The sequence below is a fragment of the Amphibalanus amphitrite genome, unplaced genomic scaffold, assembly GCF_019059575.1.
Source record: "Amphibalanus amphitrite isolate SeventyFive unplaced genomic scaffold, NRLGWU_Aamphi_draft 000328F_arrow, whole genome shotgun sequence".
Taxonomy (NCBI): Eukaryota; Metazoa; Arthropoda; class Thecostraca; order Balanomorpha; family Balanidae; genus Amphibalanus; species Amphibalanus amphitrite.
In genome coordinates, this window is record NW_024881823.1 from 231,755 (window position 1) to 344,260 (window position 112,506).

At 49.8% G+C, this 112,506-nt stretch overlaps 6 protein-coding genes and 1 long non-coding RNA gene across 8 annotated transcripts; 3 read left to right on the plus strand and 4 right to left on the minus strand.

Annotated features, from left to right (window-relative positions):
- Positions 1-3,282: 3,282 nt before the first annotated feature.
- On the minus strand, positions 3,283-22,454 carry LOC122388608. Its single transcript, XM_043379809.1, has 3 exons — positions 21,838-22,454; positions 4,122-4,500; positions 3,283-3,795 (listed from the first exon to the last, which is right to left on the minus strand). Exons 2-3 carry the CDS (start codon positions 4,496-4,498, stop codon positions 3,615-3,617), a joined length of 558 nt encoding a protein of 185 aa, XP_043235744.1. The 5' UTR covers positions 4,499-4,500; positions 21,838-22,454; the 3' UTR covers positions 3,283-3,614.
- On the plus strand, positions 16,298-20,424 carry LOC122388609. The gene is made up of 2 exons (XR_006257839.1): positions 16,298-17,484; positions 19,893-20,424. It is a non-coding gene; the product is annotated as an uncharacterized LOC122388609 (long non-coding RNA).
- A 7,451-nt stretch (positions 22,455-29,905) lies between the features above and the next one.
- On the minus strand, positions 29,906-34,429 carry LOC122388610 (skin secretory protein xP2-like). Its single transcript, XM_043379810.1, has 3 exons — positions 34,375-34,429; positions 32,204-32,650; positions 29,906-31,990 (listed from the first exon to the last, which is right to left on the minus strand). Exons 1-3 carry the CDS (start codon positions 34,381-34,383, stop codon positions 30,572-30,574), a joined length of 1,875 nt encoding a protein of 624 aa, XP_043235745.1. The 5' UTR covers positions 34,384-34,429; the 3' UTR covers positions 29,906-30,571.
- A 5,314-nt stretch (positions 34,430-39,743) lies between these two features.
- LOC122388597 lies at positions 39,744-43,507 on the minus strand. Its single transcript, XM_043379788.1, has 3 exons — positions 43,114-43,507; positions 40,671-42,898; positions 39,744-40,049 (listed from the first exon to the last, which is right to left on the minus strand). Exons 1-3 carry the CDS (start codon positions 43,505-43,507, stop codon positions 39,744-39,746), a joined length of 2,928 nt encoding a protein of 975 aa, XP_043235723.1.
- Positions 43,508-53,569: 10,062 nt separating this feature from the next.
- LOC122388612 (vegetative cell wall protein gp1-like) lies at positions 53,570-76,185 on the plus strand. Its single transcript, XM_043379811.1, has 3 exons — positions 53,570-53,818; positions 74,390-74,494; positions 74,878-76,185. Exons 1-3 carry the CDS (start codon positions 53,807-53,809, stop codon positions 75,802-75,804), a joined length of 1,044 nt encoding a protein of 347 aa, XP_043235746.1. The 5' UTR covers positions 53,570-53,806; the 3' UTR covers positions 75,805-76,185.
- An 831-nt stretch (positions 76,186-77,016) lies between these two features.
- On the plus strand, positions 77,017-80,357 carry LOC122388613 (adhesive plaque matrix protein-like). The gene is made up of 3 exons (XM_043379812.1): positions 77,017-77,038; positions 77,548-78,612; positions 78,816-80,357. Exons 1-3 carry the CDS (start codon positions 77,030-77,032, stop codon positions 79,989-79,991), a joined length of 2,250 nt encoding a protein of 749 aa, XP_043235747.1. The 5' UTR covers positions 77,017-77,029; the 3' UTR covers positions 79,992-80,357.
- A 17,161-nt stretch (positions 80,358-97,518) lies between these two features.
- LOC122388614 (uncharacterized protein K02A2.6-like) lies at positions 97,519-102,094 on the minus strand. 2 transcript variants are annotated; one of them, XM_043379814.1, is made up of 4 exons: positions 100,324-102,094; positions 99,827-99,987; positions 98,995-99,092; positions 97,519-98,532 (listed from the first exon to the last, which is right to left on the minus strand). In XM_043379814.1, the coding sequence occupies exons 2-4, from the start codon at positions 99,850-99,852 to the stop codon at positions 97,664-97,666; spliced, it is 993 nt and encodes a 330-aa protein (XP_043235749.1). In that variant the 5' UTR covers positions 99,853-99,987; positions 100,324-102,094; the 3' UTR covers positions 97,519-97,663. The 2 variants fall into 2 exon arrangements, with proteins under 2 accessions (XP_043235749.1, XP_043235748.1); XM_043379813.1 differs by having other exon boundaries at positions 97,881-98,158.
- Between the last annotated feature and the right edge of the window lie 10,412 nt (positions 102,095-112,506).

The window sequence follows — 112,506 nt, forward strand, 5'->3', positions numbered from 1 at the left end:
GGAAAGTTTCAGTGCAGCATCGGTGCGTCTGCCACGGTGGTCTGTGTCGATGGTATAGAAAATAACTCAAGCAGAGCTCAGAAAAGAATGAATGATTCCGGGTAGTTGCCTCGAAACAATCCGTTTCAAGAATACAGCTGCCTTCTTTACGTACCGTATCACTTGTTAATTCTTCAAAAAGCAAACTCTGAGCAATAACACACCTCTTTGCGTTGCTGTTGACAATTTACGTTAGTTTTTGACGGTGGCTCGCACCCCCAATATGCTGCCGCGCAACTTTATTCCAACGGCGAAACGGCAACTTCGCGAGAATCGAAAATTCACGATATACGTACAGCAGGGGCTGGCAATGCAGTATGCACAAGGACAGAATATGGAGGAGACCCGACAGTCATCGGCCCAAGTTTGGGGGTGGCTTTGACGAGCATATGCGTCACCAATGTCATTATTCAGATACGTTAATGTCAGATGCTGGGGCAACAGAATCGACGCCAGGTGTAACTTAGATTAGCGGGTCGAAAGAAAACATAACATGTCTGGGAATGACAGAGTGGCCACCCTGACAGTGTGACGAAGTGAGACATGAGTAGAGACATTAGCCGGAGTACCTACTCATATAAATCAAGCGCCGTTTATCCAATCCTTCGAGCATAAGCGACGCCGGCAGTCCGGCCAGGGCGGCCGTGCCCACCGATGCCGATCAAGACCCGAATCCAGACCCGGCATAGAACACAGCTCTGCCCTGACGTGACACATTACCCCGGTGTGTCACTCATGACGGATAGACCAATGCAGGAGCCTTGCCAGCTCCTGTTGTACCTACTTCGTTAAATTTTCGATTCTCGCTAAGTTGCCGTTTCGTCGTTGGAATAGAGTTACGCGGCAGCATACTGGGGCTGCGAGCCACCGTCCAAAAGCAACTTAAATTGTCAACAGCAATGCAAAGAAGTCTGTTATTGCTCAGAGCTTGCTTTTTGAAGAATTAACAAGTGATACAGTACGTTAAGAAGGCAGCTGTATTCTTGAAACGGATTATTTCGAGGCAACTACCCGGAATCATTCATTCTTTTCTGAGCTCTGCTTGAGTTATTTTCTAAACCATCGACACAGACCACCGTGGCAGACGCACCGATGCTGCACTGAAACTTTCCGCCCCGAAAACATGGGATAGCTCACCCCGATCGTGTGCAATAAGACCACGCACTTATAACTTCCCACCGCCCAGCCGGCCGCCCGGCAGATGTCGTGGCGCGCGGTGCCGATAAGGCGCTGCCGCCACCGTGCGGCGTCGAATTCTCGCCCTTATTGACACCGGCCGGTCGGCGGGCGTAACATGGTCCTCTTTAAGCCGTTTGAGCAGCGCCTAGCAGTAATACTTTTCGAAAAAAGGGTATCATCGGACTCAGAAAAGAATACCGCACCACATGCGCCATGAGCCCATATACTTTTCCAAAATTCGGTTTTTTTGAACAACCCTAATGTCCAATGTCCATGTACCGGTCTCTGAGGGATTTAAGCCAGCGCATTCATAGCTCCACACCAGCAATTGTAAGGGCTTCACACTGAAGTATCTGAGGGTTCCACACCGGTGTCTCTAAGGGCCACATACCGGCATCTCTGAGGGCCCCATACCGGCGTCTCCGAGGGTCCACATCTGGCGGGCACCCATCAGCGACTGAAGGTCCCACACTGTCGACTCCGACAGCCCCATCTGCGTCTGGGAGCAACATGCCGTCTCTAAGAACCACAGCGGCTCCTCCGTACGAAAGATGGGCGTCTGCATGCCAAAGGGGAGCGGTTCTGAGACAGTAGGGCACCTACGTGCAATATCTAGAGGGGCGCCTATGAAGCCCATAGGGGCACCTCAATGCGCAAGAGGGGCGCCTCTGAGGCCTACATAATATATGGGCGTCCACATGCAATAGAGGTCTGCATTGATCAATGCCATGGGGGTGCATTCATAAGAAACATGGGCGCCGGCATGGCAAAGAGAGGCGCCTTCAAGTGTCCATAAAAGAGAGACGCCTATGATAAGCGCACATTGTATGCGACAACGGGGCGACTGTGGGACATATAGGATGTCTCTGATGACTATACATAGGGCGCTTATATGCCAAAGAGGGCGCCTATGAAGCTAATGGGGGCACCTGGGAAACGAGGAAGACATTTGTGTAAGGGTTTTCAGGGGTCATGCGCCGTTTGCGGCAAATAGATTCTAAAAAAAAAAAAAATCGGAGGGGGAATAAGTTTTAAAAATGGTGCGGACTTCCCGCACTGTTCGCTTAAGCGGTTACGCCCCTGGGTACATCTGCCCGAGCCCCGATCTCAGAAACTAGATTTGGAGGTCATACTTGAAAGCAGCCAGCAGGACGAGGCAAAAGTTGGAGGCCCCTGAAAATAGGAGGCCCCTGAAAAAGGAGGCCCCTTGACAGGGTGGCCCACCCACTTTTCATGACGTTCCTACGCCCGTGCGGTCCGGCATGTGGCACTTCAGGGTACCGTATCCTTGTCCGATGTCGATTTCTGCTCAGTTTGTCATGTAGGTAGGTGTAGTTATATTAACTATCTACGGGCGTCACCACTACCAGGGCCGCGGAGTCGGAGTCGGCCGGAGTCGACAGTTTTGACCGGATTCGGAGTCGGAGTCGATTTCGGAAACTGGAGTCGGAGTCGGAGTCACCGGAGCTGGGCTGCGGAGTCGGAGTCAAAGTTGGAGTCGGTCGGAGTCGATAGTTCTGCCTGAAGTCAGATTCTGAGTCTAAGTTGGTTTTTGGAAGCCGGAGTCGGAGTCGGAGTCGGAGTCGCCGAAAATCTAGGGACTCCGCAGCCCTGGGAGTCACCATTAAACGTTCTCGGAAGGTAGCTCGTTGCTACGTTCCGAGTCGTAGCAACGAGCCGAAACGGCGAAGTCGGAGTCGGAGTTCATCTGCCCGATTTAGATCGAGTAAATGGCGAGGTCACTAGAGGTTATCAATATGCATCACCCAGAATTTTCCTATTTTGGCATTCTTTACAATCGGATCCAGGCTGGTTAATTGTTGAGCACCATTTCGATATACCTATTCAATCAAAAGTTTTTTAACCATGGCCGCCTTTTGTCCTTTGACTGTCACATCCGTCCGTATTGAATTTTCGGATTTCAGTTGTTGATCTCGCGCTCAATTCAATTAGGCAGCAAAATCCAGAGGCTCCGAAGCATTGCTTCCTTTCAGGACGGCAGAATGAATACCTACCAACCTTAGAAGCTGTATGGACCGTTCTGCTTTCCAAATAACACATAAATTACATATCGTACATCTGTATTATTTGTACACAAAAAGGTATGAACGCTCCTCGGGCTCGGCTCAATCGCTGCAAGACGCGTCTATTCCAGCGTCCGGCGAATCTAGCTCTGTCACAGGAGTTCAAAACGGGTGACATGGGACCGATATACTATGAGACAATGACTTGAAATGACTCGCGAACGGGGGTGAGTGTTCCTCTAGGCCGCTGAGCCTAGGCAAGCACTCTAATGTGAGACAACACACGCTGCTTGACTGGGCTGCTCTCAACACCCCGACCACCAGCGTCGACCCGCGACCTGCGCGGGTCAACACAGCTCGATCGGAGTCCGTTTACTGCGCGCCCGGGGCCGCGCGAAGCGCCGCCATCAGCTGCTCGCTGCTGAACGGGCACTTGGCGAACAGGCGCGCGCACCGCTTGGCATCCTTCTTCTGGGCGCCAACAAACGCGGCCAGCTGGTACTTGCCAGAGGCGGACTCGAGGCCGTTGCTGGTCGGCGGCAGCGGACGGGAGCTGGGGGCAAAGGGCAGGTCAGGTCAGATTCGTGCCGGTAATCGTGGTCATTTAGTTTAATCAGATAGATAAAAACAAAGATACTATACGTTGCAAACCGACAGAGCCGTGGCGCTTCTAAACAATACCCAAATTAAACATAAAAACTTAACGACCATTTGGTTGTGTGTCTGTCTTGAAAAGAGCCCTAAGAAGCGAGTGCGTAGCTATAACGTTTACTTTTCCGCAGGTTTGACCTATAGAGAGCCAAATCAGACTCGCTCAAACTACCTCTCATACCCTCGGTCCGCCCTTGCCCTCCCGCATCAGCCCTCTCTTCGACTCACCCGAACAGCGACAGGATGATCCTCTCGTCGGCCTGCAGCTGGCTGTACTCGCGGGCCTCCAGTTCGCAGACGACGCGCAGGCCGCAGCCCAGAGAGTCCACCTGCTCCACCAGCTGGAAGTAGGCCTCCTCCTGGTCCACATCCAGGGCCACCACGGCGTCACGACGACCGCGGTAGCGGCGGCCGCGGCCCCGACCGCCGCGCCGGCCTCCGAACGAGCGGGCGATGGCGAAGCCGGCGACACCGGCCAGCTTGAGGCCGATGACGGCGGCGACGCCGATGGCCAGCGCGGTGCCGGCCGAGATGCCCTCGGTGGCAGAGCTCTCGTAGGCCATGGAGGCCAGCAGGGCGGTCAGCAGAAGCAGGTGGGCGTTCATGGCTGCGAAACGAGAGAGGAGAGGTCAGCTTCAGTCGGAGACCGGGCGTGAGTGTCGAAGCCCCAACCGTCCTCAAGGGCAATATCTATCATGTGACTGATTTATAATTTAGGCTGCGTTCGACGGCATCCAGATGCCGAGGATTCTTTGACGTACGGCCTCAGAATGCCGATCGTAGTAAGACTATCTCAGATCTCTATGCTGTGAACGTCACTTTGAGGCCAGACAGCGAAGAATTTCGTCGGGTTGTCGGCGAGCACCCACATCTGACACGTTTCTTTTAGAAGCCTCGACTCGTAGACTTCAGCGTATATAATATCATATCCACCAGCACCATTCGAAAGCTCCCAAAAGGGATTAATGATCTTGTACCATTCATCTCATAACTCCAGGTGGAAACAGCCGGACTGGGAAAACTGTATCCGATAGAGGGCAAACATAAAGATGAAGTTCAGGATGCTTTTGAAACTCATGATGCTTTGGAGCGACTAGTCATAAGACAAACTTTTTCAAATGCTTTTGGCTTTTGTGAAACGGGTTTAGGCTAACTTTTCGTTAGCCTAAACCCGATTTTCAATTTATTTTAATTTACCCTAACTTTTTGGATAGCAAAAATTAAAACTAGTGTATTTTGATAGGAACAGCCCAGATCCGAGTTTATACTAACTTTGGAGCACGTTAGCCTAAACCAGATTTACCCTAACCCGGCCAATTAAACGATTCTGTTAGTTCATATTTTATCCACCAGGGTTTGCTTCATACTCAAAGGCCTTCCTCGTCCAGTAAAAGATCTGGCAGCGATGTGCCACGTCGATTTGGAAGCACGACTGAGATACAATTTCGGCGCAGCTGTTTGCACGCCGGAATATCTTTGAGCGTTATTGTTGTTGTTGCACATGCAGTTTCAAGGATGGTGGTCGTTGTGTGTCTACAACAGGTAAGCTAAATATTGTTCTCCCTAATATATGATAGATCAGGTTAAGTAAACAGCCAGAAGAACTCCACCCACCCATATTGTTGTCACTTGTCTCCTTGTTTTGTTTTGTTTTTCCACCTACCTTCTTGCAAAAATTGCCTGTAGGTAGCTTGTGCCTGCCATGACATGACTAGAGTCCATACCGGTATCCCTTTTTGCTTTATCTTGGCGGCTATATAGTTGTGTGAAGATGGTGGATACTAGGCTGATGTGTTGTTAATGGTTACATCACTTTTCATTTTGAAATGAAGGAGCAGGGCATCCTTACAATTGTAAAACTATCCATACCAGTAGGCGGAACTATGGTCAAGCGTACCCATTTTCGGGAACGCATTTTCGTTCCCATGTTTGGGAACGATAAACCCAAATATGGGAACGCCATGTAGGCATTATTTAAAACAAGAAAAAGAACTGTTAAATGACGTCCAAAAAATATAAAACGATCGTGAACCGCCTGATAGTTGTCTCAATATTGTTGGGAAAGAGTTTGATATTGTAAGGCCCATCGTAGTTTCAAATCGTTCCCCTATTTCTAAAGCAGTCCATCACCCGGGCCGCGAGCCCAAATTTGGGAACGCTCTCGTACACTGGCGCTGCAAGCGTTCCTTATTATGGGAACGGCGTACCCAAAATTGGGAACGATTTCACCGACGCCTTTCAGGGGCTCTTTTCATTAACAAGCATCACGTCCAACGCCGCAAATTATTGTTAACGCAACAATCATCAGATGACCTTTCCGGCAAGACCGTTGCATGTTTCGCCCGGTCTTCTGCGCTTTTATTCCCGTCGATCTCGCAGCGGGCACGCCCCCCTCTGCAGGATTACGTAATCCACAACGCTCAGCGATGTTCAACAAGGTCTTCCATACCTATATCCACCGTCCGCGCCGAGGGTGGAGACATGTCAAGCACCTGTCTGCTAATCACCGAGAGTTGACGAGCACAAGAAGTATCCAAAAATGGGAACGCTGAATATGTTACACCCTCAAAACACCTAGTCCCAATGAAAATCTAGTTTTTTCCTTTCTTAATGAGTGTAAGTGGCAAAAGGCCTGGTAGGATGGGCACGAGGTATGATCGAAATCAGCATAAAAATTATAAATAAGCCACACAGAGCGACCTATATCAGAGAAATTCCCCCCAAACGATCATGCTTAGAAACGCCGAAGACAAAAACCACGCTCATGACGCTGCTTATAAAACAACGCTAAACAGCTAGCATCCAAATAAAATATGTCTTTCAGGGCTGATAAAATACAGCTGAATGATTTTAAACCACTGAAACTGAGTTTACAACAGTAGTTCGGTAAAATCACTGACGTTCCACGCGGTCGATCGCCCCGACACCAAAAGTCAACAATATTACCTCGGGACTGCCCGCGTGTTCGCTTGCATATGTCAGCATCTGGTGTCGCTAGAATGAAACTTCATAACCAGGCGAAAATTATTATACTTGACCTCAAAATGTAAAAAATGCTTCATTTTCCTTAAAATTGCATGTTAAATGTCGTATAACCCATATTTCCACCATTCTGTCATTTTTAAAAAATCATTAAAAATATCATTCCACGGTCAATTTCCTTGTTCCACGGTCAGATTAAAGATAACTTTATGGAGATTTAGTAGATACTTAAATCAGCGTGCACTTTTTTGAGACGTGATGCACTTTTGAGTTTTAGTGGGCGAACGGCCGAAAAATTGCCTTCCGTTCTCATAAATGGGAACGCCCGTTCCCATATTTGGGAACTCCGTTCCCAAAAATGGGAACGTTCCTATATTTGGGTACTCATGACCATAGCTCCGCCTACTGATACTTTGTTGGAAGCTGTTCTGTTAGGTTGTGCATCAGTTGGGTAAAGGACGAGGCTCAAATCCAAATATTGATTGACCAATGAAAGGTTAAAGTGGGCAGGGCCATGACCATGTAACGAAAAAATGGACGTGATTTTGTGCATCCTAGCTTTCAAATGAAAAAATAAGACATAAGCAAGTTGTGATTCACACAAGGCCTGTACTCACTCAGCGCACAATTAACTGGCGGTCCTAATGAAGTTAGTTGTGACTCAAAGGCCAACCGACGTTTGACGGCAATTGCTGATCGAAAGAAACGTGCCAGAAAAAGTGAGTAATTAAGAGATGGTGAATAGTTTTTATTTGTATTAATTTGTTTACAATATTGTCAATTATAGCAAAATTAATTATTATTCAATATTACTATTTTGTGTTTATTGTTTTAAAAATAAATTTCTAAACTTTTTTCATAGTGCCGATCCATTTATGGAATGGCCAGCTGATTGTCTGCCAAAGTGGACGCCCAGAACCTGCAAAAAATATCATCATTTTCGGGTGAATGTGCGTACTTTTGTCAAGTATTACTCGTTAACTATCATTCCTTTGGTAAATGGAAGCTTTTTCTCTTCAGTGGGTGTACTCAATACCGCAAGTATTGTCCCGTTACACTGAATGCACCCCGTCATAGCGGGGGCTGCATTTATGCCCATATATTGTCATAGGTACGAGATCCATTTATTGATTGATCAATGTTTTTATTTCTGCCTCATAGTTTCCCCAATTGGCATGCTTCTTGTAAAACACTGATTGGCAGTGCTGCTAGCTGGTGGCAAAGAAAAATGATGAAGCTAACCACACACAAAAAAATACAGCCAAAATAATGACTGTTTTTTATGCAAAGCATGCTAAAAGACAATCAGGAAATTGATTTTTTATGGAGGCGATCTGGTGTCACAATCAAACTGTTGATTCCACAAACATTAGTTTGTGTTTTGTTTTTGATAGTTTGGCTATTAACAAAATTGCATAGGCGTAGGAACAGGAGGGGCCAGGTGGGCAAGTGCCCACCTACTTTTTGAGGTGGGGGGCCGGGGGCTACAGGGCCTCCTGTAAGGGATTTTCAATGGAGGGGGGGGGCAGAGGCTCAAGGAGCCAAACCTAGGGTTCCCTCAAATCCTGTTTTCTCATCGGATTTAGGCCACTTATTTTTAGTCATAGCCCTGACATTATGATCTTTTCTTAGCTAATAAAAATAAAATAGTAGCCTATCTTATCCATGCTTTGATATTTATTTGTCACCCTTTCACATTGCCCGATCAGGTGGTTACAAAAATGAAATACAAAGGAAATACAAACCTCCCAATTTTAATGCTATCTTGCTCAAAATTTTGTGCTGAACCTGAATCCTCTTTCAGCATTTGGGGCCTGGGGGTAGGTCTGGTCAGGTAAGCTCAGGTCAACCAGTGTCCAGCCTATGCTAGCCTAGGTGTCATGCCAGGTAGCCAAAGTAGGTGTCAATCACCACTGAAAGGGAGCTTCGTAACATTGGAAGCTTCGTAACATATTTTTTGGCACCAAAACCTCTCCTGAAAATGGATCCTAAATTCGACATCTGCAAAAAGGACACTTATACATGTTGAAACTTGAAAAGGTGAAGCAAGGTCATCTAAGCTCAGTAACCTTGACCACCTGACCCTAATGCGACCCTGACACCTACCATAAGGCATGATATTACAATCATCCCACAAGTTGGCGTTTTTTTTTTTTTTTAAAGACACAAATAGTTTGAAAACGCGTCGATAATGTGCGCTAACACGCAGAATCGCGATTCTGCCATGCCATGGTCTCTAGAAACACGCCATAGGTCAAGGGTCATGGGGTTCGGGGTCTTATAATTGTCATGATGTGTGTAATTTTGATTAGCTCGTGAATGCGAAAAGTTTCGCCGCGATCGGCCACCTTTTACGAGTTTTTTTTTAACTGAGGGTCATGGATGGGTCTATCCGACCTCCCAATAAGCGCGACGTTTAATTTCTTTTACTGTGTAACAGATGCTGCCTTTCGATTGCTTTGTGCCCTGATTTACTATGTACCTAAGCACAAACATGCCCTCTCCATTCCTTGTGCCCATGGGTGTTGTTTTGTATAGGCATGGTAGGGCCCGAGCCCTACCAATAATTTTGGAAATTTAACATTATGCCTATGGCGTTGCGTGGAAAGAATCGCTTTGAATTGGCAAAAATTTACATTAGAGCCCTACCAATATTTTTCGGAAAGTGTCGCCCCTGCTTGTGCCTTGCCCTATCCTGAAGTCGTACACCTTGTTATCCTCCCCTACTATACCTAGGGTATGTGCCCTGCCCAGTGTCCTGTCCTTACGTCAATTGTACCTTGCCCTGCCCTTCCTTTAGGCCCTGTGCCCCGCCCTGTCCTGCCCTCAAATCCGATACCTTATGTACTCTGCCTTGAAGTTGTATGCGCTGTCTTCCCATCTTTACGCCCGTGCCCTGCCCTAGGGTAACTAGGGTATAGTTTGAGGCCCTGTGCCCTTCTCTGCCCTCAAGCCTTGTACACTTGTCCTGCCATCAGACCCCGTGCCCTGCCTTGCCCTCAGGTGCTGTGCCCTGTCCTGCCATCAGGTCTTGTGCCTTCCCATGCCCTCATGCCCCGGCCCAGCGTCCTTCCTCAAGCCTGATGCCTTGCCCTGTCTCAGGCCCTGTCCTGTCATGTTTTGCTACCAGGCCCCATGTGCATGCCCTGCCCTCAGACCCTGTCCTATTCTGTCATTAAGCCTTGTGCATTGTCTTGCCCTCAGACCCCGCCCTCGCACTAAGCTGCTGTGCTCTGCCCTGTCATCAGGCCTTGTGCTGTCCCATGCCATCAGCCCTGTGTCCTACTCTGCCCTCAAGCCTTGCACACTGCATTTCCTGGTCTCGTGTCCTACTGCTCTCAGTTTTGGGTCACCGTTGGACATCGAGTGCGCTGCTCATCATATACCGATGACGATGCCGTATTGTGGTGTCAAGCCAGCTAGAACCTCTATGTCACACTATCCGACCAGGTTTTTGCTGGTGAGGTCATCTCAGGTCAAGTTAGGTCAAGGTAAATGATATGTGTTTGTATGTCTGTGTGTGTCTGTGTGTATACTGATGTGTGCACCGATTGTTTATGTGTCCATATTACATGAGATCAAGAAATGAGAAACTTTTACTAAAAATACAGTCAAAGAAACTTCACAAAAAGTAAATTCCGCTTGCCTAAAGCGCAATGTTTCCAGATGACCTAGGTTGACCTTGACCCTAACCTTGACATCTGTATATCGTCAAACAACATGTTCACTGATAGGGGAGGTAAGACTGGGAAAAAAGGCCGAAATCAAGGTGTCAAAAGCTCACAAGACCCATGGCCAACGCAAGCTATTGGGTATTTGTCATTAGGGCCATGACATGACCTGATGAACAAGGTCATATCTCCGAAACCCAAAACCACAGACTTGACATTTTCAGTGGACATCGAGAAAGGATAGAGGAGCAGCTATACGAAAAATCAGGCATCTAGCTCTAAAAATGTTGAGTGCAGAGCAGAAAAAAACTACCTGGGGGTGGCAACCACCCCCATGTGCGGGCGAGGGTTAATGATCTGAGAGGCCCTTCTATCTGTACTTGCCAAAGGAGGCCCCTGAGACTGATGGTGGCCAGAAGAGGCCTTCGAGACTGATGGTCTGAGAGGACCTTCTATTCAAACTATGCAGAGGAGGTCCCTGAGAATAAAAGTCCTAAGACCCCTGCGGCGGCAACTGGCCGTTAAAAAAGAAAAGAAAAAATATGGCCATATTTCGGCTCGGTAGGGCCCCACAGAGCTCGTGAGAGCACCTCGAGGGCTCCTAAGTAGACACGCTTATCCCCGTAAGGGTGCCACACCAGCTTCTGAAGGCTCCTTGTAGGCACCTAAGGGCCCCTTCCGGCCTCTAACGGCTCCACCCGCCTGTAATGGCTCCACACCAGTGTTTATGAGCGCCACACACCGGCGCCTTTGAAGGTCATACCTACCAGTGTCTCTTAAAGGAAATAGTTCACTTTTAACATGTTTTTTTTTAACTGGAATAGCAGTTTTGTACTTTGTAGCTTGAGCTGAGACTAGCACAAAGATGATTGGCTCTTTTTGGCTTTTACGGCTCAACAATCACCCTAGACGAAGATATTCCATTTCTCATTCCAAAAAGAGTGCCTTTCAGAGGAATGCGCGCCTTGCAGAGGAATGCAGTCACCTCATCGTCAGCCAATCAGCATGGGTAGGTTTGAACTACACAATATGATTGGTCAACGCGTTGTAAGGTTCCGCGATAAACATAATTTTATATAGAATATAGTTCTTCCTAGATTAAAATATGGAAAATAATCCTTCATACAAAAAAGGTTTTATTTTATTTTCTGATAATTATGATCATGAAAATCACTAATCTGTAGTAAAATACAAACTTCAGGAAAATGAACCATTTCCTTCAAGGCCCTATATCGGTGGCTCTGAGGGCCCCACACCGGCGCCTCTGGGGCCCACACACGTGTGCATTTCAACTCTCAAGGCTCTATAGGTTCATCTGAAGGACCCACACCGACACCTCTGAGGGCCCCACACCAGTATCTCTGAGCTCTAAATGCCCCACACCGGTGACTGAGGAGTGAGGACACACCGGCGCCAGAGAACACTAACGGCTCCACAAGGCCACTGAAGGCACCACACAAGCTCTCACTGAGCTCTAATATCCCATACCGGCCTCTGAGGGATACCGGCCTCTGAGGGTCTGAGAGGCCCGTCTATCCACAGTCCACACTAGTCAGAGGAGGTATCTGAGACTTCGGACTATTATTCTCAGGGGCCTCCCATGCCTAGTTTGAATAGAAGGGCCTCTCAGACCATCAGTCTCAAAGGCCATTTCTGGCCACCGTCAGTCTCAGGGGCCTCCTTTGGCAACTATAGATAGAAGGGCCTCTTAGATCATCAATCCTAGGGGCTTTCTCTGGCTGGTATGAATAGAAGAGCCTCGCAGATTATTAATTTCAGGGTCGTCTCTTGGTTAGTATGAATAGGAGGGGCTCTCAGACCCTTAAGTTCATGGGCCTCCTCTGCCTTTTATGAATAGTAGGTCCTCTCAAACCACCAGTCTCAATTGCCTCCTCTGGCCAGTGTGAATAGAAGGGCCTCTCAGACCATCAGTCTCATTGGCCTTCTTCCAGCCAGTATAAATATAAGGGCCTGTTAGACCATCAATCCCAGGGGCGCCTTAGGTTAGTATAAATAGAAGAGTCTCTCAGACCATTTATCTCAGGGGGCTCCTATGCAGCTGTGGCTAGTATAAATAAAAGGGTCTCTCAGACCATCAGTCTCGGGGCCTCCCTAGGACAGTGTGGATAGAGGGGCCTCCTCAGATTCACTAGGACCTCTCTGACCATCAGTCTCAGAGGCCTCTTCTGACTATTGAGGATAGAGGGGCCTCTTCTGACTAGTGAGGGTAGGGGGATCCCAGACCACCAATGTCCAGGGGCCAATTCTGACTAGTGTGGATTGAGGGGCCTCCCAGTCTCAGGGACCTCCTCTGACTAGTGTGGATAGACGCCAGACGGGCCTCTCAGACCGCCAGTGTCAGGGGCCTCCCCAGACCAGTGTGGATATTGGGGCCTCCTCAGATCCACTAGCGCCTCTCAGGGCATCAGTTCCAGGGGCCTCCGCTGACGAGTATGGATAGATGCCGCTGGCCCCCTCAGTGAAGCTGAATAGAAAAATAGGTCCTCTCGGCATCACTTATCATTCTGCTAGGGACTTCATGGTGGTGCGCCGCCCCGCATGAAAACTGCGCGGCTTGAATCAGGCATCAGTACACGTTCAGAAACTGAGCCCACCTGTGCAGCCTGGTTGAGTGACTCTAACCAATCGCTAGCCAGGATGTTGCGCCGGTAATACTTATCACTGATAGTGGGTTTCTGTGGCGTCATGAACAGCTTGAATATTACACAGCAGCTGCACATGCTTCAGGTCTAGATTTTGGCCGGATGTTTGACGCCGGGCGACGCCGTTCGAGCTGCTGGCAGCCATAGTCAATTTGACGGCTCAACGGATATCGCAGCTCGAACGGCTTCCCATCCGACCAGGCCACCTCATTCATCTCTTCCTTCGACCAGTGGACACGCCCTGGCCTGAGTCCAAAGGTGGTGGACTGGTTGTTTTCCAGTCAATTTCATTGTCTTTTTCAGTTTGAAGGGCAGTAAAACCAAGCTAAAGGGCGGGTAATGGTGAATCATGATGTGGGACCTCTTATTATCTGCCTTGGTAAGAATTCGAGTCTGTTTGCGTTTCCCTGTCGCTATCTTGACAACTCTTCTCACCACTTGGCAAAGGGCGCCTTTTGCGATCGAGGCCGGACTGAGTCTGCCACCAAGTCCCAGTCTGTTACGCCTCAGGCAGATGTGCTACTGGCTGCTGCTGATGTCCAGCTGCTGACAGACCAGCTCCTGGCTCATGCCACCATGCCACCAACACTTAGCCTTACTACGAAACGAGAGACTGTAGGGGAGAGTGGGGCACATTCGTGCAAAAAATGGATAAATCCATATATCTGTACTTTGGTTAGTGCAACGGCAAAATTGTTGATTGTGGTATGGAAAGGAACTATTGCAGATATTTTTCCTCTTTAAAAGTTATCCTCTAAAATTATTGCTTCTATTAGAAAAAATGACTTTTAACCCTATTAGTGGCAGGGGGGGGGGTTGTTTTTATCCACCCCTCAGGTTTTTCGGGAATATCTCCGAAACCGCTGAAGCTACGATGCTGAAATCTTCTGACTTTTCCTAAAACTAAATTGGGCACATTCCCTGAAAATTTCAAGTTCATAACTTTACCAGGGGCGGCTCCAGAGCACTGGGAATTGGGGGGTCCTATTCGTGAAGCGAGTCATTTGGGCGAAGATCACGATGCTGCACCAGTTTTACGAACAGTGAATGAAAGGTATCATGTGATAACATATACAAAGTTATTGTGCATCCTCTTTTGACACGTTTTTGCTATAATAGGCGGATCCAGGCGTCCAAAAAGGGGGGTTATTTTTTACCTCCCAACATAGGTGCCCTGACACCGCCTATGCATGACCAATACTATTTTAGTCGTTCTCTCATAAGAAAATTGTAACATAACAAGACCATTGCAACCCTTTTTAGAAACAGTACCAACAAAAAACTTATTTACTATACTTTTTGTGTACCCCCAATCTCAATGATCTGTATCCGCCTATGATTTTTGAAAATGCATATTTTTAGGATCCATGTGAATTCCTGGTTCATTCTCTATCGATCGGCAAAAGTTGCGTTAAGATTGGTTCAGAAACCTGGCCGTGATAAACAGTCTAAAATGTATCTGCAATTTGCCCGTTTTACCCCCCTCTACCCCCCTATTGACATTTTTTAATTTTATTTTTTAAGAAATGTAGATCTCGTTGAGCCAAATCGAATGCCGTTTGAATTTTGAAAATCGGCCGGTTAGATCTCGAGATATCAAGGGGGGGTCGTAAACAGCCCCCCCCCCCCCCTGCCACTAATATGGGGTAGCCAGGAGCCTGCCACTAATAGGGTTAATAACTCAGAACGTTTGCACGAAACTGCCCCACCTATGGGGCACATTCGTGCAAGGGGTGGGGCACTTCCGTGCACCCTGCAAAGTTCTAGAAATTACCGGGCATTACCAGAAATTTACCAAAGGAAATTGGCAGGGGGTCATTTCACTTGATTCCTTTCGACAAGAATGCATTGCACAACATATGTAGAAAGAATGGGCTGGCCAACAAGAATGTGCCAACTGCCGGCCTCCGTGACCTCGCCAAGTTCGCGTGAATTACTCGTCACGACGTCGCAAGCAGCCGAGACTGAGTCAGGCGAGCGTCATTAGTGAAACCTACTATAGATAAAGTCATAAATAGCAAAAACTAAAAAAAATATGCACGAATGTGCCCCCAGGCAGTGCGTACACGAACCTGCCCCACAACGTTATTTGTAATATATTTCAAAATTTCTTGTTGAAAAAATGACACTTTGTCAACAAACAAGTTTGCAGCAGTTCCGTGAATAGAGTGAGCACCTTCGCCCCCAATTTTGAAATGCTGAACCACATTTCCGAGTCAGGATCACGAAAATGGATGATATGAGAAAAGTTTGGAAAGCTCACGAATATTACAAATTTGCGTTTTTATCAAGCATAGCAGCAGGTACAGTGTTGTCTTCTACGGTGAACGAAGGGCGGCAATGATAGACACATTTCCATAATTTACCTTGAGCTCGTGCAGTCACTCGTATTCCAATAAACTGCTGAAAACGAATGTGCCCCATGCACGAATGTGCCCCACTCTCCCCTACTCCCTTCTCTCCACTTCCTTGAACGAAAACTATCAAATGAAACCGTTGGCGACTCGACTCTTACTCAGAGCAAGAGTCATTTCGCAAGGTCAGGTCACTGCTGAGTTGAGAGCAGATACCAGAGATATGTCTCATGGAGCTTAGCTGGCGGCCGCCGCGCCGGTGCACGCGTACTTGCGTTCGTGACATCCGTGCTGGGGGCACTCGTATGTGAACCGTGGTGGCGTTGCCGAGCTGTGACCCGGGGGCTACCTGGCCGGCTCGAATACGCGGCGATGGCGGGCAGGGCGCCCGAGTTCGATGCGGACGTTGAGTGCTTCGGTGCTTATACGCGGCGGTTAAATCAGTACTTTGTGGCGCAAGATATCGGGAGTGATCAAGAAGCAAAGAAGCGGGCCGTGCTGCTTTGTGCGATCGGCGCAAAAACGTTCGGTCTGCTGGAAGATCTTATTGCTCCAGCCACTGTAAGTGAGAAAACATACGTTCAGCTGGTCAGCGTTTTGCAAAGTCACTTCGAGCCGGATAAATCTGAAATAGTGGCCAGATTCCGGTTTCATTCGTGCTTCAGGAATGGCGGTGAGACAGTTGCTAATTTTCTAGCGCGGCTTCGTAAGCTGGCTAAAGACTGTTCGTTCGCATCTAATGTCCTTAATGAAATGCTGCGTGACCGTTTGGTCTGTGGCATACGGAACGAGTTGCTGCAACCTTGCTTCTCAGTGAGCCGGGGCTGACGCTCCAGTCGGCGGAGCAGCTGGCCCAGGCACACGAGTCGGCGGCAGCGAGTGCGGCTGAGCTCAGCGGCGGTGCTGAGCAGCGAGCAGATGGAGCCTCCGTTCATCGGCTGACTGGTGCCCGGGGTCCGCTGCGGCTGCGTAGCAGTTCCAGGGGTGCCGGTGCTGCCCGCGCTCCTGCCGGCTACAGGGACGGCGGTGGCGGCGCAGCAGACTCCAGAGCTGGTGGTCGGCTGCGCTCTCAGCGTGACAGGACGACGCCCGGGCCAGGTGACAGCACGGCGGCGAGCTGTTTCAGGTGCCTGAGGTATCATCAGCCGGACACGTGCTCGTTCATCGATAAGGTGTGCTACAGCTGTGGCCTCAGGGGTCACGTCCGAGCTGCCTGCAGGAAGAACCAGCAGCACCTCCGCCATGTCTCGGCTGATGGCGACGCGTTACAAGGGTCGGACGCGCAGGAGGGTAGCAGAGAGGACGGCACTACGCAACCGAGGAGTTCTAGTCCCGGGACCGGTGAGGAGGTGTACAGCATTTTCACCGTCCGGACCGGCCTCAGTGTCAGGCGACCGCCGCTGATGGTGCCGGTAGCGCTCGACGGTCAGAAGGTCGAGATGGAGCTGGACCGACTCTGTCGGTCTGCTCTGACGCCGGGTTTCGGCAGCTCTGGCCCTGTGGAGGGCCGAAGCTGGAACCGTGTTCGGTGAAGCTGAAGACCTACAGCGGTGAGCAGCTGCCAGTCATGGGGCAGGCTGCAGTGAACGTTCAGTACGGCGGACAGGCTCAGCGACTCCCTCTCATCGTAGTCGAAGGTGGCGGGCCCTGGCTGTTCGGCAGGAACTGGCTGGGACACATCAGGCTCGACTGGCCCTCCATCTGTTGAGTGACTGCGGAGACCCGTGTGCAGCCCATCCTGGACGAGTTCGCTGACGTCTTCAAGGAGGAGCTGGGCTGCTATCGAGGCGGGGAAGTCGGCATCGACGTAGACCCGGACGTCCAGCCTCGTTCCTTCAAGCCTCGCACCGTACCGCTGGCCTTTAGGGAAGCTGTGGACGCCGAGCTGGAGGACCAGATCCGTGGCGGACTCTGGGAACAGGTACGGCACAGCAAATGGGTGGCTCCCTTGGTGGTTGTCCCCAAGGCTGGGGGTCAGTCAATACGGGTGTGTGGGGACTACCGCTTGACCGTCAACAGGGCTGCTAAGGCAGAGCAGTATGCCTTGCCGCGTGTGGAGGAACTGTGCTCAAAACTCTCGGGATGTACCATATTTTCAAAGATCGACTTGAAAAACGCGTATAATCAGCTTCCGCTAAATGAAAAGGCCCGCGAGTATCTCACGGTAAACACCCCGAGGGGTCTTCTTCGGCCCCTTCGGTTGACCTTCGCCTATTCGAGTGCAGTGTCGCTGTTCCAGCGGACGCTGGAAACTGTCCCGGCTGGTATATCTGGCGTTGGGGTCTTCTTGGACGACATTGTAGTTGCGGGTGTCGATGCCGCTGCGCATGACGAGGCCCTCCGGCAGGTTCTTAGACGGCTGGAGGAAGCGGGTTTTAGGGTCAACAAGGCCAAGTGTAGCTTCGGCGTCAGCAGCGTGACCTATCTGGGGCTTAAGATAAGCAGCCGTGGTGTGGAGACCACCGACGAGAAAACGGCCACGATTGTCCGTGCCCCGGAACCGCGGGATGCTAAGGAACTGCGTAAGTGGCTAGTAATCAACTACTATGGGAAATTCCTTGAGAACCTGGCGAGTGTCTTGGCTCCGCTCTATCGTCTTCTAAAGGCAGATCAGCCCTGGCAGTGTGCTGAGGCAGAGAAGTCTGCTTTTCGGAAAGCCAAAGAGATGCTAGTTAGCCCTCCTGTACTAGCCCATTTTGATCCCGCCCTTCCGGTGGTTCTCGCCTGTGACGCGGGACCGGTCGGCATTGGCTGTGTGTTGAGCCAGCGGACGTCACAGGGCAAGCGACCTGTGGCTTAGTTACTATTCGCGCACGTTGAATGACACCGAAACTAGATACTCACAGACTGATAAAGAGGCATTAGCTGTAGTGACCGGCGTTAAGAAATTTCACTATTACCTAGCGGGGCGAACTTTCACTATACAGTCAGATCATAAGCCTCTCATAGGCCTCATAGGAGAGCAGAAACCTTTGCCCGTGATTGCGTCACCTAGGATGGTCCGCTGGGCTCTGATGCTTGGGGCCTACGATTACCACCTTGAGTACCGGCGAGGATCTAAGCAAGGCCACTGTGACGCGCTTAGCAGGCTGCCTTCGTGCGAGAAGGCTTGTTCGAGCGTTCCAATTCCGGCTGAGACTGTCCATTTACTTGAGTTCATCGACTCATCCCCAGTGAATGTGCCTCCCAGATACAGCGGTGGACCGCTCTGGATCCCGTGTTGTCAGCGGTACATCGATATGTCAGAGATGGCTGGCCGGATGTCAATAGTGTTTCCCTCAGCCCTGATTTTCAGCCGTACAGGTCCCGTATAGGTGAACTGAGTGTGCAGGATGGCTGTGTTTTGTGGGGGTCACGAGTGGTGGTCCCGCCGCAGGGACGGGGTGCCATGTTAAAGTTATTACATGAAGGTCATGCTGGCGATTGTAGAACCAAAATGTTGGCTAAAATGTATGTTTGGTGGCCAAAAATCGATGACGACATTCGTGATATCGTGAAGTGTTGTGTGAAGTGTCAGGAACTGAAGGGCAGGGCCCCTGCGCTCCACTGCATCCTTGGCAGTGGCCGACTCGACCTGGCAGCGAGTCCATGTATAGACTATTGCTCGGCTAACGGATAGATGTTTCTGGTGATAGTCGACGCCCACTCCAAATGGATGGACGTCTACCCAACTCGTTCCTCCGACTCACTGATCACGATTGAGAAATTACGAGCGTCGTTTGCGTGCTGGGAAGTGCCAACAGTGCTAGTGACAGACTACGCCCAGTGTTTTGTATCACAGCAATTCAAAACGTTTTGCAGTGTAAATGGGATCAGGCACTTAACGACACCCAGCCTATCACCCAAATCAAACGGCTTAGCCTAAAGAAGCGTGCAAAGCTTCAAAAACGGGCTGTACAAACAGATCTCGGGGTCCATTGAGACCAAGGTCTCTCGATTTCTGTTTAGGTACCGCACAACACCGCATACTACGACCTCATGTACGCCCGCCGAATTATTTCTGGGTCGTGTGCCACGCACTCATTTAGATGGTGTGCTACCAGATAGGCAGGAGCGTATACGGAGACAGCAGGAGGCTCAAAAGACGTACCGTGATCGAAATGCCCGTGAACGATGTCTGAACCCGAGTGACCCTGTGTATGTGCCTGCTGTCGATAGATTGCAGGGATTGGAGCGTTATCGGTGGGCGCCCGGTCGTGTAGTGTTCGTAGAGGGAGTTAAGGTCACTGTGGAGCTAAATGACGGAAGGGTGATTGTGCGGCACGCCGACCAGGTTCGTGAGCGATATTCAGCTGTTCCGCATGTCGCTAACGATCCTCTCCGTTCCAGAGTGACACCGATACCTGCTCCTGATCCGGTCACGGAGAGCGCCGCTGCATCTACACGGCATGCTCCCGTTCCCGGACAATTACTGGCCTCCACTCCCGACCGGCTGCCGGCTCCTGATCGAGCGCCTGCTCCTGGCCGGCCGCCTGTTCCGGCGCCGCCAGGGCTGACCGGAGCGGTGCCCGCGCCGGGTGTGACCACCGTCCCGCCGTCCGCACCCTCTCCCAGCGCGCCGCGGTACCGGCTGAGAGACCGGTCCACCCTGCGGCCCCCAGACCGATGCGTGGCGAGCTATGAGTAGGCGTTTTGTTTCAGTTGTTATTTGTTCTGTGAGGTGCATATTTATTTGTTTGTCCATGCTGTGCAAGTATTCTTGGTGGAGGAGTGTCATGGAGCTGAGCTGGCGGCCGCCGCGCCGGTGCACGCGTACTTGCGCTCGTGACATGCGCTCATGACACTCGTATGTGAACCGTGGTGGCGTTGCCTCTGTGACCCGGGGGCTACCTGGCCGGCTCGAATACAGTTTGGACCGAGACACCGTCTGTGATAATATGCATTCATCCAATTTTCCAGCTTCCACATTAAGCAAGAAACTGTGCGAGCAGATATGGCGAAAAAATAGATGTCCGGATAATTTCGTTACACCCTGTATGTTCTACTGCAAACTAATGCTATGATGCTAGGGGAGCGGCTGCAGGCTGGCGTAGCGCGTGCGGCCTTACGGTGGTTGGGTGAACGTGCCACCTTCTGCTGTGGGGTGGGTGGGGTGGGGGAGGTCCTCCTTGACCCCGTGCCGGCCCCGCCACCTGTGCTGCGCCATCTTTGGGCTGGCGACGGTGTGGAAGCGCGTACCTTCCGTCAGTTTTCCAGGCATCTGAAGTCTGAACTCGGCGCTGACCCTGTCGTCGATGTCTGCGCGTGAGCCGTGACGGGTGCCACAGCCTGCTGGCACTGGCGGGTACGTGCCGTGTACATGTGGTGCGGACTGCGGGACCGACTTGAACCACTCGAAGCCAACGGAGACCAGCCACCCTCATTCGCTCAGATTTATGTGAACGACCCACGTGCCGAAATACTGATGCCGAGGACCACGCACGCATTGTGGCATCACATAGAGAACACCTATTACATCCAGGAACGACTCCGAACGGCCATTTTCGGGAAATTTACCGTCCGCGGTGAATATTCCTGGGAATATGCTCGGAACGTATCAACCGAATTTGATGTTAGTGCCGGACCCGTGGACTCAGAACTGCGTCACCAATGCCTGTTCATAAATGTAGCGCGGCGTGAGCCATCCATGGACTGCGTGTTTCTTTTTTTTTCCAACCAAAGGTAGGCACTGTACCTGAAGATGCTTCTTTGTAACCAAACCAAACAAAAACTAACAACCTAACCTAACCTAACTTGACCTAACCTACAGCCTACAAACCTACAACGCGCCAAAAATTTCAGCCGCCGGCGGGATTCGAACCTTCGGTCCTCTGAACACGGGGCGAGTGCGCTAACCAACCACTACACCTCGCAAACAGCTGGCCGGATAAAGGTGTTGTAAGTCACTTGACAATGACGCACTGGGATATACTCCGTATAGCGCCTTCCTTTAATTGGAAAAAAGAATTACGCCCGTGGACTAGCCTCTTCAACTCCGTGGCAGTGTCTCCCAATCTGCGGAAAGTTCAGCTGGTCGCATGATAACCGTGGCGAAGTTTTCTGGCTCTGTTTCAACGGCTCCTTCATATTCCCTTCATATCAGCATAAGCCAGATTTAGGCTAACTTGCAATTAAACGATCAAAAATGTTAGCTTAAGTTTCGTTAGGGTAAATTAAACGGTGTTTTATTTGGTTAGGCTAAGCCCGAAAAACGCGTATATATGAAATCGTTCGTTCGTTTTTTTACGACAAGCAGAAGTAGGAACCCGTTTCTTCACGAAGTCCAAATTCTCACCTGAGCGAACTGGAGTACTGAGTCGAGAGAGCAGAGCAGACGAGAGGACGACACTGACGATGGACTGCCGGGCTGCGCTATAAATACGGGGCGCCGATGACCCGCGGGACAATACCACTCCTCCCAAGGCCAAGGTCGGGCCGCGGTCGCCCGCGGCTGGTCGCCCAGCCGAGGTGCGCCGGCTGGGTGCCCTCTGAGGTGTATCACAGCCACCCCCGGGCCGGGGTGTTGAGGTAGGACCGGCTGACGGCCGCCAGCCCAGCCGTCCGTGACGGGCTGGGAGCGTCAAACCCGCCCGAGGACGAGCACCTCAGGATGACGCGGCAGCTTGGAAATGGATACTTGGAACTGATGTGATGCTCCATTCCGGCCGATTGGTCTGAATACTGGGGGTGGTCGACGTGACTCGACAGTAAATACTGGTAATTTCTGGATATCACAGTTGAGGAACTATTGTATCCGCCCTGAAACGTATTGATTTCGAACTATTGTAACTAAGCATCGAACGTGTTTGTGTTGTATCTGAAATGGCAATTAATCTGATTACGCTCCACCGACACGAGGAGAGCGATTTCTTGAGAGTATGCGCTTGTTTCGATCTTGTATGTGCTTTCATCCTAGAATAATCCTGATTTTCATGATTTCTGCTTTTTTCATTCGTTTCTTATTTTATTTTATTTTATTTTATTTTATTTTATTTTATTTTATTTTATTTTATTTACAAAGTATTTACATATATTGGGTTCAACATTTCACGTTTTGGTCGGCAATGAATATAAAGAGATTTGAGGAGAGGCTGAGTGGATAAAAAGATCAGGCATATTCCGGGAATTACGGCAACTGGGGTCTCTGCAAGGACCCTTGTTCCTTTGTTTTGTTGGGTTAGGCCCTTTCGGTCTGACCAGACCATCTCTGAGCCGGAAGGATGATAGGAATTAGGGGAGACATTGGTCTGGGCAGGCACCCAAGTGAGTAGTGAGTCACCGGGGCTGAACCTGTCCCAAAGGACAGGCCGACCAGCCCCCCAAGTACTCACTGCACCCGGCTACGGGTGTGCTCTTGGGAGCAGCGGAGCCGCTCCAAGGGAGCAGCCCGCATAGGATAAGGTTGCCTGTCCAGCCCGGACCGAGGGTTGCGGCGTGAAGGAGAAGGATTTGATTGTCCTGAGGATGGAAACGACGGACAGATTCGACCCTTGTTCCTTATTGGGACAATATTTGAGCGTGGAAACAGTGGATAAAAGCTTGTTCGACTGACCAGAGCCTAGGCTCTAGTCAGTCGAACAAGCACCGTTTCTTGCTTCTGGCACGCGTCTTACTCCGTGTTACCCAATTTTTCTCGAGGTGGAGTCACAGCAGAATTGCCATCAACTCAGAAGTGTCGATCAAATTGTAACTACTAAAGACGACGGTTAAAGTGACCTGATGATATGACCTCAAGTGACCTAGACTAAATTTGCACATGTGCGACAAATATGTATGGAAAGGTGTACTAAAATGGCGGCGCTATTCGCCGCCATTTTAAAGGGAGATAATGAGCTTTCTTGTTTCTTAAGTAAAAATTACTCGACATCTATACTATTTCTACTGTAGTTTCTATAAAATATGAAAATTTCCTAGCACATTTTCGTATGTGAAAAAGGTTTTTATTTTTGCAAAAAAGAAGCAGTACTTGCAGTACTTGTAACACCCACCGAAATGCGTTGTCCTTCTCTATAAAAAAGTCGCAGTATATGGCGCTTTTGTTTCAAACAGCGACGCTTGGGTTTTTGTTTATGTTATCGCCTTGTCGTTGCTTGGTTGTAAGGATTCTAATTTGAATTAGAGTTAATTCGGTTTAGAATTAATTAGATTCTAATTCGGGGGTACATAGTGCCTACTCTTCTCTGTTTCCAAGTATTATTTTGCGCCACAAATGAACGGCATGCGCCAGAAACGCAGCCAAATCTTGCGATTGCGACTACGAAATTCATTATTTTGGCCTCAGAGCCTGAAGCGAAAAATACAATCATATTTATTTCAAAAAGACTTCAGGTTTGTCGAACGGTGTTATGAGAATTTTGATAACAGTACTGCATAAGTTTTTCAGTGATGCCGCAAAAGTGTTGTATCTATCTTCTTTTATTGTGCAGTCGGGTCGGCGGGACCGATTCAAAATTGAGTCGTTGCTACTAAAATAGCAGCATATGGCGACAGATGATGAACAGGAAAAATAGTTGCGTAAATTTAGACATAAACCACCCCCAAACCATGAATATCTTTTGAAGGCACTATAGACGACCATTAACTAACTATTTGTGATGAAGATCAAATGTAATGAATACGCTCATTTTACAAAATTACATGCAAGTACCAAAAAGTGATGTAAGTACTTATTCAACGGTCATTTTCAGCGCTCCCCGCTAACGTGACTTCAAGTTGAGATATTTGCGGCAAGGTACCGAATTGAGCAAAATGGTTTTAATTTACATTATAACTTGTTGTGTTTTGTCAGAAAATGGTCCTAACTCAGATTTTGTGGAAAAAGGTCATAATCTCCCTTTAAATGTGTCGGCAAAAACCTAAGAAGGGGAAAAGGCTTAAAAACGCTTCCATTGACATGCCGTGGTTTAATGTATTTTTGATAACCGGGATAACCCCTCATTGCTATAATCATCTCGCTGTGGCTATCAATTAGTTTATAAATATGCATTACTTTTCGCCGGCAGTGACCCTGAGCATCTCATGGCCAGGTGGGAATTGGAAACCTGGCTCTGTGATGGATGGGTGTTGTGTCAGTGCCCGTTCGATACAGATACTCGACCCTAATCGGTTGCCGTGGGCGCCGAGCGACTGGCTGGCCGGCTAGGTTGGGCACTTGTGCACCGTTAAAGTCACCAGCTGGTCCAATCGCAGTCACCAAACGCACTTGGGCGATGGATGAGGCCGTCTATGGGCGGGTATATAATGTACTTTGCAATTTGCGCATGAATATATTGTTGTATAACCGTTTATCTATGCCGAACTTATTCTTGAAGAATCGTGTTATTCATATTTTAGTTGCATATTTATTTGGTTATATAATTTAACCCTCGCCCGTGTGGGGGGGGGGGGGATCGAACGGAACCCCCTTTGGTTTTTCGCGAATAACTCACGTAAAAAGCCGCCGAGCGCAACGAAACTTTCAGAACCCTCGAGTTGACCAATTTTACACCTACCCTTAAAAATTCATGACCCTGGCTCAAATGACCTTTGACCTGTGACCTACTTTTCGAGACCATGTTTGGCCGGAATCGTGATTCGGCGCATGTCGGCTCGCATTAGCCGCGCGTTTGCAGTTTTTTCGTGGTTTCAAGCGTTCAAACATGTGACATGATGTTGGTCCCATGCATAAGGGTGAGTGTCAAGGTCAACCGAAGGTCAGGTCAGGTCATTGACCTTTGATGACCTCAGTTCACTTCTTCGAGTTATACATGTTTATAGGCTAGTTTTTGGAGCTGAATTCGAATATAGCAGCCATTTGAACATTTATTCAGTAGTTTTGGTGCCTTCGTAACATGTTACGAAGCTGCCAGAGGCGGTTGACACCGTCTACGAATTCCCGTCAGGACCCCTTCTGGTTGATCTGACCTGACCTGACCCGACCTGGCCTAAATGCATGAAGACATCATCTGTGATCAAAACTACTATGCTATTCGTGATCAGCACCCTGAATTACCACATTGCAGTCACACTTTACGACGTTCCAACAGGTCCCGATTTTCCCGACTTTTGGGTCATTGACCTGACCTGAAAGGTGAACTAATAACCTAGGACCTTAAAATTGGGTATCATCGGCTTTCTCTCGTCACGGGCAGCACGCTCGTTATTCCACGAAGCTCTAGTTCGATCAGGGGCGAAACGCCAAGGGGGTCCCAACGGACTCCCCCCCCCCCCTTATACGTTCGCGGCTGGCAAAAAAAAAAACTAATACGGGCGCCTCGCCCGGGGCGAGACTTAACGTAAAAACTAAATCGTTCATATTTGTTTATTATCTAATAAATAAGAGACACGCTTTAGACTTGATTCCCGCCAGCCAGCCCCCTACCACTGCTGTGCTGCTCCATTTTGGCCCGGTCAGTCTCGCTGTTGGCTCCTTTTGCTTCCTCGGTGCTACTTCTAAGTTCTATGTAGGGGAACCGGGGGGAGCACCGCCACCTTAAGCATTTCTGCTCACCGAGCTGATATGCGTAGTAAAAACGAAGCTGTTTTGCATTCATGTGAAAGTAGGAATGTTTTCCTACATGTTGGCATAGTTTCCAGCGCTCCATTATAAAATTTCGCTACTTTACAGACGTCGAAAACAAGTCATGCGTTTTTCGTCCTCCAAAAAATGTGCGGGTAGCACCGCCACTGATGGCGATGTTATCCACAAATCGGCCTTACGGTGACAGCCACCCTTGGAAGCGTTACTGCTGTCTGAAATAGTAACTCAAACTCATATAAGACACACAAGAATTGGTTGTTAGTTTGTCACAGATCAGACTGTTTGTTGCGGACAATATGCATACAAAGCATGACAAATTCACGTTTATTTCGAAACATCCAGTGAAGTCAAACGTGAGGTTAAAAAACAGACGACGTTTGCGGCCTAACTAAAGCTCTTCTCCGAGCTGAGTGAATCATCATTGCGGCTTTATCCATTTTGCCACCCCTTGGGGTAGCACCGCCGAGCATGGCGGTGTTACCCCACTCACAGTCATGGACCGACAACGCCCCGACAGCAAAACAAGCCGGGACGCGATTCTTCTGTAATTCCTTTCTCAACAAAGAGCACTTCATGCCCTCAAATTTAACGTAAAAATCAAGGCATTTTGACTTGAAATGACCACTTACTTGCTGCTCAAACATGCCAAATGATTACAACGATGGTTTGAAATTCACAAAATGGGCAATTGCGATCTCAAAATCAAATAAATCTTAGCGAAACTTACCTCACGCGGCGTCCCGTTTTCGTTCGGACACCGAAATGGCGGGTGTTTACATTTACAATTCAGAGTTTTGCCGATAGAGAGGATGGCGGTGTTTCCCACATGGCGGTGCTACCCCCGCTTCCCCTACCTACTACCTATCGGGCTACACCAGTACTTTCAAACGCCCTCATGTCCAAAAGGTTTCGGTGAGGTGCCAAAGCACAGATCCTCTGGCCTCACCTCTGGTCGAATACTGCTTTGGTCACAGTGCTCGTAGCGGCCCGGCGAGCGCTGGCCGCAGCGCTGCCCACCCGCCGGGGTCCATTTCGCCGGCAGCGGCCCCTCCCCGTAACGATTAGCGCTCTTAGAGAGCGTGGGGAGCGGCCCGCCAGCCGCCCCCGGGCCAAACCATAGACGCTTCCGCGTCCAGTGATTTATGTTCAAGGCCCAAAGGCCAGACTTTGAGAGGGACGGTGCGAACAGACGTCCTTGTGAACACGAGAGATGAGAGGAGGATGACTTGCTGTTACCGCTTACGTACTACGTCACCTGCATACCTAATATAGAAAATGTCAACTTGAATGATGTAAAATGACCGAGGCATGCGGTGCTCTATGATAGAATCTAGATACCTCAAGAGAATAAATAATGTACTCGCATTTGGGAACAAAATGTTTTAAAAGCGCTTATTTCTACCTACGCGTATTCATATCATGTCGGGAGGTACCCCTTTTTAATCCCGTGACTCAGTTGATAGAGGATCAATTTTCATGGGATTCACAGATGGATACCTACCGCTCCCGGCAATTGTAGGGAGATTAAGGTGAAAGCACCCACAGCCATTTCATACAAATAAAAAAAGAAGGGTCACTCCTGATTTGCAGACTCGACATGCTATGCGGTAAGCGCCGATTTATAGAAAAGGCTTTAAGATGAACAGAAAAAACACTCATTAGGAACTGAAGCGACCTGGTACGATAATAAATTCCCATTAACTTTAAACATGTAGTTTTTATTGCAACAACGCTAAATATTTCAAAGCTCTATCGAAAATTCTCGGCATATAGAAAGTGTGCACGAAACGCTTGCTCCTGTAGGTAGTCGTATCAGCAGCTGAGCCAACCAGAGAGCAAGTTGAGCGCCCATCAGCTAGTCCCGCGGCTGCCGGTCGCTCCAACCAGCACTGCGCACTGTGCGCAGGCCAGCATTCTCAGAGGACTCAGAGCTACCTGGCCAGACTCCTCAGACCACGGATGAGTCCCACCGAATTCCTCAGATTACGCAGAGTCCCACTGAACTTCTATAAGACCGCGACATATGTAGACTGTCAGACTCCTCAGACAATAGCCAGTTCCCTCGAACTTCCTAGACCGTGGATGAGTCCGCGGACGCCTCAGACTATATCAGAGTCCCTCCAGATTCCTCAGACCGTGTCAGAGTCCATCGGACGCCGCGGTGGCCGCCCAAGGACAGGGTAATTGGTGGGTGCGTGGACGTCACAAGGTTGGCTGTGAGGCTATTATGTCTTCACAACGCCTAAGGTGGTGGTTAGAGGACTGACGCGCATCCAAGACAACGGCCACAAGTGAACTGGGCGATAACGCCTCACGGAGCGAGCTATAGAGCAGTGATTAGGTACCGCTTCTCATACGAATGCTGAAGGTAGTCCCTTCATACCGGCGCATTACCTAGACCTCATCTTGAATGGGTCGTAGGGGACTTTTATTTTAAATTGGTTGGGCCCTCTGAAAATGAATGTGAGCTATACTATGGGAGAATATGGACAGTAGAAAAAGCAGTCGGTAAACACTTTTGGAGTATTAGCCCGCCTCCTTTAGGAGTTAGGCATCATGCAGGGAGCAGTTCAGTTACATTTATTGGCTCGGAAAAAGCGGTCGATATTGTTTTTGGGAAAGTTAGGGTGAACTGTTTGTGATGTTCAAGTTTAAGTGCACTGGAAGGCATTAAAACTTGAAATCCATAAGGCTCTGGAAAGTCATTGAGGTATAGGTAGGCAAACCTCTAAGAGCCCAATATTCACGATGATATCATTATCAGTGCACTGATCATTGATCAATCGACCCCCAGAGCCGTCTTTGCAGGTTGATATCCGTTTATCACATTTTTCGACTGCTAAATTTGACGACTTAACCCGGCGGCCGCTGGTCCTCCGCGCCACCCGCCGGCCGCTGGGGGGGGGGGGGGGGCATATAGTTGCCCCCCTTTACTTCTGCGACGATATCGTCGCAACGCGTAGAGATAGAGAAGCGAAACTTCACACACATCTTCCTGAAGACCTAGCCAAGGTTGTGTCCAAATTTGGTGTCGATCCCATTTGAAATGACGTCACAGTGACGTCATAAGTGTAATTATAGATTTGCGACTCTCACATTCCTCACGATACATCAGATATATGGGACCGAATATAAAGGGTCGATTATTGGTCAGAAACTAGATGGAAGTGTAGTTAGATGTTTTAGGATGACAGCAGGTGCTGTCTAGTTCATTTACAGTTGTGTTTCATGCTCAGCGTCATCAGAAACGGTCCATATCGGAAAGTGACAAAACTTTATGACGTCACTGTGACGTCATCTTAGGTGCTACAACCACCAAACTTTCCTCAAACATTGCCTAGGTATTCATTTGAAGCTATGCCAAGTTTCACGTTCGTAGCTCATCAGGTTTCGGAGATATTTCACAAAACGTAAAGGGGTGCAACTTTATGCCCCCCCCCCCCCCAGCGGCTCGTGGGTTAAATCCGTGTCAAAGCTAAACAATAAGTGCTGTAGGATTAGTGGGAATTACCGGAATTACAATTCGACATGGTCTGGTCCGTACCGGTGCCGTGCCGGCAGCGCCATCTGAGTTCGCCTGAGCTCGACCTCACGGTGTTCTCTGCCGAGACGATGTACGGCCCTGCAGCGGCTCCGACGGTGGCGCCCTCTGGTACGACAGAGCAGTACCCACTGCTCGCCCGGCACTACTGAGCTATAAAATATCGGCAGCGAGTTACGAATGTCTAAAGAATGTTTATGTTTTTGTTTTTATTTGATACCGTACCGAGAGTTTTGGCTTTAAAACGGTATTATAATTGCTGCCGCTTAGCCCAACTTTCTTTTAAATAGCTGAAAGATTCCGTTTCGGCAAAGTGTGTATCACTTGGTCTCGACAAAAAGTCGATTGTATAAAAAAAACATGTATTAACATGACACTGATAGAAACCACAATATACAACAACTCGATGAAAGACGGTACAGGTTATATGCAAAGCAAACAGGTACACAGATTGAACTGAACTGATCGAAATGCATGCAAGTTGCCGGTCACATAAAGTTCGATAGCCGTTTACACGGCTTAGGAATATTGTTTGTTCTTGACAAATATAACTCACTTTCAATATGAAGGTAACGCCATGTGTCGCGCCCTTAAACTTTTGCAAGTTTCACTGAGCAGAAATAAAGATCCAACAAGTGGATACTAGAGTAAGGCACATATAACAATAACCTTCATAAAGCAATACACGATCGACAAAACGTGGTACCCGATGGTGTGAAAAACCAATACAATGTTGGAACTACAGCACACCCGCAAACAAAAGCGCTGCAAAAGGTGTTATATACTGTCCAGCCCACACTAAAATAGTCCACAGTCTTCATCCTGCAGCTCTGCAAAGCCTTCAATACAGTTCGGCATTTCATCATTCCTAGCCCAGCAGTGGAGAGCATCATCCGATATTTGTATGGCATCAGTTGTTATTCAATTGCTAAGAGTTCCTGTTAATACATCTTGAGTTTTGTAGGCCACTCACAAAAGAGAGGAAGCTTTGGGAGATGAGTAGCCCCCTGAAGAAGAACTAAGTGGCTGGAATCCCGTTTCGGCTTCAGGGAAGTTGTAGCTCTGCTGGGGCTGAGGGGCTGGCTGGTAGCTCTGCTGGGGTTGAGGGGCAGGTTCATAGCTCTGCTGCTGGGGCTGAGGGGCCGGTTCATAGCTCTGCTGCTGGGGCTGAGGAGCTGGCTGGTAGCTCTGCTGCTGGGGCTGAGGGGCAGGCTGGTAGCTCTGCTGGGGCTGAGGGGCAGGTTCATAGTTCTGCTGCTGGGGCTGAGGGGCCGGTTCATAGCTCTGCTGCTGGGGCTGAGGGGCAGGCTGGTAGCTCTGCTGGGGCTGAGGGGCAGGTTCATAGCTTTGCTGCTGGGGCTGAGGGGCAGGCTGGTAGCTCTGCTGGGGCTGAGGGGCAGGTTCATAGCTTTGCTGCTCGGGTTGCGGGGCAGGTTCATAGCTCTGCTGCTGGGGCTGAGGGGCAGGCTGGTAGCTCTGCTGGGGCTGAGGGGCAGGTTCATACTTCTGCTGCTGGGGCTGAGGGGCCGGCTGGTAGCTCTGCTGCTGGGGCTGAGGGGCCGGCTGGTAGCTCTGCTGGGGCTGAGGGGCTGGCTCATAACGCTGCTGCTGGGGCTGAGGGGCAGGCTCATAACTCTGCTGCTGGGGCTGAGGGGCAGGCTGGTAGCTCTGCTGGGGCTGAGGGGCAGGCTGGTAGCTCTGCTGGGGCTGAGGGGCAGGTTCATAGCTTTGCTGCTCGGGTTGCGGGGCAGGTTCATAGCTCTGCTGCTGGGGCTGAGGGGCAGGCTGGTAGCTCTGCTGGGGCTGAGGGGCAGGTTCATAGCTTTGCTGCTCGGGTTGCGGGGCAGGTTCATAGCTCTGCTGCTGGGGCTGAGGGGCAGGCTGGTAGCTCTGCTGGGGCTGAGGGGCAGGCTGGTAGCTCTGCTGGGGCTGAGGGGCAGGTTCATAGCTCTGCTGCTGGGGCTGAGGGGCAGGTTCATAGCTCTGCTGCTGGGGCTGAGGGGCTGGCTGGTAGCTCGGTTGCTGGGGCTGGGGAGCAGGCTCATAGCTCTGCTGCTGGGGCTGAGGGGCGGGTTCATAGCTCTGCTGCTGGGGCTGCGGTGCCGGCTGGTAGCTGGCCTGCGCGCTGGAGGCCCCGGCGCTGGCTGGGCCCGCGCTGTAGCTCTGCGCCCCGGTGGTCTCCGGGTACTGCGCCTCGCCCTCATACTGGACGTCGGCGATGAAACCGCTCTGGCCGTCCACGCGGTAGTTGACCGTCTGTTTGCGCGAGTCCGGCAGCTGGACGTAGAAGGAGCCCTGGACCTTGTCTCCGTCCCTAGTCTCCTGGTGGCCGTAGTCGTTTCCGTAGTCGTCCTTCACCGCCCACTGGTAGTCGTACTTGGCGGGCTCCTGAAAGGAAAGAGAAATCGGTCAATCTCTTGCATAGTGTTTCTGGTAATACAGGAATTCTTACAGATAAAAATGAAGATGGAGAAGTAGTTTTAGCAGCAAATTGCTTAGAACGACAAACAAATGGTCATCGGTGTTGGGCAAATTTTCGCTTTTCATGCACACCATGGAAGCAGATCGACAAACAAGACAATGAATGTTATCTGTACTTACATCGCTGTAGGCGGCGGCATTGTACTCCACCGGCTGATCATATCCTTCAGGAGCCTCAGGAGCAACTGAGGCAGCTGAATCATAGCTGGGCTCAGCAGCAGGAGCGTAGCTAGGCTGAGGAGCAGGGGCAGGGGAGTAGCTAGGCTCAGGGGCAGGGGCAGGGGCGTAGCTAGGCTGAGGGGCTGGGGCAGGGGCGTAGCTAGGCTGAGGGGCAGGGGCAGGAGCGTAGCTGGGCTCAGGAGCGGGAGCGTAGCTTGGCTGAGGAGCAGGGGCAGGGGCATAACTAGGCTGAGGGGCAGGAGCTGGGGCTGGGGCAGGGGCGTAGCTTGGCTGAGGCTGAGGAGCAGGAGCCGAGTACTGCTGGCGCCTCCTGCGGAGCAGCTCCTGTCGTCTGCTTATGACGCCGTCGTCGGCTAGCGCGCCGATCGCCAAACAGAGAACGAATGCCTGAGAATGAAGGGGTGAATCAACATTTTCTGCTACTTAATCAGCATCGTGATGCGTTCAGCAAGCAGCTCTTATTTCCGTAAATTAGGGTAGTTCATCAAACATTTGAAATAATGCGTAAACAGCTTCAAGTATTATTACTTATACGTGAATATTTGTGAATAATTTACCAATACGTTAATCTTTTTGAATATTAAATACCAGAAAATAGAAATGGCTGAATGTTACCTTGAAAAATTCACAATAATGCACCACCATTCTGCAACTATTATTGCACCATGTGACTGTCTAACTAGCACCATTTGGACCGGCCTGCCGTGCCATCGACGCGGGCATGCGATAAAAGTGAATGGCGGCGCGTGCACGGCTGTGGCTGGCGCCGAGATGGGGCTGCTCTGTGAACCATTGCCGGTTCTCGCTTCGCTTACACCGCGGAGCGTGACGACTCGGTTTGTGGTCCCGGAACGCCTCGCTCTGCTCTCTGAGAGCTCGCTCACCGGCGACAGTTTCAGAGCGATAAAACGAGCCCAGGTGACTGTGGATGTCACTTTTATGGCACTTCGTTTCGGGAAAATGTGGCATTATGTCGCATTTCCTTGTAATCTTACTCAGTTACATAAATGCAAAGGCTCGGATAAAATTAATTTCACCAATAAGGTACCTGCCTCTCGCCAACTTTGATCATTTGTACTTGGAAAATAAACACTAGGGCTGAGAAGTTATGCAACTCTCTCGCATTCGGCGTCACATCTAGGTACGGCCCTCCGGCAAAAGAGTGGTTGGTTAGCCTATATGTACTTTTGGTGTAATAACTTTAAATGACAGGGACACTCCTGTAAAATGACTCAATAGAAATGAGAAGAGGGTTCGTGCACACATTTCGGCAGTGGTTTTTAACAGCCATTAGACGTATTCATCAATGCAGACCGATTATTGTGATGTTGGCAACCAACCACTCAATACCTGGAGGGCCGTACCTTAAAATTTGATATAAAGCGACCATGTTATGCGCATGTCAACATCAATGCGATAAATGCACTTTTGCATGTAGCACAGCCACGGAAATAATCATCGTAGCGAAAACAACCAATGACTACCATTTCAATATTCAGTGAATTTATCGGAGGAATCATGGGCTTCTTGGGCGAGTGATAAGCAGACAATTACTGCATCACTTACTTCAAAACATAATTTAGTAATCACTTTTATGCTTATTAAATGCTTACTGCTTATTCAATCAAAACATTTTTGCTTATTTGTAAGTATAATTCAATAAAAATAAATAGTTTTGAGCCGAAGATCTCAGTTAGAGCAGTGGAAATTTATGCTGTTTTAAATAACAATCAAAGATAAAAGAAGAAATATTACAAGCGATGTGATCAACAATTATGCTGCAGGTTAGATAAATTTGTTAGCATTATTTGTACTTTTAATTTTGAATCAGACCAGTATCTCATTAATTACGCAGCGTGTGATATGCATCATGATTTATGCAATTACTTTACAAAGATATGCAACACCAAATTCTTATTAATTCCTTGTTATCGCTCGACGATGTCTGAATCTCCGACAGCGTCCGCGGCCGTCCGTCCAAACCTGGCGGCCGGCGCCCGGCCGGAGCCCGCTCTCCCAGCACACACTGCCCACTGAGCTCGTCACCAACACCAGCACCATCACCAGCACCAGCACCAGCACCAGCAGCCCGTCCAGCACCACTCGCGTACCTTCCACATGTTGCCGGCTGGGTAGACTGTGCTCGACACCGTGCCTCACCGCTGCCGGCGCGCCGTTTTATACTTTTACTCGGCATGGTAGTGAGGCTACTTTCGACCCGCCGTGGCCGAGAGAAGTGCAGGATGACTGTGACCTTGCCTCCGGCTCGACCGCGGTCATCAACGAGCAATGGCTAACGCCTAACGAATCCACGCCCCATAAATGCACCAATCTTATGAACCACTATAGCGCAACCTATGTCATTGAAAGTTTTTGTATTTTCATCAGTGTAACTTTGATATTTGTCTTACATTTTGCTTCCTGTTTTCTGCGGGAGCTGTCTGCAAAAATGGTACCCCACGTATCCTGCGTGATCACAATAATTGTTTGCCAAAACTACTTTATAGATCCTTATCTTCTTCTACCAAACATGTCAAAATTACCTCTTTGCCCAACAGAGACTATCGTATCACTACATATCAAGTATTTCAGCACAACTTTAAAGGTCCTAATTGTGATTCGGAAAGACGACTTTCGTCCTTTGGTCACTGGCGTCGGGAGCTATCTGAAAAGCACTAACACTGCGAGTTACATGGATACACGAACCCTGTTAGTTCCTTTGGTTTGTCACCTCTGGCTGACTCTTAGGGGCCACATGGTCCAAAACCACATGAACTACTCAGCCTACTTATTTAACTGCATGTCAACTCTCCAAAGGTTTTATACCCGAATCTGCACCACGCTCATCCTTCCGGTATATTTTTTTCGCTGCTTTGCCTTGATGACATGTCAACTTACGTCGGTCAATTGATTACGTATTTGTATAAGTCAATGTTTGTGTAGGCATCCTCGGCCGCCGTTTTATCACCCTAGTATAATGTTCTTGTGTATAGGCAATGATACAGCTCGTCCGAGCGCCGGAACATTAATTATTGTTTCTAATGAAATCAACAGTGATAAAGCAGGCAATAAATAGTCAAATTTGCAAGGTTTAGGCGCTAGTAACGGCATTTAACCCAAGAGTGAGCATGACTAATGTAACAAAAATGGCGAAATTATCACCGCTAATGCTATTGTTTGTCACAGTTCGAAGCGTGTCGTCTACAGTTCGTCAATGGCAAGTGTTCGGCAACTGCTAAACGAAATGCCTAATGTGTCGTTTTCTACCAGCTTTTCACTGCAAGCCATGTGCAGTATCAATCCGTTATTAGACAATAGGTTTTCGCCAGATTGTAGATGCTGAGTGTAAGTGGAGGAAGCCGGCCCAAAAGGGAACCGCGGAGAGAGCAGTTGGCCCACCTGGGACATTCTGCAGGGAACCAACACTAAATGAAGACTACGAACTATAAATCGCGACTATTGTCAGACGTGTCGCTGCAAAGGACGAAACAATACAAGGTAGGTATGAACATCCCCGGTCACTGCATCGATAGCTGACTTACAATGTTCACAGATGTGCAGTGTGCGGGTCAACCAACCCGTGAAAGGGTGACTACGCCGCGCTGCTGAGTCGATTTTTTTATCTGTAAAACTATGGCTCTATTTCTTACTAACTTATAAGGGCATGTTATGAAAGTCATGCTAAAGTTTCACACTCCATTTACCACTTTTCAAGGGTCACGATCTCATTAATCATAGGAACTGCTGAGTTCTGGTTGACTTTGATTCATGGAGTTATGTTTTGCATCATCATTTAGTTGCATCTTCATCAAACTGCGGGAAATATTAGGTTCGGTTCTTAAAATCATCGACATTGCATCGTTCCAAGGACGCAGACCAATCGCTGCGCTTCACAAATTTCATCTAAATCACACCACCAAATCAAAGGTGACATTCCAGCTGGAACCAATAGGTTTTCAGCCAGTCATGGTGGAGCAGACGAGCTCTGCCCGGAGCCGTGATGTCCCTCCCTGTCATCATTGGGCCTTTGGTCAGCTGACCCGATTTCGTGCGCCGTGACGATAACCGAGCAGCAGCGGCGCTGGGTGGGCAGCGCCCAGCCGCCCATTCTGACCTTGCCCGCGGCGCCGGCGGACGGCTACTCCACTTCACTCAAGAGCTGGGCGCTACGCAACTCTGACCGCCGGCGGCGACGGTGGGGTGGTGGCCGTCCCTGTGCTCTGCCACGGAGTGGCGGTCAGTGCTGGGTGGTGGCCGTCCCTCCTCTGCCACTCGGAGCCATCAGCAACCTGCACGGCCGGCCGGCGCGGGCGTAGCGGTCAGTTTTATGTGGAGCGGCTGGGACTCGAGAGAAGAAAAACGGCAGTGGGTATCATCATTCAGAAGGGTCAAAGAGCTACTGAAGAAGTGGAAAACAGTCTAGAGCAGAATGCATCAGAAAATAAGGAATTGAAGGCCACTGGATTCGTGGCCTTCTCTATTTTCACTCATCCTCGACTTACGACGAGATTGCGAAGTTTTCTGCGCTCATTTCTTAGTGTATCCGGGAGTTTTCGATTCTTCTATGTAATCTTACACAATGTATGCTATTTGTAGGAGATCTCTTTCCAGACGCCTTGTTTCATTATGATCCATCTCGACTTCCGACAGGCGTTCCGCTCCCAGTCCGATGGTCGCTGTCTCGCCCGTTTGAAAGCGCGGCCCCCTTACCGGATGTGATAACGCGGCAGTGACGGAGTAGCAGCGCATTTACCGTGCAATTCTGTGGTTAGTCGTGAGCAGTGAGCACCTTCTGCTCTCCTCTACTCCTCACTCCCTCTCTCCATCTCTCACTCTCTTCCTCCCTCTGCCTCGGGAAGGCCCAGAGAACCCGCCCACTCCCTGCAGTGCCGACCCTCTCGGTTGCATGGGGCTGGCCACCTTTCATTGCAATGTGGCAGGCTGATGGATGCATGGACGCAAGGCTGTATAAGCTGGTGCAGGCGAGTGTTATGGAATCCAGGAGCACTGAGCAAAAGCCATTGGGTAATAGAGAAAATATTGCACTAAAATGTACGCAGTATACGAGTCTGGTGGGATCGGTGAGGAAATGCTGCGCTGTCATGGTTTATGCCCACTCCCGCTTTATCAATAAAATCGATAAGCAGTTCAGTTGGCTGCGCTTTTCTGATTTTCAAAGCATTGCAATAGGCTCTATAATTCTGTTTGTTTTTATAAGTATCTGAGATGAATGAAATGTTTGTTCCATTGGATCATTATCAGTCGTCGCGTACCGTAAAGTGGGGCTATTTGAAACGGATTTTACAGTTTTTGGCCTCTCCCTTTAACCCATTTATGCCCAGGAATATTGACCATCATGAAAATCGACGAAATCAAAATATGTTATGCTCCTACCAGGGCCTTGTATGGAATCGAAAATAATTTTTGCCTGCAGCAAAAGTTTCTCGAGAAAAACGTAAAAAACATGCGTTGCGAAATCGCAACGAAGGGCACACCGGGCGCCATCAGCGTTGCGAAAACGCAACGACGGGCACATCAGACGGACATAAAGTACACTGAACTGCCGTATATGCTAATATGTTTTGACAAAACATCAATCAACTGTTGACAACTATTGCTTGAAAATGCGGAACCCACATCCGTCATGCTCTATAACCCGCCTAAGAGCCTCAGTGAGGAAGCATAACTTCATGATTCGCGAACGGGGAGATGGCAACACGGTCATTATCAACCATTTACGTTGTCCATTGCTGTTCATTTAAAGTTGTGGTCGAAACGTATCCAGGGTGATGCTTTCTTTTTGGAAGCTAGACAGATCCATTACCTCCACCTATCAGACCCTGCACAGTGCACACTGAATACAATTAAACGGAGGATTGGGAGTAAACCAGTGCCTCTCGTATGCGCGTATATCCGCAATCATTTATAACCAACCTCCTAGGAGTAAAGTTAAATTCCATTGCAGGTTAGTCGTACCCACTCTCAGCAAAAAGAAAAAAGGACCAATCCGGCTCTAACAAATTACCCGCGTAAGGCGTAGCGCATCACAACAAATCGACTCCCAGGTCATGTTTACACCTAATCCAAAATTTTCATGGCCCCACTCCCAGCGACCTTCACGTGTAACCTCTTTCTCGAGACAATGCCTGGACAGAATGGTGATTCGACGTCAATCCGTCCTTTCCATCTTCAGGATAGTTGAATCCTCCTCCACGCCTCATCCCCCTGTTCCGGGCTGGACCGGCAACGTATATCGCAATCGGGCAGCTCACATAGGAGCGCGCCTGTAGCCGGGTGCAGTGAGTGGTTGGGAGGGGGGAAGGGGGTGGGTCATGGGTGGCGGCTGCCCACTGGCTGGGCTCAGTCTCCAGTCTACGATTGACCGTGTCCGGTCAGACAAATGTCTCCCCTAATTCCAATAATCCTGCTAGCTCTAAAAATGGTCTGATTAGATAAAAAGCCTATCAAAGTAAGAAAACAGGCGTATACTGCACATCAAGCAGCTTATGAATCTATGCGAGTTATGAATCCTAAAAATTATTATTTTCCCATGGGTCCGACCTCATTACCCCTGCCGAAGGGCTCAGCTACCCTCAGAGGGGGCCTATCCCACTATTTGCCGACCCTCAGTTATCTTTTCTAACGTAAATGCTGGTAGTCAGCAGATTCTATCCAGAGAATGGCGATGCCTATCTGTCGCCTGATACCAGAATACATCCCCGTTATTCATTATTTATGCACAATGTACATAGTAGATCCAATTTCCAAAGGACCTAATTATCTCTCAGCTCCGTTAGCATCGCCGACCGTTTGATGCATGGGTCCTTTTCCTACCATGCGATTTTCAGATGCATGGGAACACATTGCCTAGTGAACGAACAGCCCGAGGCCGAAAATCTGCGAGAGAAAAAGAAAGGAGTGTTTGTGGCTGTTTGAGCCAGCAAATATGAAATGTGTCGCAACATTTTACGTGCGAACGCACCTTGCCCTAAACATACCTATATACGTCCCTCATGGCATAGGCGGCGGAGCGGGGGGAGGGGGCACCGGGGCACCGTGCCCCCTTGATTTTGCCATTTTAACATTATCCCGATAGGCGTTGCATGGAAATGGAAATGGAAAAAATGAGACCAAAAGTCAGCAGTGCTCCTGTAGAAAGTAAAACGGGAACAACCACGTGTAGACTGTATATATGGACCGCGCGGCCGGCCAGCCAGAGCAGGACTGGCTGGCCGGCACACTCACCACACCAGCCCGTCGCGGCGGCGGCCATCACTCAGCGGCGGGTGTCAAGTGAAGAAGACGACCCGGCCCCATTGTTCGCCGACGCCGCGGCGGGCTCACAGGGCACGCTGCAATGCCTGACTCACATACTACAGTCACATTCGATACCACAGCAACCGCCGACACACTCCCACCTGATACTCAAGAATCATACTAGTACATTTTCAGTGGACCACACTGCAGTACGCACGCACCACTAACGGACCATCCGACTCTGCAGGCGGGCGCTCCGCCGCAGCAGCACCGGCTCGACCTGAGCCGGCTCGGCTGCAGGAGGCTCAGCCACAGCCGGCTCGGCTGCAGGGGGCTCAGTCCCCGTCTGCTCCGTGGTGTGCTGCAATGTCTCAGGCACAGCACGCACGGTGGTTCCATTGTCTACAGCCGCGTCAGCGCCGTCCTCGGTTGCCTCCCAGTGACAGTCCACGTACAATGGCGGCTCGTCATCGACACTGTCACTGTCCCCGTCGCCGTCATCGACACTGTCACTGTCCCCGTCGCTGTCCTGCCGGTCACATCGGTGACGAACGTTTCTGACGTGCCATGGGACCCCATCGACCTCGACTACCTGTCGCGACACCAAGCCCGTCACCGTCCCGCGCCGTGACATATCTGTGCAGCGTGTCCCACGTCGGCGCACCCACACCCTGTCCCCCACTCTGAGACGCGCCCCGTCAGATACAAGTGGGGGTGACCCCAGAGCCTCCGTGGCGTCAGATAGCGGCGGCCTAACACGACACCGGTCGTCAGACACGAGTGAGTGCCGCTCGCTAGCTTCAGCGGCGTCAGACGGCGCGGACCGAATACAATCCCGCACGGTGTACTGATACACCCCGGATGCCGGGGCGGACTCTGCCGTCACTCCATCGCGCGGGGTCACGTTGTAAATGTGAACCGCTTCGGCCACGGTACACTGGCGCCTCGCGGCGATGACTTTGATTGTCCGATGGCACCGCTCCACCACACCATTCCCGCCTGGCTCGTGGACAGCTCGGAATCTGAGAGCCACTCTCCACCGCGCCGCGAGCACAGCCATATGACGGCCACGGAACACCGTGTCATTGTCTGTCAGGATCTCCTCATGAGGGGCTCCGCGCTCGAGAAATAGCTGCTCTAGGTGGCCAACAATCTCGATGGCGTTGGCGCGACGCAGCGAGCGCCATACGCAGAAGCGCGATGGCCCACAGTCAATGACGGTGAGGTAGTTATGTCCGCGGTGATGGGTGACGTCGATGGATATGCGCTGCCACGGGACAGACACGCCGAGCGAGCCATGTCTCCACCGCACCGGTGCCGGGTCAATCGAGCGGCACGCGTCACAGTTCTCCACCACCGCACGAGCCATAGCCCGGGTGACGTCACGCGACACATCAGGGCGGGCAAAGTACAATGTCCGACGGACACCGGGGTGGCCGGCCCGATCGTGTGACTGGCACACGGCTGCACGGAGCTCGTCCGCCGTACCGCCGTCGGCACGCCCAGCGGCGGCACCGGCCAGAGGCGGCGGCTCGGAGACGACCGCCGCACTGACTCCGGGCGATGGAGACTCGCACTCTCGAGTCACACTCACGTTACGAAGCCAGTCTTTGGGGACTCGCGTCAGTGCGTCAGCTCGGTTCTCAGCCGACCGCACGAGCGTCACCGACAGTCGTAGCTGCAGCTCACCGACCAGCTGACAGATGATCCCCACACGTCGCCGAATCAACAGCTCACCGTGCGCCTTTGTTCTGAGGCGCGCGCGGCCGCTGATGGCGTCATCAAGCCAGCGATGAACAGTGGCCGAGTCGGTGCGGAGATCGATTGTCCGCGCTCCCCAGGCGACAGCCAGGTTGACGCCTCGGATGGCGGCGTCCAGCTCGGCCATGTTGATGTGCGTGGCCTCATTATGTCTTAGCCAGCACGCGTCCTCGATGACGTCACCGTCCGCTGACTCCAGCACGACTCCGGTGGCCAGGGAGCTGGCGTCCGTCCAAACAGCCATGGCGTCACCCTCAACGCACCACGTGCCGCGGGCTGGGTCGTCACCATTCAAGCGGCCTGCAACATAGTCCAGCTGAGCACGCAGCGCTGCGTCATCGGTGACGTCATCCCACGCCCGAGTCATCTGGTTCACACGCCGTTTGAGCCAGGCCACCGCAGGCCTGAGCCATCCACACACGGGCAGGTGTGCCACCAGCCGCCCACACCACGAGAACACGGCACGGCGCGTGACAGGTGCCGGCGGCGCTCCCACCGCGTTGTCCCGAGTCCACTGCAGTTTGCCGCCCTCTGCCTGGACGCGCAGGCCCAGCAGCCGAGCTCCGCTGGCTGCCCGCTCTGGGGGCTTACAGTTCAGCCCGAACTTCTCGAAGTGCGCCACCACACTGTCTGCGCTCAGCACGTCTTCGTTTACCAGAAGATCGTCCACATACGGAAGGACGGCACGCTGTACGTCCGGGTCCTGCTCCAGCACGGACCTCACAACGGCCTTCATTATCTGAGGGGCTGTATTAAGGCCAAAACCTAAGCGTGTCAGGCAAAACCTCTGGCCTCGAACCATCACAGTCTGGTACGGCCAGAGCCGCTCCTCTACATGCACTTGCAGGTAGGCGCGCTTTAGGTCTATCACCGCCACGTTTGCGCCATGACGGCGCCACTTCCGGAGCTGATCCGCACACACATCAGCATCGGCTGTGTGAGCCGATACAAAACCGTTCAGCTCGCGGTAATCCATTACCGGGCGCACTTTGGCCTTGTTGCTCTGCTGCACAGCCATCAGCGGCACCAGTCCCTTCGCCGCCCCATGGCGGTCCTCATCGTACGGCACTAGCCAGCCCTGTGCGATCCATGCGTCCAATTCCGCGTCATATTCACGGCGTGCGGCTGACGGCACTGTATACTGGGCGACAGTGTTCGTCAGGCACTCGGGACCTTCGCCGTCACGCCATTTCCAGGCCACGGTCCATCTCCGCTCCGCCGAGTCAAAGCACACACGGAAGTCCGGCGCATCCACGCCCAGTGGCTCACTGCACACCGCTCCACAAAAGCGGACCTCAGATGGAGAGAGCACGGTCACGCCACCCAGTGCAGAGACGCCTGCGATCCCGAGGACCATATCCACTCCCAGAGGCCGCTTCTCCACCACCACCGTCTCGAGTGTGCCGCGGTGGCCCGTCGGCGCTTCCACGACCACGGCGCCAACACCGCAGCACTCCAGCTGACCCCCACTGATGGTGGTCACGCGCACCTGCCGCGGTCTCCACTGCGTACAGAGGGGAGCGTAAATGATGTTCTCCGTGCTGCCGGTGTCAATCAGGACGCTGCACTCGCGGCCTTCCACCCTCAGCCGCGTGATGGGCAGCGCACCGCTCAGTGCTGCGCAGGAGAGGACGGCGGTGCTGACCCGTCCTCCCCGGTTCCGTTTCCCGATCGCTGCTGGCACCTCGCCGCGATGTGACCGAGCTCCCCGCAAGCCCAGCAGCGCATGCGGCGCGGAGGGCGCCGAGGCCGACTACGCGGCGAGGCAGGACGCTGGTCGGGGGACGGTGCCACGGCCCGTTGCTGCACTGCCGCCGCTGAGACTCGCTCACTGCTGAGAATGGCTCGTGCGCGAACCACGATGGTAGTCAGGTCCAGTCCCTCAGCCTTTGAGCCGGCGCGAATGGTCTGGCGGACGTCGTCCGGCAGCCCCGCGACGAACGCGCAGGTCAGCGCGCGCTCTGGCAGTCCGCCGAACAGGGCCGCCAACCGCCGCAGGTCGGCCAGAAACACGTCAGCTGACTCCCCCGGCCTCAGCCGCCGTGCTGAGAAGGCTTCGTACGCTGCGTGCTGGTCAAGGGCGAAGGCTGCATACAGTGCGCCGCGGACGGCCACCAGCGAGGACTGGCTGTGGGCGGGCAGCTGTGACCAAACAGCGAACGCACCGCCCGAGAGCCGCAGCGGCAGCACTGACTCCACCGGCACACCACGCAGCCGACACAGCATCTCAGTCCGGCCAAACCACTCCACGACGTCGGTGCTGCCGTCATACTCGGGGATTAGGCGGACGTCGAAGGGTAATGGCGGCAAAACGACTGGGGCCGCCGGCCGCTGACGGCCAGGCGACTGGCTGGGGGCGCCGCTACTGCTGAGGTGACTGGCAGCCGCCGCTGCTGCCGGCCAGGTGACTGACATCACCGGCCCTGTCACTGACGTCAGCACCGTCTCTGACGCGGAAGCTGTCGTCGTCATGACGTCTTCACTCTGGTGTAAGGCCGAAATAGCTTGTAGAAAGTAAAACGGGAACAACCACGTGTAGACTGTATATATGGACCGCGCGGCCGGCCAGCCAGAGCAGGACTGGCTGGCCGGCACACTCACCACACCAGCCCGTCGCGGCGGCGGCCATCACTCAGCGGCGGGTGTCAAGTGAAGAAGACGACCCGGCCCCATTGTTCGCCGACGCCGCGGCGGGCTCACAGGGCACGCTGCAATGCCTGACTCACATACTACAGTCACATTCGATACCACAGCAACCGCCGACACAGCTCCCCCCCTTAATTGAAGATGTTCCGCAGCTACAGCCTCATGGCTACAAAATGAGAGAGAGAAAGAAAGAGAGAGAGAGAGAGAAAGAGAGAGAGAGAGAGAGAGAGAGGGGACAGAGTTGGGGAACGAGGAGGAGAGGGAGGAAGATGGGGGAGAGAAAGAGAGAACCCACAGCGTATCACGAGTGAAGTCTACTGTTGATATTCATACTTCCGCTACCCTGCCAATGTGCCCATCGTTGCGTTTTCGCAACACCGCTGTCTTTCCGATGTGCCCTTCGTTGCGTTCCCGCAACGCGACCGTAGTCATATTTGAAAATAGTCACAAACCCTTTTTGTAGCATTATTTCTTAACAAAATGCATATCTACGCTACTGTAGGGACTCTGCAGAATATGTTTACACAATTTTCATTACGATATTATTAAGCACTTAGCCTACTTATCTTGGTTTTCGTGACGTCATCACTCACAAAACCTTCGACTTCCCTCTGGGAGCTCTAGGCGGTAACTTACCGGCCGCACAGACTTGTAACTGCGTAGTATCATGCGCACAACCATGCTACATACGCTGAAACTTGTCTCATCGGTTAGTCTCTTTTACACACTTCTCAAGCTTCGATCACGTCGACGCTTGCTTGCGTTGCGAAAACGCAACGAAGGGCGTAAATGGGTTAAGACGGCTCATATTTCTTATAGCATGTAAATTGCAAAAATGTAGTTCTCTGTGCGCTCTTTCATATAGGTGTATTTTGGTTCAGCTAGTAATAATGACTGAGGTTATTTTTTATGTTAAAGCCTGTCTCAAATAGCCCCATAGGGTGGGGCTATTTGAGACAGTTTTAGTTGCAAGGAATTTAAAGAAAATCGGTCACGCTAGAGATAATTTTGTAAACGCCATGCATTTGGAAATTGAATTTTGATCATTTTGGCAAAAATTGTTTTTTCAAAGACTGTTATATGACCTTTATATTCAATCTTTTCCTTTTTCGTAGGACACTTCATTTCGGTAGGGTATAAAATTGCATCACTATATGCTAAGGCTATCATAATATGATGTGACCCATAGCTTTCAAACTGACAGGATGATCATCAAGGACTATTTCAAAGTCATCGACAGTAAAATTTTGAAAGTAAGTTTTTGTATATAGCCCCGGTGACGTGAAAACAGATATACCGTAAGTCGGTGGGGCTATTTGAGACAGTCTCGCTACCTTATGAAGCACACTGTAATGAATCAAACACTAGGCAAAAGGTTTCCCAAAACATTTGAGTGAATGGTCTGCATGATTGTTTGTTCCATTGTACATCTCCATGCGAAGAAATAACAGAAAAATGTTAAACGGTTTTGATTTTATGCCGATTTTCCTCGATCGCTGCATGCCGTATCAATTGGCCGGTTACCCTACCACATCAAGTACTTGCATAGGCTCACCTAACAGTACGTTGATGTGTTAAGTAACATTCGATGGTGTTTTTTGGTCAACCAAGGTAGACATATGTTGATTGTCGAATGAGTCAGTGACTGATGAAGCACATTTTAAGCACATATTCATCAGAATAACTAGTTTGGTCACCAGCTAAAGGGTTATTATGTTACACTACGAACATGTAAATATTGCTTGCTGCTAAAAGTACCTACCATGAACCCACTGCACGTTTATGACCACGACCGATTCACCGGTGTTGCTTATGTCGAGCGTTCGATGCACTTCAGGTAGATGGCGGTAAGTCTTCTCGGGTGCATCGCATCACCGTTATCATCAGCTATTTGGCATATCCGTTGAGGTTTGACCAGGTGGGCATCATCGGGATTCTGAGACAATGGGTTACGCAATCGGCAGTACCGTTAACAATATATAATATTTTCATGAAAAATGTGCTTAACCTATAAGCAAAAACGTAGTAGCGATAGATACAGTGGCGAAGCTGTTAAAACTTCAACTTTTTTAAGCTGCAGGTAGGGGTCCTTTTCGAGCAACTTAAATTGTGCGTTTTTCTGTATTTCGTATTTTATTGCAAATTTCTTTCAGAACTTTTCAAAATTTTCAAAAAGGTTATTCAGAGCATTCATTGTTCAATTCCACATCAGCTTAAGCAAAAATGACGAAAAAAACATCAAACGGTTTTCATTTTACAGCGATTTTACTATACCATTACCTTACTGTCTCAAATAGCCCCACTGTCTCAAATAGCCCCACTTTACGGTATGTATGATGCGTACAATCATAAGCGCAATAGCATTAAACAACTACAGGGAGTGCTCTCTTTGTTTATTCAACCGGGACAAAAATGGCATTACGGCTTATTACAGTACAGCATACTCTGACTCGTCATCATCAAGCGTACCAGTGCAAGGTACCACGTCAACTAATTATTACACTTCAACTAATGGCATATTTGCAGCACCGAACACAAAAAAAAAAACGCTCCATGGCGGCACCACTCATCTGAGTTGCTTCAGCGCCCACTGGCCTCTCCACAGGGACGGTATTGTCATCTGTGTATGCAATCTGATCGCAGGTGAGGCGTGACACTTGGCGGCTGCTCCGACTGCCGTGAGAGCCCCGTCACTGGGTCGTGACACTCGCAAACGCTCGCAGAGCTACGCGACGCTCGCAGACGCTCGCAGAGTTACGTGACGCTCGCAGACGCTCGCAGAGTTACGTGCCGCTCGCAGACGCTCTCAGAGTTACGTGACGCTCGCAGACGCTCACGCGGTTACCTGAGGCGACGCTCGCAGACGCTTTGCATCGTTGGTGACACTCGCAAACGACTGCAGAGTTATTTGACATGACTCCTCCTCGTAGCATGCGATCACTCGATTCCGTAGTGACAACTTATTTCATGACCATCAATCAACCTGCCCATGGTAATCGAAGAACAATTAATCGTGCTTCCGTCTCAACTGAAATAAAAATAGGTATGAGGAATAGGATACAGCAAATCACGCTGACAAATGCCGAAGTACTACAATGATGATGCCTTACATTAGCATTACAATTATTCAGACACATTTATGACGTTTTCTATCTTCTTCAAAGCATAAGTGAATAACTTATCCACACAAATCGTTAAAATCTGGACCTATTTCACCGATTGAACGTCCCTGCGCCAATGAACCGATTCCTGCTAAAGCTAAATTAACCCGCGCCCGGCTGGGGGTCCTGGATTTCTACGCCCTGCTGGGGGGGGGGTGTTTGAACACCCCCTTGTAACTCGGCTCCTGGGCCACGTAGCGATACGCGGAAGGCGGCGTTCGAAAGAGCGTAAAAAATAATGACGAAATCACTTCGGTCAATTTTTTGGTCAGGTCAAAGGTCAGGTCACCAGAGGTCATTGAAGGCAAAATTTCGCCGATTTCCAGGTCGAATGTCGAAAATTTCCAAGAAGCCAACCAACGCATAACTCGGGAACCAATAGAGCTACAGCGCCGCGGAAAAGTGCATTCGATAGCCCTATTAACGCCCTTTCTGAGTAATTCTCTCAGATTTCACCTAACGTCAACGGTTTTGCCTGCAGGGGGCAAAAACTGCAAAAATAGCCGATTTTTTCGGAAACAGTTTTTCTGCAATAACTTTTGATCCAAGCCCTGTACGAGCTTACTTTCACCGGCATCGTGTTCCTCTCGTCAAGACGCATCGAATGAACTATAACTTGACCTTGAAAGGTCAACTTGAAAATTTGACCTCAGGTCAAGGTCATGACCTGACCGGAAAGGGTCATGTTGCATATCAGTCGATCCGTATCGTCGAGCTGAACACATCTAAGGCGTTTTCATCGCTCTAGCATGCCTCTATCAAAAGTTATTTGCGAAAAACTGTTAGATACCATTCGTGGCCTAAAATGACCTCAGGGCACAAACAAGGGTCACGGACACCATTTTCATGTTCAGTGTGTCTAAACCACTTGTAATTCGGCGTTTGGGAGTGTTTATAATGTCTTTCGTCCAAAAGAGGCGCATTTCAATTTTCTCCCATTGACTTATAATGGGGAGGTCGCAAAATTGACCTGACCTTAGGTCATCGATATCAAAATTCTGAGATATACATTTTGTACATGCTATTGCTCTTAGCAATCGCTGAAAGTTTCAAAGCGATCGGTCACTCGGTGTAGCTATGACAGACATTGAAACTTTTTATGAGGTGAGGTCACTTCAAGTGACCTGGTGACCTGACCTTGAATGACCTTGGTCTGAAATTTTCACAACATGTGTAGAATTGATGTATGATAAGGTGTACTAAAAATGGCGGCGCTCCGCCGTTTTTTTAGATATTCGCGAAAAATCACAAGGAGGGGTGTTCAAACACCCCCCCCCCCCCCCCAGCAGGGCGCGGGTTAAATGAGCGAATGTATGTGCGCCAAATATTTCGCATTTAGCTGCAGGGAGCCAAGCTTGAGCAAACGTGACCAGATCCTATCTACACCAGTTGATCAGATTGGACCCAGATTCGAGGCGCCGTGATACGTCATTTTCACAGCGGCGGGAGTGGTCGTGTTTGTAATGTGCTTCTATTGCGCCATATTCGTCATCAAATTGGTTCGGTTTCCAGGGCCGCACAAATTGAAGCTGTCTTTTGCTTCCAGACATTCGCTCGGTTCACGGGGCTCTGCTGGAATGTGGGAGTTTTCGCGGTTTGTGCGGCGCCCAAGGTCTTACATGTCAGTCTTCTGTCTTTATTTTGTAAGCAGACGACGTGACTTGCTGGTTGAAAACTGAGGCACTTCGAAACTATGTGAAGGTTGTGGGCTATTCATTTATAACTTCTGGACATCGCACCGGATCAACCTTGTTTACCGACGTGATCGTAAAAATCAAGTCTGTTATATTGTCTTTTGTTGGAGGAATTTAATAATAAAATAAGCTATTCCTGTTACTGCCGACCACAGAGAAGAGGCTATCGGTCGTTCTACAGCTCATAAAATTCATCGAACCGCCTCGCTCAGTGAACGACATAGTATTGTATATTGAATGATAGATCACTCGAACTCAGCCAGCATGATCTTCCTACTGCAAATCATTGTCTTTTTGCTCTTGAAACAAACAAAAATGTCGCCAAAAATAATCACCTTCCGAATTCTTTCTGGGAATTATTTAGCTGTATGTGACGGACATTGCATGTTTATTGTTTTTCATCGAAATGCGAGCAAAAGTGCAGATGAAAACAGCTGTCAGGTCAGTTCGTCTATTTCAGAATGCCACGCGGGACGACTAACCCGCGCGCACGAAACACATGCGGAGCAGTTAAATGGCCAGGTGCACGCATACTGCCCCGACACCGTGCGCCGCCGCCGAGCGGACCACGCCCATTAAAACCGTGCGAAATTCATGCCTATTTTTAAGTTTGCTGCAAATTGTTAAGATTCGCTCAGTTAACTTTGTTTTAAAATGAGCAACAAAAGCACCAGTCGACTTTTCATAACTGAATACGAAATACCCTTTATAAACGTCTCGACGCAATTCAATCTGGTGCAAACATTCACACACTTTACCATTCCAGCTTGTGCAACAATCGTCACACAGCGCGCCTCGGAGCTGCTTCAGATTCTCAGCTGGGCGATGTGAAATCACGCCGCTCCCTCGGACAGATCACACGGTGCGTGCGCCGTAACGGCGTCGTTAGGCCGTGCTGGTCAGCGCTCCGACCTTGGAGTGCGGGGTGTGGCGCAGCCGGCGCAGCACCCATGGAGGCAGTTCGAAGGCGCTCTGCCCGTGCTGGAGGCGGGTGGGAGGGCGCGGCGCAGCGTCGGCTAACGATGGGCAGAGGGGATACTAACAGACCGAGGCAGAGGCAGGGGAGTGTGAGTCGCATGTCCAAACAGACCACATCAAGCTAATATTTGTATGACGTCAGACTAATAATTAAATGATGCCATGATGATGATGATGATGACGATGGTGGTAGTGTTTTGATAGTGATGATGATTGTAGTCTACGTAAAGCCTATAGCAGAAGCGGCGTTAGGCATTGTGGTCATATCATGTCAAGAAGAAGGAATAGGGGAGAGTGGGGTAATTTGGCCGGTGGTGTAAATTGGCCGCCCCCACCTGTACGAAAGCTGATAAAAGTGAATGAAATAACTTTAGTCTCTATTCATTTGTCATCGGCAGAACTAACTCGAGAACAAATGTCAAAACTTTCCCCCTCTTAGTTTTATTCAAAATTAATAAAACGTGAATTTCGTTAGAAAATGGTAACTTTCACTTTCGTTCAAAAATTTGTATAACATGTAGTATTTGGGCTGTAAACGAATTCCAACATTATAGCGCCATTCTTGAGCGTGTTCAGCGGTTCCAAGAGCAATTTCATCTAGTTCTGTACAGCCATAACGACTTTATAGACAAAAATTTTCAGAATGGCAATGTGGGGTTATTTGGCCGGGACTAGCGGCGCAACTTGGCCGGTGCGCTCAGAGTCACTATGCTGGGACAGCCGAGTTGTCATGGTCAATTATACCATAAAGGACATAATTCATGACCAACTTTGACTACCTTGATGCCATATTTCCTATTGGACAACTGTAAGGGCATGTGACGTCATCAAAGTTTACCTAACGCTTTTTTGCTAATAAATACTTACAGAAAAAAGATACAGCCGTGCAAATGGTCTCATTGTGTTCAGCTCGTCAAGGCGCATCGAATGATATACATGATGACCTTGAACTCACGCAACCTTGAGGTCAAGCGACCTGAGGTAACGTGACCTGAAGCAAACCTTTGACCTTGACCTCTCGAGGTCAACACATACATGTTTCGATGCGGAATGACGAGAGAATTACGGTGGTACTTTTAATTTTGGCCTAGCTTGATTACTTCAAAAGCTATTCGTAAAAAACTGTCATCGCATCTGGAGCCGCTATTTTGACTATTTTCGACCCCTGTGACGGCTGAGCCAACCTCCAAAATGCCACCAAAATGCTTCAAATGCGTCGTAGGAGACGCGTCATTGCTGAACGTGAAGCTGACTCGCCTATAACAAAAATCATGGCCTCAAACTAACACCGGCCAAATTGCCCCACACCCCCGGCCAAATAACCCTGCTAGTGGGGCAATTTGGCCGCTTTGCAGACCTTTGTAATACGTCACAATTTCAATATAAGTAGTTATTCTATCATTTCAAGTTTACTGTCCACGAAAGTAAAATGTATGCCACACCTGTCAGCGTTGAGAAAATGCAGAAATGTGTTGTCGATTTTTAGTTACATCGTTTTCTAAAAAAAGCGGCCAAATTACCCCACTCTCCCCTATGCTTTTTAGTTTTTACCAGCACTTCGGCTAATTACAGCTGCTCGATACTGATTCACACGAAGGGCAGTCGGCTGGCCTAATTACGGCGCACTAATTACCGTGTTGCAGCCATTCCCTGGGCTGGGGTTCGCTGTACCGTCCACCGTCGGGCAGGTTTCAAAAGCGCTGCCCGTTCCAGTTCTCCCCTCGGTCTTTGTCGTCTCAGATAAGAGATGTGCCGAGAGCTCTTATATCTCCCGCCGGCTATGCGGCGTACTGTGATCCGGCCCATTGCTGAAGCGCTGACACAGAAAACAGTGTTACGCCACTGTTATTGGGCTATCTCGTCTTACTGATTGGGGCATCAGAAACATCAAACATGTACCGATTACCGGTCACCACACGATTCCTTGCACGGGCTGGTCTCAGGTAGCACCATTCGGACGTTGTGTGAACATCCAGGTAATTACGACCTATTAATTCGTCAAGCGATGCTATTAGCAAACCCCCATGAATAGCATTTCGTCTATAACGTCGAGCCATAGGTGTAAAAAACGACGGCGTCGGGATGCGACCACTATATATCTTGGTCTATGGCTGCATATAATATTGATCAGATTTTTAACTAAGCACATATATATTCCGGACCAGGCAAGCTCCCACCTTTCCGTGCTTCTCGCACCATTCAAAAGCCGGTAAGCCTACACGGAGAAAAATAATTACTCCCCCCGGGAATCACGATCCCCTATTTGGGAATCAACTGACACCCATGGTGTAATCCGATTCTGAAAAACAGTGTCCATACACCGTTTTTTAGTGTAAATTGATCTCGGTCAGAATCACATACCCAAGGGTCATTTGACTCCCAAAATTTTGACTCCCATTTTAGGTGTCGTGTCAAAAGACCCTGCACGGTGTCAGTGTAAAATAACACATCTAAGCGTTTTTTGACGCTATCATAAGGAGTTTTTATATCCTATAGGTGTCATTTCACACAGTTGAGCGTTTTCGCAATCAGTGACTCCCTTATTAGGTGTAATTTGATCGTCAGTGGTGTCATAATATTCCGTTCAAATGACTTATTGAGTGTAATTTGACCCACGGTAGTGTCATAATATTCCGGTGTCATTTGAGCCCCATTGGGTTCAAATGACACCGGAATATTATGGCACCACTGAGGGTCAAATTACACCTAATAAGCGAGTCACGGATTACGAAAACGCTCAACTGAGTGAAATTACACCAACTAGTATCAAAAAACACTAAATTATTACAGAAATTGTTTTGACGTCACTGGTGGTAGGAACCAACACTGCAGAGTCAAGAGATTTTCGGTGAATCAGACTCCGAATCCAGCTCCGGCTTCCAATATAGACTCCGACTCCGACTACGGCCAGAACTGTCGTTTCCAACCGACCGCGACTACGGCCAGAACTGTCGACTCCAACGGACTCCGACTCTGACTCCGTAACCCTGGTGTAGGTTCAGTGGTTTGAATCAATGCCCCGAAAGACGTCATGTGTGAGCTAGCCATGGCTGGTCCGCTACGAAGATGAAATAGGCAATAGCCCAATCAGCAGGCTGCACTGTCAATTTGTGGACGAAGATTTGCGAAAAAAAATGCGAGACGAAGAAATGCGGAGACGAAGAAATGTGCGGACGAAGAAATGCGAGACGAAAAAATACGGAGACGAAGAAATGCGAGACGAAGAAATGCGAGACGAAGACATGCAAGACGAAGACATGCAAGACGAAGACATGCGAGGCGAAGAAATGCGAGACGAAGAAATGCGAGACGAAGAAATGCGAAACGAAGAAATGCGAGACAAAGAAATGCGCGGACGAAGAAATGCGGGGACGAAGAAATGCTCGGACGAAGAAATGCGAGACGAAGAAATGCAAGACGAAGAAAGGCGGAGACGAAGAAATGCGCGGACGAAGTTTTGCGGACGAAGAATTGCGCGACGAAGAAATGCCATGCAAAGATTTGTCCGGATACGCTGCAGTATCAATTGATTTTCGATGACCCAGACTCCGACTCCAGCTCCGGCTTCCAAAGTCGCCGTCGACTCCGACTCTGACTCCGGCCACAACTGTCAACTCCACCCGACTCTGACTCTGACTCTGTAACCCTGGTGCGAACCACAGCTCAGGTCCAGTGGTTTGAGTCAATGCTCGGCCAATCAGCAAGCTGCATTGTCGTGTGACGTCATTTGTGTCCTAGCCATGGCGGTCCGCCACGAAGATGAAATAGCTCGACCTTGCAGGAAAACCGTTAGGAAAGCCGTTGACTTCAGTTGCCGGAAGTGTGCCCACGTGGGTGCGTGTGGTGTGAGCGGGCAGAGGAACTTATTTGAATTAACGCACTTTTCATGTCGCCAAACGTTGTTTAAAGTGTAGATTTACTTCAAGTAATAGTGCTTTAACGATAAACTTCAGATATTATTTGTACTTCGCTCAACATGCGTATTTAAACAACGAGGCGCCCTGCACTCGGCGAAATTTTGAAGTAGGACAAGATAGCAACGCACCATGGAGACTGAGGTAAGTTTTTATGTCATTAAGCTGCAGAATAACTCTACCTAAGTAAGTAGCAATAATCACCGGTTGATGGAACATTGTTGAAATGTGAGTAATTCCTTACGGTGAATTGAGTCACGGACCCATGAGTCTTACGATAAGTTTTCATTATATTTCGCCATACATTTCGTGCCCAAATGTTTTGGAATTTATTGTTGCATATAAAATAAAGAATGACATGCATGTATTGTTAATTTGCGTCACGTGGTTAACAACTGCAATTATGACTCTGTTGGAGAGTGTATTTTGATCCCATAAGGTGTATGATTCCGAGAATCATTTGACAATATCTGGTATAAAGACTGATTGAAAAGAAGACGTCATCGTCAATAGATAAAATTGTAGCTGCAAGGGTGAAGACAATTGTAAGCTACATTTAAAGTCTCGTTGCAGTCTGGCTAATCGTTCCTATAAGCTTCAGAAGCAGTACATACCCATGGAATCAGACACTTCCTAGAGTATTATGACTCTGATTTGGGGTGTATTTTATACCACATGTCGTCAAATGATTCCCGGAATCATACACCGTGTGGGATCAAAATACACCCTCAAGATCCGATTACTCCCTGAAGTGACACCTAAAAGGGGTGTTTTTTTAAGCGTACCAAAAACGCGCAGTTTCCAGGAGTCAGATTACACCCGGAATCAGACACTTCAGACACTTCCTAGAGTATTATGACTCTGATTTGGGGTGTATTTTATACCACATGTCGTCAAATGATTCCCGGAATCATACACCGTGTGGGATCAAAATACACCCTCAAGATCCGATTACTCCCTGAAGTGACACCTAAAAGGGGTGTTTTTTTAAGCGTACCAAAAACGCGCAGTTTCCAGGAGTCAGATTACACCCGGAATCAGACACTTCAGACACTTCCTAGAGTATTATGACTCTGATTTGGGGTGTATTTTTATTCCATAAGGCGTATGATTCCGGGAATCATTTGACGACGTACGGTGTAAAATACACCCTCAACCAGTGTCATAATACCCTAGAAAGTGTCTGATTCCGGGTGTAATCGGACTCCAGAAAACTGCGCGTTTTTGGTACGCTTCAAAAAACACCCCTTTTAGGTGTCATTATTTTTTTTCAGTGTATCTGTGCCCATTGGCCATTATTCTCTATCACATGCCGAGAGATTTATTGAAAACGCAGATATTTCAGCGTGTTAGCAAACATCATCATTGAATGACTCAGCAAGTTAATTGAGACATGAGTGGGTGTGTTTGCTCCCGGGGTTCGTATTTCGCAAATCCCACTCTAGTCGTCGGCGATATAATCGGTCGATGCTGGTCACAACACAGCAGAATGTTTAAATGAGGCAGAATGGGGGGGGATCTCGGCCAAAATCAGGCCATAAGAAAAAAAAACTGACACAGTAACCATTACGCGAAGATCAATGGAAAGTGGTATAAAGACAGGAAGCATTCACATGCACCGATACTTTCTAAAGGGCTGACAAAACCTATCACATCTTCCGTGTAAATGTCGAAACAGCTGCTCTCTATACAGCAGACCTTTGTCGGAACTGGAAGAGCCGGACATAAATCACTATGTCACCGGGCAGGGCGAGGGCACGGCTGGGCCTCTGAGCGATCATGATACTCAGGGGGATAGACCCTCTCATGGTGAACAGATCTCAGAGCGAAGGGAGCGGCACAGTGGACAGATCGGGAAGGCACCCTTCGAACCATGGCGACACTCCGCACTGGTCCGGTCTCAAAGATATCACCCACATCGGTCATCGCCAGATTCCTCCCGTCACTGCTCTCTGGCCAATCGTGACCTGAACCGGACGATCGGGCATCCCTTCCCTGGGGTCGTGATGCTCCTGGGCTCTGGATCACGGGTCACATGAATGATTTCCATGTTGCAGATATGCGAAAATGCAATGTCGCGATTGTATCGATCTAGGTATTTTTGTATCGTGATGTTGACACAATTTTCTGAGGGTGAATTGCGATCCACTTTGTTTACGCCAACAGAGATCAGAGCTGGAAGGAGACCCCTTTCTCATTGTTCTGTGCGATCATACTCTATTAGCACTGTTTGCCGCTTGGCTGATGTGCCTTGGAAACTGGGGAAGGCTGCAGAACGCACAATTGCACCAGTGATTTGATTTCAACATCACTGCACCAGGGCACAAGCACGGAAACAACGGGAGTGGATGGTGAGATCTTGTTCATGAATTAGACCGTCACACCCCGAAGTGGAGAGTCTCGATGTGACTGCAGCCAGGTGCAACGATCAGCATTCGTGACCGATAACACAACTGTCACTTTTGTCGTCATGACTGTCTGCTCGTGTCTGCGCCATGATTCGTGGGTGTGAAAAGTCTCACAATTAACCGGGATGTCTCACAGGTAAAATGTTTCGAACTGTGGCCACTGGCTAGCCTGTTATCTAAGACAGTTTACTTAAGTAGCTCCACCAAATAACTTTCAGGTAGCTGTCACAGATAAGATTGCATGATTTTGATGCAAACTCGGCTTTGACAAACACGGCATCTCCTTATGTTTGCCGCAAAAATTTACTTTGTAGCCAAAATGATACAATCTGTACAGTAGATTAAATATTTCCTGTTATCTTGAATCCCCAGGCGATGAGAGTGGGATTGTTATTACCTCAGTGGCATCGTTATACCTCAGTGGCATTGTTAGCCTCAGTGGCATTGCTATCCATCTAAGCACCTATTCTTTTTTATCCTCCCGGTTCAGTGACTCAGGATCCCATTTTCCGTGTCGTCTACATGTATTGCTCTCCATCAAGGTTCAGACATAGCCCTGCGGGCTTCTATGTCGTCATAGGGTACTCGGCGCATATCGCCATGAACGGGTTGGGCTCCGCTTACGAGATTACTACCGCCCTGCTGGTCTTAAAGTCTGTCTACGTCCCTTCCGGGCACTCCTTCCTCTGTACAATAAAAACTCGGCCTTTAGACGGAGAAAGAGACCGCCGGCCCGTGTGTCATGTCGATTGATGAGCAGGGGTATGGGATGGGGTAAGAACTCGCCTGCCGTCACCCCGCTGGAGGGACACATTACTCGAGTTCGGCCGACCGGCCCTGCCCGGCCGTATTTTACGGCAAATGGACCCGAACTGTCGGCGACGTAATCGGCGCGGTTGCGATACCTGGTTCTGAATTCGGCGCACTGGACTGGAATCGGCCGGGGTCCGCACACGACGGAATTGGCCAACCGCCGCCCGGGCGCCCCTGTTCGCTATTTACAACTGACAGCGACGAATGTCACGAACGACGCTAGCCGAGTGAAATCCAGAATCAGCGACAGAGAAGCATGATTGGAGCGCTTCATGAGGAACGTGGATGCGGCAAAATACCATCCTAGAGTTATAAAAAATATCGTCTTCACGTCGAGTAACTGTAGGAATATGATGAGAATGCGCGCTTCCGGATGCTTGTCTCATGCCTGATTTGAATCATAATTGGCGAGAGATATAAATCATTCACTTACATAGCTGATGTGTCACAACTTTGTAAATGTCATTAAGAAAAAAAATGAAATATACTTCTTGCTAGACCTGAAGCCCATTGGATGTCAGGTTTGCAGAAGTATTGCAGGTTCTTTTGCGTGATGATTGAAACCCTTTCATGCCTGCCTTTCCGTCACTTCCTGCTCAAAGAACACCAACAAAGAAAACCACCCGTCGTCATGGTTAAACGCAGTGGTGCGACCGACAAAGCTTCATCACCTGCTTCTGGCCTCTGACGTTATGTCACTACAGCCCGTGACAAAAAAAAAGCGTTCATGGATCATAACAAGTCGAGAACCAATGAACCACAACGACCCGCTTCACTTCACTACCTGCGGGGGCATGAGGCGCTGAATCAGCCAAAATGACACACAATTACCGACATAAATACAGAGTGGTAAGAGGGCAGCGCATCCGTCCATTAGATTCAAACTCTGATGACGTCACAGTTCAGTGGTCAGACGACTGGCGGAGTAATTTCTGCGCTCCACAGCTGGTCGCAAGAGGGAGCATTGTCTGGGCTCGCGCTCCGCTGCCTCACACCGCGCTCTGTCGTCTCGCTCTAGAGAAAATCGTCACGGTAAGTGACCCTGCACTGAGCTGGGTCACTGCACTGACGTCATCGGAGGCACCATACGTCATCACGAGCACCGGGAGAGCGGCGGCGGGGCTGGGATGACGCGGCTCGGCCGACCGCTGCCGTACCGGTCAATGTATGCCACCCCCACGGGGAAAGGTGGTCGGTGGCGCTGCTGTGGGTGCCATGATGACGGCCCTGGGAGAGGGAGAGGAGGTAACAATCAGAGCAGGAGGAGGGACGGGAGCCACGAGGGTGTGGTCTGCGTGTCTCTGAGGTAACGCCTGTCCGGTATCATGCTGTGAGATGACGGTCTACGCGAGATTAAACTACCGAACACAGAACCCCCGGGGTGGGGATAATAACGACAGCCAATGTGACCAGGTGATTGCGTGGAAGGAGAACTCTTCAGGTATGGCATGGGATTGCCAATAATGAGTTCAGCATTGCGCAAGCATGCACCGGGTTAGGACAGGGGCCTTGGACAAGGTGAGCTTTTTATCTCGAGTATACGGGAGAGTAGGATGTCAGTTGCCGGTAACCAGGGCTAATCGGCCAAAGCAATTTCGTTGAGTGAGTAGGTTAAAATCAGGAGGCCAAACCGTCAACACTACAGGTCAAATCTGATATTTTGTTCAGATAGGGGCTTTAGCAAGGCCTATGAAATAAAATGTTCTTTTCTTTCGCGGTGTTCTATAGCTTTACAAATCCACGAGCTACGGGTACCTTATTTGTACAAGAATGCCGTAAATCGGGAAAATTTGAATTTAGATGAACTATGGTGATCTGACCTTCGACCTGACCGAAAATAGGTTGAAATAATAACTTGACAATTCTTATGCATGCAAATGGCTTTCAGAAGCTGAAATCGCGCAATTCATCGGATAGGTAGGTACTTTTAGGCGTCGCTATCTTTGGTCTATTGACGTTTTTCTTCGAGGTTTGATGTCATAGAAATTGCAAAACGGATCGACATTCCAAATTAATAACCAAAGGTTTTTGATTTCAATAGTAAATAGTCAATAGTTAAAACATTATTCGTTAGAATCGTGATTTCTACCTATTGAATAACAAATCTGAGTCCCCTGACAATTTGACAAATGCTGCCTGAGATAATCGATGCCGCCGGATATGGCAAGGAGCCTTTAAATACTGAACATTTAGCAGTGCAACACTACAGAGTCATCTGCGTAGGTATAGTACTACAAGCCTCCGGTACTCGACAGCGCCATCTGTGCGTACTGGAGCTCAGGGTGAGCCCCTGCACAGCAGCAGTGGCGCCCTCCCACCTTCTCTGGAACAGGCCTCTAGCGGAGAACCTCACAGACCACCACACCCATCGCTAGCACGTGTAGCAAGGGAATTTAAGAAGGAAGGCATGGATAGAGTAAAGAAAAGTACTACATCTTGAGGTTCATCAATCACCGCGGTCCACTGTCATTTGGCTGTTGTAGCCGAAGAGAATAATTCGCTGCTGTAATGCTGTCGGTAGTAGAGCTGGTGATACAGGGGAACCTGAGAGTCGTTGAAGAGATCCCGAGATAGATCTATAGAGAGATCCAGATAGTGATGAGATCCTGAGATAGATGTAGGTATCCTTATAGGGATCTGGATACAGATAGAGATGAAGATGAGATCCTGAGAAAGATCTTGGGATGACGTCCACCTGGGAGAGATGTAGATATAGATCCACCTTGCGTACAAATACATCTGATGGAAGATGCTTTTTAATTTAGAGGCTTGATGATTCTGTTCATTGTATAGACCATGATGCACGAGATGCTTCTTCACTGCTCGGATTTGGGATAGAGGGATCCGATCAGCTGGGTTTGCGGCACAGTTGGGCAGGTGAAGGACAGGGCATTCGAAGTCCCGATGACCACTGCCAAACATATGGGTGGTAATTACATTGATAAATTGAATGTGATCATTTGTCCAGTCACCCATTCCTATACTGGCCTTCCCATTAAGAAAATTGCCCACTTAATTCGTATTAGCGTTGCTAGTTTTAACTGCCCTCGAGAATCATTTGTTCGACTGCCGTAACCGAATTCTATCAAATTCCTATCGGCCTTATTCTAAGATTCATGCGTCGTCATTCTCACACCCTTGCTCGCATTACGTTTGCATTTCATGTATTCACCCAAATTTAATTGATAGCCCCCGAAATTCCCTCCGATAGTGTTAGGCGTCTTACAAACCAGGGTCTCCCCGGCGAGATAAATGTCTCATTCCGAAATCCATATGCATGCTCCGCTAACCGGCGACTAAGATACTTATCGCAGGGCCGTCCAGAATAATTGCACAAATATCCACCCTGCTAATTTATGGGATCCACTACACGTCCGATAGACTTATGGTACACATATACGCGGTTTACATCCGACTTATCTCTCTATCCGGGAGAGATTACCTATGCCCTCTTCCGGTCCGCGTGTAACACCTCCGTTCACGACCCAGGGACCACCGTTCATATCCTGGAACTCTCCTCAGGAACTCTCCTTAAACCATGGGATTTACTCTTCAAGGCCTTACGTGTCCTGGAGTACATTCTTCCCTCCCCTGAGGCTGTCCAGTACCGATTAAGGTACCTTTACAAAATAAGTATGAGGACTTATTCGGGACACTACGGCTCGCCTTATCCGCACTTTTGGGTGACTCACCCCTGACCCTCGGCTTCTTGCCTTTGGCATAACTTACTCTCCACTGCACACTGTGCCAATCTTCCCCTTCCCCCTGCCGTAGAAACCTCTCACTGCCTTCTCACCCAGTGTTACCTAAGCGGGAAAATTAACAGTGGCCGGTACCACTGGCGGAAAACGTGCATATGCCCTGCGTACGTGACGGCGTGTCCCTCTTATTATTCCGGTCTGGACGTGGGTTTAGAGAAGTGCATCTGTGTCTCATACGGTCATGCTGGTAAACGCTACGCCATAGGAGACGGGCAAACAAGCCGTCTGTGCCTCACAATGCCCTGTGCCAATATTGGTGGAGTAATTATTGGCGCTAACTCTCAAGAACGCGAATAACAGAAACGCATCTAATCGTAATCTCAAGTCCTAATTGCTGCTGCACGCGTGAACCTAATCATCAGTTCTCGTAAACAATCCTAGCAGACCTTGAACCGCTCTTGATTTCATCAGATAATCTAGAACCAATTAGTACGCACCGATCTGTCGTCTGGTTGTGATCCACCGTATCATAGTGAATTGCTGAATGCTCAAACGGAAATGACTCCTTGAAACTCGTTCGATAGCTTCTGATGGGCTACTAGTTACCTAAACAAATTATCTTTATAGAGTGCCAGAATATTGTCATAGGGTCCCTAGCCTTTCATAGGGAATCTATTTTAAATCATCCTATTAGCAGTAAACAATGCGCATCAAACGAAGTGCAGTCCTAAATATCAAATAGCATGTCATATTTAAAATTATGCATTAACTGTTTACGTTCTTACCCCGTTGCAACTTTCCACAACTAACCATGCTCCTATATACAATGACCTTCACCTACCGCCCGCGCCCCAATTACGGCTAACCCACTGCCCTGTTGTGGCCGCTTTTCGCGCCCTCTGGCGGCTCAACGCCCGCGTCGGGAACGACGATTACCACGGCCACCGGCCGGCGCCGCGTCGACAGTCGACAGTTGTCAAGGCCGCGCCGCGATGGGCGCGTCATCACTCGCGGTGCAGTACTGGTGTGTGCGGTCTCTTCGGGCCGGGTAGATTCACCGGGTGTGTCAGTGAGTGTGAATCTGGTAAAATATCGCTGCAATATCTCCCTGTTCGACATGTCATCAGCTCCGTTCTACGTAAGTTTTTTTTTTTAAATTGAACTCCTTGTCCCATTTAATCGTTTCCCAACAAAGATGGTCTTTTCTAGTGTTTATTCTACAAAAGCACAACGATCGGTACCTATATTAGTCGCATATTAGTTCTAACCACAAACAATTCTACATCTACCTCTTACTCGACATTTCGCAACTTCAATGACGCAAAGTACAAGGACCATCTAAAGTCGCAAGGTGTCAAACCGTCGACCTCAAACCACTACTCTCAACTCTGCACCTAAGTAACAGAAGAAATTCCGCCGTAAGCTCGAGCATTCGTATCTGTCGAAAATCATAACTCATAGCCATATTCGTAGATCGATCGCATGAATCAGTCGCCACCTTAAAACATTTCATTCGCTTTCAGCCGTATTTACCTGTTCAATAATTGATTTCGACTTCGCAATTAATTCCTCCAGCAATATCACCAATAATTTCGCAATGCAACTTTTAGTGAATTAAGCACGATTCTACACCATTATTCATTCACAAACGAATTCCAACCTCAAATCGCACTTGACCTCCGCCGATTATAATAAATCGAACGAACCAGTTTGACCAAAGACAAAGACATATTCAATGTTGTCACGCATCCTGTCATCAATTTCAGCGTTCGTGACACTGAGCTGCTTATTCAATTTTTAGGATCTCGCTCGCGGCCTAATCGTGAATTCCAACGGACGATAACGAGTTGCTGGCGACTCTGACATGACCTCGAAATTCAGATCCTAATATGCTACTAGGGTGTCTGGACCAATAAGTTCAAAGTAATTTAAGTTTTCCAATTCCAATTGAGAGTGCATTTTATGGCAACCGAAAATGTTTGGCAGTCGTCACGGCACGGCAGGCTGGGCAGACGGGGGGGGGGGGGCAAGGATCAGGGATTGAGCAGACTTTTCAACAACACTCACATTCTGGAGTTTCTCTGCGCTTCCGCTTCTCAGTGTAGTCACAAGCGTCGACTGCTGTCCTCGGTTCTGGTCGCTCGAACTGAAGAGGCTTCTTGTGGGTGACCCCGGACTGACGGCGGCCTCCAGATGTCGTCTCCGGCTCCGGCTGCAGACTGTGACTCTCGGCTACTCGACTGTGACCCTCGGCTGCTCGACTGTGATTCCCCTTCTGGTTGGGTGGCGCACCCTTTTATAGTTGGGGGGGAGGGGTGACTGCCACGCCCTTGCGACGTCATCTTCCTCTGCCTTCTTCTGGTGGGTGGGGCCGTAAGATGGCGCCCTCTGTCCTGTTTAGTCACCCTGCTCCTCTGTGCCTGCAATTTTTGGCCGTCGAATCGTCTTCGTGTTGAGTGCTTTATCATTTTAGTAATCGCTGGCATAAAACAATCCCTGAAATGTTTGTTATCTTCGAGTTTTAACTTGGATTCTTCAATTTCATTTTTATTCAAACTTTTGTTTCCTTCCGTTTCGTCTGCCGCCAACGCCCCTGTGACGTCACTCTTGCTCCGCCCACCGTACCGGGGCGTGGCCGTAAGTCAGCGCCTTCTTCCTCTGCGGAGATCTCTGGAACTACCTCATGAGGCCATTGTGAGGTCGGTCACCCGGCTGTTTTGCCAGGTTCACTCACCCTGGGTTGCTGTGCCCGACAAAGGAGGCTGTGTGCTCCAGCCGGCATCCATCCTTGACACTGCTCCATGATCTGTCGACATATCTGACTGATCCAGCGTTATTTGAGGAGGCTCGGATCGCTCATCCTGCGGTAGCTGTCTCCATAGGCGAGCGTCGTAATGAGAGTTTAACGGCTGCCCATTGCGAAGACCTCTGGAACTACAGCGTTTTTGCTTGCCGTAGGATCTTTCTGGTTTTGCCATTCCCTCCGTGGGACTCAGCGCGGCGCAGCTGTTGTGGTACCTGACAGAGTACGTGACAAGTGACAGAGTACCTTAACGTGCTCGCTCGCCGCCGCCGCCGGCCGCGGTCCTGACGTAGCTTGTTGACTCAGCTGTGCCTCGACGGTTCGTACTGATGTAGGCGGCATCGTCTTCTCGCAGATGTGTCTACTGCGGCTATTCCCACGGACAGTGCTCGTTGCGGGAGATGGAGAAAAGTGATGTGTGGGGATGGTGGGCCTGGTGACTGGGGGGGGGGGGGGTGAATAATGAGAGGGGAGGGGAGCGCAGCAGTAGCGCTCCGCTCAGCTGTGCGTCACCCGGTAGCAGCGATGGGTGAGTGAATGGAGGGCTAGGCCTGTGACCGGACTGCGAGGGGGGGAGACTGCCGGACCAAGCCGTGCCGAAAAGATTCTACGTTAAATGTTAAAGATGTAGCGTGCTACATCTTCAGTCCAAACAACCCTAGTTGCGTCCTCGCAACTCATACAAAAAAGTCACACCCCTTACTCATCTAAATCTACACAATCATGTTAAGTTCCGCAACGCCTACAAAATGACATCGTATACCTAGTACAGTACACACACGCACCTGTTGTTCCTCGTTCCCACCTCAGTTTGTCGCTCACCAGATCCGGGTCACGGGCACCAACCACTTTGGTTAGCCCGATGTCGTCGGTGGCCGTCCGGTAAGCGGCTTCTCAGGAGGGTGAAGACCTCTATGGCAGCCCAGGTGGGCGGCCTCCACAGCAGTTCGGGTAGCAGCCTCCATGGCAGCCCGGGTGGTAGCCTGCCATGGCAGCCTGGGTGGGGCGGCCTCCACGGCAGCCAGGGTGGGGAGCTTCCACAGCAGCCCGGACGGCGGGCTCCATGGCAGCCCGGGTGGGCAGCTTGCACGGCGGCCCATGCGGGCAGCCTACGTGGCAGCCCAGGTGGATGACCCCCGTGGCCGTCCGGGAAGGTGACCTCCATGGCCGACCCTGCCGCGACCTCCGTGGCCGCCCTGGTGGCAGGCTCCGTGGCAGCTCAGGTGAGCGACCTCCATGGCAGCTCAGGTGGGTGACCCCCGAGGCAGCACGCGAGGGCAATGCATCCCCGTGGCAGCCCGGTTGGGTGACCATCGTGGCAGACCCGTGACAGCCTCCGTTGTAGCTCAGGTAGGCGACTTCCGTGGCAGCCCAGGTAGGTGGCCCTCGTGGCAGACCCGGTGACAGCCTCCGTGGTAGCTCAGGTAAGCGACTTCCGCGGCAGCTCAGGTGAGTGACCCCCGAGGCAGCACGCGATGGCAATGCATCCCCCGTGGCAGCTCAGGTAGGCGACTTCCGCGGCAGCTCAGTTGAGTGACCCCCGGGGCAGCACGCGAGGGCAATGCATCCTCCGTGGCAGCACAGGTGACCTCCGTGGCAGCTCAGGTAGCGACCTTTCGGCGGACCAGGTGACAGCCGTCGCAGCAGCCCAGGTGGGTGATCTCTGCAGCAGCCCATCTGAATGGATCGTTTGGCAGTTGGTCTTGCAGCATCCTGGCACCCTCTCCTCGTTCACCAACATGATCAATGATCATCGCCTTGGCTGTGTTGTGAAGACGACCGTGTTTGATTTTGATTCAGTACAACACGAGCATTCCGCCTGTTCTTCTTCCTCTTCTGCTTTTGATATTGCTGTCCTTTTATCCTCAATACTCTAGAAAGTTCGAGCTCTCCTTTGCAATACAGCAGCTGACCGTGACTTGGACTTGTTGTACAGCAGAACGTAGAAGAATTGATATGCTGATGCAAACAATTGTCAAGTTTCATTTTCGGCCTGTCTTCTGTATTAGTCTGATCCTTTGTTCATGAGACAGCTTCATTTCCTTATCTTATCTTCAACAACTTCTTCTATGTCCTTTTCAGTATTCGTAAGACCGCTTCCTCTCATCAGTTCCTTCACGTCGACCCCTGCAGCACGTTCATTTCCACTGCTGTCAGTATTTCGAACACCTGCTCAATTCTTCAACTTCCCTGTCATCAGCCACCATCATAAGCTTCATCATCTTCACACAGCTTTCTTTAGCTCATCCTCTTTCTTCATATCGACCCCTGCAGCACGCTCATTTCCACTGCTGCCAGTATTTCAAACACCTGCTCTATTCTTCAACTTCTTCCTCTTCTCCATACGGTTGACTTTCAATTCATCAACTTCGGGTTCGGCGGCTTGTGCCAGTCTACCAGCTTCACAATTTGAGAATTATCAAATCCCCACGTTTTGGGCGCCATTTGTAGCAAGGGAATTTAAGAAAAGAAAGAAAAAAAGAAGGAATAAAAAAGCTGCATCTTCTTTGCGGTTCATCAAATACTGCGGTCCTCTGTCATTCAGCTGGTTGTAGCAGAGAGAATAATTCGCTGCTGTAATGCTGTCGGTAGTAGAGCTGGTGATACAGGGGAACCTGAGAGTCGTTGAAGAGATCCCGAGATAGATCTATAGAGAGATCCAGATAGTGATGAGATCCTGAGATAGATGTAGGTATCCTTATAGGGATCTGGATACAGATAGAGATGAAGATGAGATCCTGAGAAAGATCTTGGGATGACGTCCACCTGGGAGAGATGTAGATATAGATCCACCTTGCGTACAAATACATCTGATGGAAGATGCTTTTTAATTTAGAGGCTTGATGATTCTGTTCGTTGTATAGACCATGATGCACGAGATGCTTCTTCACCTGCCCAACTGTGCCGCAAACCCAGCTGATCGGATCCCTCTATCCCAAATCCGAGCAGTGAAGAAGCATCTCGTGCATCATGGTCTATACAACGAACAGAATCATCAAGCCTCTAAATTAAAAAGCATCTTCCATCAGATGTATTTGTACGCAAGGTGGATCTATATCTACATCTCTCCCAGGTGGACGTCATCCCAAGATCTTTCTCAGGATCTCATCTTCATCTCTATCTGTATCCAGATCCCTATAAGGATACCTACATCTATCTCAGGATCTCATCACTATCTGGATCTCTCTATAGATCTATCTCGGGATCTCTTCAACGACTCTCAGGTTCCCCTGTATCACCAGCTCTACTACCGACAGCATTACAGCAGCGAATTATTCTCTCTGCTACAACCAGCTGAATGACAGAGGACCGCAGTATTTGATGAACCGCAAAGAAGATGCAGCTTTTTTATTCCTTCTTTTTTTCTTTCTTTTCTTAATTCCCTTGCTACACACGCGAGGGGGAGGGGCTGCACAAATCCTTTATACATGTCATTGGCGGCATTCATTGACGCCTTTCTGTCGTTTCCATCCTCAGGACAGCCAACAATATTTCCTCCACGCCGCAATCCCCTGCCGGCTGCCCCGGGCTGGACCGGGCAACTTTATCGCACGCGTGAAGCTCCTAAGTCACGCGTGACTTAGGAGCACGCCCGTAGCCGGGTGCAGTGAGTATCACGGGGCTGGGTGGCCTGGCCCGTTGGGTAGGCTCAGCCCCGACATGCTCACTAGGGTGCCCGCCCAGACCAATGTCTCGCCCTAATTCCTATCATCATACCGGCTCCGAAACCGTCTCGTCAGACCAAGCGATTCTAACCAAGCAAAACAAAAACAAAAACAGCCTTTATTGACATCAAAACGATGCGGGACAAGAAATAAATGTTCAACGGGCCTAATCTTACAAAACGAAAATAAGATTTTGCGACACTGCGGAGAACGTTCTTAATAAGTAAATAAATAAATAGATAGATAATTAAAGAAACAGACCCTAAAAACCTTGCGATATTTCCACACCCTTATTTATATCCTTGTAAGACACCTCAAGTTTCCAAATAATCATCAAAGAATGTCTCAGGGACACATGCGTGTTTGGAATGGGCAACGCATGTATAGGATTTAGGAACGCAATGCAAGCGATCCGTCCGATATTTCTCAAGCCATCAACATCCTTTATTTAACAGCTGAACGCTCATTTGCATGCAAACAGCCCATATATCATCCGGCAGTTTCGCAGCTGTATTGCGGGCGTGTTGCTCGGCGCTGATGCCATCGGCCCGGCACGTGCAATGGTGGCCAGCCCCAGCCCCTGGTGCTGGTCTGGGACTCGGACGGTGTTTGGTTGTGGCTCGGGGCCAACACAACAGCAGTCCAGGTGGCCGTTAGGCGGTTATGGCCGCGCCTCCGGCACCCAGCTGCTCGCAATGGTCACCGACTAATGTGAATCACTTTCTATCGCTCAATGGTTGTCGCTATATTTGGGACTGGCAGTCTAGAAATTCAGCACATTTCGAAAACAGCATTCGTTCTCCTTTCCGAACTGCGCATTTAAAGACTCATTGAACAACTAACAGAATAGGCTGGTGATATAGCTATTGATATTGTATTGATGTCACTCGGCGACAAGCGATTGTACCTATACATCATCAATCAGCCGGAGAAGAAAAGTCCAAAAGACGGAAGGGAGCAGCCATGACGAAACTTCACCTGGCCCATGTAAAATACTGGATGGAGAGTAGGTTACTTGATTCAGTGCTCACCTGTCAACCTCTCAATGGAGTTACTTGAGCAAAAAGTGTTATCTTGAGGCCTTCCAAATCACCGTTCATGGCTTGACTACACTGAAGGCAACTCCAAGGCACAAGGGACCAGTTACTATTTCATCGGTTCGACATATTTCAATGATTCATGCAATTCAAAGTCCAAAACGTGCGATCACGAGGCGGAGAATCATCCCAATTCTTTCATCACTTTTCCACAAGCCGATGGCCGATGGGCACGTTCAAGCTGAAGCTATAGGTATGTCACATAGTTCGCCGAGCCTTATCAAGTACTCGAAGGCGTGCGGCTTGTCCATCTTTCCGCAGACCGGGCCGCTCCAGTAGACACCCCACAAGCCCGGTCACCGAGCATGCCCGCCGGCCACCACAACTGCCGGGAAACACTCGACCAGCAGTGGCGCAACACACCAACCACTGCGTGACCTGGCGCCGAGGCGTCTCTAAACAGCCTCTCCGTCGCCCCCGGCGCCGCCACCCCAAACATTCCGCCAGACAGCCCGCAGGCGTTGTTTTGCACCAATTTGCCCCATCATCTGAGTCTGAGAGGCGGCGGGTGTGTGGTATAATGAGGCAGGGTCGTGCCGGTTGTGCCTGAATCAGGGCACTCCGTCGGACCGCCAGCTCTAGCCGGACGCCACGATATGGACTAGGTACTCGCTTCGGGCTATGGCCGGTCGTGAGGGCGGGTGAAAGTGTCGACTCTTTCATAGTTACTAAATCACCCTGCTAGTGCAATGGTAGCGGTCAGCATTTGATCGTCTTAATATGAAGGTTCATTAGCATTCGATGCGTGTTCTACTGAGACAAAGCTACGAGCGGGTGCTGCGCCCGCTAAGAAAATTTGCTCTAATTCGTCTCTTATAATTGACTAGAGGGACAGCATTACGCGCAGCGTAAAGAGGGACAGCATTACGCGCAGCGTAATAAATCAAGTTTCAATAAAATCGGCCCAGAAGCGGCTGAGTTACTGCCAGAATAAATTTGGCGTCTCCTCCTGGCCGGCGGTGCCCTGTTTCGGTATTCATTGCCAAAGGTCAGTGACCTTCCGGCTCTGATTTTGCTCAATGCTCAGTTTTCGCAGCGAACAATCTGAGCCTACGGCGCGTGCTCTCTGATCGGCGCCGGCCGCGGCCAAAATGCGGCAGAGATGCACCCGCCACGTGCAAACCACCGAACCCATCCCCTCCAAAATTTAATACGACAAACAGATGCACGCGTCCGACTTGCGTCGAAAATTTCACCCCCGTAGCCCGCACCGTTCCACAGCAATAACCCGCCAAGCGTGACTGACGCGTTTCATACAGACATTTTGATTTTTATATATGTAAACTAGAGGGACAGCATTACGCGCAGCGTAATAAATCAATTTTCATTAAAATCGGCCCAGTAGCGGCCGAGTTATGGCCAGAATAAATTTGGCGTCTCCTCCTGGCCGGCGGTGCTCTGTTTCGGTATTCATTGCCAAAGGTCAGTGACCTTCCGGCTCTGATTTTGCTCAGTTTTGCAAGCGAAGAAACTGAGCCTAAGGCGCGTGCTCTCTGATCGGCGCCGGCCGCGGCCCAAAATTCCGCAAAGATGCGCCCGTCACGTGCAAACCACCGAGCGCACCTCTTCCAAAATCTAATACAACAAACAGATGCACGCGTCCGACTTGCGTCGAAAATTTCACCCCCATAGCCCGCACCGTCGCCTCGCAACAGCCCGCCAAGCGTGACTGACGCGTTTCATACAGACATTTTGATTTTTATATATGTAAACTAGAGGGACAGCATTACGCGCAGCGTAAAGAGGGACAGCATTACGTGCAACGTAATAAATCAAGTTTCAATAAAATCGGCCCAGTAGCGGCCGAGTTATGGCCAGAATAAATTTGGCGTCTCCTCCTGGCCGGCGGTGCTCTGTTCCGGTATTCATTGCCAAAGGTCAGTGACCTTCCGGCTCTGATTTCACCCAGTTTTGCAGCGAAGAAACTGAGCCTAAAGGCCGTGTTACACTGCCGAATTTTGGCCACGACCCTGTCGCCGAATCACGTCGTGTAGTAAATCGGCGAACAGTTCACCGACAGAGGCGAGCAGTTCGCCGACAGAGACCGATTTGGAGAGAACGGGTGGGGGCCCCCCTAATCGTGCGCGGGTCGAAGCTGATCCATGATTCGGCGAACATCGCGAATGAATGGCGAATCTGTTGCGAATAGTCGGCGATACCTTGGCAACAAGTCGGCGCACGCAGCGACATGTCGGTGGCGACTCGGCGACTGTTAGGCGATCATGTTCGTTTATTATAAGTTCGGCGAACGGCCACGAAATTTTCATTTTTCATGAAATATTCGTGGCGGTCGTGACGAACCGTAAAAGTCGCGCGGTGGACAACGACTGGTCTGCGAAATGCCAAGACCGTGGAAGAAAGATCCCGAATCGGTCCGCGACATAGGATGACTTGCATATTCGTGCACATTCGTGTACGAAAATTCGGCAGTGTAACAAGGGCTTAAGGCGCGTGCCGTCTGCCCGAAGCAGGCCGCGGCCCAAAATGCTGCAAAGATGCGCCCGCCACGTGCACACCGTTGCACGCACCCCCTCGAAAAGTTGATACGACAAACAGATGCACGCGTCCGACTTGCGCCCAAAATTCCACCCCCGTAGCCCGCACCGTTCCGGAGCAATAGCCCGCCAAGCGTGACTGACGCGTCACATACATACATACATACATACATACATACATACATACATACGGACATTTTGATTTTTATATATGTAAATATAACAGCCACGCATTCGCATACCAATATAACGTTTACCTACCTCTGTGGACGAAAGAACAATCAGCCATTGTATATTGTATCGATATGTAACAGCAGGTCAACTACATGATTTAAACGGACACATAATGATTTAATTATGTTTTGATACCGGCATTTACGTCAGCCAAAGAATAACCGTGCCAAGAAAATTGATGAGTGGAACAGACCGTGTGGAGCTGTGAGACAGATCATGTCTTCAAGGAATTGTCAAGACAGTGAATTTTCTCATGAAATAATTGCTTAAGTCTACTACATTACTTGGACAAAAGTGAAAGATATAGCTGACCTTAGATGTTGGAACTTAGCACGGCTGCTGTGACTCAAGATTGGATGCAGAATTGTTAATGTTTTTTTAAAGATTTATTTCAAATAGAAGTAAGCACTAATAAGATACACGTATTATACGAAGTGACGCTTGTGAAAAGTTTGGGCCCGCCTCTCACGCAACGGTCTGCTCAGCGATATTCATTACGAGCAAAATGAGCACCTACACTTTTGATTAATAAATGCTGTCAAACAAACCATTCGCGTCCAGACTGACGTGCGCCGGTAAAATAAATGACCCGAATCCCACCGTACCATTGAACTGCCGTGCCACTGAAGCGCTGCGTCCTTGCCACGGTCTTGAAGTCGACCTCCCATGGGGCGGAACTGACCGGCCTTGTGAAATAGCTCGGCGCGCATCACTGATAATTGTGAGAAACACCCGACAAACACAAATGGCGACCGCCATACCTAACGAAGTCAAGCTGCGCTTCGGGCTGTTACTGAAAATTAACGTGTGATAATTGTATGAAGTCTTTTCCAGCGACGTCCGTCAATGTGAAGAATAAGTGAATTTAGGTCAATGAGTGTGTATTAGTGGCTATTTGCTCAAAAATGCCACGCCAACGTCAAGCTGTGTTACTGCGTTTCTTCGCCAGTAACTGCGTGACTTGTAGGTTCAGAACCGTTTACCGCAATCGTCGGGTTATGTTCTCATGGGCTTTGCTGATTTAGGCTCAGCAATCGGGTGACCTTGACTTTTGCGCGAAGCTTGAAAGCAAGGGTGTCTGGCCCTCTTATCAAGCATCAACTATTCCGGACTCGCTGACGTTTCAATGCAAGCACATTGATCAGTCAGTGTTCGGCGACGGTTTGTTCCACTGTTCCACACGTCCACACACCTACCCCTTTCTTGAAGTTGTTGCTGATCGTCGAAGGTTGAACCCATCGCATCAAACGCATATTTTTCCTAAAATTAAATAGCGACCTAAATTATCAGCGCTGAGCAAAACAAGCGGGGTAAATGGCTCTCTTCCATACAAACTTCAAATCGGGTTCGACGAACTACACAGACTGAGCCGTGAAAAGGGGATTTTTGTAATAAAAGACGGCAACAGAAGAGGTCTGAAATGGAATGCAGACTTTCCCTTGGAATATATGTAGGTAAGTGTTTTGCGAAGATGTTTGCCTCCAATAGTTTAGCTGCTAACTTCTTGATCGAAAATCCCCTGTTGGTTGATGTCTGATTGATATTTGATTCAAACTTATCAAGACAACGGAAAAAAGCGGCGGTAACTCAGCAAGTGGCAGCTTATTCAGAAACGGCTGCACTATTTGCATGAGGGTAAAATGCTCTCTACCGTAAGATGGTTGACTGGGCGACGGGCGTTGTCTCATCCCTGGTCAATAGTGTCATTTTAGTGTTACGGGGGTGGATGCTCTCGGCCGTTCTTAAGCCGGGACGGTCGAATGGATCTCGTGTCTCAGTCGAGTGTCAACGACCCCCGGTGATAGGTCCGGACTGAGGTAGCGATCTGTGACCTGTTCACAACTCAATGCTCATGGTCCGTGACCTGTGAGCTATTATACCATCAGCTCAACATCCTGTATTTGTTGGTGATGGCCCTGTGTTTCAACATCCGTGAGAGCTGTCCCGAAACAGAGATGGGTTTATGGTGTCGCGCTGTGTCCGCCACGCTGCGTCAATGTTCGTCTCGGGACATCTCCGGAGGGACCGTGTCGCCGTCGACTGACCGATACACGAAGCGCGTGGGACCCCGTCCGTGGCCGGAGGGGCGTCGTCAGTGTCCTTCCGGTGTCAGTTCCGCCGGCACGCTCCAATGACCGCGGGCAGGTCACACACGATGGACGATGCGCGCTGACCACCACCTACCCAATTACACACCACCAAGGACCTGTGTGTGACCGTATAAGAATACAGGAGTCCCCACTGGGCGGCAGTTGAACGTAGTGGCTCGAGGACTGGACAGGACCGGACAGGACAAGGAGGATTGCAGCCATGAACGTGAGTGCGGTGTGGAGTGATGGCGTATGTACGTTCCAGGTGGATAGTGCGGACGTTTAGCAGGACGAGGAGGCAATAACGGTGCAACAAGCTTTGCTTCGCACGAGCCTCGGCTCTGTCAATCCGTCTATTCAATCATGCGAATCAAATTTATTTGAGAATAATGATTAAGAACAACGACTTCGAGATAATTTGTTGCATTATTACATAAGCATAACGTTCAAGTCATCCAGTCCTGATCAGTGCCATCGGGAGTCAGTGATCACATCCTGTCCCATTCCTGTGCCTGGCTGCATCCCTCCCCATCTGCCGCGCAGTCCGCGCACGACACTCGTCCGAAAGTGAATCTGTCCGCGCCGGGCGAAGCAGCATCCTCGCCGCCGGGTCGGTCAGCACGGGGCCCGTCTGCCACCAGAACACTTTCGCCCTCGATACAGGCGGTCTTCACCCCAGTGAGCGCCGTGCCGGTCGCGATCGGAGCAGTCCGCAGCTCGCGGCAGTGGTGACCGACCGGCGCCGGGCGCGCAGAGTCCCACTCCCACGGGCGCTCGGACCGAATGGGTGACGAGCCAGTTCACATCAGCAATCGTAAAGATCGCGCCCATTGCGCCGCCGATTTCTTCACGCCAATTCAGTCATTTCATGACACGTTTGGGTATCAGTTTTGCAATGGTGCCACGCTATGGGACGGCGTTCAAGCAACATATGGGATATGGAATGTTGCAGTTTGCCAATGTAGCATGACTTAAAGAAATCGTCAAATGGGATTATCTAGATATTGGCGAAATATTGCATTGTTTGTGTTTTGAACTTTCCAGAGACCTGTTGCTACAACAAGTGCCTGCCCTTTGCCCAACGAGCTATTTAGAAAACAGCTTCCGAAAAGCCGTAAAATGCAATTGTTTTGCACATTTCTGCTCGCTTAGTTCCCCAGTTCAATAAAGAAAAGGTTATAATAGAATGCCTGAATCAGGAGAACGTTTATCTATTATTACGATCTTGTCCAGAAATCAACTTTTTAATCTTTATTGCTTTACGTTTGCCGAAAGAAAGAAAACATACTGATACTGACTGACAATCATGATAAAAAACGGTCGATTGTTGCAAATCTTTCTCCCTTGCGTCGTCCGCGCCCCATGCACCGCTAACCCTTCTGACCATTCTATGATTATTATGTTCTCAGGTGCTGATTCTGGCCGCGGTCTGCGCGACAGTATGTCTCGGATCACCCGTGTATGACCTGGCGCCGCCGGAGGAGCCGTTTACATATGAAGATCACCATCACGAGGTCAGTTATAGGAGCCGACAGAGCGAAGAACCGTACAGCGTCACCCCAGGATCCCGTGTGGTGGAAGGGTGACGGCAGTCTGTGGTTTTGGTGCTCGCATTCAGATGTCGCCACCGCCCACCTGGACTCGGATGGAATCACCAAATCATGCGGTCGGTGACCAACCGAATCTGGGAGGGACTGTACCACATGCGGTAGCAAAATTGGTAATGATAGCCCGACATGCACTTATGCTGACAGTTATCATGCTTTATGGCTTCACACACGACATTTCTTAATTTTACTTTTTAGAACTTCAGTTTGCGGAGTTGATGCAACGGCAAACAATGAGTGATTATTATGTCACTAACAATCAAAGTTCTCCCGTCTTCTTTTGATTACAGAAGGCTCGCCCATACGAGTTTGAGTACGCCGTGAAGGACGAGGACCAGGCTCTGGAGTTCTCCCGCTCCGAGGCTCAGGACGCCTCGGGTACCGTGACGGGCGAGTACCGCGTGCTGCTGCCCGACGGAAGGACCCAGATCGTCACCTACACGGCCGACCACGTCTCCGGCTTCCAGGCCACCGTCACCTACGAGGGCGAGGCCCGCGTGGAGGCCGCTCACAGCAACTACGGGTACCACGCGGTGGAGGAAGACATCTCGGCCTATGAGGAAGAGGTGGCGACTGCGGCGCCGGCCACTGAGGCACCAACAGCGGCTCCGACTACTGAGGCACCAACTGCACCACCAACTACTGAGGCACCAACTACAGCAGCGCCTACAACTGCAGCACCAACCACTGCGGCTCCGACTACACCAGCACCAACTACTCCAGCGCCAACGACAGCAGCACCAACGACAGCCGCTCCTGAGCCAAGCACCCCCGCCCCGAAGCGGACCTACCCCGCTTCCAGGCCATCGCGACCGGTCCACCGGCCTCTGTACCCAGCCCGGCGGCCGCAGTACCACGCCCGGCGACCTCACCGTCCTGCACCTCACTCACGCTACCTGCCTCCTCAGGCGGCCTACCAGCGCTCCCAGGCCCCTGCTCGTCGTCATAGGGCACGGTACGGATCGTCCGCCCCGCGTCCTGTCGAGGGCTACCTGCCTCCTGCTGCCCACCGGCCGGTGTACTTCAGCGACCGGCCGTCAGAGGCGCCACCGTCGGTGGCCGCGGTAGTGGCGGAGGAGCAGGAGGATGACGGTGAGGGGGAGCTGATTCTCCCCAGCAGCACCCCTGGGCCTGCAGCCGGTGCTCCACTGCCTCAGGTGGCTGTCGATCCGGTCCCAGATGTTGTGGAGGTAGAGGAAGCGCAGGGAGAGGAATAAGTGTCGGAGGGTCAGACAGACTCGAAGGATGTTTGAACTGGAAGAACGGACTACTTATGTGTATTGTGTACGAATGGGACTATACCTACGCGCCAGTGGATATGACGGCTCATAAGCCCAGCTGCTATCTTCCATGTGTAAAATGTGTTGTAAATGATGTATTTGTATCAATAATTTATGTAATGTTGTGGGAGAATGCTGATGATTGACGACTGTTACTTATTGACTGTAACTTATTGTATAACTTATGAGCGGAACTTCGATTTGTGTATGATTTGAATCTTGTAGCAAGACCTCGGAGCTCCTTTTCAAGTGCCTTGATAACTTTTTTCATAAAACAAGGGGAGGGGGACACATGAGAAATACACTTCAATTACGAAACTATCGACTCTGAGGGGAGGGGATGTGTGGGATGTTTTCAAATCACAAGTGTTTTTTCTTAAACTTTTAAATAGCATTTTCTCTTAGCTCGTTTTTCCACACTGGTCAGCTGAGGTCAGGTCAGTCATGTCACCTCTAGGCCCAATGAAGAAACACAGAAACTGCTTATTCAGTGCTAAAATAGAACAATCTAATCATACCTCAAACACTTTTAATAGCGCATAGCCATACATAGCCATAGCCAAACATGTATGTATGTTACATTTACGCTGCAATATTTGCTCATTGCTTTTCATAATTTTCGTTGCATTATTCGTGACAAGATTGAGGTTATTTTGAGATACTGGGAGCTACGATGAATAATTGCTCATACACGTTTACACGGACATACAATTGGTGCATAATTCAGGCTGCATAAACGTAGAGACCGGACTAATGGAAATGTCATTAAAATGTGTCATTCCCTGCCGAGTGCCCAATAAAAAAGGATTATCATATCAATCAGGAGCTTTCCACACAACCAAATAAGAAGGAGGGCGCCAGTTAGTTTCATCATCTTCAGAAGCTCTATTTTTAACTCTCGTATGCGTACAAACCTGTCATTTGTCAGTCAACAGCTCACCAATCGCCGGGAACCGTTTAACCCACCATCGCCCGGACTTCACATGGGAGTACCGTGAGAAGACGGTCCGCCCTGCGTTCCAAGTCGTCACCTGCATCGGTGGTCGTGATTTGACCGTGAATACCGCCCCGGGCGCTGTCGCCCGAGGCCGAGTGGCAGGTATAAAGCGGCGCGCCGCCGACTGACTGGCATGATTTAAGCAACTGAACGACAGCAGGCATCATGTGGAAGGTACGGGTCGGGTCCGGCGCAGTGCAATGAGGTGATAGTGTCAGTGCAATAGAAGTGCTAAAGTGAAGCGTTTAAGTGCGTGTAGTTATTAACAGAAGAGTTAAATGCGTGGCCATTTTAGCGATATCGTGCCTTCACAGAGCTGGACTTCGGTGAACTACATTTACATATTGTTTATGCTACGGCTTCTTAACGTCTTCCTACTCTCGAAAAAACTTATCTTTAATTGAGCACATCTCGTTTAGAGCAGTGTGCTGAAGCACTCGTTATGAGCATCATAGTTTCACATGTTATTTCAAGCTCTCTTTTTCAGACGTTTTTTAAACAGGCATTTTTACCGAAAGCCCTGACGTATACCGATTTCAAACAAACCTAAATTAGAGTAAAGGAGACAAACCTTTCAAAAAGATGCTTCCGTCACTCATCCTCAGCCTAAGTGATCGATCGAAATGGTTTTGTTTTTGGTCTCAGCATTGATTGTAGATGTATGACACCATGCTTTTCCTCAGCTGCTCGCTCTTTGTCTGGCGGTGGGCGCTTTGGCTGACACTGGACCAGCCACCTCGCAGAAGAATGTGTTCTTCAGCCAGAGGCAGCAATATCCAGCCCCTGCTCCCCAGCCTGTAGCCGCCCCTGCCCCTGCCCCTCAGCCGAGCTACGCCCCTGCCCCCGCTCCTGCCCCTCAGCCTAGTTATGCCCCTGCTCCTGCTCCTCAGCCTAGTTATGCCCCTGCTCCTGCTCCTCAGCCTAGCTACGCTCCCGCCCCTGCTCCTGCCCCTCAGCCTAGCTATGCCCCTGCTCCTGCTCCTCAGCCTAGTAATGCCCCAGCTCCTGCTCCCCAGCCTAGCTATGCCCCTGCTCCTGCTCCTCAGCCTAGCTACGCTCCCGCCCCTGCTCCTGTCTCTCAGCCTAGCTATGCCCCTGCTCCTGCTCCTCAGCCTAGTAATGCCCCAGCTCCTGCTCCCCAGCCTAGCTATGCCCCTGCTCCTGCTCCTCAGCCAAGCTACGCCCCACCTCCTGCTCTTCAGCCAAGCTACGCTCCTGCCCCTGCCCCTGTTCCCCAGCGTAGTTACGCCCCTGTGACTGCTCCTGCTCCTCAGCCCAGTTATGCCCCAGCTCCTGCTCCTCAGCCTAGTAATGCCCCAGCTCCTGCTCCCCAGCCTAGCTATGCCCCTGCTCCTGCTCCTCAGCCCAGCTATGCCCCTGCTCCTGCTCCTCAGCCTAGTAATGCCCCAGCTCCTGCTCCCCAGCCTAGCTATGCCCCTGCTCCTGCTCCCCAGCCTAGCTATGCCCCTGCTCCTGCTCCTCAGCCCAGTTATGCCCCAGCTCCTGCTCCCCAGCCTAGCTACGCCTCTGCCCCTCAGCCTAATTATGCCCCTGCTCCTCAGCCTAGTTACGCTCCTGCCCCTGCCCCTCAGCCTAGCTACGCCCCTGCCCCCGCTCCCCAGCCTAGTTACGCTCCTGCCTCTACTCCTGCTCCCCAGCCTAGCTACGCCCCTGATCCTGCTCCTCACCCTAGCTATGCTCCTGTCCCTGCTCCTCAGCCTAACTACGCTCCCGCACCGGCTGCTGAGGTGAGTGAAGTGACAGCAAAATTCCAAACTCAACGACAGACTAGGCATTCGAGAATGTTGAATGTTGTGTCAAACTTATTGGCCATCACGCCTACGGTTTCTATTGGATAAAGCGAAAACAACAACAACAAAGACTTTTGTTTCAATTCATTTTAGAGGAAAATATGTTATCGATTATAATGACTTCCTCATTTTCCTTTCAGGAGCCCGCCAAGTACGACTACCAGTGGGCGGTGAAGGACGACTACGGAAACGACTACGGCCACCAGGAGACTAGGGACGGAAACAAGGTCCAGGGCTCCTTCTACGTCCAGCTGCCGGACTCGCGCAAACAGACAGTCAACTACCGCGTGGACGGCCAGAGCGGCTTCATCGCCGACGTCCAGTATGAAGGCGAGGCGCAGTACCCGGAGACCAGCGGGGCGCAGAGCTACAGCGCGGGCCCGGCCAGCGTCGGGGCTTCCAGCGACCAGGCCAGCTACCAGCCGGCACCGCAGCCACAGCAGCAGAGCTATGAGCCTGCCTCTCAGCCCCAGCAGCAGAGCTATGAACCTGCCCCTCAGCCCCAGCAGAGCTACCAGCCTGTCCCTCAGCCCCAGCAGCAGAGCTACCAGCCAGCTCCTCAGTCCCAGCAGCAGAGCTATGAACCGGCCCCTCAGCCCCAGCAGCAGAGCTATGAACCCGCCCCTCAGCCCCAGCAGCAGAGCTACCAGCCAGCCCCTCAGCCCCAGCAGCAGAGCTACCAGTCTGCCCCTCAGCCCCAGCAGCAGAGCTATGAACCTGCTCCTCAGCCCCAGCAGCAGAGCTATGAGCCTGCTTCTGAGCCCCAGCAGCAGAGTTATAAACCTGCCCCGCAGCCCCAGCAGCAGAGCTATGAGCCTGCCCCTCAGCCCAAACAGAGCTACCAGCCAGCCCCTCAGCCTCAGCAGAGCTACCAGCCGGCCCCGCAGCCCCAGCAGCAGAGCTATGAGCCTGCTTCTGAGCCCCAGCAGCAGAGTTATAAACCTGCCCCTCAGCCCCAGCAGCAGAGCTATGAACCTGCCCCTCAGCCCCAACAGAGCTACCAGCCAGCCCCTCAGCCTCAGCAGAGCTACCAGCCTGCCCCGCAGCCGCAGCAGCAGAGCTATGAACCTACCCCTCAGCCCCAGCAGAGCTATGAACCAGCCCCTCAGTCCCAGCAGCAGAGCTATGAACCAGCCCCCCAGTCCCAGCAGCAGAGCTATGAGCCTGCTCCTCAGCCCCAGCAACCGAGCTACCAGCCTGCCCCTCAGCCCCAGCAGGAGAGCTATGAGCCTGCCCCTCAGCCCCAGCAGCAGAGCTACCAGCCTGCCACCGTTGATGGCAGTTATTCAGCGCCAAAGGCATCTTCTCTCTTGTAACCTAGTGATGATCACATGTGCGCTATGATTGAGAAGCACTGGTAGCATGTGTTTCTGTCAGTCTGTGACTAGGCATATGTCTAGGTATTGATGATATTATCTTAGTTTTACTTTGTTTTTGTATTGTCTTGTATCATTCTGTGCTGTCAGGCTGAGTCATACCTAATAGACTATAATTGACTAGGGATGAAATAGAAGCTACATGTTTGTGATAAAATGCGGAGGATAATACTATCGAGCTATAGTGTAGTGAACAGCGACTTACATAATATGTAACATGTTATGTGTTTAAAAAGTGTCGTAATGGGTGCCACCGCATTGACAAATGTGCTGCAAATATACTTTGAGGTGGATACTCGAAGTGGATACGTTTGTTTATCGAGGCTATGAATGAAAAAAATCGTTTTTTCTCTCTCTTTCAAATAAGGCATTTCGTTGACAGCTGTCTTCACCAGCAAAACATTGACCCTCGCCGGCACGGGAGGAGTCTTATCGTGGTTTCAAGCGTTCAAACATGTGATATGATGTTGGGAACATGCATTAGGGTGATTGTCAGGGGCACCTGAAGGTCAGGTCAGGCCATTGACCTTTGATGACCTCTGTTTACTTTTTCGACTTTACATGTTGCTAGACTAGTTAGTTTTTAGAGCTTAATTCGAATTTAGCAAGTAGCAACCATTTGAACATTTACGAAGTAGTTTTGGTGCCTTTATAACATGTAACAAAGCTGTCAGAAGCGATTGACACGTTACAAATACCCGGCAGGACCCCTACTGGTTGACCTGACCTGGTCTGACCCGACCTGACCTAAATGCATGAAGATATCATCTGTGATCAAACCTAACATGATACTCGTGATCAGCACCCCGAAAAACCTAATAGTAGCCACACTTCACGACGTTCTAACAAGTCCCGATTTCCCTGAATTTTGGTTGATTGACCTGACCTGGAAGGTCAACCGATGACCTAGGACCTTAGAATTTGGTATCATCGGTTTCCTCTCGTCACGGACAACACGCTCGTTTTCCCGCGAAGCTCTAGCTTGATCAGAGGCCTAACGCGAGAGGGGTCGCACCAACCAACCCTTGTGTCGTCGAAGGACGCAAAATGGCCTGTGCCGTCGAGGGTTAAAGCAAACACGCAATGACGTGCAATTATGAATCATGTATATTACACACACATAATTTTACTGTGTCGCTTCTATCAAAAGTCTATAACAGAAGTTGACCGATGTGCAATGCAGTACCTAGGCATTAGACATCCAGCTCATAGGTGAAGCTTACTTTAAAACAAATGAAGCCTTTTTCTGGTCAACACGCGCACCTCTAGGGCTGCTCATGGATTCATTCACGCAAACCTTTAAAACATAGTTTCAAATGTGGTGCATGGTGGGATCCACTCAGATCATAGATCCATGTTCTTAATTTATCGTCAGATCATATGAGATCATAGATCCAAGATGTATTTTTCACGCCGGATCCGGTGGGATCATAGATCCCAACCTATACTTTGCTTCGAGATCCACTGAGATCATAGATCCATCACTCGGCTCCATGCACATGCCTGGTTAAGACCTAAAAAGGTGTCTATCTGCTGCAATGTTTCACGGCAAATCGAATGGTGCTATTTTTGGTTCCGTACGAGGTTCAAAACTTTAGAAAATATCATATTTCAAGAATTTTGTGTGTCGTGACGTCATAAAATTTTGAATAACTCCCACATTTTTGAACCGATTCTTCTAAAAATTGGTATGTAAGTGCACATAGACCACTTCTCTGACATGTACTCCGGTTTTTTGATACACGCACAATTTTGGACTTAATAATAATTTTCCCAAAAAGTCTATTTTTTAAGAAAAAATTGGGTCAAAATCGAGACCATTTGATAGAAAAAGTAGAATCACGTGTAACCTTTTCTGTTACGTCTTGATTCCTTTAAAAATGAAGATGTTAGCGGCGTTCGTAGTTTTTTTTTCCGTTTTTGAGGCGAAAATGGCGTGACATGACGTCACTTAAACGTCATGTTCTCAAACATTTTCCGTCGAATTTGGCTCCGATCTTCAGGGAACGTGTTAAATTGATGTATGATAAGGTACTGAAGGTTTGACGTCGCTGACGTAACGCGCTTAGAAGTTATTGGCGAAAAACGAGAGGGGGCAGATTCTGCCCCCCCCCCCACCGGGGCGCAGGTTAAGCACTGAGCAGCCAGAGAAAAGTCGCTGAAAACATCTATGAAAACAATTCAGTCCTTTTTTAGGACAGGGGTGGAGCTTTCTATATAGCTGGCGGGGCTTCCCATTTTGCCCCACCAATAAACGTTTTTTCCCACCAACTTTAGCTGATTTTTAGATCTTTGTTGCTTTGCAAATCTATCTTTTTCGCATTGAGGAGCTTTGGAATGTCTATGTGATGCAAAATATTGTATCTGTGTAGGTTATAAAACGAATTGATTCAGTGTGAGATTTTATTCAACTTCATTATCAGACATTGTAAGGTTGACGACTTTTTGCCCCACCAATTTTCCTGGAAAAGATCCCCCCATGTTTTAGAGATTATGAATCAAAGAGCAAGTCATAACAGATCATTGATGAATACATTTTGCCGATATCTGCCTACATTTTTGACAAAATTGATCCAGTCACAAATTCATTGGTGTGAAGTGTTTGCAGTTTGCGCGATTTACCTAAGACACTGTTGTGGGACGACACAGTGCCGGTACGGATATTCAAACATAGGAGGAGGAGGGGGGGGGGGGGCAACGCCATCTTATTACCTTCTGGACCTAGTACCTACTGTTTGTTAATTTTTTTGCATGATGTTCATGACATAAAGGGCGATGCGGGCGGTTTTGTTTTTGCGTCGTTTGCGGTGTTAAATTTGTTTGCGGTTGGCGGACGCTTTTTCGTTTCTTTTTTTTGCGGTGTTTGCTTTTAGCGGCGTTCGGGCGATTTTTAGGCGTTTTCGGTTGGCGGTTAGCGGGCGTGCGACGCGGGCGGTTTGCGGTGTTTGCGTTTCGCGGCGGGCGGGCGTTTTGTTTTTGCGGTGTTTGCGTTTGGCGGCGGGTGGGCGGGCGATGCGGGCGGTTTTGTTTTTTGCGTCGTTTGCGGTGTTAAATTTGTTTGCGGTTGACTTTCGCTTTTTCGTTTCTTTTTTTGCGGTGTTTGCTTTTAGCGGCGTTCGGGCGATTTTTAGGCGTTTTCGGTTGGCGGTTAGCGAGCGTGCGACGCGGGCGGTTTTATTTTTTGCGCTGTTTTTGCGCTTTTTTGCGGTTTGCGGCAGGCGTGCGTTTGTTTATTGTTTTTTGTTTACGACGTTCGCGTTGGCGTTTTGGGCGTGCGTTTTGCGCGTTTTGCGGCGTTTGCGTTTTGCGGCGGGCGGGCGTTTTTCACAATTCAAAGTCCAAACCTTCGGGCCACAGCGTAAACACGAAGATGTTGGACCTGTCGATGCGGCGAGCGTAGCGCCACCTGCCAACTGTTGTGCTGCCCTCTGAGAGTGCTCCTCGATACTACTTGGGTCGCGCGGTGGGTTTCCCGTGTCGAGGGAGGGAGGGCTGGAGGAGAGGAGGCTGAACACCGTCACCACACAATTATTAAATGACTCATTGGTTTGAAAAAGAAAAGAAAAAAAACATACACCAGTGAAACGGCCCGAGTTCATGCAGTACAAAAAGTCCATTAGCCATTAGCCAAGATCACGTCAAATTGCATGTCAAGGTTTTTAAGCCCTAGGCTTTCATTGTGCCAAATCAGCAAAGTGCTTTACAACGTGGACACCAGGTAGACAATAGCCATACAATATGTGTGTAGCCAAAAACAAGATTAATTTAAGTACCGTACCTCTTGTAAACGATTGAAGACGTAAAGAAGGCTAAGGTCGAGCCAAGTCTCTGGGGGCCTGGGCTGTCTCTTAATTCCGATGCCTGTGCTGCTTATGATGCCTCTCAGCTCTCTGCACTGCAGAAGTCGCACCGGCATTATTGTTCATAATCGTCGTGAGTCACGATGATTATGAAATTCGTGAGCTGTAAATTATATTGATATTCAATATCAACATTTTATCAATTGATCCTGACTGGACCTAATCTGAGGTGAAGCTTCGCTAAAATTCAAATAAGCTGTAGCAGAAGCCGTTTCGTGAAAAAAGTTAATGGGAATGCTCGCGACTTCTAAAAACCCGATTACTTTGGATCTGCGGTGAACGCTTGATGGATGTAGCCTGTCGTGTTGATGGATGACCGGAACAAATTCAGCAACAATAAAGGACGCGCAAAAAGGCACCTTTTCCAGCCAATTCACAGGCCCCTGATGGGGAGAAGCTGGTTCCCGCTCTGATGCAGCGTCGGTAAACAACTATACCAAAGGGTCTGGGTCTGAGACAGAGTTGGAGCGACGGAAGTATCCCCAGCTCCTTGGCAAGAACGTGGCTGTGCTGCCGGTGACTCGATACACAAAAGAAAGTGATGAGAGTCGACAACGAACTAACCGAACAATGAGGTTTGAGTGCTTGCGAAAAATAAAATGTAGTGTGCAATTCAGTACAAAATAGCATTCTTAAATGGTTCAACAGTGAACACATCCCTTCTTTGCCCATTACCGTCTTCTTTAAACACAGCCACACTGTTATCAACGTAAACTCAGCTTTCAGTTACCAGCAAGTGACTCTATTGGAACTGAACAATGCATTGAAAGCTCACCGCTATTCCAATATCGAGTTGCATCTCCCCTTTTTATGTAAAGCTACATCTTTCCAACAAATGTCCACATCATTTGTGGACAACAGGCCATACCATTTGGGAATCAGGCATCGTCCTATGACAGAAGCGGCCAAATCATAATCGAAATCTGGAAGTAGCCCGGCTCTCCACATGCATATCAACATAACTGTGAGTCCGGAAAATGTCCGTTAACGACTGCTGAGCATCAACTTGTGAGTGGGGCAAGCGAAAGTGATGCGATCAATAACGTTAATCATCAGATAACAGGATCCAATGTTTTATCTACTCGTGCTTTGGTAGTCATGAGCATCATAACCTTGACATGGACCGGCAGCCTCGGCCGTTTCTAATAATAATCTAATTACTTTTCTGATGAATGGCCGGTGTTCCGGATCATCTACACTCTTAATATGCCTCAGCCGGTGCGTGCCGCTCGAGTCGCCTCGCTCATTAACAAATCACAAGGGCCTGGGTTCCGGGCTGCAGCGGGGACACGAGAGGGTGTCGAGTCGAGCGAGGCACGGTCGAGCGAGACACGGCTCGAGGGTACGACTCACGAGGAACCTAGCAAGCTACGGCTTACGAGGAATTCGACTAGCGACTCAAGCGAGGCACGGCTCACGAGGAACGAATAGCGAGGAACGACTAGCAGCCCACGACTCGAGAGGAACGGCTGAAGAGGCTCACAAGGGGCGACTAGCGAGGCACCATTCGGGGAGCGCAGCTTGTGATAGGCGTCCTCGGCGGCGCGGCGCCCTGTGCCCTATACGTTTGGTACAGGTATGTATGTATGTACATACAGGCGCCCCGCAGCTCTGTAGTCACAGCGGTGTCGTAACCTGCCTCCACTCTCCGCCCAACCCCTGGCTCGTACGGCGCCCGTTTGGCGGCGGCGTCACAGCAGAGTAGAGCTCTGCAGCGGAACGAACCGGCCACACCAGCGCGGCGGGGCAGGTGACGGCGCTCAATTTTGGTGCGGCATTACGGGAGGTGTTACGACCCCGGCGGGATCCTACACGCGGCCGGCATCTAATCTAATCAACATGCCCGGCGTGGAATGGGCGCCGCCCGCACCCGTCCGCCGCTTCGACGGCACGCCCCCCCCCCCACCTCCCCCTTCCTGTCCGATCGGAGGGGGGATCACCTGACCTGGGCGGATGGGTAATGTGACCTGACCTCGGTCACGGGAGCATGGGGCACGCTCAACCTATAACATCAGGCTCAAGGCATTGGCTGGTCGGCATCAATGTTTTTTTATGGCTTACACTTTCAGTCACAATAGAAAAAATATAGCTCTACTATTCCAGAGATAGAACTGCATTTTAAAAGCAGAAAAGAAAGAAAGCACTTAATTTTTGACCTGTGATATTGAGAGAGGGTCGACGACAAAAGTCCTACAAACCACGCTAAAAAGGTAATAATCGTGTCATGACAAACAATCTGTAAACACATGACACAAATTATCAGTCTTCCCTCTGTTTAACCCCCCGAACTGCAATGTCTCCGAGAGCGCACTGCAGTAGTGGCCTGAACCTCAGCCAGCAGATTTGGTCGGTGTTCTGAGCTGTGCCAGCTCTGGCGCTAGGCAGCAGGCAGCAGCTCCGAGGCGGCGGGGGAAGTGAGCGTCAGATTTATGGCTCCATATAAGCGGTCGGCGGCGGGCGGCGGCACTAGGTGCTGTCCTGGTGACCGTGCAGATTAGACGGCGGGCGGCGGTCTATCTGCGGAGCGGCGTCGGAGACCGGATCGCCGGCCGATAGCGGGTGCCGCCGGTGATGAGGCCCTGTCGGCCGGCGCACGGTGGAAGACACGGTCATCGCTCACCGAGCCGGTGCACATCCGAGCGATGAGCGCGACCAGTGATAGCGTCTCCCAGGGAGAGCGAATAGCTGGAGATCACTGCCAGTAACGTGTTTAATACCTGGCCCAGTGATACAATCCTGATGTAGAAATGTGCATGTTCATAAGACATGCATGTTTTCCTGGTTCATCCTCTCCATTCAGCTATGAATTTTGTGTACTAGACAAAAGGATTCTATTCCTAAACAATTGTTGACTTCTTGTGAGCTTTCCCCATACATTTCAACGCACCGACCGGCTTTACCTACCCGTGCGTTTTCCAGGCTTTCCACACAAATTTCAACAGTCTCACAGCTTCGTCGCAGAAATGTGATGCAAAAAACCCTACGTTGACTCACAAGTCCTTTCAACACTTCAATTCATAGTAATGGGACACTATGCGCTGCCAAAACGCATGTTCGTGGCATCCAACTGACAAAAACAAGCCTTATATTTGATTGCGTGACCCAACTAGCATAATGAGGCGGTGCCGGCAGTGTCGTACCTTTCACACCGACAGGATTGTGTTTGTCACGGATGAGCTGTCGTCGTCTGGAGCTTTCTGCAGATGGGGGTCTACTGATGGCGACAGCCACGTTGAGACCACGCCCCTCGCTGCTGGGGTGGACATTTGGAGCCGGCACACTGCCATCGCCATCACAAATGGAGCATGTTTCCGGCACTGACGGAGGCAAATTATCACGCACGCAGCTCATTTCTTGTAGTAACTGGCTTGTTTTGATAACAGAAAAGGAAGCGACGTGGACAGAACGACACGAGCCAACAGCTTTATTTTGAGCAGCCGGCACGCAGCAACAAAAGTCAGGCAACACAGGGGCGAACTTGTATTCATAAGCTGGGCATGGCTGGGCCCATTTCATTTGAGATGTCGCAAGCGACGTGACCTGACACTCCTATACATATAAGCTCTATCGTATAACAGTTTCAGCGGAAAAATGTCTGGAAACTAATAATGTTTGAATAAACGATGGCAGCAGTTGTATATTTTTGTGAATGCCTTGCAACTAAGTGCATGTACATATTTCCAGCTCAAACAAAACGGCATTCTCCGTTCTGACAAAGCCGAAATGTGTTTGGCACCCAGCCCTTGAAGATAGAGATGGACGCTAAGTCTATTGGATTCCAAGAGCTCAATCCACCGACAATAAATCACAGGAATGTATAGCATTCACACGCTGGAAAACGATTGACCGGCAAATTGATGAGTTTCTATTCAACCGACGAATAAAATAAAGTGAGCTGCCATTCTAATCTGAGTCACGCTGGGAAATGCTATCCCCGTCGAGGCCCTGGAAAACACTCCATTCAATATGGCGATACTCAACATAACCACCATGTTTTCATAAAAACCTTATCAAAATCTGTTTCACGTTGAAAATTGATTTTCACATGTTAAGCATTACCAAGTTCGATGGCATGGAAAAGTCACTTCTCCTTTGTCCCAGTACTTGCGGAGAACGATCTCGTCTTGCCTTTATCTTCAGGGAACAAACTTCATTCAATTACTTTGAGTCGGCTTCTCTCACCGATAGCCCAGAAGTCCAATGGAGGTCAGTGCTGTGGGACGGCAACCACCTCCGTCGATCCGACTCTGCCAGTGTCAAAGGCACTCAATTAGTTAGAGCGGGCTATTGTGCCTCCAATTGTCCCAACTTGGCTGCGACAATGGCGACTATTCTCGGAAGCTGATCGGATCTCTGTGGCAACTAGGGTGGTAACTTGACCGCCGTATTATCATGCCGTCTGTCTGACTCGAGATATTGGGGGCGATTAGTGTGAAATGGTAGGGTCTATCTGTCTTCGTGGACACCGCAACAGAGGATGAAACTAATCAACGTAAAATGACAATAATTTGTGGTCCTTCTGTAGCCAAGAACGGTCTTCTGCTCGCCTGTATGCACTGAAAACAATTTAACCCAAGGCTGGCGAGTAAACCGGTGTTTTACGGGTACCCCTATCCGCAACCATTTTTGACCACCCTCCCAGGAGTAGTGCTAGGTCCCATTGCGGTGTAGTCGTACTTGCTCTGAGCGGATATAACCGCTGTCAGCGAACAAGTCCGCTGAGAGCAGGGACGACTACACTGCAATGGGACCTTACTGTACTCCTGGGAGGGTGGTTAAAAATGGTTGCGGATAGGGGTACGGTTCTCCAGGGTATTAGTCGTTGGTCGCTCGGCGAGCGGGAGGGCAACCAGTTCCGCCCCTGTATCGCGTGACCCCTTGCTCCGCCCAGTTACGCACGAGCGTACTCCACGCCGCGTAGTATCGTGGGGAGGGGAGGGTTAGGATGGTGGCATGTGTAGAGGCTAGAACCGGTTTCCACCGCCATGCCACCGCCCAGCGACATGGAGCGGGGTCAGTGACCAGGGCACGGGGAGAGGTCAGAGGTCAGCTATAACGTAGAGCTTTGTGTCTCCCTCCCCTCCGCGTGTAACGACCGCACGACAGCGGCCGGCGGCCGATCAGGCTTGACATGTCAAGGTCACCCGCAGTCAGCGGGCTCGGAGGGTTGGTCGAGTGCGCGTCCGTGGCTGACGACAGTCTCGACCATGTGCTATGGTGCCGATAGAGTAGGGTGGGTAGTAAGCTTTTGTTCAGTGGATATGGCTGCTCGGGTGCGTCATCTGATATGATGCTTTGTAATGTGTATGATACGTTTAAAACCTCGCTAGTAGTGGCCGAGAGGAGAAGAGGGGGGCGGGGAGACGGGTGCCGCCTCCACATGTCTATTTGCTGCGAGAGCTGAAATTTTTAACACCTGACCTTTGATTCCAGCCGAATTTGTATGACAGCAGCTGTATTTTAACCCTCGCTCATATTGGTGTTTTGCCAGCGTCTAGCGTAAAGGGGAGGGGGTCCGTTGGACCCCTTTGCCGTTCAGCCCCTGATCGAGCTAGAGCTTCGCGGAAAAAGAGCGTGTTGCCCGTGACGAGAGGAAGCCGTTGATACCCAATTTTAAGGTCCTCGGTCATTTGTTGATAGGCCAATATATACTCAAAAGTCGGGAAAATCGGGACCTGTTAGAGATTCCTAAAGTGAGGCTGTTATAAGGCTTTGCGGGGGTGCTGATCACAAATTTCAAGCTAACTTTTAGCACAGATGATGTTTTCGTGCATTTAGTCCAGGTCAGGTCAGGTCAGGTCAGGTCAGGTCACATGTTACGAGGGAACCAAAACTACTTCGTAAATGTTCAAATGGTTTCTAAATGCGAAATCAACTCCAAAATTTACCCTAGAAACATGTAGAACTCGAAGCAAAGAGCTAAGGTCATCAAAGGTCAGTGACCTGACTGACCTTCACGTGACCTTGATACCCACTAGAATGCATGGTATCATCACTATCAACATCCTTTCACATGTTTGATCGCTTAAAGCCACAAAAAAGACAATAAACGCGCTCATAATGTGAGCCGAAATACGCTAAATCGCGATTCCGGCCAAACATGGTCTCGGAAAACAGGTCACAAGTCAAAGGTCTTTTGGGTCAGGCAGGGGCGTCGACGCGTAAGGAAAACTGGTCCGACTTTTTCTCGGGGGGCCCCCACCGGTGGGGGCCCCCAGGGGCCCCCGTGGCCGCAGCAGGGTCCCCTGGCAGGGGCCCCCGTGGCCGCAGCAGGGCCCCCGCGAGCCGCAGCGGGGGCCCCCGTTGCCGCAGCAGGGCCCCCCGAGAGCCCCAACAGGGGCCCCCCGCGGCCGCAGAAGGGGACCCCGCGGGCCGCAGCAGGGCCCCGCGGTGTCTAGCAGGGCCCCAGAGGCGCAGCAGGGCCCCCGCGGTCTCTAGCAGGGCCCCCGAGCCGCAGTAGGGCCCCCGCGGTCTGCAGCAGGGGCCCCCGCGAGCCACAGCAGGGCACCGCCTAGTCGAAAAAGTGGTCCGACTAGTCGGAAAAGTCGGACCGGTGTCGACGCCCCTGGGGTCAGGGTCATAAAAAATTGTAAGCGTAGGCGTAATATTGATTAACTCGAGGGTACTGAAAGTTTCGTCGCAAACAGCCGCTTTTTGCGCGAGTTATTTGCGAAAAACTGAGAGTGGGGCGTCTGTTCGACACCCTCTTACAAGTGCGAAGGTTAAGGTCAGGCCGTTGACCAATGACGTCAAAAGTGAACCTCTGTAAGGTCACAAAATGTCGCGACGTCGCAACACCCTTCGTGCCAGGGGACCTTTCACTGGGTAATGAAGCTTATATGATCTACATAATACTATCTCCTAGAGGCCTCACAACTTGAATGTATTTATCTCGTATTTTTCGAGTCACCTGAAGTCAGGTCGGTCACGCAACTTCACGATTATTAATCAATGGGGAAATATGAAAACTGTTATTTTGGCGCCGGGAGCCGTCTAAAGCTATCTCAAGCGCATTAATTCGTGATATTATACAATCTTTGCGAGCCCCAGTCTTTACTTTTGCATTCATGATCTTAGGCGACTTCATTTATGACGTCACTAAGGTCACAGGAGTTTTCACCAAAAAAGTCCCGATCAAATTGAGCTAGCGAGTCGGGAAGCCACCAAAGGACTTGTGAGGACCTACCGAATCGATTAAGCGATATGACCTCCTTGGGCCAGCTTCATGGACTGAGTGGCTCTGCCCTGATCATGACCTGAGGTGAACACCTTAAATTGACCTCAGCAAAAACAAAGCGTATACTATTCGACGCGCTTGAGCATGCAAAACTCGATGGTGCCATTACCTTGGCTCTGTATCCACAATGGTGAAGTTGTTTACCAAAAGATCCCGCGACTTGGAGCACTTATACTGACCTCAGAGTTTATCGGTTGACCTGAAACATTCAACTCGGGCACCAGCTGCTGCATCTCATAAGATGCACGCGCGCAAGGCGCTAGCTCAATTAGGAGAGAAAAGACGGAGAGGAGTCGTAATCGCCCCCCCCCCCCCCCTCAGCCGGGGTATATGCAGAAAACTCAAAAGTCCGTTGAGGGTAAAGCACTGAAGTGATATATTATGATATGAGAAGATATAGGTCAAAACAAGTATGCACACGAGCGGGTGTGAATAAAATTGTATTTGAGGTATACCTTTTTAATTATACGTTCGATTTGTTTTAGTTATTGGTAAGCACAGAGGCAACCAGGAAGAGCGCCCCTGAAGAAAAGATGGCGCACTTGACGGGTGCGATTGGTCTAAGGTCAGTCGGGGACCTCTAAGTTCGGGTCAAGCGCTCCATGTTAGGGGTAAAAGAATGGGGGCAAAAAAAAACATCCCGACTTTGGCAGCATCGTCTTCGTCATGCTGTGTCACGGCACCCATCCACTCCCTCGCCCGAAATATAGTTTCCTTTTTGTATCAGTTCTGGCATAATCCCGCACATTATGCTGCATGTTGTTTGTCATGAAAAACAATGCATGTTCAGCTACGTTCTACGCAATACGCACTAACCTAACCACCATCCCACCATCCACCACTAACCATCATCCCGTTCTTCCACCCCACACAAATCAGCCGAGATACTAGTTAGTCGGGCTTGCGCTATCCTCCCCTCCCTTCCTGACTGCACAGCGCTAAAACCTAGAGCCGAGACTTCCCGAGCGCGACCTCTGACCCCACGCGGTCCGGAGGGGTCAGCCGATGCCTAAGGGCGCGCCGCCCGCCGGCCACCCTGATAGCCTCTGCTGAGTCTCCCTTTCATACACCGTTTACTACGCGCTCGATTCATTCATGATTCTGTGTTTCCGCGTTCCTCTCGTTAGATGGCTCTACTGATGTCATAGGCGATCCCAGGCAGATTGCGGCCAGAATACCCCAAACGGCAGAAAATGAGGTTTTTGGTGAATATCTCGGAAAGTATTTGGCATACAAGGATGCAATTTTACAGTCTAGTGGTAAATGTGCATACACACAATTCGGGTTCATACTTATGCATTTGAACATTATAGAGGACCAGATATATCCAAAAAAGCAAAACCAACAAGACTTTTACTGGAGAACCGTACCTGCAAAACACCGGTTTACTCGCGGGCCTTGGGTTAAATTGTTTTCAGTGTGTATCTGATATTGTGCAGCATCATCAACTTATTCATGCAACCACAGATCAATGTTTTCTCACAAAAAAGAAAGCATATCATAAGAAATAGCTGGAAGACTTCTGAACCTTTCTATTTTCTGATAGTATCAAGCACACAACAGCACTGAAGAAAGACGGCATAGATCGTTTTAATGCTTCATTGTGACATTCATATTCCATAGTGTCAAACAGCAGCCTGGGCACTTATAACATCATTGTTTCCACATGTCATGCTTCGAATCAACATCGTCCGAGGTGTCAAAATGTCAACAGCGGTCGCTGTCACTGCAAAATAAAACAAACAATCTTGCTATAGTGCATCGTGGCCGTTCACACAAGCTAAAAAATTACGTACAAAATGACTATGCACCATCGTTCCTCGACTTCAATATTTGCGAGTAGCTTTGTTAGTATTGGTCAAGTATTGGTATTGGTCGAATTTTTCTTAGCACCCAAATTTTAAAACCACTCTGTATCCTCATAGCGAGCGGTGTGCCCGATCACTGTCTTCCTAGCGGCACCGGCGCGGCGGAGGCCTCTGATTTGGCATTAGTTGCCTACTGAGTCGCCATTTGTCAGTGACTGACGTGTATACTGCACTGACGAAGTGAACCGACTATAAATCAGACAGCCATTCATCATATGCGCTCGGCCGGCCGGCCGGCGGCAGGGCCCGGGCGGGCTCTCCCCGACCCACCGGCTATTTAGATTTGGACAAACCAATGCGGGCAATATATGGCCGGCGGCCGCTGTGGACACCGGCGGCGCTTATGGCGTGGCCCGTCCGCGGCTGAGCGCCGTTACCAGCTCTGATCGCTGAGACGCACGCAGGAGGTGTTTGTGTTTGAACAGCCCAGCGGACGCCGTTATGGAGCAGTTCGAGTTTGTGAAATTGAATGGAACGTGGCACGCGAACTTTGAAACGCGCACCTACGAACGGTAATTGTGTGAAATATTGCCCAATCAGGGGCAATTGACAGGTTTAATTGGATAGCAGTTCAATACCAGCAGTACGGCTATTAGATTGAACGGTGACTATCGTCCGAGTTCACAGAAACTTAACAAAATCAACTACATTCAATCGTTCAGATTTTACTATTACCGTTCTAAATACATTGGCTTAGAGCAATTGGCAATAATAGGGGGCCTTACACCAGGGCGTGTTATGAACACGCATTTTGCTCCGAAACTGAAAAGTTCCAAGGGCTTTTAACTTTAAATCACTCATATATTTCTTTTCATTATTTAAGCTCATTCTAAGCGAGTCTGATATCATTCAGCCGAACGCAGTCACCACTGGAAGTTTTCCTTTCCCGTTTGGGCAGTGTGGTTTGACGTTTTTATCGATCCGTCTGGCTGCCACCATTCACGGATTCTTCGTACCACACTGAGCCAAGTACTGGGACGGAAGGCAGTCTCGTGTCCCAGCATCCATGTCCCAGCACCCACGCCGCAGAGCAGAGGGCAATTTCAGGTGAGAGGGCCGAGGAATTTCATTACACCGCGGCTTGCGAGTGGCACAGTCGAGGCCGCTGCCTTCTGGGCAGGCAGGTACCGACGTCCTAGGTCCGGTGCTGCTGCTGCTGCTGCTGCTGCTGCTGGTGCAATGCTGCACAGTGAGTGTCGCTACTCAGATTACACAAAGAAATGCTAAAATTAAAGCCATTGTCATTCAGTAGGTACGGCCTATAAAACTATATGACACTAATGGAAATTGAACTTTTTCCTTTCCATTTGTTTCTTTTTTCAATGGCAACATAAATTTTTAGGTAACCAGGCAGTGCAGGCAGCTCCTCCAATAGGCCACATAATCATAAAAGCAAAATATAAATGGAAACAAGCATAAACACGTAATGTAATGGAGCGTCAAGTGGCTACTTATTTCTTTACTTTGCATTTGCAACTTTAACGATGCAAATTGTTCCTCATGGATCCCTATTTAATACTTACCAACTCCATCACAAAGCCAAGTAAAAGAGCACTGAACAAAGGCCACATTTGAGCTGGTGTGTTATGCATGAGATTTATGAAAAAGGTTTTCGTTGTATCACGTCTGGAATGCCGGAGAAGTTTGCTATCGATGACTCCTTGGAGACTCTCTCCTGGGCCGCAGTTTTGAGTCAAAGGTGGCATAGTGGCGTGCCTTCCTTCAGCAGCAGGCCGGAAATTTATGCACTTCCCAAATGGACGGGCGAGGCCTCGTCTAAGAATGGTGAGGTGAAACTTTTTACGGAGAGCCGTTTATGCAGAAGTCTAAGTTACTTATTGAGATGAATTGCTCGCATTTTAATAACTTTGCAAAAAGACATCGTCAACTAATTGCCTGCCAAATAAACATAAAAATGCATTTAAGGTGGCTTGATTTCAGAATGATCTTTTATATATCAGCTCACGGTAAACCAGTTTGTGTGGTGTCATTTCGAACTGTTTTTGGGGATAGAAAGCGAGGTAGTCAAGAATTAGGTATTGTGCTGCCATTTGCCTGATCAGAAGAATCTGTTCATGAACGATTCAAACAGACGACAAGTACTGCTACAATCTTCATTATTTTAATCAAGCCCTGTTATGAAGCTCAATCATTAAGCCCTTACTATTAGGTCTGAACATAGTTCTTGAGAAATGTGGATGCTTCGACAGCTTTAGTTAAGTGCTAATGACTAATGAGTTGTTTGTATTTATAAGTAAAATCAGTTACGCTTTTATACCAGATAACCTGTACGCACACAATCCTGGACACCACACCATCGTGTATCGCATTCGGTTCGTCTTTCATCATCCGATATGAGGCGATTTGCATTCGATTCATTTGATGTAAAGTGATGCAGCAGCCCTAAATGTGGCCGAAGCGCAATCAGCCGATCAGCCGGAATATGAGATCGCACCTATATTGAGCTGTCGGTTAAAGCCGGGTACCATTGACATTTGCGGTAGCGATGTACCATTTCACCGGTTTTCCGCTCTTACATAAAGTCGATATCTATCGTGCCAAATTAGCTACTTCAATAGCATGCGAACTCAGAATCCTTCCTTCAATGAAAGATCCTTCAAATAAAGATCCAAACGTGAAATCTGGTCTTGGTTAACAAAAAGTCCTGGCAAGTCTAATCCCCAGAAACGTGAAACGTGACCGCAACCACGTGCAGAAACGTGACCAGTGCCAACCCTGAACACCGACCACCACTAGCTCCAAACAGCGTGTCGGATAACGGGCAGCACGCATGTCCTCCTGTCGTGATATAGTTCCTCTCTGCGGACCATTCAGCACGGCCCGGCCCCGCCCCCGGCCAAAGGGACGTCAGCTCCATTGAGTTGTGCTACGCACTCGCGGCGGCTGCGATAGAGGCGGTCGGCCCGGCTAATGGTGCGGCCGCGCCATCGTCGGGGGCCGACAGACAGGGCCACTACGTCCGGGCCGTACGAGGCTGGGTGGCGGGACATAACCACTCCAAGCAGAGACATTAATCATCCGGCCAACAGAACCAGATGGAGCGGGTGATGGTCTAAAAGCGTGGAGGGGAACCGAACAGTTGAGATCTTTCTTTTATGGGTAGCATTAAGGCATTATGGATCTCTTGTTTGTTTACTAGCTAGGCAAAGAAAGAACAATTGTTTTAAAGTCTTGTGATGAAGAGATAAAGACAAACTTACCTGAGTCACCGATAAGTTGTAGCACCGATTTTCCGTTCGGTTTCTAGCCATATTTGTGCCTTCATCAGACCATTTCAGTGGATCTGTAGAGGCCGCAAAGGCACAGTCTTTGTGAGCCTCCCATAACGGTGTTTTATGCTTTGTTTACGTCTTGTATACGACACTGTTGATAGGGCAGTTATGGCGTCATTTTTCTGGGAGGGCCAAAATTACCTCTATCTTGCAGGCCGCGGTCTGTCGAGTGGGCGATAAGCCACTCGGACGGCCGGGGAAACAAAACAGTCGTTTTCACTCGGCGGTGGCGCGTGCCTGGCCCCCGGCCGGCCTGATGCAGGCGGGTCGCGGCCCGGCGCGGCCCTCGCCAGCCTCGGTTTACGACACGGGTGGGCCGCACGGCATCGCGCCGGCTCGTCACCAGCGGCACGTGACGAGTGGTGCTCTGGCGACGGACGTCATCGAGCGAACTTTGTGCCGCTCGACAATTTGGAGCGCACCGGTCCCCTCGCCGAGTTGGGAACCCGTTCAACATTTCAGGTGCCCAAAAAGCACTGCTGATTTGAATGGCATGCCGTGAGCCCGGTGACGGCCAGGTTTTAGGCAGGACGTATGATATCAAAAACTTTGAGCTAGCGAGACTGTGACTCGGTTGATGAACTATGCACATTTGTACTTTATTTTTAGCCGAGGCTATTAAACTCTTCGGTGATAAAAACAAACTTCATCGTTGAGCAAAGTCTATTACTGGCCTAAAGATGAAACTCTGAATACTCAACGATAAGCCAAAGCCGCTTTTACCGGTAAGCTTCATTTTGACCGTATTTCATTTCGCCTTTATTGTATCACGGAAACAAACAGCCATAGGTATGGGAAAGGACACAGAGCTTTCCGTTTTGACGACTGAAAAGTCATTGATCCATCTCGATGCAGGCATGACCACGCTTCTACACGCTTCCTCATATCAAGTTTGAGATCAAGTCATCGAGTCATGATTATCACTGCTGATGCTTCTTCGTATACCTATTGGCAATACCTACCTTGTTAAGGTGATAGCAATTAACTACCATCTTGCTCATCATATACTGCTAAAATATCAAAAGAAATGGCCAATGTATATTCGGGGCTCGGGCCTGGCCTTTCATCATGCTATTATCTTAAATTGCTACCATCTTAATAATTATCACTATGCCTGTTATGTCTCGCGGCCCACCATCGACACACCACCGCTCGGTTCCGACTGACTGTATTGTAGCACGGTGGTGGGGACGACAGGAGGGTCGTCCCCCCTCAGGCAGTCCCTGACCTCGGCAGGGGCCGACCCAGGTATCACACACACAGTAGCAGGCAACTCACATATCGGCCACCGCCAATGCCCAGGCAGGGGTCTGCACAGGTGTGCACACGGCCCATTACATAACACCTCTCCACCCTATTTTCTTAGTATCGGCCTCGGCCTCAAGTTATAGCGACGCGGCGGATCATCAGGCTGCGGCTGAGTGGTACACTGAGCCGCAGACGGCGGCCGCGGCGGGGACGGCGGCGGCGTCTCGGCGTCCCCCGGCTGAGTAGTCCCTGGATCCGCAGACGGCGGCGGCGACGGCAGCGGCGCCGCGGACGCGGCCCTGGTCCCCGGCGGCCCCCCGGCCGCGGGATCCTTCCCCGCTGGTGCGGCGAGTCGTCCTCTTCCCTCCTCGGAAAGCGGTGTCCCAGGCGGAAGCGGCTGCATCCAACCCGGCGGCATGGACGGCGTCGGCTCATCGGTCAGCTCCATCGGACGGCTAGAACCGCTGGGCACCACGAAGTCTAGGTGGCGCTGTATCACGCGGCCGTCCTCCAGACGAACAGTGATCTTGGATCCAGAGCGGCTCACGCAGTGTCCCGGGAGCCAGCGTGTTCCCCGTCCGACGCCGGCCAGTCCGGAGACCTGTGACACCCAGACACGCATTCCAGGGGTTAGAACACGGTCCTGTGACCGACGGTCATATCTCTCCTTCATCTGCTGCTGTGCGGCTGACACACGGTCCTGTAGGTCAGGTAGTAAACAATCCATACGAGTCCGCAAACGTCGGCCCATCATCAGCTCTGCTGGAGTCTGCGCCGTTGTGCTGTGAGGAGAGGTACGGTAGGTAAACAGAAACCGGCAGATTTTCGTGTCCATGCTGCCATGTTTCTGCTTTCTCAAGCCCTGCTTCACCGTCTGCACACAACGCTCCGCTAGACCGTTACTTTTGGCCGACAGGGGTGCGGTCAGCAAGTGGCGCATGCCCAGCTGCTTGCAGAACGTCTCGAACGCTGGCGCTGTGAAACATGTTGCGTTATCACTGACCAGGGTTCGCGGGATTCCAAAATATGCAAATGACTTGCGCAGCAGCTCCATGGTATTCTCGGCTGTCGTGGAACGGGCCAAGTGCACGTCAATCCATTTTGAATATGCATCGACAACAATCAACAGCAAGTGGCCATCGAACTGGCAGTGGTCAATATGCACTCGGTCCCAGGGATTTTTCGGCCAAGCCCACGGACTGAGTGGCGTCACGGGTGCCTGTCGGCGATACTGCTGACATGTCGGGCAGTGACGCACCAGTTCAGAGACTTCTCTGTCTATACCAGGCCACCAGACATACATACGAGGGAAACTTTTCGTGTGACTCTCTCCCAGATGTCCCTCATGCAGCATAGACAGAATTCTAGGCCGAATCTTGGGGGGTACCACCACCCGTGACCCCCACAGCAAACATCCATCCTGAATGCTCAGCTCACCTTCCTTGCTTCGGTACTGTACCAGCTCTGGCATCACGAGGTCGCCCGACGGCCAGCCCTCTCTGGTGAAGCGCAGAACGGCACTCAGCACAGGATCCCTGGCGGTGAACAGACGGATGGACTCAGCGGTGACCGGTGACGAATCGAAGAACTGCATCAGGTGCACCGTCTCAGCTGGAACGGGCAGCTGGGACGATCCTGCAGACACAGGAAGTCGGCTCAATCCATCACAGTGTCCCTGCTTGATACCCGGTACATATTCCATCTTATACTTGTACCCCGAGAGCAGCATAGCCCATCGTGTCACCCGGGGAGAGGCCATCAGTGATACCGGCTTCTTTCCTCCAAGCATACCTAGCAGCGGCTTATGATCTGTCCGGATCAAGAATTCACGACCTGCCAAGTAAAAATTGAACCTGGCCAGGCCAGCAATCACTGCCAGGCCCTCGCGGTCGGTCTGGGAATACCGTCTCTCGGTCTCCGACAGAGACCGCGAGTAGAACGCAACTGGCCTCTCAACATGGTTCCTGTCCATGATACTTAGGACACATCCTACCCCCACCGGGCTGGCATCACAAGCCAAAATGACTGGAGCTGTCTCGTCAAAGTGCGCTAAAGTCAGGGTTGATTTCAGCATACCTTTCGTACTCTGGAACGCCTTCCTCTGAGCTGGGCCCCATTCCCACTTCTGCTCCTTTTTCAGCAGCTGATACAGCGGTGCCAGTTCTGTGGCGAGGTTTTTCAGAAACTTCGCGTAATAGTTGACCAGGCCGAGCCATGCCTGAAGCTCTTTCAAGTTTTTGGGCTCTGGGGCTTTTTCAATGGCACTGACCTTGTCTGCTGTTGGTTTGATACCATCTGCCGTGATGTGGTGTCCAAGATACACCACTTCTGATGCCGCGAACTGACACTTCTTCCGCTGCAGTCGCAGTCCTGCCTCCGACAGACGTCTCAGAACCTCCTCCAGCCGCTGCAGATGTTCCTGTTCGGATCCTGCTGAGACAATGACGTCATCGATCAGCACACCAACTCCTGGGATTCCAGCGAGCAGCGATTCCATGTATCTCTGGAAAATCGCCGGGGCTGAGGCATATCCAAAACCCAGCCTAGTCGGTACCAATATTCCCTTGTGCGTATTGATAGCCATGTACTTTCTGCTGTTTTTATCTAACTGAATCTGATTATATGCGCTTTTCAGATCTAGTTTCGTGAAAATTCTGGCACCTTGAAACAGCGTGAATAGCTCCTCAGTCTTGGGCATCGGGTACCTCTCTAGCGGCGTTACTTTGTTGACCGTTAACCGATAATCACCACAGAGACGGACCTCACCTGACGCCTTCAGTGCAGTGACGATCGGTGCAGCCCACGTGCAGTGTTTCACCGGTTCCAGCAGCCCGGCCTGGATCTGACGGTCCAGCTCGGCGTCGACAGCAGCACGGTACGCCAGCGGTACCGGTCTGGGCTTGTAGAAGATGGGGCGTGTGTCTGGGTCAATCGGGATATCTACCACAATCCCCTTCGCACATCCCAACTCATCCGCAAACACATCAGAGTACTTATGCAGCACCGACTCAACTCCGCTTCCCAGCGTCTGTGTCGTCACCATGCAGATGGTTCTCCAGTCCAGTCTGATGCTCTCCAACCAGTTCCTGCCGAAGAGCAACGGCCCCGTCCCATCAACTACTACCAGGGGCAGGCTGAACGACTCTCCGCGGTACACCACGTCCATCTGTACCTCACCTCGGACCTTCAAAGGCTCGCCTGAGAAGGTGTGTAGGATGAGGCTGCACGGCTGCAGACGGCGTTTCTTCTCCGGCCAGAGCTCTTGAAACCTGCTGAACGAACAGACTGATACCGATGCACCCGTGTCAAGCTCCATCCTGACATCGCGCCCATCCAGCGACATGTCCAGCATGATCGGAGGCCGGCTTTTCACCACATGAATCCGCTCCCGACACTGAAAAACCTCCCCGATAAAGTCAATTTCTTCAGTGTCTGCCTCCATCACACTCTGCTCTTCCCCAGATCCTGCACCATCGCCCTCCTCCTGACGGACCACCTCCGACCCAACATGTTTCACCGTCCCTGCCCGGTGAGCGGCCGATGTATGCCCGTACTTGGAACACTGGAAGCAGCGCTTACGTTTAAAGTAGCATTCTGATTCAGAGTGCGTTCTGTTCAAACAGCGCCAGCATCTCTCACCTTCATGTCGCGCTTGCTTACTGGCGTTGTGTCGCTCCTGGCTGGTCCGCTGTGAGGCTGACGGGCCCGTCCGGACACGGTTCACTGCCGTCTCCCCCGTAGCGGACACCACCGGCTGGCCAGCTCCCGCCAGCTCCTGTAGGTTTTGACCTGCTGTTTCCGTTGCCACAGCAATCTTGATTGCCTGCGGCAAAGTCAGCTCAGCTTCTGCCAGCAACCTGCGCTGAATGGGGTCGGAGTTAACTCCACACACCAGCCGGTCTCTGATCATTTGATCAAGAAACGATTCGAATTTGCAGTCCCGTGACAGCTGTCGCAGGCGCGCCACAAACTCCTGAACAGACTCTGACTGTACTCGACAACAGGAAAAGAACCGATATCTTGCGACAGTTACCGACGTGGGCGGACAAAATTGTTTGCTCAATGTTTCAACAATCATGACATAAGTCACCTCATTTGGCTTCTTCGGTGACAACAGCGATCTTACCGTACCGTATGTCCGAGCTCCCATGCTGCTGAGAAGAATGGCCCTCTTCTTAGCATCGTCCTGGATGTCATTAGCCACGAAGAATTGATCCAACCTTTCCGCATACTCTTCCCAGTTATCTTGTCCTTGGTGAAATTCTTCAATCTTCCCCAACGGCATGGCTCCGTCCTCACTCCGCTCGTCGCCAATGTTATGTCTCGCGGCCCACCATCGACACACCACCGCTCGGTTCCGACTGACTGTATTGTAGCACGGTGGTGGGGACGACAGGAGGGTCGTCCCCCCTCAGGCAGTCCCTGACCTCGGCAGGGGCCGACCCAGGTATCACACACACAGTAGCAGGCAACTCACATATCGGCCACCGCCAATGCCCAGGCAGGGGTCTGCACAGGTGTGCACACGGCCCATTACATAACAATGCCCTACTCAAATACTTGAATACCCACTTTGAATTGAATTGATTAAAAACGCTAATTGTCTATAAAGGCTTTGGAAAGGTACTTGCACTCCTAGATGAGAGCCATTGACAGCCATTAGATGCCATTAGACTGGGACCCGCAGGATTTTTGTCGGAAGCAAGTTATCCGTTTTGTTGATTCCGTCCTGCAGGAAGCAGCCATAACTGCTTTCCTGGTGACTGGTGAGTGCTCCGTTCGGGGTTACTTGCCTTTACCCGTCCGGGCACTGGCCACCCCATTCGGGCATTCTGCTGGCACTGATTTATGACATCATAGGAGCGATTGTTGTGAATTATGGAAGCAATCAAGATAAAACGTCCCATGTTCGGTGGATGTATGCGATCCATCTCTCCTGATTTCACACGCCGATCTCTAGCGTCCCATTCGGCCACGTCAGGCGAATATTCATCAGCCAAATCTATCCGGGTTGGATAAGTACTTAGTAAATTTAGGCCATAACTTCAGAGATAATCGTTTGAAATTGGCTCAGCGATGATGACTAGCGAAATTGCTATTCACAAGGGCAATATTTTGAAGACAAAACAAACAACATGACGTGCTAAGTGTTTCGATAACTCTTCAGGCTAGGCCGCTGTCCGCTTGCTGGTGTCTTACATAGCAAGTTTACTTCAGTCCGTGTTGGTGCCAGCATCTAGCAGCACTCTGAACTGCGAAAGTTTGGTGACTGTTGGCGCTCCTGCGGCTCCCAGGATTTCAGAATCATCACGAAGTTCCGGTGCCTTTCGGCCGCCAGACAGACCGCCGATGGATTCAATCAGCTGCTGGGGCTGGACGGGCGGCTCGGCGGATGCGGCGCGGCGCGGCATGATGCGGCGCGGTGCGGCGATGATGGATGGGTGCGGCGATAAACGGGCGGTGCTGGTGTGCAGCGGCCGTCAGCTCCGGGCCGGGCCGGCATCCATCGCAGCGTGCTGCCATCACGGAGAATCGCTCAGACTGCCGGCACCGCGCCGGGCCCCGCTCAGGTTACACAGACTGCCGGGACTCGCTCAGACTATACAGACTGGTCGGCCAGACCATACAGACTGCCGGTCAGCGTCAGACTCAAATATATGGTCAGTATCAAACAGCAAAAATCAACATAGGGATGCTTCATAGATCGTTCAACGAAGAGCTGAAGTCTTGCAGACATAGAAATGGGCGGAGCTCACATTACGATTTGATTTGCAGATGTCTGCAATGTGGAGCAGAGTGACAGACGAGAAGCCATTGGCAGCAGTACAACCTTTGGTCGTTAAAACTGGCCACGGCAACTCATCCCCCCCCCCGCAATCGTCCCCTGCCCGTCCCATACGTCCCTCTGAGGGCGGCCGTCGCAGCGGTGGCACCCATTTCATGCTGTCTGGTCGGCAGCCCGGCAACATTTGTGGACGAATTATGATGTGGTTTTAGCGCTCGAAATTGAACCGAGATAGATTGCCAAAAATCCTGAGATTGGTATTGATTTAGTTCACCCACGAGCCGCCGGGTCTTCGTTTCTGCGTTTATTTTTGGGCGGCTATTCGTAAGTACTTGCCCCTATACCGGCTATGTACACAATACATGACACAATATACACCGGCTATATACGTGCCGGTATATAGCCGGTATATAACGGCTATATACCGGCTGTAGTTGGTGACTTTGCAAAAAGCGACATGTATCGTTTAAAAATTGCCTCCAGAACTTGTCGCAACCAAGCACAACGACATTCCTGGGTCAGCTCAAAACTAAGTTTTTTTTTCCTGCCAAAGCTTCTCGAATGTCAAAACTGCCTGCTCTCGCCATATTTGCAAAAAGCCGGACGATGGAACGCATGCTAAAAATCTGGGCGAACACATTAAAAAGGTTCAACAGTTCTTCCCGCATTGCAGTGTTAGATGAAAACATGCTCAACAGTTTGGACTAAGATTTCTAACTTCAAAACGTCATATATCCACCAATATCCACGAAGATGCAGTACTTCACATATCCAATGCTATAATATCTTTCAATACCGACATGTAACTAGCAAAACAGCTATCAGTTCCTACTGCCTCAGAATCAGGAATGCAGCACACTATAGTTCGTTTTTCTTAAAGGTAGTGTGCCAGCTTTCTTGGACCATATGGAGTTAATGACCCGGCTATAAGGAGAACCGGATTTTTAGAACTTATCCATACCTTCAAAACTCATGGAAACGTCTTAAATTCTTCAAATTTTGAGTACCCCAGTACGAAATTCGCCCCGACGGGTTATCGTACCCCAACCACATTTCACACCACTATGAACAATAATTGCACACACTAAAATCGCTATTACCGATAGGCTCATCCAATCAACTTTCGATAAACCCGTTCATCATCATCTCCTGCGGTTTCGAACACGCCTGTTAGGTGGCTTCTGATGCTCGTCGAGGTCGGAATTTCCAAATACTGGTGCGTCGGGCCGCGCGCTCTCAAGAAAAATGCGTCAGCTGATCATTGTCATTTCTGCCACTTGCGTGTGGTGAAATGGGGTCATAACTTAAGAGACAGCTGTTTCACATCAATTATTTTACATAAAATCATATTTCAAACCATAAATTAATAATACCAATACAGGCTTACAGTTTAAGTTCGACATTGTGTTGTCTACGATTAGACAGCTGATAACTCATTCCCGTACGTCGTACCTCTATAATGACCTTTGCTTATTGTCACATGTGCGCCGCATTCGCGATTGTTGCCGACGCCTGTTTGCAGGTCAGCCCACTACAGTTGTTATACATATCGAAAAACCGTTAAACTTTTAGGCGAAAAAGGCACTATTCCAGGCCCATTTTTGATTTTTTTTTTTGCGATATTAGGTAAAAACAGAAGCTTCTTATCCTAGGAAAAATAAAATGGGAAATCATTGGAAGGTGGCACACTACCTTTAACCCGCGCCCCGCTGGGGGGGGGGGGGGGCAGAATCTGCCCCCCCCCCTCCCGTTTTTCGCCAATAACATCTAAACGCGTTACGCCAGCGACGTCAAACTTACAGTACCTTATCATACATCAATTTGACACGTTCCCTGAAAATTTGAGCGAAATCCGTCGGAATTTTTTTTGAGAAATTGACGTTTTAGTGACGTCATGTTCGCCATTTTCGCCTCAAAAACGGCAAAATTTCAAACGCCGCTAACATCTTCATTTTTTAAGGAATCAAGACATAACAAAAAAGGTTATACGTGATTCTACTTTCTCTATCAAATGGCTATCTCGGTTTTTTGAAAATTTTGGATTTTGGCCCAATTTTTTCAAAAAACTGACTTTTTTGGGAAAATAATTATAAAATCCAAAATTTTGAGTGTATCGAAAAAACCGGAATATATGTCAGAGAAGTGGTCTATGTGCACCTACATACCAATTTTTAGAAGAATCGGTTCAAAAATGTGGGAGTTATTCAAAATTTTATGACGTCACGACACACAAAAATTTTGAAAAATGATTTTTTTGGAAGTTCTAGACCTCGTACGGAAACAAAAATAGCACCATTCGATTCGCCGTGAAAAACTGAATCAGATAGACACCTTTTTAGGCCTTAACAACCAACTTCAAAATTTGACCTCACTTGACCTGACCTTGACCTGACCTCGACCTGAAATTCATCCAGAGGTGGTCCGTATCACTTATTGAGTGTGCCTATTGAATTCTATGAGTAAAATGACCCATAAAACATGTGTCGCACATGCCCTTTTCTATATTTTGTTTTTGGTGACCTGACCTGACCTGACCTGACCTTGACCTTGACCTTTGAATGACATTGTATGCAACGAATATTGTCTTGGTAGTCTAAGGACACGTTTTGGGCAATCAGTCTCCGTCCATTCTTCGGCAACTACGGTGCAAGGCCGATACTGTAGAAACTTGCATTTTGTACCCTTGACCTGACCTTGACCTGACCTCTGACCTACTTAAGCAAAAAAATTTGGGCTCTTAAGATCCGCCTTGTTGAGAGCTTTCGATTGCCGTTTTCCCCGTCTTTCTACGACCATCGGTTCGGAAGTTAGACAGGGGGGGCAGAATCTGCCCCCCCCCCCCCCAGCAGGGCGCGTATGGCTGAATAGCCCAGCGGGGCGCGGGTTAAGTTTGCCCCTCAAGGTTAACGTCTTTTTGAACACAGCACGAGAATTGCTAGCTGAATTACTGAGAAAACTGGTTGGCGCACATTGATTTGACCAGATTTCACAGACGATCAATTTCATTAAATTTATTTACTATTTCACAGACTCGTAGCTCGTATTTGCCAATACCTACAGCCCCACAGGGATAGACAACTTCTCAGGAATTATGTCTGAACTGATAAATAAATTGCACGGCGCTTAACATAACGGTAAATCGTCGGTGTTCAAAACTTATTTTGAAAATATGATTCATATCTACAATACAATGTGCGCTAACCAGTTTTCTCAGTAATTCAGCTAGCAATTCTCGTGCTGTGTTCAAAAAGACGTTTACAGGGAGGGGCAAACTCCTTGGGCAACTTAAGAAAAAACGAACTATAATTGCTTTTGCGCGGTAACAAGTACTTTAAAGGTGCATATTGCACATTACTGCGCGACTATACACAAACAGATTGGCACAAGCAAATTTTAAGTCTTATGTAAATGCAACATTCATGTGAAAACTATCTAGCAAAGAGCATGCACCATGTGTCAAAACTTATTTTCTTACAGTTATACACCGAAAGCAGTTCAATGCTTCTTATCTTCTGCAATGAAACCTTGAAACATTTAACATTTGCTTGTTCATTTATGCAAGCTTCAACATAGCACCACGAGCATATGTAGAAGTGCGTGCAATTTTTACGCGTAATTATATAAGTGTGAACACTTATAATGACACTGGACAAATGTTCTATAAACATAGAGGTGCGATACACTTAAACCTACGAAACATTGACCACTTAAACCGTGGCACTTACAACCAAGGTCACCAACTCATTTCTCATCTCGTGAATTATTTTGCGTTTGGGTTCGTTCACGTGGCCTTGAAAGGCTGACAAATAGAGAGGTCGAAACACAAACCGGCTGGTAATGAGATTAATTCAAACAGCTGGGCCGCCTCGGAGCGTGAAGGTTTGCACAAACACGGTAAAAGCAAACAAACGGTGCAGAGCGCCGCTACTCTTTTGTCAATTTAACGATTTTTAAGGTGCAGTGACAGGACTGGGCTGTACTGCGGTGGATAAAAGCTTGTAGGTGTTAGAGGGCAGTGTTCAGCTCATACCTTTCAGCAGACTTCATAGCACTTTGACAATTTTGTTTTCACGCTGAATGTTGCAATTTAAATGACTTTTTGCATCGTTATTATTTCGTGGTGAGAAAATTGTGTTGCCCATATAGGGTAGCCAGGCTATTTTTGCGGTGTTTCTTTTTTGCAGGTGCCATGTGATACGCGCATATAAAAAAGGACCGTCACCACTCAGTCACTGCATAGGCGCATAAATGTGTGAATACACAAGAACACACACTTACTTATACTTTCAGCTCTACAGTCCACACTTCCTTCACCGAGTCACCAGTTGAAATTTTAACTGAAATACGTAAAATATGCATCGTAATATTCATGCATGCCGGTATATCTTTAAGTAAGAAATAATATTCGACCATTTCCGGCTCGTAAAGTTAATGTTCCACAGAGGCAATTTATCAGTTCGTCGCTGAGTCATGTGCAAGTGTCGACATGAACCTGTCACTTCAGTGTAACATCGTCAAATATTCACAGAAATTTAACGCTTCATGTTGATATGACAGTTATCTAGATCTAGTTGGTGGAAAGACGTTTCTAGGCTTGCTCACGCAAGCCATTTTGGAGACTTACGTAACATGGTCTTGAGTAAACACAGCTAACTGGCATTGCTTTATTTCACAATAAGGTAGCTTTGGTTAATTTTAGGAGTGCTAGATAAGATTTGTTTGATTTCTGAAGTAAGCCGACAAAAATGTAATGCAACCCAGCAGCGCATCGGTGTCGCATTTTTCACAATATTTTACATAAACGTGACATGCAGCACTGCTAGTTTACATTGAATGCATTCCCACGGTGAGCAATTGAGCCCGTAAAAGTCAAAAGGCTCCCTGTCGCGGTGCCCGAAGCGGAGGATAGGTAGACTGTACCGCAATGCACGCATGCCAGACGGCGCAGTATCACGCCGGACGGCAGTGAGTTTCAGAGCCCTTGCTGCGGAGAAACAGGCGGTATCGCTGCCGTCTCACTCTTCTGTTCAAGGTGCTATTGTCCAAAGACCCTTGTAAGCATTGCGTGCACTCCATGACAGCATTAACAACATACACAAAATACAACAAACACTTAATCTAAAGTAAACTACTGAACAAGCCGAAACTAAGCCCATCCATCTCTGAGTCATCATATAGTAACGAAACAGCCGAGTGGGAACGCCCCTTGAACTTCCACCGTGCGTGTCTTAAGACATATGTTTCCTCCCTTTAAGCTGCACGTCCAACCTGAACGCAAGTGTTGTGCTAAGGGTTCAGAACCGGCCGCAGGAACGAGCAATAAATATCCATAAAAGAGGCCTCTGATGACACTCAGTCTCCGTGCCGTGGTGAGTTTGTGGACGCTCCTCATGCAACCCTCCGTCGCCGGGGCGGTGTGTCGGCGGCGGCCGCGGGGTGACGGTGAGCCGATTTGCAGGCCTGCCGGACCATTAGGCGGCGCCGTGTTTACCTTCTTGTTAGGTCCGTGTGCTCAGTGCCACGGATGTCAGTCGATATTCGGCCAAACAGCGCCGGACGGTGGACGGGTTGACACGGGCTGACACCGCCAGTCTGACACCGTTACTGAACGGGCTGACACCGCCACGGACCGGTCGACAACCAACCGCTCAGGACCGACTCAGTACTGCTGGATAGCAGAAAACACTACCTAAAACATCAGACAACGGTTCTGGGAATCAAATATCAGACAACACCGATGAACATAAGATATTTTCGATCTACGTAACAGAAACAAGACCTGCGGGAATATTTCACCGCTGGTAGAATCCAGATAATGGCTGACGGACATGGGAAACCCAGCAGCTTTGGCAGATAACAGAAGAAACCGTTATGTATAGAAACCGGGAGACCTATGTTTACCAGTGAATTAAAACAAAGCAGAAGCACACTCTATGTCTGATGCATTAAAGAATATTATAAACAACTGTGGCATAAATAATGAGCTGCATCCAGACTCAAGCCGGAACAATTACAACAGGCTAAAGAGATCAACAAAAGCAAAGTAAAAGTTTCCTTTACCGAACTGCTAAAAAACAACAGTCGTGGCCTCTCAAACTCCTGGTCGACTTGGAGAGGAGATTACGTCATGGGCTTGGAGCGAGCGGGTGACACGTAACCTCTAAGGACGGAGAGGGCTGTTCCAATTACCGTCCACGTATCTAATCAATCGGAAGGCTTCAATTGCTGTAAAATTAACTGGTGCATGCGACTAAGGCCCATTGGGTTCAAAATTAACAAAATGCAAAATTCCAATTATAAGGGTCCACATCTAAGGGTGGGCCACCATTCCCTCTCCAGAAATGAAGCTGTTCCCTAGGACCAAAGGACGTTTCAACGCGCCGTGCACCGGCGCCTGACGACTACAAGACGTGTGTCAACATCGTGTCAGCGCCACCGGTGGTGTCGACACGAGCTAATTGCCACCGCCCTCCCCCCTCCCCAACTGACGCCGGAGCGCCGATCAAACCTGATGTCCAATCAGACGACAGAAGGGGAAGGAGCGCCGCGCAGGGGGCGGTGCGAGGGTTGCGTAGGGAGGGGTAGAGGGGAGTACCGTTTTTGTGCACATCTAGTGACAGAACCGTGGCAGCGGAACCATGCAGACGCACCGATCGCTTATTAGGCGTGCGATGCACGTGCGAATCGGCGTCGCTCGGTGTCGCCATTAGCGTGTCAGAGCGAGGAGCGGCGGCGTGGTGTCGGCGACCGGTGCGCTCGTCCATCAGCGACGGTGACACCGCGGCCGGGAGGGGGAGCTATTATTTGCTAATTCGCCGGTCGATGCCGAAGTGGCGTCGCTCAACTCTGGGTGTCACACTGCTGCGGCGCGATCTACCTGGTCTGACAGGGAGCGGAGTGGTGGACGGGCAAACACTGGATGCTTGACAAACGGCTCTGGTTGCCGCTGAAATGATGTTTTCGACAGGTATACGGCACGGATAAACAAGTCGATGATATAAAACACAAGCTGGTCTTGCTTGATAGAATTCATTGAGATACACGTATGTGTAATCACACATCAACAAACAATGTAAGAGATTTAAACCTACACGTTCATATTACCCCAGCCAGTTAACACAACTTTCAACCGTTGTTCCCCAAAAATATTAAATAAATAGCATTGATCAGTTGCACAAAAGCTGGTAATCTAGGCCATTATGTCAGTGTTGCCCGTGACAGAGACGTCGCTGCTTCCACCTGCAGCAGCGAGGCTGTCGTTTTTGCACCTCTCCAGTTACCTGACCCGTCGTATCAGACGAGTAGCGGCACGACTGGTGCGACAACAACCCGTCGTAAGTCTGCTAATTAGGAGGGAAAAGAGCGGGTGGTAACGCTGAACTCGTGGCGCGTTAAGCGACGAAAGTTTGTGAGGTCGTCAACCGTCGTCATTTCGTATTTCCCGTGTAAAATGCTTAATCCACAGGGCTGTAAAAGCGGCAAGTGCCATCTTCCACACAGAAAGAGGACCAAGACCGCCGCATCTTATACCGACCGCAGATGTCCGTTCCAAGTCTGTAAAACAGAAGTTGCATCCCAACTCTGGCGAGTTCACATGTGGCCGCAAGAGATCTCCTAGAACGATTTCAGGAGTCAGAAGTTACCATGGCTTCCAGCACGAGCCCAGAAGTCACTTCTTATCATCAACTATGCGTACATTTGCCAGAGTCGACCATCCCCTCCCCCAACCCCAGGAATCACCAATGCTCCCAGCGGCCAGCACACGCACAAAAAGGTCACACCTAACAATCAGCTATACTACATAGACAGAGGCGGAGCCAGCTCAGAGTTTTTTTTTGTTTTTTTTTGGGGGGGGGGGCAAATCATAACAGCTTATCGATTCTTTCCATGCCTCGTCCATAGGCGTAATGTTATAAAAATTATGCCGTTTGGGAGGGGCAAATACCCATTTTGCCCCCCTGGATCCGCCACTGATGCTAGAGTCAACCCCTTCTCCACCAACCTCATGAGTCAGTGAGTCACCAATCACCAGCCTCAGGAGTACCCCCCCCCCCGACCACAGGAGTCCCCCCCCCCCTATCACGACCGCAGGACGGTGTTCAGCGCACATTAGCCTGATTACGCGCGGCGCTGGCGGTGACGGCAAACAACCATCAGGGAGGGACTGGAAGTCAGATCACTTCCCGTCACTGCGGCGAAATGGCATCCCGAAACCGACACTGAATAAATCAGAGTGAATAAGAGAAGGCGATTAGGCTGGAATGAAATGGGACCATACACATATGAAGGGATCGAGAAGATAGGTTGGATGCATCCTACCTCACAGATACAATTTACTGATGGCTGTATGTTCAGGTCAGGTTCAGGCAGGAGGAGCATAATTAATTTAAAGCATATTTATACGCTCTATAGAGCGCTCTGGATCCATGGGTCTAGAGCTGATATCACTTTAAATTAGATCAGATGTACCTACCTAAAGTGTTGGTTATGATACGGCTTTCCAAAATTAATGTTTATGACCCACTTTCAAAACATGCTAACGGTTATAATAAAGAGCTGCCAGTTGGTGGTATATGCCCTTAACTCTATTGCTGATTAGGAAAGATCCACTTTGCTAATCCAGATCAGCTAGTCACACGGAAACCTAGACTGTAAGAGCTCGGAATTTCCCACGCATTTACTTCCTGGCATAGCCCCACACGTGGGCCTCTTCAGCGGAGTTTATGTGGGTACACACTCAGCCGAACACACATAGGTCGCAGGGGGCGCGGAGACCGTTCACCGATCTCTTCCCAGAAGAGTCGCCACTCGAGTGCCCCATTATCGGCCACTATGGATCTCATGAGGAGCTCCGAAAGGACTCGGTGTTGGGTAATGATGTCTGCAAACGACCATCGGCGACGGGTGACCATCAGCCACCGCCCTACCAAATGATATGCAAACAGAGCCGGAGCGACAGACCGAGGCCCGTCGGTCCGCGGCGCTCCGTGCCGACGACCCGGTGGGTCGGAAACGGTTTGGTGAGTCGCGAGCGTGTTTACCTGCGTGCAGTGGACAGTGGGGTCTGGTTACTATTTTTGACGTGTCTTGACACCCAAAGAATAATGGTGCCACGAAAATACTGCGCCATGGAGGGTATGGTGGGTGCACACGCAAGTGTGTTA

Bases quoted from the DNA above. Each gene is read 5' to 3' on its own strand.
- LOC122388614 (XM_043379813.1), bottom strand. From the start codon at position 101,842: ATGCCGTTGGGGAAGATTGAAGAATTTCACCAAGGACAAGATAACTGG. The intron at 99,093-99,826 runs GTCAGTGCCATT...GTTCACCGCCAG, and splicing joins TCAAACCAACAGCAGACAAG to GGATCCTGTGCTGAGTGCCG. The intron at 98,159-98,994 runs GTGAGCTGAGCA...TGGGTGTCACAG, and splicing joins ACAGTACCGAAGCAAGGAAG to GTCTCCGGACTGGCCGGCGT.
- LOC122388613 (XM_043379812.1), top strand. The intron at 78,613-78,815 runs GTGAGTGAAGTG...TTTTCCTTTCAG, and splicing joins CTCCCGCACCGGCTGCTGAG to GAGCCCGCCAAGTACGACTA.
- LOC122388597 (XM_043379788.1), bottom strand. From the start codon at position 43,507: ATGCTGTGTCGGCTGCGTGGTGTGCCGGTGGAGTCAGTGCTGCCGCTG. The intron at 42,899-43,113 runs GTGAGCGAGTCT...TCTCCTGCGCAG, and splicing joins CGCACGAGCCATTCTCAGCA to CACTGAGCGGTGCGCTGCCC. The intron at 40,050-40,670 runs GTTGGCCACCTA...TGTGACCGGCAG, and splicing joins GCGCCAACGCCATCGAGATT to GACAGCGACGGGGACAGTGA.
- LOC122388612 (XM_043379811.1), top strand. The intron at 74,495-74,877 runs GTCAGTTATAGG...TTTTGATTACAG, and splicing joins ATGAAGATCACCATCACGAG to AAGGCTCGCCCATACGAGTT.
- LOC122388608 (XM_043379809.1), bottom strand. From the start codon at position 4,498: ATGAACGCCCACCTGCTTCTGCTGACCGCCCTGCTGGCCTCCATGGCC. The intron at 3,796-4,121 runs GTGAGTCGAAGA...CTTTGCCCCCAG, and splicing joins ATCATCCTGTCGCTGTTCGG to CTCCCGTCCGCTGCCGCCGA.
- LOC122388610 (XM_043379810.1), bottom strand. The intron at 31,991-32,203 runs GTAAGTACAGAT...CTTTCCTTTCAG, and splicing joins ATGCCGCCGCCTACAGCGAT to GAGCCCGCCAAGTACGACTA.